General features: G+C 52.4%; 3 protein-coding genes across 4 annotated transcripts; all 3 read left to right on the top strand.

Moving 5' to 3' along the window:
- The first annotated feature begins 15,610 nt into the window (after window positions 1-15,610).
- On the top strand, window positions 15,611-59,573 carry Iffo2 (intermediate filament family orphan 2). Of its 2 annotated transcripts, XM_090335711.1 has the most exons (9): window positions 15,611-16,272; window positions 45,659-45,719; window positions 47,246-47,341; window positions 48,425-48,565; window positions 49,831-49,970; window positions 54,696-54,816; window positions 54,951-55,043; window positions 56,450-56,580; window positions 58,034-59,573. In XM_090335711.1, the coding sequence occupies exons 1-9, from the start codon at window positions 15,611-15,613 to the stop codon at window positions 58,137-58,139; spliced, it is 1,551 nt and encodes a 516-aa protein (XP_090191837.1). In that variant the 3' UTR covers window positions 58,140-59,573. The 2 variants fall into 2 exon arrangements, with proteins under 2 accessions (XP_090191837.1, XP_090191838.1); XM_090335712.1 differs by lacking the exon at window positions 48,425-48,565.
- A 4,920-nt stretch (window positions 59,574-64,493) lies between these two features.
- Window positions 64,494-87,229, top strand: Aldh4a1 (aldehyde dehydrogenase 4 family member A1). The gene is made up of 15 exons (XM_090335713.1): window positions 64,494-64,572; window positions 70,849-70,942; window positions 71,284-71,376; window positions 71,783-71,830; window positions 72,624-72,779; window positions 74,422-74,571; window positions 74,647-74,721; window positions 75,390-75,577; window positions 76,774-76,847; window positions 78,096-78,292; window positions 78,409-78,456; window positions 78,693-78,845; window positions 79,384-79,505; window positions 80,226-80,344; window positions 86,034-87,229. Exons 1-15 carry the CDS (start codon window positions 64,505-64,507, stop codon window positions 86,144-86,146), a joined length of 1,698 nt encoding a protein of 565 aa, XP_090191839.1. The 5' UTR covers window positions 64,494-64,504; the 3' UTR covers window positions 86,147-87,229.
- Window positions 87,230-91,035: 3,806 nt separating this feature from the next.
- On the top strand, window positions 91,036-105,247 carry Tas1r2 (taste 1 receptor member 2). Its single transcript, XM_090333885.1, has 6 exons — window positions 91,036-91,217; window positions 96,374-96,674; window positions 98,843-99,604; window positions 100,106-100,315; window positions 102,992-103,115; window positions 104,316-105,247. Exons 1-6 carry the CDS (start codon window positions 91,036-91,038, stop codon window positions 105,245-105,247), a joined length of 2,511 nt encoding a protein of 836 aa, XP_090190011.1.
- Window positions 105,248-108,533: the final 3,286 nt, after the last annotated feature.

Raw genomic sequence — 108,533 nt, forward strand, 5'->3', positions numbered from 1 at the left:
GATAAGAGTCTCACAGATTCTCCTGGTTGGGCTGGCTTTGAACCTCAATCCTCAGATCTCAGCCTCCTGAGTATCGAGGATAAATAACATGCATGAACCACTACCACCCTGCAAATATTCTTTATCATATTATTTTGTGTCACTACTTGGACTTGAACGCAGGATATCACACTCTCATTTAGCTTTTTCAACCAAGGTTGACATTCTATGATTTGAGCAATACCTCTGACTTTTGTTAGTTAATTGGAGATAAGAGTCTGAAAGATTTGTCTGCCTGAGCAGGCTCCAAACCACAATCTCAAATCCCAGCTTCCTGACTAGCTAGAATTACAGGCATTAGCCATTTCCTCCAGCTTGGCATTATTTTGGGGGAACGTCCTTGCACTTTTGGGCCCTTTGCGTTTTATAAATTATTAATAATTTCTTTGTAAAGAGAACATTGGCCATGATTTTTTTTCTTAAAATTCTATTCAGAATGGAACTGAAGAATGAATTGATTTATGCAGATTTATGTTGTCTGTGGGTAACAGTTATTAGTATTTACTAATTCATTGCCTCTTCCTTCTTTCCCTTGTTCTATTTAGGTTTAAGAATGTACTTTTGGGATCATTTTCCTTCTTCCTGAGCTACACTTTATAAGCTCCTCTGGTAAAGGTTTGTTGGTGGTCAGCACAGTCAATATTAGCTTGTTTAAAATGGCTGTCTTTGGTCTTAAAAGATAATTTTATGGATTCTATACTTCTAGATTTTTTTTGTCAGTCCTGCGGCTTGAACTCAGGGCCTGAGCACTGTTCTTGGGCTTTCTCAAGGACAGACCTCTGTCACTCGAGCTACAGCACCACTTACAACTTTTTCTATGTATGGGATACTAAGGAATTAAATCTGGGTCTTCATGCATGCTAGTCAAGCACTCTACCACTAGGCCAAACTCCTGGCCCTAGACTGTTTTTCCCAGTCACATTCCACCTCATGGTGGAAGTGTTGTTCCATTGTCTTCCGTCTATAGTTGTTCCCATTGAAAAGTCAGCTGTCCACTAGTCCTTGTTTCTTTGTTTGTAATTTGCTGTTGCCATGTTTGTCTTTGGCTGTGCACTCATGAAAGATATATAAACGGTGGGCTTACGATTTCATCTTACTGAGAGGAGGGTTGGGTGGGGAGGGATGGGGAGCTGACATCGTTCAAGATGCATTGTATGCATAAACTGATGGGTTGAATGGCAACTCATTTGTACCACTTCTATAAAGAAAATTAAAAAAAAATGTTTAAAAGGGATTTCATCTTGCTTGAGATTTATTGTGTCTCTTGGACCTGATGGTTCAATTTTGGTTGGTCATGAGGCTTGAACTTAGGGCCTGGGTTCTGTCTCTGAGTTTTTTTGCTTAAGGCTAGTACTCTACCACATTGAACCACGGTGCCACTTCTGGTTTTCTAGTTGCTAACTGGAGATAAGAATTTCATGGACTTTCCTACCCTGGACTGGCTTCAAACCGCAATTCTCAAATCTCATCCTCTTGAATAGCTAGGATTGCAGGTGTGAGCTACCAGTGCCCAGCCACCCCTGCTATTTATTTATTTATTTATTTATTTATTTTGCTGGTCCTGGGGCTTGAAGTCAGGACCAAGCATTGTCCCTGAGCCTCTCTGTGCTCAAGGCTAGCTCTCTATCACTTGACCCACAGCCCCACTTCCAGCTTTTTCTGTTTTAGTACTGAGGAATGGAACCCAGGCCTTCATGCATGCTAGGCAAGCACTCTACCACCAAGCCATCTTCCCAGCCCCAACCCCTGCTTTTTGCAGGGGTTGTAGGTGAAGTTTAGCAAACTTTTCTGCCTGAGATGTCCTTGACCATGATTCTCTGGAATCTCTGCCTCCTAAGTAACTAGTATTACAGTCATAAGCCACCAGTGTCTGGATAGGCAGGTATTAGTTATTACTTCTCTCCTATTGTATTGACTTGCTGTGGCTACTGTTGTAAATTTCTATAAGGTGAGTGTTTTAAAATAACTTTAATCTGTTATTTCATCATTCTAGAAGCTGTAACTCCTATGATGGTGTCCTTGAGTGAAAAATCAAGATGTCAGTAGGGCTGAGCTTCCTCTGGAGGGCCAGGAGAAGCCATTTCTTAGTACTTCCAGCTTATGATTGCCTGCTTTCCCTGGCTTGTGACAGCACCTTTACAGTCTCCAAGAGTAGCACTTTCAAATCCCTCTCTGCTTCTTCATATAAATTTCCTTCTCTGTGCCATCAAATCCCCCTTTGCTTCCTCTCTTTTTTTTTTTTGCCAGTCCTGGGCTTGAGCTCAGGGCTTGAGCACTGTCGTTGGACTTTCTCAAGGCTAGCACTCTACCACTTGAGCTTCAGCACCACTTCCGGCTTTTTGCTATGTATGTGGGGTACCGAGGAATCGTACTGGGGTCTTCATGCATGCTAGGCAAGCACTCTGCCACTAGGCCAAACTCCTGGCCCCTGCTTCCTATCTTTTGCAGTTCCAGGGATTTAATTCCAGTCCTCATGCTTTTTAGGCAGGCACTCTACCATTGACTCACATCTCTAGTCCTTTTGTTTTTTTAAATTTGTTTTTCAGACAGTGCTTGTCAATGACTTTGTCCAGCTGGCCTTGAGCTATGATCCCCTTTCTCTTGTCTCTGAAGTAGCTGGGATTACAGGTATGTGTCACCACTCCCTGACTTCTGCTTCTCCTCTTATACTATGGAGTGCATATAATTGCACTTGGGTCCACCCAGATAATCCAGATTCATTCTTCTTGCCCTTTGATCATTATGACTTCATGAGCTCTTCAAAAGCCTCCTCCTTGCCATATAAGGTCACATTCACAGGTTTCAGAGGCTAGATCAAGGAACTCTTGGAGAAGGGGTGTATTTATTTATTTATTTTTGCCAGTCCTGGGGGCTTAAAGTCAGGGCCTGAGCAGGGCCTGAGCACTGTCTTTGGGCTTTCTCAGGGCAAGAGCTTTACCACTTGAGCTATAGCACCACTTCTAGCTTCTTTTTTTCTATATGTGTGGTAGCAAGGAATCGAACATGGGTCTTCATGCATGAGCATCTTCATTTTTGAGCTCACCACCACCATGTCTTCTTTGAGTCAAATATCATTAGAGAAAAAAAATACACAACTACCTTGTTACCCTTGATTGTAAATGGTCAGAGGAATGGAGGGAGGGAGCTGTGTGGCTGGGAAAAACTACCTTGAGATTGGGTTAAGATTTCTATAATACTGTGCCTGGCCCAGCTGGCAGAGTCAGCTGGCAGACCTGTGTCCTACTGAGCAGAAGGGGCCAGATACCAAGGAAGGGCCCAACCCAGGTAGATCCACTCAGTGGCTGGGAAATAGTAGAATACAGGACCGCTCCACCATCCCAGCATTCTTTTTTTTTTTTTTTTTGCCAGTCCTGGGCTTGGACTCAGGGCTTGAACACTGTCCTTGGATTTTCTCAAGGCTAGAGCTCTACCACTTGAGCCTCAGAACCACTTCTGGCTTTTTGCTATGTATGTGGTACCGAGGAATTGAACCCGGGTCTTCGTGCATGCTAGGCAAGCACTCTACCACTAGGCCAAACTCCCAGCCACCATCCCAGCATTCTACAGAGAGCTGGGATAGAGACAGTGTCCCTGGAGAGGCCTGGCAGTGGCTTCTAGAGAACTGGGCCAGGCCAGTGGGTATGACCTGAAGGGTCGATGGTGGAGTTGGTGGCTTGTGGAAAAGAGACGGGAATGGCAGCCTACCCTCTGCACCAGGGCCTGAAGTCAGAAGAAAGTAGTCCTCATGCCTTGTTGAGGCACTGAGAAGAACAGGGAGGTAGAACAGGGCTGGGAGGAAGATAGCTGTGGCCTGGCCTGGTATCTGTGGCCTTTCGGCTCTAACAGCATGACCCTGTGCTGCAGCCTGGGCCTTGGGAGGCTTACAGGTGAGGGGGGCACAAAGGGCTGAAAGTGCTTTTCTTCTAAAAGCAAGAGAAACCAGGACCCCAGTTTCTTGTTTCCAAAGCAGGTGAGTGTGGTGGTGCATGCCTGTAATCTTGGTGTAATGCCCAAGTCACGAGATGACCACCAAGAAGACCACCAAGAGTCAGATTTTCCGAAATGCAAAAGCAAGGCTGCAGCTCAGGCCTTTGCCCTACACCGACACAGCGAGCTTAGGAGGAGGAGGCCCCGAGCTGAAATTTTACAGGGCTTTTAAAGGCAAAGACCACAGATTTACAGCAACTAGGTGTCTGAGTAAGATAAGGTGTGTGTGGGGGGGTTAGGGACATTCCAGGGCGATTGGAGCTAAAGGGAGGTTCCCACGCCAGTAGAGTCCTAATTAGTTGTCTGAGGGTAGTTTTATGGCTTAGAAAACAAATGCCATCCCTGGAATTTACGTGAGTTCTGATTAGTTTTAACACAGACAGGTCAGTTCCTGGGATTTATGCGCACCACAATTCTGTTTCTTTAATTTGTGTGCACTTTTGGGTCACTCATAGTTTATATAAACAGCAAGATGGTTGCTGCCTCAGAATGGGGGCGCTTTTTAGCTCCTCATAAGCAGGTTAAGGCCAGAGAATCTCAAGTCCAGTGAAAGCCTGGACTATTTGATGAGACCCTGACTCAAAACAAAAACAAACCAGTTTTACAGCATTGTGCATTCTGTCCTCCAACACACCCTCAAGGGATGAGGTGGCTTCTATAGTGCCAGTGGCTGAGCAAAGGGCGGGGCTGCCTCGGCCCCACAGGCTCTGTGGACAAGCTCTCAGCCTTTTTGTGCTTCAGTCCACTCATGTGAAAAAGGGAAATAGTCAAGGAGCGTGGGTTCCAATTAAAAACTGGGTGCCCGTGGCTCACCTCTGTAATCCTAGAGCTGAGATCTGAGGATCATGGTTTGAAGACACACTGGATCTCACTTTATGCCCAGGCAGACCTGGGCTGCGAGCCTCCTACTTACGTTTCCCCAAGTTGCTGAGGGTGACAGACGTGCATGGCCGTCGGTGCCCGGAATTCATTGGGATGGAGTCCTATGAACTTCTTCCTGCCCAGGCTGTCCCAAACTGATCTGTTCATTTCTATCTCCCTAGCAGCTAGGATTACAGGCTTAACCCACTGTCCTGGGCATGACAATGTTAGATGCTGTACCTTCTCTCTTTAACCTCTGTCTCTACCAGTCAGCGTAGCATAGTGTTATTCTGCCAGACTGCCTCAGCCCTACGGCCGGCTGTTGTGCTGACACTCTCTGGGCTGCTGCCTGTTGTTGGCCACTACAGTTCCTGTGCTGTTTTGAGCTGAGCTGTCAGGTATAGGCAGGTGTAATTCAGCCAAGCCTCAGAGGCCTCTGCAGTTATGAAATGGCCATCGGGGAAGTCACCCAGCTGCATGGTGAGGACACCCCAAGTTGCACTGAGGACAATTACGGGGGATGGTTCTATCTCTGGCCTGGGGAGGGGCTCAGAACTTTGTTCCTTCTGGAAAAGGGCTTTGACTCACCTCCTCTTGCAGACACCTCCCAGGCAGTGTCCTTTGTTTCAGCAGAATAGGGCCATGAGATCAAGAGGACCTAGCGTGCTTTCCTCTGAGGGCTTACCTATGATGACAGAACATTTACAAACAAGAAGTCAGAGTGAGCCCAGGGCCGGTGGCTCATGCCTGTAGTCCTAGCTACTCAAGAGGTCTCAGATCTCAGTTAAAAAAAAAAAAAAGCAAAACCACCATCACCACCACCACCACAAACCCAGGATCTGATCATTTAAAATAATATTTAGGCTGGGAGGTTGGCCTAGTGTAGAGTGCTTGCCTAGCATGCACGAAGACCCAGGTTCGATTCCTTGGTACCACATACTTAGAAAAAGCCAGAAGTGGTGCTGAGGCTCAAGTGGTAGAGCTCTAGCCTTGAGAAAAATCCAAGGACAGTGCTCAGGCGCTGAGCTTAAGCCCAGGACTGGTAAAAAAAAAATAATAAAAAAAAATAAAATAAAATAATATTTCTTGAAATGAACTCCAAGAAATGGAAACAAGAGTATTTTTTTCTTTGTTGTAGTTTTTGTTTTCTCTGTATCTTATTTGGTCATCTATCTGTTTTTGTGAGAGTAAGGAGGATGCAGAAATGGAGGTGCAGAGGGTCATACATGCAGCAGTGATACTCACTAGATACTATGTAGAAAATGAGCTATCCAGTGTAGGGGGGAGGAGGGAGAGGGAAAAACTGGAAAGGAGATACTCTTTCCCTGACTTACCTAATGTAACCCCTCTGTACATCACCTTTATAATAACAATAAAAAACAAAACAAACAAAAACAAAACCAGACAGTCATGAGACTCCTACCTCTTATTAACCAGTAAAAAGCTGGAAGTGGAGCTGTGGCTCAAGTGCACAAAGAGGCTCAGGGATAGCATTCAGGCCCTGAGTTCAAGCCCCAAAACCGACACCAATAGCCATAAAAGATCCCCAGGGATGCAGCTAGCTTGCTTATCTACTGGTGCAATGTCAGCTTTCAAGGAGGGACGGGACAGGCTTCTCCTCCTCCCCCCCCCCCGGTGGTTTTTTGGAATCTCCAGGGCCTGGCTGACAACAGCCCACTTACCCTGGTTCCCCATGTCCCTATGGAGTCCTCTACCCTGAGGTTGTCTGGACATCATGCTGCTATGCAGGGCCCTCATTAAGAGTCTGGACCCATGATGTCCAGGCTGGCCTCTTGGTCAGCTGCCTTCTCTTTTCCGCCTCAGTTTCTCCATCTGTAAGCTAGGGAGGAGGGTGCTTTCCTCAAGCTGGTAGATCTCAACCCAAGGCGTGAGCGGAGCATGGAATTCCCACAGCCTTGCTGCTCAGGTCGACGTGGGCCCGGGTGAGGCCGAAGGAGACAGAGCATGTGCAGCCCAGGAGGACTTCTCCCCAGGGCCAGGATGCTGGCTCTTAGGGCAGCAATGCCATCCTGCACTTTATTGTGCTTTCTCATGATGACGACGCCATGGACACCAGACAGGCTCCTGGGAGAGGGCCACAGGCTTTGGGCACCTCTGAGGGCCACCTGCTGGGGTGCTTCCCTCTGCCAGGCCTTTTCCCAGGGATGTCACACAGTCTCCCATTGGCTCTCAGAAAAAAAACTGTAAGAGATGGGGGTGGGGTAGCATTCCTGTTTTACAGATGGGAAGCTGAGGGTCTGAAAGGATCACACCTCCAATAGAATGCCGTTTCACTGGACGTCGGGTTTCCAGTGGATTGGGGCAGGTCAGAGAGAGGGCCCTGTGCCCTCAGGACAGGACTCCTGGCCATGCCAGGGAGGGCTAGAGGAAGAGGACCAGTGGCTGGGGCGGACAGGTTCTTCCCAAGGCAGCTGTGGATCAGGTGGAGATGTCCTTCCCTCCCCTTAGGAGCCAGAGTTTGGCAGACACAGCCTAGAGAGGTACACTGGGGTGGGGTGGGTGGAGGTGTCATGGGGAGCCCCCATCTGGATTCGGGGCTCCTAAAGAGAAGTGCAGCCTCATGCTCAGCAGAAGGTCTGGACCCACAGGACTCATAATGCTGGAGTGAGCTAGGGTGATTGGAATTCACACCCACTACCTCAAGGGGTTCTGCTAACACTGAGAATGCACACACTGATAGCACAGTGATCCTGACTCCAGGGCTGTGCCCAAGAGGAATGGGGTTTAAGTTCACCCAGAACACAGAGGAGAGGGTTGGCAACAGCTACCCTCTAATGGCCCCCGATGAAGAAGCACCCACCTGTCCCTCTGCAGTGGACAAAGAAAAAGCAAACCACTGATGTGCGCAGTGCAAAACATATACATATACGTGTGTATGTTCAAGAAGCTATCGCTGATCTTCATGTACATGTGCTTTCATGTACAAGAGGTTCTAGAAGATGCTGGAAGGGGATCTAGGATGAAAAAACCCCAAGCATCTTTGGGAGCTAGTGACTGGAAGGGCGCCTTCTGCTATGTGGGAAGTGATCTGTTCACTACAGGAGGGTGTACATATGCAGAAACTTGTCCAGCTGGACACTTAGTGGTTGTGTATTTACTGAACAGAAGTTATACCTCTCGACCAAGCCAAAACAAAGCAATGAAGAAGGGCAAAGCTAAGAGCTGAAGAGCGAGCAAAAACCCAGCCCAGCAAAATAGGGGCAGAATACTGGAGTAGGAATCAGCATGTGCAAAGGCCCAGAGGCAGGATGTGCATGATATTGGCTTTGCTTTGGGCTAATTTGATGGTTCTTCTGTATGCCTCTTTTCTATATGCCATTTCTTTGTGCTTCTTTCTACTCACTGGGGCAACTCCTAACACCTTCTACCAGGCTGGCCCAAAGTCAGTTCAACAGCTCACTCCTCTAGTTCCCTTGATATTGTGGAAGAGGCTACAGACAGAACAGGAGGGACCCACTGGGCATTCAAGGCTTCATTCTAAGTTCAGTTGTGAAGTGAATTTCATGTCCTTTTTTTTTTGCCAGTCCTGGGGCTTGAACTTAGGGCCAGGGCACTGACCTCGGGCTTTCTCAAGGCTAGCCCTCTACCACTTGAGCCACAGCACCACTTCCAGCCTTTTCTGTGTATGTGGTACCAAGAAATCTAACTCAGGGCTTCAAGCATACTAGACAAGCACTCTACCACTAGGATAGAAGGGCCTAGAAGCAAGAACCCCCACATTCCATCCCGGTGGCTCCCTGGAGAGTGCTCCAGCATGACCCATGAGCTGCCTCATGCAGCTCACCGTCGCCTAGAGACAGAAGCTCCTGGGGTTGTTTTGGTGAGCAGGGTCCACACAGCCCTTCTGGTTCAGAAGCCAGGAGGGTGGTAGCCCTTCAGTGGGTGATGTCAGCCGGTGTCACAGTTCGGAGCAGATGACGTTGTTGTGGTTCCACTGCAGCACCACGGATCCTCCCCGTGGTGTCTCGATGGGTTCTTGTCTGGTTCTTGAAGATCCAAGTCCAGGAACGATGGAGGATGAGAAAAGAATCCAGCCTGAATGGCCACCACTGCGCTCTAATCATCTATCCTCTCCTCAGGTGTCCCTCCCTCCCTCCTCCTTTTTCCTCTCTCTTTCTCTCTCATCCCCGGCCCCCACCCCATGGCTCTGACTCTAGGGGTTCTAATACCCTGGGCTGGGATCTGATTGCTTGTTCCTTTGATAATTAGGTGTTTTGGAAGGTGATCTTTTCTTGGTATGATAGGTTCCACAACTTTCTGATGAGTTGTTCATTGTTGGCGGATCCCTTCTGCGAACCCTTTCCCCACGGTCATGGGAAGGTCATAGAAACTAGAAGAGGCTAGGGAGGGGCAGGGGTACTGCGCTCTGAAATATTTCTTTTGTATCGGTTTCTCCAACTAATTTACTCACTCACTAGGACAGGCTGGCTACACATGAGGAGTTGAAGGCCTTTTGGTTTGTGATCCCCAGAGCTCTCTACATGGAGGACTGGTATGGTCCTCAAACCAATCCTATATATCACTCACTCCCTGGGGGTGGAAGGGGAAACTGAGGCACAAGGGTGTTGAGTCAGTATCCAAATTCACATGTTCAATAATCAACAGTGCCTGCTTCTGGACCCCTTGCTTCAAATGCAGACTGGCCTTTCATCCTTTCATGAGGCCTTCTCCATGAGGCGGCCCAGAGAAAGGGCTAGACACAGCCAGGCCTCCTCAAGTCTTGTTGACCAAGATGTGCAGAGTCAGAGAAGTCTGTGGGACACTGTGGCGCCCTGGGTCTGATTAAAAAAAAATCCACACCCTTTTCAAAGAAGGCGAATCCACCCAGAAATAATTGTCGCGCCAACAGAAGCTTAAGCCATGTGTTAGCCCGGAGATCCCATGAAAGATGGAGTTCTGTGAACGTGCCACACGCTGGTGTTCCAGTACACAGGAGTTGCCCTCGATGCCAAGATTTTATGTTGTTGTTTTTTTAGTTGTTGTTTTGGCTTCTCTTGTCTTCATTGTTCCTTGAGGGAGGAGAGCTGGACCATCTCAAGAATCTGCCTGTTCTGCTTCTAGGATTAATTTTCACCTGCAGAATCTGAAGGACCGACAGCCACTCCCTCCCTCTGGGCCATCATCCTGTCTGGCTCCCTTTGCACTTCACTGGGAAGTGGGCTGGTAGGAATGTTCTAGAAACTGAAGCCTGGGGGTTGGGAGTGGAAAGGAGTGCCAGGGAGGAGGGGAGCCCAGGCCAGAAGACGGTAGTTGAGCTGCAGATAGATCTACTGGGTGTGGGATGGTGGGGTATGCATTTTTCTCCTATGTCTTTGTGCATGTCTGGAAACTGAGTGTGAGTTTCCCCACTTGCTTAAGCACAACAAAGTGAACATCATAAGATCAGTTACTAGGTATTGAACGTGGTTGCTGCTGCCAGCCAGGATTTCTGGCCTCAGAACTTTCCAAATCTAGCTGGGCACTGGTGGCTCATTCTCAGGAAGCTGAGGTCTGAAGATTGGGTTTGAAGCCCAATGTGAGGGGCTAGCAAATCCAATGAACCAGCAAAAAGGGCTGGGGATGTGGCTCAGTGGTAGACTACTTGCCTAGCATGCATGAAGCCCTGGGTTCAATACCTTCATACCACATACACGAAAAAAGCTGGAAGTGGATCTGTGGTTCAAGTGGTAGAGCCCTAGCCTTGAGCAAAAGAAACTCAGGGATAGTGCCTTGTCCCTGAGTTCAAGCCCCATAACTGCCAAGAGAGAGAGAGAGAGAGAGAGAGAGAGAGAGAGAGAGAGAGAGAGAGAGAGAGAGAGAGAGAGGAAAAGAAAAAACAGCAAAAAGCTGGAAGTGAAAGTTTGGGTTTGGCACAAGTGGTAGAGAGCCAGCTTTGAGCAGAAGCTGAGCAAGATGGCAGGGGCCTGAGTTTAGCCCCATTAGTGATGTTTGCACGCACGCACGCACGCAGAGTTTCCAGATCTGTTAGGGCTGGAAGAAGGAAACGGCTCGATCAGTTTGCTCAGGCCTTCTGTGTTTTGGAACTGGATGCACTGAATTAGGAAACACTTTGATTCTAGGCATGGGACTCATGCTGGTCCCCTAGCTGGAAGGCTACCTGCTAGGTGTACCTCCCTTCTTCCCTTGCCCACAAACAACGCGCCACGCAGCAACTTACTTTTGTTCCTTTGTGGCTGCAGAGCTTCTTTCCAGCTGCCTCATTTGCACCCATCTTGTCTCTGTAGGTTGACCAGAACCCCTTTAAGCTCAAGTGCCACTTCTGAGCCTCCTTCAGATGTTCTGGCCTCTGCTCAGCCACTTCTCTCTGTGCCCCAGGAATGTCTTGATTCTCCAGAAGTTGCTTTCTAGCACTTTCTTCAGCCTTCTGGGCAGGACTGATGCCCAGGCACAGTGCTCAATCCATGATCAGGGATGCCCAAGTCTCCCGATGCTCAGGACAAGGCTGCCCCTCCCAGGAGGGCTTTGCACCCCAACATCTGGACAAGTTGGCAAGAAGATCCTTCCTGAGAGTGGGTGCAGGGAGCCACTCCCGAGGCATTGCTTCTTCTTTTTTTTTTTTTTTTTTTGCCAGTCCTGGGCTTGAGCTCAGGGCCTGAGCACTGTCCTTGGACTTTCTCAAGGCTAGAGCTCTACCACTTGAGCCTCAGCACCACTTCCGGCCTTTTTCTATGTATGTGGTACCGAGGAATCGAACCCAGGTCTTCATGCATTCTAGGCAAACACTTTAACCTCTAGGCCAAACTCCCGGCCCGAGGCCTTGCTTCTTAACCCTTACTTTTCCATGGTTCCTAGGTAGCTGGATGAAAGCTGTAACCTCCTTGCAGTCATTATTTTTTTTTAAGAGTTGGGTACTAGTGGCTGATGCCTGGCATCCTAGCTACTCAGGAGACTGAGATCTGAGGATCACAGTTCAAAGCCATCGTTGGCAGGAAAGTCCATGAGACTCTTATCTCAAATAAACTGTCAAGAAGATGCTGGAAGTGGAGCTGTGGCTCAAGCCGTGGAGTGCTAAGCCATGAACACAAATCTCAGGGGCACTGTTCAGGCCTTGAGTTCAAGTCTCAGGACCCGCACACACATACAAAATGCATGTGGGGCTAGTGCCTCAGGCCTGGAATCCTCCTATTCAGAAGGCTGAAATCTGAGGAGCATGGGTTGAAACCAGCTCAGGCAAGAAAGTCCGTAAGTCCGTGAGACTTCAATTATCTACTCAAAAGCTGGAAATGGAGGGAGTGATGCAAATGGTAGAGTGAAAAAGCAAAGGGATAACACCCAGGTTCTGAGTTCAAGCCCCAGTACTATCACATACACAAAAATGGATTGGGTGAAACTCCATTGCATGCGACTGGAGCAATTTAACTAAAATGAATAGGCCAAAGAAAAACTGCAGCGGTCACATAATATTAGATACGATATACATATGCTACAATAACAAGTATGCATGATGACCTTAACAGGTTTAGAGCTGGGGTTGTGGGGTGGCCATAGTAGAGCACTTATCTAGCATTGGTGAGGCCCTGGGTTTGATTTCCCAATACTCAATTTTGGGGTGCGTGTGTGTGTGTGTGTGTGTGTGTGTGTGTGTGTGTGTGTGTACTGGTAGTGCAACTGGAACTTGGCTTCACTCTCTCATCTTTCTTCACTCCAAGTTGGTATTCTACCTCTTGAGCCATACCTCTACTTCAGATTTTTGCTAATTGGAGATAAGAACCTCATAGACTTTCTCCCTGCCTGTCCCCCCGCACCACCCCCCTGCAAGTCTGGCTTTGAATCTCAATAATGAAAGCTTAGACTCCCGAGTAGTTAGGAATGCAGGAGAAAGCCACCAGCATATATATAATAGTGAATCTTATAGGACTTTCAAAACCATGATGGCTTAAATTCTATCTACAGGTGTGGAAATATCTGTGGTTTCCATCAGTGGTAGAACCACAGAGACATCTACTTGCTGCCTGCATTTATCAGAGAAAATTCTAAAAGATATAAAGGGAGAACTTCTGTTGATTTCAGGGTCATAGATCCTCCGATTCCTCTTCTCACTCCCTTTGGGGAGGAGGTCCAAAAACACCTGCTTCAAGGCAGAGGGTTTTTGATTCTCCTATTAAACAAAAAATCATCAAGAAGGGAGAGAACAAAGAATTAAATGAGGGGAGAGAGAGAGAGAGAGAGAGAGAGAGAGAGAGAGAGAGAGAGAGAGAGAGAGAGAGAGGGAGAGGGAGAGGGAGAGGGAGAGGGAGAGGGAGAGGGAGAGGGAGAGGGAGAGGGAGAGGGAGAGGGAGAGGGAGAGGGAGAGGGAGAGGGAGAGAGGCTGGTGAGTTTCATAGTTTCAATGTGATTCCATTTTGACTGGGAGCAAGTCTAGGGAAGGAAACACCGGGGGTTTGCTCTTGTGGCCAAGTAGAAAATACAACAAGCTGAAACCCCAGCCACAATACTACCCCAGAGGAGGTCCCAGTCTCCTTTGTGTCTCTTGTCACTATGAACACCAAAATATTGTTCCTGCCAGACAGGGTAACTGTACTCAAGCTTACATACAAAGAGACAAGACAAACACACAAGTTAGTCACACAAAAATTAAATTCTAATGGAAAAATGGTGGCCAGAAGAATCTGGAACATGCCACATATCTGGTTAAGTGTACACAGAGCAACCCACAGCTACTCAGAGATGGGAGTCTTTCCTCTGATGTTTGTGGGGGAGATCAGTTACGCATATTTGTAATCCTAACTACTCTGGAGATTGAGATTTGAGAAATGATCATGGTTCAAAGCCAGCCCAGGCATAAGAGTCTGTGAGACTTATATTTTCAGTGAACCAGCAAAAAGCCAAAAAGTGAGCTGTGGCTTACATGATAGAGCCCCAGCCTTGTGAAAAAAAAAAAAAAGGAGATGAAGGGACAGTGCCCATACCTGAAGTTGAAGCCCCAGTGCTGGCACAATACCAAAACATAAACCAGGCTGGGTGTCAGTGGCTCACACCTAGCTACTCAGAAGGCTGAGATCTGGTTCAAAGCTGGCTGGGGCAGAAAAGTCCCTGTGAGACTCTTATCTCCAATTAACCAGCTAACAATGGGAAGTGGCACTATGTCTCAAAGTGGTAGACCACTAGCCTTGAGCACCAAGAGGCTCAGGGACAGCGCCTGGGTCCTGAGTTCAAGCCCTACAACTGAAGGGGGAAAAAAACCCAACCAGGGGCTGGGAGTTTGGCCTAGTGGTAGAGTGCTTGCCTAGCATGCATGAAGACCCAGGTTTGATTCCTTGGTACCACATACTTAGAAAAAAAGCCAGAAATGGTGCTGAGGCTCAAATGCTAGAGCTCTAGCCTTGAGAAAATCCAAGGACAGTGCTCAGGCCCTGAGCTTAAGCCCAGGACTGGCCAAACATAAAACAAAACAAAAACCAAACCTAACCAATCAAACAAACAAAACTTAAAACAGAAAATGAACAAAATGCCAAGCATGCCTACTGAGGTAGGTGGATGCCTCATTCAGGTGTTAGCCACCTTCTGTAAAATGGGTTATAGGTGGATACTTGGCATATACTAGTTACACAGTCTTCAGGATATGCCACGGGACTGCTGGAGGACCGGCCTTTAGGGTGGTAGGTGTGAAAAGGAATGAGTGAATGGATGCAGTTTTAGGCTCAGCTGTCTCAGGGTGCGTGTGGTGATGAGGAGGCCGTCAGTCAAGGCCGAAAGCCACACTAGCTCACAGGAGGCCAGACCCAAGGTCTTGATTCTCTCCTGGCCTCGAGGCCTGGAGCCTCAGTCAGATCTGGGGAGGCCAGCAGCAGGGACTGGGTAGGAGTGATCTTTTATTCAGAAAAAGGAATAACCAGGCCGTCCCCAGCTAGAGTGAGGGATGACAACCGAGGTGCCTCCTCATTCTGGGGTCCCTAGGCCCATCCAGGCCGCAAGCTATGGGAATCTAGGGTAGGGAGCAATCCGGGACGAGGGAGACTGATTAGCAGACCCAGTCGCTGCGGGGTCTCCTAAAGGGGGGTGATCAGGGCCGAGGCTGCCGGCTCCTTTAAGAGGCCGGGCTGGCTCTGCGGCGGTCCCAGAGACGGCGTCCCTGCAGCAGCTCTGCGGTACGCGTCGTTAGGGAGCAGATTGGGAGCTCCGCCGGCTTCAGTACCGCAAACTGGGAGGGGGCGTGGCCCGGCTGGGCTGCAGCCAGTCCAGGCCAATGAGAAAGCGGTGGTGCCCGAGACGGGCGGTGTCTCAGGCATGTGGGCGTGGCCTGGGCTGTGCGCCCCGTGGGCGGAGCCTCAGTTCCAGGGAGCCGCCGCAGAGGGCGAAGTAGGCGGGGCCACAACCGGGGCGTGGCCGGTGTCTGCAGAGGGCGGGGCTCGCCGCAGAGTGGGCGGGGTCCTCCGAGAGTCGTCCGCGCGCGGCGGCCGCGGCCGCGGCACAGCGTCTCTGACAGCCGGGGTAGTGAGACCGGACGTCCTCGCCGGCCTCGCGTAGCCTCCGCGGCGTCCCCAGGGCCCGTCGCGTCTCAGCCTGCGCCTCGGCGCCCACATCCGGCCGCAGCCCGGCCCGCTGCCGCTGCGGAGGCCGCATCTGGCGCGCATCTGGCACCGCCTGGCCGGCCGCGCTGGAGCCCGCGCCCGCCTTGGCCCGGCCGCGCCGGGAGCCCTGCCCGGAGCTGGAGCCGCACCTGGAGTCGCGGGCCCGAGGCCCTGAGCCACGCAGCCGGCGCATGGTGAACTCGCTGCTGTTCGGGGAGATGGCCTTGGCCTTCGGCTGCCCGCCGGGCGGCGGCGGCGGCGGCGGGGGCTGCCCGGGGGGCGGCGGCGGCGGCGGCGGCGGCGGCGGGGCCGGGCCGGGGCCGTCACCGGTGACGGCGGCGCTGCGGGACGACCTGGGCTCCAACATCCATCTCCTGAAGGGACTCAACGTGCGGTTCCGCTGCTTCCTGGCCAAGGTGCACGAGCTGGAGCGGCGCAACCGGCTGCTGGAGAAGCAGCTGGAGCAGCAGCAGAGCGAGCGCGAGCGGCGGCTGCGCTACAAGACCTTCTCCCGGGAGCAGGCCGTGCAGACCGGGCCCGAGCTGCTGCGGCCGCCCGCGGCCGGCGGCGGCGCGGCGCTGGGCGCCAACGCCAACACGGTGGCCCCGGGCGGCCTGGCCCCCGGCGGCGGCTCGCACCCGCAGCACTACGGCCGCCTGCCCGGGACCATCTGGAGCTACACGCAGGTGCGGCGCACGGGCGGCGGCGGCGTGGAGACGGTGCAGGGCCCCGGCGTGTCGTGGGTGCACCCCGACGGCGTGGGCGTGCAGATCGACACCATCACCCCCGAGATCCGCGCGCTCTACAACGTGCTGGCCAAGGTGAAGCGCGAGCGCGACGAGTACAAGCGGAGGTGAGCGGGCTCGCCCCTCCCCCTCCCGCCGCATCCCCCTCCCCCTCCCCGGGCCGCCCCGCGGAACCGTAGCCAGGTCCCGGTAGGCGAGGAATGCGTGCCGGCCGGGCGGGGTGGGCAGCTGGGCCCGGCAGCTGGGAGCTGGGCCGGGAGCTGCCGGCCGAGCTCCTTACACGCGCGTGAGGAAGACTCAGTTGTCTGGATCCGAGAATGGGGGCGGGCTCTGACGACGGCCCGGGTACCTCGGTGTCGTCACCCGCCCAGACACATTGTTTCCTAGGAACGTAATTCCGGCGACGTGGTGTGTGAGCTCAGGGTGAGGGTGCCTGGGTCGGCACTGGGGCTCGAACTCAAGGCCTGGGCGCTGCCCGGGGCGCTGTATCTAAGCTCCAGCCACAGCCCGATTCCCTGCTGTTTCGTGGTTAATGGGACTTGTGTGTCTGGGCAGACCTCAGGCCCCAGCCAAGGACAGCCCAACTTGGGATCTCATTTTCTTCTTGTGACAGTGCAGTGAGAGACAGTCTCAGCTCCGTTTTACAGATGAAGCAACAGCGGTGTTGAGATGTGAAGAGGCTTTCTCTGAGTGGTTTTGCTAATACTTGGTGAAGTCAGAATTCGAGTCCCCTGACTTTACTCCCAAAGATGTAGGAGATAGGCTTTCCTCCTTGATGAGAAGAAAAACGGATAACCTGCCTACTTCTCTTTCATTCCTTGAATTAAATGTAACCCTGTGTGTGAAAGCTGATGGCTGTGCCCCTACTTCCTTCTCGTCCCCCCTTCCTCAGGTAGGACTGTCTGTGTGGGCACAGAACCAGACTCCACCAGACTGGCCCCAGGCCTCCTCTCCACTCCTCCAGTCTAATGGTTTCCTGACTCCCATAAACTCAGTCCTAATGAGAAGATAACCTTGAAGTGGAAGAGTAGATATCAGATGAATCCAGATCAATGGCCCTGGCTGCAGCAGGAGTGGCCGCCAGACCATATGCCAGACTGGTTAGTGTGTTCTTCTCCAGGCAGATTCCCTGGCTGGGAAACGACATTGTTTCCTACCACCTTCAGCCTGGCCTGGCTGATACTGCCAGCTCAGCTTTCTGGGAAGAGAAGAGTGTGTCTGGCCTGGGTAGGGGAGAGGCTGTCTGGTCCTGGGTTGTGGTCTCAGGAGTTAGAGCTCTGAACTGACTCCTGGACCATTCTTCCCATCCCCTTACACAGTGCCACTGAGCACTGGTCTTGGGTCTTCTTTCACACTGAGCAGGGAAGAGGGAGGGCTGAGGAGATAGGTAAGCCATTGGAATGGCTTGTTGGCTCATCAGAGAAGTGATAGTAAACTCCAGCCGCAGTGCTTCGTTCATTCCAAGTGTATATAAAGTGATCAAGTTCATAGACACCATGTCAAGCTAGCAGGGTGCAGGCAATGTCTCTAAGTCACCTGACTCATGCAGGCCTGTGATCAGAGCAAGGGACTTAAATGGAGCTTAAAATGATGAAAGTCGGGGAGGAGTGGGCCAGGTCCTCCCGTCTGCTCCTCTTGATGGCGTAGTCATGTCACAAGCTTGTGTCTGTTTTGTTATGTATGTACTTTTTGGACCTGGCTTCCAAGGTGATGGGAAGGATTGGGCCCAGGTTTAGAGGGAGATGGGCTGGCCTTGTGCAATGGACCTTAGAGGTTGCACCCAGGGTGTGGGGTGTGATGTCAATGCCAGCCTGGAATGAGGTGGTGCTGTGGAGACAGATGGGGTGCTGAGATAGGCGAGGTACGGGCATCTCTCTTCCCGCCTTTCTGCAATGGCATGCACACCTTCCTTTCCTCCATTGTTTTGTGAGTTAGAAAGATGATCTTTTTCCAAAGTGATTTCAGGCTCGTGTTGGGGTTTTCCTTTCTTGATTCCCTCTGTACCTATGTAAGGTGGTTGGGCTCTAACTGCATTCCTTGACGTCCCAAGCTTTTTCTGTGATGCTTTACAGGTTCCTTAGATACTTGATAAAAATGATTCCTTAAAAAAAAATGTCAAGAATATGAGAGGCTGAGATCTGGGGATCATGATTTGAAGCCAGCTCAGGCAGGAAAGTCTATGAGACTCTTACCTCCAATTAACTAGCAAGAAGCCAGAAGAGATGGCTCAAGTAGTACCGCTCCAGCCTTAAGCACAAAAGCCACTCAAGATCTGGAGGCCCTGAGTTCAAGCCTCACACACACTAATATATTAATATAACTGTAATACGTTCTCATTCGCTTTTCAGTTCTTAATGCTATTTTACTGACGTGCTACTTTGTGAGTAGTTGGCTTTAAGTTAAAGGATTTCTCTCCCCTTCTGTTTGAAGAGGATTCCCACATTACTAAGCAAGCTGCTTGAAACTGTTCCTATTCCTGGTACTTGCATTTGGAACCACAGCTTTGCACGGAACAGGACTTCCTTGCCATTCCCTATACTGTGCCCTGAGCTAGGCTTGAATCTCCTCTGTGTGTGTGTGTGTGTGTGTGTGTGTGTGTGTGTGTGTGTGTGTGTGTGTTTAAACTCAGGGCCTTAGTGCTGTCTCTTCCCTTTTTCACTCAAGGTTGACATTTTACCTCTTGGAGCCATAACTACACTTTCACCTTTTCAGTGATTAATTGGAAATAAGATACTTTTAGAGGTTTTCCTGCCCAAGCTGGCTTTGAACCCCTTCATCTCTCATCCTCTTGATTGGCTACAATTATAGGAATGAGCCATTGGTACTTAGCTTGATCTTCTGAATCTTCCCATTGAGCAGACCAGAGAGGATCGGAGTGGGAAAAGTTCAGTTCCAACACCATCACTCATGTGTGGCGCAATCTTTTCTATACTATGTAGACAAAATTGGAGATAGATTTGAATTGGATACGGAATTGTCATCCCCAGTCTCTAGGCTCAGTGTTAATGGATTAAAATAGTGTCAACAATTGCGTTGATCAGAGTTAGGATAGCTAACTGTTAAGTATTTGAACCTGCAATATGAATTCATGCATATAACATTTTGTTTTTAATGGTTGGCATATAGGGGTTTCTCATAAGAATTTTCTGTAAGAGGAAGGTAGACATATAGTCAACTTAAAAAAAAAAATCCCTGGGCTACATGAGTGCTAGTAGTCTTCCCAGACTTGAAATTCAGTGAGAAATAATTGTAGAAGTAAATAAGCTCAGAAAAGTGCAGTGAACTAGAGAAGCCTAATATAGCCAGGCTGTGGTTATAGACATACATATAAGCCTGAGTTTGGGCTGGGGATGTACCTCAGTGGCAGAGCACTTGCCTAGCATATATGAAGTCCTGGTTCTAGCTCCAGCTTTGCTCTGGCCTCAACCCAAGTGACTGGTGATCTGTTCTATCTGCCTATTGATTTGCCTTTTCTGGATGTTGCATATAAATGGAACCACCCAATGTGTGGTCTTTTGTGTCTGGATTGGATAATGTTGGAGGCTCATCTATGTGACTCTATGTATGGGATGTTCCTTTTCATTGCTGAATAATATTCTACTGGATGGATGGATTATACTTGGTTTATCCACTCACCTATATAACCACTAGACTGAGAACTTAGAGGTCACCATGTACTACTTCACATCATCTAATTTGCCATCCATCAGCAGTCTATGACCTATGCTTTGCAAACACCAGTCCTAAGTAGAGCTCTTGATCTGGTATTCTGGCCCCTGCTCACTGTTCTTTGGTTTCCTTCTTGGCCCAACCAGCTCTTTATCACGTGGGAAATGTGGTCACTGAAACTATAGCGAGGATAAGGTTGTTAAGCGTTGATCTGGAAACCAAAACAAACACTTTGCTTCAGCACCACCCATTGCCACCTAAATATTCCATCTGCGTTTACAAGCTAGGGGTTTTTCCCTGGGAAATCACTGCTGAAGTTAGCCTCTAGAAATAGGTGGAAAGTTCTCTGAGTTGCCATCCAGAGAACCTGAATTCTAAATCGAGCTCTGTGTGACCTCCAGCTAATTGCTTCCCTCTCTGGGCCTCTGGGCCTCCACCTTTAACATCGAGGGGAGTCCTTTGGGTGATCCCTTTAGCTTGCTCTGTGGATCAGGTCTGTGACTCACAACTGATAGATACAGTGTTCCTCCCCTGTTCTGGGCATCTTGTCTTTCTCTTACCTCTGCCTTGTGTGATGGGTCCAGGCTCTGGACATGGGCAGGGCTGCTGCTTAGCCCAGCCCCAGGCCACGACGTTTTGCTGATTTCTTCTGTCTTCATTGGCTGGCCAAGGAAGCAGGACAACTTTGAGTTTGTCAAGAAATGGTTGTCGCAGTGTAGTGTCCCTATGACCTGCTTTGTTTCCAGGTCCAGTGTGATTTGAAGTTGACTGGCTTTTTTTCCCCCTGTGACAGGCAGGGGGTGTGTGCTCCCAGACTGGGCTGTCCTTGTTGCTCAGGGTGCTGCCAGGGTCCTTTGGGAGGCTAGAACACTTGTAGGATCATTTGGCCTAGTAGTTTTCAAGTGGGTCTTTCAGAGCCCTCGAACCCATAAGCAGGATGCCGTGGGACAATTCTAGGGACCATGGGAAGATGAATACCTGGAGTTTGCATTTCTGTCTGACTTCCCAGTCATGGTCTGAGAAAGATTCACTTTGAAAACAGCGTTCTGCTGTTAAAAGAAAAGGGACTTAAAAAGAAATCTCTGGCTCAGCTGTGTGTTTTCATGAGAAAGATGGGCAATCAGAGCAGACTGATGCACCCGGCACACTGGTAGACCTTTACCTGCCTTTCAGAGCTCTCCTCATCACCCCACATGATGCCCACAGCATCTGCATCCACTGGGGACTGAAGTCCTTCCTCCTTGGTGTGCCTCTGTTTTCAGGATATGTACTTTAAAAGTCCCTTTCTGTGTTGTAGGGAGTTTGGTCACAGCTGTTTCTGACCATGAGCCGGAAAGGGCTGGGCTGACAGCTAGAATGTAGGTGTCCAAAACGGGGTGGTGGGTGGGTCAGCTGGAGCCCCAGGAGGCCCTCAAGCAGGTGGGCGCTGGGCCTTGAATGCCCCACAGCCTAAAGACTGCCCCAGAAAGCTGTCAAAGGGCTTTTCTGTCTTTGTGACTTCCACTAACACCTTTGTTCTCCCCAAAGCTCTTACAGATAAGAGGTTTTATTTTATTTATTTATTTTTATTCTGAGGCAGCTTGTGGAGGGGGGTGGTGGAAAGGGTTTGAATCCTGGCCCTGCTGCTTTCTGTGTGACTGTGGGCAAGTTGCTTAACTTCTCTGAGCAGCCTGAGCCACCATTTCCTCTTGTATGCAGAAGGAAGGGTATGGATGTGACTCCCCAGTAGCTGAAAAGGAATAAATAGCCCCTGTGTTAAGGTCCCCCTAGTTTGGTAGGCTCCCCAGATATCCACCCCTCTTCACTCCACAAATCTGTTCTCTTAATTTACGAAGATTTCCGGGCATAGCCCTGGCTGCCCGACAAATCCATTTCAGGACACATCACGGCTCTCAGTTCCAGGGAAGGCGCCAGAGATGGTGCTGGGGCAGAGGGAGGCAGGGCTGCCTCTTTGTCTTGTGTCTCAGAAGGGTTTTGGTCCACTCCAGCAGTGATTTGTGCCTCCGGAAATCTTGCCTTCTCCCAGCCCATTGTCCTAACCTCTACCAGCCCCCACTATCCAGGTCCTTGGTTCACTGGAGGACTATGTTACTGAGTTTCATAGCTGGGCACAAATTTAGGGAGGATACTCAGAGCCTCAAGCTAGGAGCTGGGGTGTGTGGGGGGGAGGGGGAAGGTCAGGAGTGAAGTCCTAGAAAAGCAAAGGAAGGAGGGAGACAGCTGACATGGAAGATTCCTTCCTAGAGGAATGTGAGGCGAGGCTTTTTCTGTGGCCCACCAGATGCACAGCCCTCCCAGCACATGCAGTTGTGCATGCACACACACTTATACACACGGACACATACATGCCCAGGCTCTCCCTGCAGCTGCATGGCTCCAACCCTTGCATACCTATCATGTCACTATTTGAAGGACACAGAAGGGTAGATCTCTGCTGCTGTGGGATACACTGCCTTCCCCAAGAATTGATTTTAGCCCTGCTGTAGATCTGTGGATCCTGGAGGCTTGCACTTTGCATTTGCCTTCTTGATTTTGATTGTACTGGGGAGGTGAGCCTGGGCTGGCATCCATGGTGTTCTGTGGCATGGAGGGCTGAGACCTGGGATGGGGAAGGGTGCAGTCCCACTGTCTCCCTGTGCCCAGGATTTTGAATGTGGATCTCTTTCTTGACTTTCCTTCATAAGTGTCTTGAGCATCCACTTGCTTCCACATCAGCCCCCCCAGCCCCCCAAAAAAACCCTCCTCGGCTCATTGAGTCAGAATTGCCTGGGGTACGTCTGCTCTCCTCCACTGTCAGCTCTGTGGGAGCATCCCCCTTCTTCCTTTGGGTGCTCCAGGAGTCCAGCCCAACTGTCCTCAGTCCACATTGCTGAGTAAATATTTATGCAGTGAGGGAGGGCTACAGGTTGGGCTACTGCATGCTATGGATACCCAGAGGCAAACGGGTCAAATGATGCAGACTCAGCATCGAGGGGTCTGACCTTGCCCAGAGGGAGGGGTCTGCACTTGGAGTCAGAAGACTCAGACATCTGTTACACACATTAGTTGGGTGAAATATGAATAAACACCTCAATGCCTGGTGTAGGATGTGCAGGTCCAGCTCAGGAGTGAAAGCTGAGAGAGCTTGGGCTGGGCTCTGCCTCTCCTAGTCTCAATTTCCTCATCAGTAAAACGGGAATACTGAGCATGGGGGAGGAGTCAGTCATTGGGCTCATGTAGGTGAGGATCATGGGAAAGACTTTGTAGGGTTGTGTGTGTGTGTGGGGGGGTGTTTGCGCTATGCCATGCCACCTCTGTGAGGGGTGGAGGCTGGGCACTGGATGGGTCTGGAGCTGGAGGTCCACCTCTTTTGTCATGGTCTGGGAAGTTCAAAGCCAGAGTGGAGAGTGGTTCTGTGTTTCTATGTGGGTTCTATCTATTCCATGCACTGGCAACCTACTTCCCGGGCAGGATGGGGCTTCTCCTCCTGTCACTGGTACACGAGAGGGGAGCTATCAGTCATCTAGTAGTAAGCCTGGCCACAGGGCCCACCGAAGCCCTGTGGAATTCCATCCTTAACATGACTGTGCGTGGCTGAACCTTTGTTTTGCTCACCTGGGAGTGGGCACCATGGGAAGATGGCCTTGCCCAGTGCTTGCAAAGATGTTCGTGATCTTTGTGAGTGGGACGGGAGTGGTCTAGATTGTGTACCACTTATCTCTCACACACCTCAGCTTGTCACTCTCCTCAGGTGAGAGGAGGCCCAGGAATGGGGTCTCCCTAGCACCTGTCACAATGTTGCCATGGTGGGTGGCAGAACAGGAGGTGGTGGCTGCGTCAGATTTCCTGCTGTCACTTTATAATAATTATTTCTTGACAAGCAAATCTGTCACGGGCAATAGCAGGCAGATGAGGCCTGTGCAAACCCCCACTTTTAGAGAGGATCTTAATTAATGGGGGACCTTGGGTGGTGAGGAGCTCCAGATGAGGGTGGCACCCCTATGTGGGGTGGGGAATACATGGGGTGTTCTGTGTGTTCTCATGCCAGCTTTGCAGCAATGCAGACTGGGAACCATGCTCAGAGAAGAAACTTGGCCCCAGGTGTGCCACAAAGCTAGGCTGGCTGTAAGTTCCAGACTTTAAATGAATCCTCCACCCCCTTTTTTTTTTTGCCAGTGCTGGGCTTGAACTCAGTCAGGGTCTGAGCACTGTCCTTGGCCTTTCTCAAGTCTAGAGCACTTGAGCCTCAGCACCACTTTCAGCTTTTTTCTACATATGTGGTACCGAGGAATTGAACCTGGGTCTTTGTGCCTGCTAGGCAAGCACTCTGCAACTAGGCCAAACTCCCAGCCCATGAATGTCCCTTTTATCCCTCCCAGCCCAGATTTCCCCAGGGGAGGAGTAAGAGGCACTCATCCACTGGTCCACGCTGGGTCTGAGGACTACCTGACTTTTGCTTTCAATCAATGTTACGACCTTTGCCAGGACACAGGGAACTTGTCACAATCATTTTGTACTTCTTGCTGGGGAAGTTGAGCCTATTGGGTGTGAGCTCTGACAGTGAGTTCTGAGCTCATAATTGAGCACCTACCACGTCCCAGGCTCCATGCAGGCTGTCAGGGGAAGCAGACACAGCCATGCCCTAGGAGTCTCAGACACAGGGAAGTGGGTTTTGCCATGTGGCAGTAACATGTGACAATGCCATATGACAAGTGCCTGCTCAGACATGCCTGTGCATAGCAAGAGCTCAATAAACCTTTATTAGTTAATTTCTCAAACATTTACATAGCATTTATCCCTTGCCAAGTTCATTCAAATCAGTTTATAAAGCAGTTTACAAAGACTTACTTCATGGAACCGCCCTGTGATTGGGTACTATCACTATTTTATTTTATTGTACTTCGTGTGTGAGAGTGTGTGAGAGTGTGTGTGTGTGTGTGTGTGTGTGTGTGTGTGTGTGTGTGTGTCCTGGGGCTTCAACTCAGGACCTGAGCACTGTCCTGGAGCTTTTTTGCTCAAGGCTAGCACCTTACCACTTGGCCATAGCTCCACTTCTGGCTTTTTTGGTGGTTAGTTGGAGATAAGAGTCTTAGGGACTTTGCTGGCCAGGCTGGCTTCAAACTCACATTCTTAGATCTTAGCCTCCTGAGGAAGTAGGATTACAGGCATGAGCGAGCCACTGGTGCCCTGCTTTATTGCATTAAAATTTTTATGATCAGTTATACAAAGATATTACAAGTCTAGAAATCAGGTGATGAGTACATGCCACTTTCCATTATTCTCCCCTTCCTATCTCTAGCTCAGGTTTGATTTTAACATATTGTATACAATATATACATTTCCTCACCTTTCCTTCCTCCATTTATGTGTTCCTTCTCTTGTCCTCCCTCCCAATTCATGTTTCTACTTCTTGGTATTCATTTTGATAAACAGTTCATTTGTTTTATTATTTTATTTTGTGCTGGTACTATAGTTTGAACTCAGGGCCTTGTGCTCTGGCTTGACTTTCTCATTCCAGTCTGATGCTCTACTATTTAAGCCACATCTCCACTTTCTCCTTTTTGCTGATTGATTTAAGATAGGAATTGCTCACATTTGTCTGCCCAGGCTTGCTTCAAACTATGATCTTTAGATCTCAGCCTCCTGAATAGCTAGGATTACAGGTGTAAACCACCACTGCCTGGCTCCTCAGTCCATTTTAGAGATGCTAAAATTAAGCCAGGCACACACTGTGGAAAATGGGCTGGAAATGCAACTTGCAAATGGCAGGTCGAGATTTGCAACTTTATGCTCCTCGGTGCAGAGAGCTGTGTCCTGGGGGCAAGCAGATTCCATGCCTGGAGTTCCGTGTGAGTCACCTGGACTCCTGTGGCTCTTTGAAGACCACCTTAGAGATATCTGGGAAGGCGCTTCGTAAACTGGTGAGCATGGGGGTCATTGGAAGTCTGGAACCTCAATTGCCTGGCTGTTTCCTCTCCCAATGTTTTATGCAAGTGCTCCAAGCTCTACAAAATGCTTTGTTCATAAGGGAGAAGCTGTTTCTCCCCCTGGACCCTGAGGGCAGCTGGCATGGGCTGTTGCACAGAAAGCTTCTAAGTGGAGCAAAGCATTTATGCAGACTTCAGATGCTGGGGGCAGCTGCAGGCAGTTTCCACTGCTTGTGGCTGAGACCTGAACCTCTGTGTGGTGAGTCTGAATAGTGAGAGGTGCATCATATTAAATGGCAGGAGGAGCAGTGAGACTGTGGTGTCTGGGTCCTGGCAGATGCTCTGGAGAGGGCTGGGGCTTCTGGAGAGAAAGAGTGAGGGTGGAATTGTACTGGGGGGCTTGGCCCCATGAAGAAATCTTCCATGTGGCTGTGCTGGGCAAGGCTGTCTCTGAGCAGGAGGGGGAGGGGCAGGTGCCAACTCAGCTTTCTCTCTGTGTGTCTGTTTGTGACTCTGGGCTGCACAGGTTTCTAAGCCCCTGCCCATCTGCTGCTGGATGGGGAGAGGCCCCCTTCACTGGAGATGTTGCCTTCTGCTCTCTTAATTGGCCATTTTTTTATTACTCGGGTTATTTAAGGCAGTTCTTGGCTTGCGGCCGCCAGTCGGCCTTCTTGGGGGAAGGGAAGCATTGCCGGTCTAAGTGGACTTTGTGAAATTCCCTGGCAGACAGGATTCTCTCTGGGCAGGGTCAGTGCCTCTTCCCAGGGCCTGTTGGGAACCCCTTGTCTGTTCTGGCCCCACTGTAGGCGTGGGCAGAAGGCAGTGATGAGGGATGGGGGAGGAGTGGCTTGTTGCAAAGTCAGGACCAGATAGTCCTGGATCTCAGGGTGGGATCCTGGTGAGACTTTGAGGTGTCCCACACCCCAGGATTCCAGAAAACACCTGAAGCAATATGTGACTAGTTAAGGAAGGCTTTCCAGAAGGGGTACCACTGGGTTGCATTTCAAAGATCCGGGCAGAGTAGCCGTGGAAGAGGCAGGGCAGGGGACACAGGCTGGGGCTGCTCCTGCTGAGGTGTGGATCCTGCCAGCACTTGTCCTGCTCTCTTTGATTCCTCTCCTGTCCTCTCTCCCTCCTAGTGGACCCTCAAGTTCTGTGTTGCTGCCCCTCATTCTTTCTCTAATCCCTCTTTTCTTATTTTGTTCTAATCTAATCGCTCCATTTTTTACTGCTTTTTTTGTTTTCTTTTGTTTTCCTTTAGTGCTGGAGATAGAACTCAGGCCTTGAGTATGCTAGGCAAACACTCTACCACTAAGCTAGATCCACAATCACTGGTTTTTAGATCCTCCTGCCTCAGTTTTCTCGGTTGGGGCTGGGGGTGGTGGTGGTGGTGAGGCTACAGGCAGATAACATTGTGCCTGGTTCTGGCCCTGTCCTCTTTATAGCTGGCTCCCTCTCTCCCTTGTCTTTGTTTTAGCCAGATGCCAGGCTGAGATGCCAGGTGGTTGGTCATTGCTGCTGGGGCTTGGTGAACTAGTGTGTGCATGTGTGTCTGTGTATACTGAGAACTGGGAACCCTCAAAGCCAGGATACTAGCTTCCCAGTCCCTTTTGCTATGGTATGGACTGGGGGGTCTTCTCTCATGACAGGGCCAGAGGTCTGACCTGACCTGCTTGGCAGGTCTTAGGGGAGCGGATGCAGGTGGCAGAGGGGTCTGGGGCTGCTTACCTTACCTCTCCTGCCTTACTTCTCTTTTGTGTCTATTTCCTCATCCCTGAGACCTCTTTTTATTCCCAAAGACTAGGATGCTCAGGGAATTTCCTACGTCATTCATGTAGTTCCTTGCTTCCAGGCAAAGCCATTTCCCTAGTCTTTGATGGGCAGAAGATATGGCCTGACAGCTAACACTTGTGCTATTTGCATGTCTTTTTAAATTCTTATTTTTGATTCCAATATTGGAACTTAGGTCCTTGTGCTCGTCTTTGGCATTTTTGCTCAAGGCTGATGCTCTACCACTTGAGTTGCGGCTCCACTTTCTGCTTTTTTGCAGGTTAATTGACAGTAAGAGTCTCATAGACTTTTTTTGCCCAGAGCTGGCTTCGAACCTCAATCCTTAGATCTTCATCTTCTAAGAGTACTTAGGATTATAGGCATGAGCCACTGGTACTAACATGTGTCTTTACATGCTAGTAATTTAGCAGTCAGTTTTAGACCTGACTTTAAAGCAAACATGAATACTGAAAATGTTAGGATTTATCTGACCTGGGGCTGCTGAAGGCCAAGCAGGACTGGCTGCTATCTGCAGAGCTGGCATCAACCTGATGCTCCAAGGTCAGGGGCCCTCCAACTTGCAGGCTGTTCCTTCCTGAGCCTTGAGGCACAATTAAAGCTTTAAAAACAATAGCTACAATGAAACCTGTTGAAATTGTTTTAAGAAGCTGGGAGTGATAGATGGGGGTGGGTTTGATCAGGATAAATTGTATACTTGTGTGGAACTCTTACAGTGAAACCCAGCCTTATGCAAACTAATCTATGCTAGTACAGTAGTAGTAGTAATAATCAATCAATCAATCATCATAGTAAAAGCACCAGCTGTGCCTACTCCTCACAGGCATCCACAGCTGGTCTGGGGCTGACCTCTTACCTAGGTGGGAGCGGAGTCATTATCTTACCCTCAGTGCTCTCATCTGTAAATGGGTTTGATAACCTTAGCTGGTAAGTTGTCACAAGGATACAATGAGATGGCCTGGGCTGAGTGCCAAGTGTGATGCTGGTCTCTCCATTTCCCCACTCTGCCCTTCCTGCCCAGCTTGACTCTGCTCAGTCTCCCATACTATAAAGACTGCCAACTTCCTTCCCTTCCCCAGGGGCAGGCTGGCCTTTCGTGTTATGGCACTTCCTCTCCCCAGCAGGGCAAACTCTTGGTTGTCAGTATAGGGTGGGAAAGGTGCAGTGTCCCATAGAGCCTGTGGTTTCCAGGTAGGTAGAAGTAGGGGATGTGTGTGTCTTCTCCATCCTATTTCTCCTAGCAGTCATGGGGTGTTCCGGCCTCCTCTCTGGGTGGCTGTGGAAGTGGCTTCAAGTGGTCGGGCCACGGTGTTACGGAGGCAGGCTAGGATTTGAACACACCTGCCAGTTCACCTTTGGGCTCATTCTGCCAGGCTGAGAAATGGGCTTGGGCACTTTGCCTTTGCCCTGGGGCTCAAGCGGGAGTTGGAAGGCAGGTTTTCAAGGCTTCCAGGTAGCGGTTTGTCCTCAGGGCTCCTAGGTGACAGAGCTCATGGACATAAGGGCTCTTTTAGGTCTTGTGGGTGATACCCTCCTCCCAGACATTGGCAGAGGTGATACTGAGGGCAGACTTGGCAGTGTTTTCCAGGGCTGATGTCAGTGGTTTAGGGTTTCCTAGGTTAGACAAAGGCTGCTTTGTGCCTCCTGCAGGTCCGTGTTTAGGCCCATCACCCCTGGTGATGAAATCCTGGTTGGAAACCAGGTAGATAGGACAGCAGGGCCCTAAGCCTCTTGAGCCAAGAGCAGCCCTTGCACCCTTCTGGTGCTCAGAGCCGTGTGGACACATTTCTCTCAAGCCTCACCACACTGAGGCTTGATGGCTGTGGTTTCACCCACTGTCCAGATGAGAAGACTGAGCCTTAGAAGGTGACACCCTCCGGCATTAGGCATAGGCAGAGAGTGCAGGGCTGGCATTGCACATTCAGGTCTCTTTGGCTTCCAGCATCTGCATCCAGAAGCCACATCTCACACTCAGGTTTGAGAAGTCGAGATCCCCTGAGGGTAAGGCTGGAGCAGGTGGGCCCTGTGGCTTTGGGGGGAGGTATGATTTAATTTCTCTTTTCAGGATTCAGAGTTGAGTCACAGTGCCTGGAGCATGTACTGGGAGTATATGCGTGTGTGTGTGTGTGTGTACAGGCATGCACACATTAAAGCAGCTCTAGAGGGTTGTTACTGGCAAGTGATTGCAGGAAGTCCTTATGGGCAGGTGTAAGGCCTTACCCCAGGAGACTCTTAAGATCTTCTGCCTTTTTTTTTTTTAATAAAGATTATACTACATGATCATTCATCAACCATCCATTCATTTATTCTCTCATCATTTCCTGGGCCCTTGTGCTCAGACTGTATGGTGGGACTTCTGGTGATGCTGCTACATGGGGCAGGAGTGCAGTGCTGCCTAAGAAGCTTTCTAAACAAAGGACTGTCAGTTCAAAGCTTAGAAGAGTCCTCAGAGATTGTTTTGTTTCTCTTTTTAGAAGAGGGGCAGTGACTTGCCCCAGGTTACCAGCACGCTGGTGGCAGAGCTGAGACTCCAGTCAGCATCCCCGGTTCTGAGACCTCCTGTTCCTGGTCAGCTCCCATCATCCAGCCTTTCCGTCCACAGCCAGTTTCATGTTCTCAGTTCCCCCACAGCCTCTCCTCGGAGATACACCCAGGTGCACGCAGCTCTGGCTGGAGCCGAGTGTGGATTTACTCTGCTTCGAAATGTCGGGACAGTCAGGCTGGCTTTTTCCTTGCTGGGCACTGGCCTGCTGTCCTTAGTGGGTCTTTAGAGATCATCTGATCCCCTTACACCTCCAGATTGGGACCACTGCAACTCCTTTAAAGATCCTTGTGCCCAGCCAGTCCCATTGAGAAGTGCTACCTTTTCTCTAGCCATAGCCCTGATTGCTGCATTCCCCCTTGCTTGGTTTTCCTCAGAGCAGGGAGGTGAGTGGAGGGAGCATGAACTTCCTGGTAAGTAGTACTGCAGGCTGCACCCTCTGCCCCCCACAGGCTCAGCAGCAGACCCTCCTCCTTCCTGAAACACCTTTGTTGCTCTCCTGAGGGGGCGTCAGATTCGAGCTGGGACATGCTCCATAGGCAGGAACTGGCTGGCTCCCTGGGTCCTGCAGGATCCTGGGAGGGAGGCCCAGCCCTTCCCTGTGGAACCCTCTGAATGAGGCGGGCACTGGAGCCCAGGCCTACCCTTCCTTATGAGGAAACCTGAGCTACATGACTACTGCTCTGTAGCCGGCATGGCAGAGTGGAGGTCCCTTACTTGGAAAGCAGCTCTGTAACAGTGGTCGGTGGGCCCTAGCCTGACAACTGTCCCTCTGGGTGGGAGTGCCCTTGCTGGCTGGCCCCCAGGCCTGGCTGGTCCCTGGTACTCCAGAGCTACTCTTGGAGCCATGCTGTGGCACACCTGCTGAGATCAGCTATCCTGAGGTTCCCTTCAGCCATCACCTCTGCAGGGGGAGGACAGAAGGCTGAGTATACATTGGGGAGGAAGCTGCCAGGAGGACCACTCCTGGGGCTGGGACAGGAAAGGGTTAAGTGGTTCTGCCTGCTGTGGCTGGCCTCCCAGCTGGTGTCTTGGCCCCTCTGCCGGCCAGCCAAACCATCTGTGTCCCATCTGTCCCAAGGCAAAGTCACCAGGAGGAGACCTGCCTGCTGCCGTTGTGATCCTCTGCCCCTGTGAGTCTGGGCCACTTGGGAGAGGGCCCACTGCCTTTCGGCTACTTCCCCCTGCCCTGGCATGGCTGACCCTGAGGTGGAGGCTGACCTTCCTTGAGCAGCTGGGCCCAGATGGTGCAGGGGCAGGCCCTGGGTCACACTAGTGCAAGGGGCCCAGTGTGGGGCCACACTCAGTGCAAGTGCACGAGGACTCACACCATGGATCCCAAGTTTATCTGCCTGGTAAATACTAGGTGAAGACGGACTATGTGCTGGGCCCTTGGGTACTCTAGGTACTAGACAGTAGCCTGGTTCCTGTATGGGGGAGAAGGAAGTCAGAGGACCAAGCCCCAGGGAGGAGGGGCATATCCAAGCCAAGCCCAGGGCCTGGATACTCTGTCAGCCATCTCAATAGCCACAAGTGGGGTCTGTTCACCATGAGGTACAAACGGTGAGCTGCTTGGTGTGTGCCATTTTGTCACCTCTTCACTGTATCATGAGGTAGGTGCTGCTGTGACCCCATTTTACAGATCAGGAAATTGAGGCTCAGAGAGGCAAAGCACCACTTGAAGACCAGCTGGGTAGGACAGCCGTCCCGGGTTTGTCTGACATCAGACAGGCCAGCCTGTACAAACATGTGAGACCCTACTTAAAAAATAACCAAAGCAAAAGGGGCTGGAGGTGTGGCTTAGAGCATAGAGGCTTCCTAGCAAGTAAGTGAGAGGCCCTTAGTTCAAACTCCAAGTATCACTTATACAAACAAACCAAAAAAGAAAGAAAAGAGAAAGCAATCATCCCTTGAGCTTATTTAGCCACTAATCCCTCTCTTGGCGTGGGCCATTGCAGTCTAATTACCTGTCCGGCTGCGCCTCGAGCCTGCCTCTTCCTTGCTGGTTAGGACAATTACCGGAGAGTACATACAGGCCTTCCCCCCACACCCCACCCCTGGTTGCACAAACCCCACATATAATGGCAGGTCCTGGGGTCCTCCCTGAGTTACTCAGGAATGTCTTGCTCAAAGCACAAAGGATTCCAGCTTGCTGGGTGACCTTGTGCTCTTCCGTCACCTCTCTCAGCTTCAGGCTTCTCATTAGTGGATGGTTTGGGGGTGTAAGTAGCCTTCTGACATCCTGGGGCCCTGTGTTTTGTGCTATTTTTTTCCCTTTCACCCACATAAAATCAGTTGGTGCCTTCCTCTTTCTGTTAGTTCAGGTGGGTCCATTGTCCTCTCCACCTCCATATCCCAGGCCTTGCTCAAGGCTGAAAAGCCTTGCTCTAAACTCAGGATGGGGGACTCCCACTCTGGGCTGGCCTATCTGCATGGCTGCTATGCCCTCATATGTCAGGGTGCAGAGATGGGGAACTGGTATCTCAAGGCTACCTTCTCCCGGGGCTCCTGGAGTGAGTTACGTGGGTCTGATGGGGTTTACTGGCTATCCTGCCTGGTGCTCACTCCTCTCAGTCTCTTGGAATAAACAGTAGAGAGACCCAAGGTGCACATTAGGTTTCCAAAATAGCCTGGAGTTGCTGTTTTCCCTCAAGGCTATAAACACATCCCTGGGTGAGGTTCCACACCCAGCTGAACACTGACCTGCAGCCTCCTGTTATTCTGCCTCGGTCTCTAGAGACTCCATAGGCAAGAGCTAATAAGTCCTGTAGGCTGAGAGCTGCATGACCACTGGGGAAGGGGCGAGGCAGAGGGTCTCTGGAGCCAGGCTAAGCCTGAGTAGAAAGTGAGACCTGGGGATAGAGACCAGAGGCCCCAATCTTCCAACCGTCTGTGCAGGCTTCCAAATGGAGTGAGGAGAGTAGCAGAGTTAGCTTGGACTATGAAGGTTGTCTGGGGACATTGAGGCTTGCAGGAGTCGTCAGAGAAGCTATGTCCAAGGCTAGTGGATCCTTAGGGATGTCCTGGCCCTAGATTGTATCTCTCAGGGAAGTCCTTGAAAATGACATTTGCTAGGACTATTCAGGGACATTTATGCTGCCTGCTGTATACCAGGCTCTGGACTAAGCTCTGGAGTCATAGCTGTGAGGCAGAGATGGGCCGCATCTTGTAAGGACTAAGTAGGAGCCTGGTCCTTTATTGCCTGGAGCTCTGGATGGACACTTCCCTGGCTCCAGGTGGCTGGAGGAAGCTAGTGTGTAAGCTGGCTTCTGAGGTAGATACTAGATAAGTCAGTGGGGGAAATGTGAGGTGGTGGAGACCTTTCAGGGCCGAAAACCCTGAGAAAGGCCTTGGGCCTGTTACAGCTTGGAAGTGTCAAGTGGAGCTTTGGTTCCCTGAGGGAGGGAGAGTTCTACTTTGTTGCTCCCTGCCTGTGGCTCTTTGTTCCGGGATAGGCTAGACCACTGACCTTTCAGAGAAAAGTTGTTGGGCCCTTGGCTGGATTAGCCTGATCTTACTCTCACCCTGGCCCATAGGGAAGGCCTGAGAGCCACCCAAGGGCCGCCCCCCCTCGGGGAGGGGGAGAGACCCCTGCTTTTCTTCAGCTCTGTGTGTGTGTGTGTGTGTGTGTGTGTGTGTGTGTGTGTGTGTGTGAGAGAGAGAGAGAGAGAGAGAGAGAGAGAGAGAGAGAGAGAGAGAGAGAGAGAGAGAGAGAGAGAGAGAGGGAGAGAGCGAGCACATGCACCTGGGGTGGGGTGCAGAAGAGGACTATGGCAGATGCCAGCAGCTGCTGTCACACACTGCACTTCGGAAGGGCATAGAAGCCTTTTATTTTGCTTGGCTGCTGGGGATTGAAGTCAGGTCCTCATGCTCTTGCTTGGCTTTTTTGCTCACAGCTGGTGCTGTATCACCTGGACCATGCCTCACTTCTGGCTTTTTGCTGGTTACTTAGAACTAGGGATCTTGCATCAAAGATATGTCTACTGGCATTGGCTTCAAACTTCAGTCCTTAGATTTTTAGCTTTCTGAGTAGCTAGGATCACAGGTGTGAACCACTAGCACTTTAGCTTCAAAAATAAAGTCCTTCAAGTCAGCCTTGTTGTTGTGGAGCTTGAACTCTGGGCCTGGGCACTGTCCCTGAGTTCTTCAGCTCAAGGCTACCATCCTACCCTTGAGCCACAGTGCCACTTGTGGTTTTCTGGTGATTAATTGGAGACAAGAGTCTCAAGGACTTTTTAGTGCCCAGGCTGGCTTTGAGCCACAATCCTCAGATCTCAGCCTCCTAAGTAGATAGGGTTACAGGTGTAGCCACCTCTCCCAGCTAAATTAGCCCCCTTTGATACAGGAGTGTACTTGGGGGTTTCTGGCCAAATGTGTCAACCAGGATGCACCACAATGTCTCTTCTGGTGTTGTTTCGGCAGCAGGGGCTATCACACCCATGATGCCACATAAGTGATAACACACCAACCACGTCATCCATGATGTCATAAAACCTGCATCTCGGCTGCTAAGGAGGTTGCAGCCTTGTGTTGTTAAGTGGAAAAAAAACACTCTTGGAAACCATATGGTTGGATCCATTTCCATTTTCCCAAAGTCTCACAAGCAAAACGTATCCCTAAGGTAAAGTTGGGAGCCTTTCCAGCCTTTGTCAGTGTCAGAGGAGAGTTCTGCAGGTTTTGCATTTTTTTTTGGGGGGGGGGGAAGTGAGGGTTAATTATTGTTAAAACTTTCCTGCAATTTAAAACTACAGGGAAACGAGCAGGTATTTTTGTCTTCTTAAAATTAAAATGTTTTTGACTTTTGGTCTAAAGTATACATGACATCATTTAAAATTAAAAAGATACCCAGGGTAAGTGTATCGGTTTGTTTTTGGTTCCTAAAACAAAGTTCTCCAGTCTGAAAATTTACTTAGAAAAAAAAAGTTTGCTTAGCTCATGGTTTAGGAGACTGAAAGTCCAAATAGCAGGGTGCTGGTCCTGGCGAAGACCCTTCAGCTTGTTTTGGGGGCACACATCCCAAATCACAGGAAAAAGGATACATGACACACCTGGCTGAACCTTAAAGACATGATGCTGTGTGAACAATAACAAAAACCATGGTCACAGAAGGACTAATATTGTGATTCCACTTTCACAAGATACGTCGAGTAGGCAGGTTCACAGGAGACACAGTGGAAAGGTGGCTGCCAGGAGCTGGGGTGGGGGATAGGCAGTTTATGTTTATTATAGTTTGGGAAAGTAAATTCTTTTTCACCCAAGATGGATGGTGGTGATAGTTGTGTAGCAATGAATATATTAAAAGCTGTCAAATTGTATACTTGAACTGGTAAATTTCACATGATATATACCTTACCACAGTCAAGAAGACACAGAGGAGACAAGAGTGACAAGTTGCCACCCAATGAGGGGCTTGGTGTTTTTCTCTCTCCAGTCCCCAGGTGCCCATGAGGAAGGGTGACTCATGTGTGGCCCTTCACCCCTGGACACAGCCCAGAGGCCTTGTGACCTCTAGACCCCCAAGGATCCTGGACGGGTGCTCAGGAGCCAGGGTTCCCCAATGCACCGGAGAAGCCAGACACCTCAATCTGGAAAGAGCCCTGAAACTCGCCTCTTATCTTGGTGGCAGGAGAAGATCTTAGAGCACTCTTGAGGCCGGCACTTGGCTCCCATGGGCATATGGGAAGTGAGTCCCTGCTCTCCTCTGGGCATGGAAGGTATAGTGTGAGTAGGAGCTGGCTGAGCTGCTGGGGCAGGTGCTCTGCGTTGCTGCACCCCAGGCTCCAGACCCCCTCTTGGAGACTCTTTTCCTTTGTCCCTGGATGTAGTGCTTAGCAGTGATGGCAGAGTGTGTTTGGCACCTAAGTGCTGTCTGGTGCCCACTGCCCTGGCCAGTCTGCCCAGTGGAGATGTTACCCAACTGTATGGCTGGTTCTCACAATGCACATTCTGTGATGAATCATCGAGCATCTACTAGGAGCTGAGCCCTGTCCCAAGTGCTTTGTCTAGCTGCCCATGGCCCCAGCTGTCCACAGGGTGGGTACTTCCATTAGTGCATACTTCAAGGTGGGGATCGATGGCACCCAGAGGCCTTTTGCCTCTTCCACCCTCCCGCAGTGACAGGGGCCTGCAGGAGAAACTGCAGTCTTTCCCCATCCACCCACAATTTCCAGTCCTGCTGAACTGGAAAGGAGCCCAAGAGTGGTTCCCGATGAATAGATGGAGACCCAAAGGACGGGAACTGGTCCGCAGCAGGGCGAGCTGGGAAGGGCTGAAAACTTTCATTTGTTTGGGGGCCCCCGGTGATCCCCACTTCCTGATGGTCACAGGAGAGGCTAGGAGATAGGCTGGAAGTGTTCTGCCCAGAAGCACATACTCTGGAGTACAGGGATTTGAACTTGGTTTTGTCCAACCCCAACACTAGTAGGTTTGGCTTCCCCTTGTGCTGCTTCCAGCCGGTGTCTGTGGGATGGCAGTGGATGTAGGCCTTTGTCCACGCAGGTTTACCAGCCTGGAGAAGTGAAGTTCATGGGTGAACCATGATCCCCACTGTGTGGCTCTTGTCCAAGTCAGTACAGTGACTTTGTGTGCAGAGACCTGGGCACCAAGCCCTGGCATGTGATCTGGCATTTTCTGAGCCCCTGGAGAAGGCTTGGGGGGAGGGTCTTATGGAGCAGAGGTGCAATCTTACCACTGAGGCCAGAGGCTTCAGACTTGGGTTTGACCTTGAGCGTTTTTGTCTGAGCTTCTATGTTCTCACAGGATATGAAATGCTGCCTCATGGAGCTGTTGTGAGGACTCGGGGTGGTGAGTGTCTAATGATGCCTAGTGGGCATTGTACAGTCAGTACACATCCTTCCCTTCTCCTGGGTAAGCAGGGGCTGATGGGAAAGGCAGAAAAATAAAAACTGATGGTGCTTATGGATGCGTCTGGAGATGCCAGAATGAATGTAGTAGCTTATCATAGGGGAAGCCCAGGAGGTCTTCCTGGAGAAGGTGACAGATGTGACCTCAACCCTGACAGAAGTTGGAAATGGTGCCCCTGCAATTGTACCCTGCAATTTGGGACACAGATTCCTTTTATACCATGGGATGCTCTTAACTCCCTTTCTTTTTCACAGTGGCGTGGGGTGTGAGGGCAGGCTCTGCTTGGATGTGGTTTTTTTGGTCAGAGACTCTTGAGAGAGAGGGTGCTACCCAGCGTGCCACTCTGGATTATGGGCTTATGAACAAGCGTCCTGGAGCTGCCATTTCTCCAAAGGTGTTTTCACTCACTGGTACTGGCCCTCCCTGACCCTGGGAACCCAGGCAGACAGGGACACTGGGTAATTGGGACAGTAGCTCATAAAACAACCGAAACCTCAGCTTGTCATTGGAACAGGTGATTTGTACTTCTGTGGTCCCCACTTTGCCCACAAAGTGAGGCTGGTCTAGAAGGATGCCCTGAAATACCTTGTGCCTGTGGGATGGTGCCATGGGGCCAGCCAGGTATGAGTCTCACCTGCCACAGTTAGCCACAGTGGCCCTTATTAGGCCACCGAACAGCATCCATTAATTATTGGGATCCATCTGGTGGTGTTGAGGGAGGCAATAGATGTTTGCTGGTGGCCGTGGCACCTGGCTTCTTTTCTTTTGTTGTCCCATCCTCATGTCCTTCTGGTCACCTAGCCAGGGGTGGCACTGGCTCATCACTTCCACCATCATCTGTGCCGCCTGTGGCATGGTGCCCTGAGGTTAGATGACCTTGCCAGTATGGTCCTGGGCACTCCACCAGTCTCTGTGTGACTGACACCATGGGCCTGAGGATAAGTGACAAGGAGCCTGATTGCATGCTCAGGGCACACCATACGCCATAGTGGACACTCCTCATGTTTTGACATGAAAGCCAAGCCCTGTGAGGACTGGGTGCCTGAAATCCTAGCTATTCAGGATTATGGGTCGAAGCTGGCCTGGGCAAGAAGATCTCCCAAGTAAGGAGCAGAAGTTGGACATAGAGAACTAGCCTTGAGTGAAAAAAGCTCAGGGACAGCACCTAGGCCCTGAGTTCAAGTCCTAATATGAAACAAATAAACAAAAATCTCTAAAGGGCCGGGAGTTTGGCCTAGTGGTAGAGTGTTTGCCTAGCATGCACAAAGACCGGGGTTTGGTTCCTCCATACCACATACATAGAAAAAAGTCAGAAGTGGTGCTGAGGCTCAAGTGGTAAAGCTCTAGCCTTGAGAAAGTCCAAGGAACTCAGGCCTGAGTTCAAGGCCCAGGACTGGAAAAAAGAAAATCTCTGTAAGGTGGATGGTAGTATGAGGCCCAGTGAGGGTGGGTGATAAACCCAAGGTCACAGAGCTGCAAGATGTAGGTATAGCTAGGATTTGATGATAGGACTCTCCAGCTCCAGGGCCGCTTGCCTTTCTGTCAATCACACATCCCAATTTGACCTCATAGATGGATGATTGGCTTTTTGATTTGAGACATTGTGGTTTCTCAGCTTGGCAGTCCATGTGGGTGTTTGCCCAGGGACCACAGAAGCTGGCTTCTAGCTTGGTCAGGTGGGTCCTCAGAAATCCATGACCTCATTATATCACTAAAGGGACAGTGATTTGAGAGGAGGGAAGGGACTTGCCCCAGGCCACATGGGCAGGCAGGGGCAGGCTAGATGTAAGACTTTGCATGTGGCCAGCTGCCTTACACAGCGTGTATAGCCATTGTGGTCAATTAGAGGCTGGTCATCTCAAGCTTCCCATGTTTCTTGAGACACAGGAGGCGCCTAGAATCTTAGGCTCTGTAAAGCCTGAATGGCCTGAGACGGGGACCTGCTAGTGAAATGTTGCCCCTAGTCTCTGTGACCAGGGAGAGGGGACCCAGGCATGTCTGTTCTGGGGGTGAGGACCAGAGGCTTGGCATTACCCAGCACGATGTGGGATATCATATCTTCTAAGCAGGGTTGGCACACAGTCTAGACAGATTCTTAGAAATCCTGTTACAGATAGGGAGACTGAGGCCCAGGATGGAGACATAGCTAATTCCTAGGACTAGGAGCAGGCTCTCTGGTCTCAGAACCTGGTTGAGCTTCTCTTGAGGCTGCTGTGTGGGTGGCAGTGCGTGGGTGTGCATGGGAGTGTGTGTGTGTGGGGGGCATGTGCTTGGTCTAGTGGCTCCTCAGATAGCCACATCACCAGCCTGCAGCCCACGTGCTGCTCTGCACAGGCCATTTGCCGCCCGCCTGTAATGGAATCGGCTACCCTGGTTAAGTGTTCACATTAAATTAATACTTCCTCTGCGGAGACGATCAGTTGGCATTTAATTTGTGTTTCCTTTAGAGAGCAGCAGAGCACAGCTGGGCAGCGTTGATGGGCATATCTGTGTGGTATCCCTTCCTGGGGAACAGAGCTCTGTGGAGATGGTGGGGTGAGTTCTAGTGGTAGTGTGGCAGGGCAGGCAGGGGCTGTGGGAGCCTTGGGAGGGATCTGTGGGCTGGCAGGTATCTTAAGCTTCCTGGCTGTCATTTCCGGTGGGGATGGGTTGGAATGTTCACTTAAGAGTGGGAGGAAGTCGGGAGATGAAGAGGAAGTGTTTCAGCACTTAGCTGCCTGGTTGGCTGCAGTGGCTCCTGTCTTTGTGTCCCAGCCCTGCTCCCTCCCACAGCCCTTTTTTCCTTATCTGAGTTCTGTGCCTGGGTGGGGTGGTTGGGAATGAGGATGTTATTGGCTCATCTGAGGATGGTGAGCTCCCCAGAAGGGACGTCTGGAGCTGGTGAAGCTCTAGGTCTTCCCTTAGGAGTGTCCCCTCCCTGTTCTGTGTGGCCCAGAGACTTCCTAGTCTTTCCCCAGTGCAGAAGGGCACCTGCTCAGCCTTTGTTCTGCTGGGAGACCCTGGCCCATTGGGCAGTGCCCATGAGGGTACCGTGTAGCACTCCTGTTCATTTGTGGGTAGGTGGCACTAGCCAGGCAAAGTCCCCTGTGATCAGAGCCACAGGTTGCAGCACAACTTGGGCCCCCGCCCTGCAGCTGCCAAGGAGGAGCTCAGGGCCCTGGCACAGCCTGAGAAAGGAAGCTGCTGTCTGCCCCCACCTGCCCTCCACCCCAGGCCAGGCCCACGCTTGGCCCAGAATAAAGTTTTCCATTGATGGCCCTGGCCCAGCCTTACCAGAGCTAGTTTTTCATCACCTGAATGAGTTGGCCTGGGTGTGCCGGCTGCTGGCCTTCTCCAGCAAGGTGTGGACCATTCCTTTGGTTCCCTCCCCTTCCCCGAGGTCCCTCCTTTGCTTTCTCTGTCTGTGGGAGCCAGATGGAACTATTGGGCTGGTCGCACGTCCATCCTCAGAAAGGGTGATACGCTTCCCACCTCAAGGGTGGGGAAATTGAAGCCCTGAGAGGGTATTGGCCGTCCAGGGCCAGCTGGAAGGTGGGGAGCTAGTAGTTGAACTGTATCTACTGTCCTGAGTCTCAGTATTAAGCATTTTTTCAGGGATGTACCCACTCTCTGGAGGAGCCTCCTCTAATACCACAGGAAGTGAAAACTCCATGAGTCAGCTCCTCTGCCAGCAACTTCAACTCAGTTTCTGCTGGCCGACTGGCTTTGCTTTGTAGCTCCTTTCCTGGGCCTGCGAGTTACTTTTGAGTTGATGGGGGAGGGGAACTACTGGGCCCTGGTGCTGGATGAGGCAGAGTGGGGGGCTGGCCTTGAAACAGCAACCTCCCCCCTCCCCAGCTGAGGCTTCCCGTCTATCACGTGGTCCCAGGAATAGCTTCTCAGGAATGCAGAGAGACCACATCTGGCTGCCACCTCCCCCCTCCTGGCCATTGGCCTCCCACGTGTGCCTGTTAAAATGTGGCTGGTGGCAGATCCCAGCACTCAGTGAGATGCTGTCATTTCCTTTCCCCACATTCATTGTCCTGAAGTCCCCACCTCCCCTCCCTGGCCCCCAAAGAGCCCAGAGCTCTGGGAGAGGGAGATCTATCCTTCTCCCTGCCTATTTCCCTTCTAGGCTCACCCTCTCTGGCCTGCCTTTCTCAGGAGAAGCTCAGGAGTGGACACAGCTAGTGTTGTGCTGGGAACTTGGCTCTCTGAGTCCCCAGACTGGGAACCAAGGCTAAGAAGGCTAGAAGGGGAGAGGCTTGGCTGGGATGAGGGGTGGCTTGGGGGAATGGGCTGGAGGCAGATAAATGAGTCCTGCTTCCATCTGTACATTCATCCAGTCCATTCAGTGTTTTCAACTCAGTGCCTCACCAGCTTTAGGTATGAGGAATACAGCCTGGAGTGGTAGTTAGGAACAATTTAATGCACTGGTGGTCTGATTGGACCCTGGCTTTAGCCTTAGCTCATCCTTTGTACCCCTTTCCTTCCAAAACCAAGAATCATATCCCTTGTCCCATCCTACCCTTGGGGCCCAATATCTGAGAAGCCCCAGGGTAGGTGCCAGCAGACCTTGGTGTGGGGAGATGGTGGTGATTTCCCCTGTCATGCTGTTCAGGGCTGGCTTCCTTGGGCCGCATGTGCAGTGGTCTGGCTGTCTGCGAAGAGCAGATCCTGCCTCCAGCTGCTGTTACTCTAGGAGGGAAAACACTGGCGGTAGAACAGGCTCAGGGAGGAGATGATATGTGAGACGAATCTGGAAGAAGGGATAGAATTTCAGGAGACAGAGGTGGAGGAGAAGAAGGGAAGAGTTACTTAGTTCTTTGTGCTCTCACCTGCAAAGTAGAGACCTACTTCAAGGGGACTTGAATTGATGTTTTACACATACATGGCCCAGCACCTAATAGGAACACCCCAGAAAGTAATTAGCAAGCGCCCCCTCTTCTCTCATCTACTCTTTGAGAGAAGTCACAACAGTTCAGCAGCATGGTAGGCAGCTGAGGGAAACTTAACAGAAGGTCTTGCTCCAAGGTCATCTCTTCAAGGTGACCCTAGCCAGCCTTGGTCAGCTGCAATCACAGCAACCCTTTCTACTTTAGAGGCCTCAGGACTTCGACTGGACCAGACATGGATTTGATTCTAGGCTCTACAGTGTTGACTTGAAGCAAGCTGTTTGTGTAGCTGGGCTGGGGCCAAGTTGGGAGGGCAAAGATGTAAAGGAAGCATCCAAGGCTGGGCGTGGCAGCTCACACCTGGAATCCTAGCTACTCTGAAGACTGAGATCTAAGGATCCCAGTTCAAAACCAGCCTGGGCAGGAAAGTCCATGAGACTTAAGCAGCAAAAAGCCAGAAGTGGGGGTTTTGCTCAAGTGATATTGTGCCAGCCTTCAGTAGAAAAAGCCAAGCAAGAGTGAGAAGCCCTGAGTTCAAGCCCTAGTACCAGCACATACACACTCACACACACACTGACACATACACCATCCATCAAAACTCTGACCATCAGCATCCCCTCTGGTGGCATTGGTGGCAGCCTCCCTGTGCCTTCCTGTGCTCTGTCCTTATTTGTACATGTTGCCTTCCCTGTAGAACCCTCTCTTTTAGGGAAGTGGTGGTGTCTGGTGTCTGAAATGTCAAAGCCAATAATTCGGTTGACCACTTTTCAGTGAGGCTGAAAACTGAGTTGCAGCGAAAGCATGGTGTCTGGGGCAACCTAAGAGATGTACGGTACATCTGGCCCTTCACCCCAGGCAGCCTGGCAGCTGAAGGGCAGAGATTTTCTGCACTGTCAACACCGGTGCTGGCTGAGCCAGATTTCGTGATGCATTGGGCGGGCAGTGTGTCAGGGTGGTAGGCTCAGTCTGCAGCCGGCTGCTGGTCCCTGCGGGTCAGTCTTCCACCTCCACCAGGCAGCTGGCCAGTTGCCTACCCTGACTGGTTTGGGAAAGAAAAGGTTCATGAAATCATTTGTGCAAACTCATCCTGAGGGTGCAACATAGAGAAATATGATTGTGTGTGTGTGTGTGTGTGTGTACATGTGTGTACGTATGTGCACGTGCGTGCGTGTGCATGCATGAGTATGTGTGCATGCGTGCCATGCAGGAGAGATATGATGATGATGAGGAGGAGGAGGCCATTGAAAATGCTGTGGGCGGGGTTGGAGGTGTGGCTTATTAGTAGAGTGTTAGCCCATGAGCAAATCCCTGCTTTCTGTTCAAGTCCTCACTTTGCAACAACAACAAAAATGTCAGTGGACCAGCATCTCCTGGGAGCTGTCTGCCTCCACATGGATCTGCTGAATCGGAAAAGATGGCCAGGTAGTTCCCAAGTAGGTTAAAGTTTCACCTCATTCACGTTAGGGATGGACTAGATTTGAGTCCCAGCTTCCTGCCTACTAGCTGAGTGACTTTAGACAAGTTGCTTTACCTCTCTGGATCTTAACTCTCTCATCTGTTCATTGGATTTGGATTTTTTTTTTTTAAATTTGTTACCTAAGCAGGCTAATACTAATTCATACTCAAGTAGATGATCTGGGAACAAGAGCCAGTTCCAGTGTCGAGGCCAGATCTACTGGCCCTTCCTGTGTGGAGGTCCTGATACCAGCGTACTCATCCTGGATTGATGGAGCCAAGTTGCTTTCCTTTTCTAGGCCTCATTCTCCCAGCTGTGCATGGATCTGTGGATACCCCCCCCCCCCCACATACATCTCCACCTCTCACACCACATAGTTGCTCAGAAGAGGGGTGTGGGGGGCGGGGCATTCTAAAAGCCAATGGGAAAGAAACTGTCTGTATCATCCCTCCCCCCTCTGTGCCCTGCTCAGCTGCCTCTGCTGTTGCTGAGACTCAGGAGTAAGGCCAGGCTCCAGGCAGCTCTACTTTTAGATGCTCTCTTGCCTTTCAGATGCCCCCTTGTACTGTGCTTAGAGTCTCTGGAGCCAAGTCATCCCTCCCCCTGCCCCCCACACTTCCTCAGAGGACCTTGCTGTCTTGAGGAGATCATTCAGCCTAATACCTATGTGATTCCCCTCTTTTGGAAAGCCCCGGGTGCTCCCTGCTGCTGATTGGGGTGAGGATGGCCTGGTAGCTTCTCTCTATTTGACATTCCTGTACCCTGCATTGAGGCTGAACACTTAGCCCTACCCCTGAAACAGTGGGCAATTTGGGGCAGATGATGTATGCACTCTAGCCAAAGTTTCCTTCTCTGTGCAAACCCATTCCACAGGCCATGAGATTCCCCTGCTGCCCATCTCCACGCCCTCTTTCTGTCCCCTAGCGCTGTCAGAGGCCTCAGCCTCAGCCCCCCATGTCTGCATCCTGGAGACTACTTTGGATGTTGGCCTGGCTGGGAAAGATTGAAGTGAGCTGGCCTGCATGCCTGTCCTCTGGGAGCCCGGCTAGCCTACTGGTCTTGTGTGGGAGAGGGGAGGAATTTTCCTCTGTGTGTGCAAACAGTATCCGTTTTCTCTTGTTTCCAAAAGCTGGTGACGTAACCCACTCTTCCTTCATTCCTCCCCTCTGGCCTATTTTTAGCTGGCCAGCAGCATCCTCCAGAGCTTCAGCCATGTAGGGACAGCAGCATGGGCTAAGGGAAAGACAGAGCTCTGTTGTCTGTCCCGGGATGGGGGAGGGAAGAGATGGTGTTGGGGAGAGCCTTAGGACCTTCATTTAGGCTTGGAGGTTCCTGGCCGGGGGGGGGGGGGTCCTCTGAGCACGCAGGCAGAAGCCTCCCCTGTGATGGAGAGGGGGTGTCCTCTCCTTCCCATGGGGGTGTGTCTCTGAGCCCTGCTTTCTTTACCTGGACCAAAGGATAATAGGAGTATACCACAGGACTGTAGGAAGACTGAGTTTACCTCTTGTACAATGGGTGTCTCAGTGCTGGGAGCCGGGGTTTTATCATCATGGCAGTCAGCCTGCCAGCCTCAGGCTGCTGCTTCTCCATGCACTGCAGATAATGCTGGGAGTGTGTGTATCCTGGTGCACCCCTGTGACCTTTCCTGTTCCTGTCAACCAGCACACAAATACAGTGATGCCCAGAATGCCCTAGTAACAGGATCTGGCCTATCATAAAGGCCAATGAAGTAAGGGCTGTATTTGTTTTGTTTTAGTGTAGTCAAACTGATCAGGGTTTGAATTTGGGCTTCATTTAATAGACTGGCCGTAAGTCTTTAGGACCAGCCATTTGACATCTCTGAACTCAGTTTCCACATCTGTAAAGTCAGTTACTAGGTAGGAGATTCTTTTTTTTTCTTTTTTTGCCAGTCCTGGGCTTGAGCTCAGGGCCTGAGCGCTGTCCTTGGACTTTCTCAAGGCTAGAGCTCTACCACTTGAGCCTCAGCACCACTTCTGGCTTTTTTCTATGTATGTGGTACCAAGGAATTGAACCTGGGTCTTCGTGCATGCTAGGCAAGCTCTTAACCACTAGGCAAAACTCCCCGCCCAGGAGATTCTTTTTGATGTTTAATTGGAGATTAAAAAAAAAGTCGTATGGACTCACTTGCCCGAGCTGGCTTCTAACAGAAATCCTCAGATATCAGCCTCCTGAGTAGCTGGATTACAGGTGTGAGCCAGCCAATGCCTTCTTTCTCTACCATCCCCTGGCTGGGAGCTCCTGGAGGACAGGCAGGATGGATTTTCCTATGTTCAGTCCATCCCCAGCCTGGGGCCCAGGCCCAAAGTGGGGGCTAAGCACCAGATTGGCACCTTGGGCCACCCTCTGACCACTTTCCTTTGTTGGCTTTTGCAGGTGGGAGGAGGAACTTGCCAAGCGCGTGAACCTTCAGACCATGGTGGACACACTGCAGGAGGTAAGACCCTCTCTGGGGTCCTAAGAGGCACATGGAATGGCCATGTGACCAAGGCCTTATGCAAAGCCGCCCCTCTGCTGCCTCAGCCTCTCTTCTATGAGCCAACGGATCCCTTTCATCTCTTAAGAGCTAGGGATGGCCCAGCATGGTAGAACAGAAAAGCTTGGGCATAGGAGTGGGAAAATCTGGGTCTTGCTGATGAGCAGAGGCCAGTGTCTCTCCTCTCCAGCCTTTCTCACCATCTGAGGCTTGGACTGGGTCTCTAGGCCCCTGTGCCCTCCGCTTGTAGGTCTCCTGAGTTGGGACTGATACCTTGGTGATAGCTGGTGGTCGTGTCACCGTGTGGGGTGCTTGCCCTAGCAGGCTCCATGGTGAACTCTGGGGCCTTGTTGCCTCCTCATTGCTGTGGTGGTGGCTCTGGGGCTCTGCTGCTCACCTGCCTGTGTTGGGCACTGAACAAACTTCACTTCGTGACTTTTCTTTTATACTCTGTGGAGTAGCAACCCCGTAAGAAGGCATAAGAAAGCCCTTTCACAAATGTTCTAAGCTGGGTATGGGTAGCTCATGCTACTCGGGAGGCTGAGATCTTGAAGATCACAGTTTCAAGCCAGCCCAGACAGGAAAGTCTGTGGGACTCCTAGTTCCAGTTAACCAGCAAAATGATGGAAGTGGAATCATGGCTCAAGTGATAGAGTGCCACTCTACCAAAGGGAATTAGTTAAGGGTGGAGCTCAGTGAAAGAGCACTTGCACCAAGCCCTGGGTTCAATCCCCAGCACCACCATTAGGCTTTTCAAAGAGAACAGTAACTATCAATGTATAGGAGGAAAAGGATGATTTTTTTCTGGCCAGTCCTGGGGCTTGAACTTGGCCTGGGCACTGTCTATGAGCCTCCTTTGCTCAGTGCTAGCTCTCTCCCACTTGAGCCCAGTGCCACTTCTGTTTTTTTTCTGTTTATGTGAACCTATGGCTTTATGCATGCTAGGCAAGCACTCTACCACTAGGCAACATTCCCAGCCCAAGGATGATTTTTTTTCTTCTTTAATAATTTAGTATGTTCATGACCAGAACATGTACCAGAAATGCAAAAAGCAAAACAAAACAAAAACATTCCAAAAAACCATGGAATAAAAATTGCCTCCATTTCTGCTCTATACAGCTTATCAATTAATGTGTGGCCTTCTCATCTTTTCTATGTAAACATCTACACCCACCTCCGTTGCCCACCTTTGATTATACAGGTGATGTGGCTGGTTCTGAGACTAGAGGTGGTCAAATACCAACAATGTTACCTGGATCAACCTGGTGTTTTGAGAGTCCTGGAAAGGCCCTCTCTCTCCTAATCTATTGAATGGATTGTTTCTCCTTCAGTGAATGATCCTAGGAAAGTGTTAGGGCAAGTCAGATGGCTTAGCAGGAATCCAGGCTGGCACAGGTCTTGCCACCCTTTCCAAAGCTCCAGACCCACATGTCCAGACCCTTCCTGCCAACAGGGCCCCTCTATAGCTTGCCCGTCTCCACCCACAGGCAGCACAGGAAGCTGAGGCCATCCAGGAGGAGATGAACGAGAAGATTGAGCGGCTCAAGGCTGAGCTAGTGGTGTTCAAGGGGCTCATGAGTGACGTAAGTGCCACGGGCTGCCACCCCAGGCATCATGACTCCCCCATCCCCATCATGCAGAATGCTTCATTCACTCCGAGGCTCCAAGCTCGGCTTCTAGTTAGATTCCTGGCTGCCTGGTTTGTCCTGAGGATGAGGGACGCAGAAGAGGCCAGATGCCCTCCCTACCCTGCCCTCTCTACGTTGCTTACCTTGTCTGAGTAGAGACGCATTAATCTGCTGCTTAACCCATCTGCCCTCCCCAGGCTCCCCTGACGGTCTGTGTGTGTTGCTCGGCTCCTTCCCAGCTCACCATGAAGCCTTGGGTCTGGTACTGGGGGGCAGTGTGGGCTGGGCTGTGCCAGCCCGAGAGGTTCTCAGGCCCAGAGCCTCCAGCAGTGTTGCTTTGTCAAGTTGGGAGTGCATCCTTTTGGTGATTTGGAGCCCATTGAAGTGGCGACCCAGGGTGGAGGCAGCTGTTGTCAGCCCAGCCGAGGCCTCCTTTATGTACTAGACAGGGTGCACACAGAGCCTGCCAGAAAGGACAAGGAGTCTGAACTGGGTGACAGCCTGGCTCAGCTCCTGGTGCTCAAGGACTGGTGGCTGGGAGATGCTGTAAGGCCCCAGGGGAAGCCATTTGACTTCCTCCCACTTGGGTCCCGGAGGACCACCCCCCTCCCCCATCCTAGATGCCCTCTCGCGGCCAGTTGTGGAGAAGTCTGGGAGAGAGCTAGCTATGGGGCAGGCCTGCCATGCAGACAGGCAGACACGTGGGTGGGAGATGAAGGGCGGCTTTCAACGGTGGGAATGTCTTTTCCTTTTTTGTTCCAATAAAACTGAAGTCATGTCCTGCTGATAGGGTGCTCTGCAGCTCTCCAGAGTCCAGCACACGCCGGCTCACCTCATCCCTCCAAGGCCCCCATTGCCTCTTCCTCCCCTGAGCAATGCTGATCCCCCCCCACTCCCAGGAAATGATCAACACTCCCTCTCCCCTGCAACCCCAGACTCCAGGAGCTTCGCACACCTAGGGGCCTCCCTACCTCTCGCCCAGGCCCCTCCTGCTTGCTCCAGCCCTCGCTCACGTAATCCCTGCTGTCCTCCCTGCAGCCCATGACAGACCTGGACACAAAGATCCAAGAAAAGGCCATGAAGGTGGACATGGACATCTGCCGCCGAATCGATATTACGGCCAAGCTGTGCGATGTCGCACAGCAGCGGAACTCGGAAGACGTGTCCAAGATCTTCCAGGTGACTGGGGCCACCCCGCTCACCAGCCACCACCTGCCCCTCCCTGAGCAGCCCCAGCCTTGCCCAAGACCGGCCAACCCCCTCATCCTCCAGCGTCCCACTCACTCCCCTTCCAGAGAGGTAGCGTTGGCCTGACCCTCTGGCCTCCCCAGACTCAGGGACTTTGAGGCCCCCCTGACTCTACCAGATGTGACTGCTCTGTGTCATATGGATACAAAGGGGCTCCAGTCCCCAAGGGTGATGTGCTAGGTACAAGGAAGGACATAGCAGAGCCGGGCCAAGCCCCAGGTCTCCTGGCCACCAGGACTCATCCTCCGGCCCACACTGTGTCCACTGCCTCCCTGCTGCCTGCTAAACCTCTGAGGGCCAGGATGGGGTATTGTCCCCACGTTATGGGGGGATCCTTGGCCAGGCTAGTGGACAACCGAAGGACCAAGCTTCATCTCTGACAGATGGGCTTCAGAATTTGGAAGAGGAGCTACTAGTCTTTGATTCTTAACACCCTACTTCTTAACACCCCCAGACTACTGTGCAGGGTGGGTTCCCCCGAGAGAAAACAGTAACCTGTGGATTGTCCTCTGGAGAGGCCCAGCCAATGGAGGGCACCTTTCCTTCTCTGAAGGCTGTGTTTTGAGTCTTGGATTATGGTTTGGCTTCTGCTTGAGCCCAGGGCAGTAGGGTGTGTCGTTGTTCTTTGTGTGTGATTTTGGATGAGGGTGAGGTGGTCTAGGCCTTGCTGGAGCGTTCTCTATCCGCACCCCTTCTCGCCGCCCCTTTGCTGGGGAGAGATCCATGAGGTACTCATTTGCTCATGTCTTGTCTGCTCAGGGTGGAAGCTTGGTGAGCCTCAGGCCCTCCGTCCGTGCCTTTGCATGGGAGAGGAGGAGGCGCTGGGTGGCATGGATCTGTGGGTCAGGGCTTCATCTCTCTGGCTGGCTCTGAGATAGCCCAGGTGACTAGAGCCTGGTCTGGCTTCCCTCACTCCAAATCCTGGGACTGCTTTTCTGGTGAAGGGGCGAGCTGAACCAGCCTAACCACCAGGCCTTCCCAGGGCAGGGCTTGGTCTGGGCATCTCTTCTCCACCTTGCATGTCACCTAATTCATGCTTTCTGCCAATGCTGCCTGCTTCTTAGAAGACCCACGCATCTGTCTCCCTGCAGTGACTGGCCCTAGCAATGACCTACCCACCCCCAGGGTGGCTCACTCCTCACCTCCACCCCAGCCAAATCTCCATAGTTACCTTGATCTCTTCCTTTCCGGTCCAGGTGGTCCCCAAAAAGAAAGAGCGTAAAGTGGCTTCAGACGATGACATCTCTGAGCAGGACGGGGAGGTGAACCGGTTCTCAGATGATGAGGTTGGCTCCATGAACATCACAGATGAGATGAAACGCATGTTTAACCAGCTGTGAGTAGCCCAGATGACCAGGACTTGGGGAAAGGGGTACCCCAATGGCTTGGGCTGAGTGTGGTACAGATATATTTGGTTTGGTCAGCATAGTATTCAGGAAGACTTGGGGTTTGTGTTCAGTAGTGATCCTTTGGGAAGCTTCCTGTTTTCAGCCTTTCTAGGTTGCTTGAGGTCCTCACAGTTGTCCTGGGCACTGTTGACAAGGCTGGGAAACTGAGGCCCAACACACTGTTGCCATGAACTTGGAAGCAATATATACTTTCACTGGCGGTGACCTTTCTCTTAACTTTTCTTTAGAAACTTCCCCACAGGATCAGAGTAGGAAGGAATCACCCTTGCTTGAGGGATCTTTTCTGCCCATCTGATTAAAGGGCTGACAGTTCTCTTTCTGGTCGTGCATAGAAGAGCCTGGATCTGATTACATCATGAATCTAGAAAGGGCCAGTGCACTTTTTCAGTCACTTGGTGGGCTGGCTCAGTTCACCTATATATATCGACAGGAAGCCCCCCCCTCCCCGCCACCCCCCAGGCATGGAGCATATTGCAGGCCAAGGATACTTGGCTGAGTCCAGAGTTTCCTTTTATAGAGAAGGAAACTGAGGCTCTGAGAAAGTCAGCAACTTGGCCAAGATACTTAGCCAGTGTCTTGAGCTGGAAGGCAGACCAGGCCTGCTTTTACCAGTATATCTTCTCACCAGGAGTTGCTGTCCAGAATCTGGGCTGGGTATGGTCAGAGGTGGCTGGATCTAGCTGGAATGAGCTTGCAGATGCTGGCTGTGTCAATGTGCTGCCTTTGTGCTGGTTTGGTGAGGTCCTGCTAGTCACTGAAAATTCAGCATTGTAGGAAACTGGCAGTTGTTGCCCATTAGGGCTCCCCTGCCCTATCCTACAGAGAGCTGGGGTGTCAGGACCTCATCGGGAGAACCTGGCCTTAGGGCATAGTGGTCTTGTGGGCTTGGTCTATTCAGTGTGATTTTCTGGACTCTGATCCATGTGGCGCCCTAAAGTGGGATCAGGAGAGAGACAGGTACGGCCATGGGCATTGGTGGGACTTGGTCACTGGGCTCTTCCTGTCTTTGCGGTTGAGCACCTTGATCTGCAGAATTCTGCTTTAACCTAGAACTTTCCTGCTTTCAGGCTGGCATTTTGTGACAGTCTAAAGATTCATACCACCAGCCCCTTCAGGCTCAGAGAGGACCACCCAGGATTAGCACAGAGCCAGGACCACCAAGTGCTTTGTCCTCCATGCCAGCTGTCTTGCTGCCTGGAAGAGGTGTCCCTCTCGGTCTCTGCTGCATCATCATCCCTGTGTTGGGTCCTTTTCTGCTAAGCCAGAATGATGCATAGAAAGACAAGGACAGGGTGGGGTGAGAGTTTCCTGACCTGATACCTCCCTCCCTGGCCTGCATTCCTTTAAACAAAGCTGAGATTAGACCACATTCTGGACCCTGGTTTGAAAGTGGCTAGGACACCCCTGGGCTCTTGATTCATCTGTTAACATGAGTCCTCTCCCCTCTGCAGCTCCAAACCCATTATCTTCCCTGACAAGTGGAGTCTGTTTTTCTGAGTGTTTTTCTGGGCATTCCTGATCCTGACCAGCTGAGATGCACAAGAGACCCCATCTTAGTTTCATTAAATTGAATTAAAGGGCTTCTTCAACTGGGTGTGGTGGTACATACATGCAATCTAAGCACTCAGAAGCAGAGGCAGGAGGATCAGGAGTTTGAGGTTAGTCTAGACTACATAATGAGAACTGATATACCAATACCTTCCCCCCGGCCCTGCACCCCCAAAAAAGTACATCCCTGAAGATCCATTTCCTGAGTTTTATGGAGTCCATCTAGAATTTTTAAATTCACCAGGAATGCAGTGAACTGCAAAGAAACCCTCTGAAATCTGCCAGGAGGTTTCTGGGCCAACACTTCTTCCTGTAGGAAGCAGCTCTGCAGAAGTGCATGCCTGAATGGTGACAGGTCTGAGTCAGGTTCATTCTCCAGTTAGAGTTATCTGCTTATAAGTTGCCTAAGTGTAAAAAAATAATTCCTCTAATCACTTTGATTATGGCCCCCCCCTGCCCCTTATCCCCCACTACCCTGGCCTTGATTTCCTTCTGATGTCTCTGCTGGTGTTGGGCCTAGACCCAATCCAGGAGCTGTATTACATAGTGTTTCCCCATGCAGTTCTACTGAAGTCTTTGAATGACACACCCATATCAAAGCCTTGTTTTGTTTTGATCCAAATCAGCCCTTGAGCCTCAGATTGAGGAGGAAATTTCTGCTGGCCTGTACCAAGGACAGCCCTGGGATTGGGGGTGGGAGTGGGGCCTTTGGCAAGGCTTCCCTTCAGATCCCAGACAGTGGAAAGGAAATGAAGTCAGGAGTGGAGTATGTGTTGCTGATAGATGGACCCCAGGGGTTGCCGCAATGCCTTTCTCCAGTGCATCCCCTTCCCAGCCCTCAGCCCTGACCTCTATCTCACAGAGCCACCTACAGGCTCTTGCAGGAACCTTTTGTTAGGCCAGGAACCAGCCGGGTCTGACTCCAGGCAGCGCTCAAGGAAGCTTTTAAATCAGAAATTCTGGATCATGAATAAGAGATTCCCACCCATCCCGTTATGGTGTGGTTAAGATAATCCAGTGTTTAGGGGTCTAGGAATGAGTGGCATGGTAGCCCAGGCAGTGGGGAGATTCCTGGAGTGGAAGTCTGGAGGCTGGATCCCACCTTTCTGGGCTACCAATGTGTGTAATAATCTAAGACAGCCTTCCCCATTTGAATAGTGGGTATGTTGGTTCTGCCCATGTAACTGGTATATCCTGAGAACCTTTTATCTGGGGAAAAATCGTGCGATTGGTGACTTAATTTTCAGTTCTAGCCAATGTGCAGGCCCTAAAATTACTCTGATTTTGAATTCAAAGCTAGTTTTCTATCATGTATCAGCTCACCACTGTCCTTGAGCCTGCCTGTCTCCTCGCTTGTGAAATGGAATTTCTGTTATCTCACAAGCTTGTTTTGAAGTTGGAATTAGTTTCATTTTAAACTTTTTTTTTTTTTTTTTTTTTTTTTTTGCCAGTCCTGGGTTTGAGCTCAGGGCCTGAGCACTGTCCTTGGACTTTCTCAAGGCTAGAGCTCTACCACTTGAGCCTCAGCACCACTTCTGACTTTTTTCTATGTATGTGGTACCGAGGAATCGAACCCGGGTCTTCATGCATGCTAGGCAAGCACTTTAACCACTAGGCCAAACTCCCGGCCCCTAGTTTCATTTTAATACATGTTGAGTGGCCAGACCGGGCCCAGAACATAAGAGTGCCTGGTGAGGTGGCTTTTATATTTTGTTTTGTAGTATGGGGGTTTGAACTCAGGGTCTCATGATCACCAGGCAGGTATGGTATCACCTGAGTTTTACTTCTTGCCTTTTTTGCTTTTGTTTCTCTTGTTAGAGTTTTGAGTCTGGGGACAGGGCTGGTCTCTGACGGCGACCTGCCTTCCTCTGACTCCTCCATGGCTGGGATCACAGGTGCACACTATTACCACATCTGCTTTGTTGGCTGAGATGCCCAGCTGTCCTCAAACTAGGGTCCTTCTGATCTATGCCTGATTATAGCATGCACCACCATGCCTGGCCTCTTGGTGATGACTTGATGGGGAGGAAACTGGTTGTCTGGCTTTCAGCCCCAGTTTCTACTATACATTTACTGTATGGCCTTGGACAAGTAACTTATTCTTTCTGAGCGGTGGTTTTTCTTATCTGTGTGAAGTGCATGCGTGATGCTGGCTTCTTCAAGCTATGGAAGATATAAGCTATCATGCTCAGAATGGGAGCACAAAGGGATTGTATGAGATGAGTACGGACTCAAGACATCGGCCTTGGGAGAAAATATCTTTAGTTTCCATTGATAACATAAAGCCTGTCATCTTTTTTTTTTTTTGCCAGTCCTGGGCTTGAGCTCAGGGCCTGAGCACTGTCCTTGGACTTTCTCAAGGCTAGAGCTCTACCACTTGAGCCTCAGCACAACTTCCGGCTTTCTTCTATGTATGTGGTACCGAGGAATTGAACCCGGGTCTCCATGCATGCTAGGCAAGCACTTTAACCACTAGGCCAAACTCCCGGCCCCCAAAGCCTGTCATCTTAAATATATAAGTACACACACACACACACAAACACACACACACACACGCAGGCACACACACATGCACACACATATATGATCTGGGATGGAGCCCAGGACCTTGTATATGCTAAGCTGTACCACTGAGCTACATCTCTAGCTCAAAGTATGCGCTTAGTTATTATTTTTGCCTGTATTGGGCATCTCAGGGCTTGACGCTTGCTCTTCCATGTCTTTCTATCACTGGAGCATCAAGTGGAGCCTCTTAACATTTTTCCTGGTTAATTAGAGATTGAGTCTTGTGGACTTTTCTGCCGAGGCTGGCTTTGACTTGTGATTTCTCCATCTCAGCCTCCTGAGTAGCTAGGATGATGAAATGAGACATTGCCCCCCCCCCCCAGCTAAAAGTAGATACTGTTAATTGGGGAAGAAAACACAAACGTATTCTACGTTGTAGGAGAGTTAGGCTCTCTGTAGATAAGACGAATAGCCCTTTGGCTACCATGAAGGCATCTGTGTAGGGGTATGTCTACAAGAGCAGCTGTCCCGTGGCATCCTGTGTTCATGACCCTGGAGCTGGCTTCTATTTGGTCATGTCCTCTGATGTCACCCCACAGGCGGGAGACCTTTGATTTTGATGATGACTGTGATAGCCTGACGTGGGAAGAGAATGAAGACACGCTTCTGCTCTGGGAAGATTTCACCAACTGTAACCCCACCATTGACCTGCAGGGCGAGGTGAACCCAGACCTGGGCTTCTGGGGGGGGGGGCGGGGAACGGGGGAGCCCAGGGGACCCAGGGCACCTCCTTCTCATGATCCCTTATCCCTGCTCTTTCCAACTCAACTGTCCCCTCTGTTGTGTTTCGCCAGCAAGAGGAAAACCTGGGCAACCTGATCCATGAGACAGAGTCCTTCTTCAAGACGAGAGATAAAGAGTACCAGGAAACCATAGGCCAGATTGAGGTGAGAGCTTGGGCTGACTGAGATCTGGTGGTCGGATGCTATGCGAGCTCGGGATGGCACAGTATCAGGAGTCAGGAATCTGCAGAGTTCCCGTCTGGCACTGAGGTCAAGTCCTTCTTGAGACCTTAGTTTTCTTTTCTTTTTTAAGGCCTTAATTTTCTAATTTGTAAAATGAAGTAGTGATTTTGGTCTGTATCTGAGAGTTTTTCTTTCTTTTTTTTTTTTTTTTGCCAGTCTTGGGGTTTGAACTCAGGGCCTGGGCACTGTCTTTGGACACTTTTTGCTCAAGGCTAGCATTCTGCCACTTGGGCTACAGCGCCACTTCCAGCTTCTTCTATGTATGTGGTACTGAGGAATCGAACCCAGGGCTTTGTGCATGCAAGGCAAGCACTCTATTACTAGGCTACACTCCTGGCCCCCTGAGAGTTTTTCTTTTAAAAAAAAATTCTCATATGAGCCGAGCTTTTTAACATTGGGCTGTAATTCAGGTACTCTGGATGCTGAAATAGGAGGAGGGAGAATTTAAGACCAACATGACACTCTCAAAAAGTAAATTAAGAAAGAAAGCTATTTACTTAAGATTATGGCCCCAGAATAATCAGAGCTGTCTCTACTTTTTTGCTGGTCCTGGGATTTGAACTCTGAGTCTGGGCACTGTCCTTCAGCTCCTTTTCCTCAAGTCTAGCATTTTATCACTTAAACTATAGCTCCACTTCTGGCTTTTTCTGTGATTAATTAGCAAAAAGAGTCTTATAGACTTTCATGCCTGGGATGGCTTCACACTGCGATGATCCTCATATCTCAGCCTCCTGAGAAGCTAAGATTATAGGTGTGAGCCATTGGTGTCTGGCATAGGGCTGACTTTTGAGTGACACCAGTGATGGTAGCACTTTGTGAGCCTGTTACAGGCTCCTTCCCCAAGCCCTCCACACACACTGTAGGAGCTGTGCTCCCATCTCAGGAGGAGAAGAGGTCAGGCTCACAGCCAGAAGACAGCATTCAAGCACATTGTTTCTGGCTCTTGGCCTTGTCTATACATGGGTATGCTGGAGAAAGAAAAGCTTGATGCCTTCCTGGAGGAAATAACATTTGGAAGTGGAGAAAAAAAAAGACATGAGGTGTTTTCTGTTCAAAGCAATATAATAGAGCCCAGAGATGCTGAGCTCAAAACTGGAGTGGGGCTTAGCATGGCATGTTGCCACTGGGGTTGTTAAGCAACTATTCCCCTTTGACCCAGAAGCACTTCTAGGGGCTCCAGGCCAATATACACCAAGCAAGGGGCCAGAGATGGTATGTCTGTGAGTCAAGTCCAGAGAGCATGGTGTCCAAGTGGACTAAGAGAGGGAGGGAGGTTCTGACTTGACAATGACCTGTCCTCATTCTTACTGTCCTTTGGTTCCTCCCAGCTGGAACTGGCCACAGCCAAGAGTGACATGAACCGGCACTTGCACGAGTACATGGAGATGTGTAGCATGAAGAGGGGCCTGGATGTGCAAATGGAGACCTGCCGCCGGCTCATCAAAGGCTCTGCAGACAGGTTGGTCCTGTCCTTCTGGGGATTCAGTTGTCCTTAGGGGAAGCTCTGGGGCTGTAGTTTATAGTCTGGACATGCTTTACTTCCTAGTCTTTCTTTCCATCTATCCATCATCCTTCTGTACTCATCTGTCCACTCATTCACTTAACCTTCTCTCTCCATCTGTCTATCCATCCATCCATCATCCATCCATCAATCCATCCATCTATCCATCCATCCATCTATCCTCCACCTGTCCATCCGTCCATTCATCCATCCTCCATCTGTCCATCCATCCATCTATCCTTCATCCATCTATCACCCCTATCATCTACCCATCCATCCATCATCTATCCATCATCCATTCATCCATCATCCATCCATCCGTTCATCATCTGTCTGTCCATCCATCATCTATATGTCCACCTACCGATTCATACACCTAGCCATCTCTCCATTCGATCATCTATACATCATCCATCTATCTTCCATCTCTATCCATCCATCATCCATCCATCCATTCATCACCTATCTGTCCATTTATCTTCTATATGTCCACCTACCTACTCATCCACCCAGCCATCGCTCCATTCATCTGTCCATCCATCTATCTATCAATTTTCCATCCATCCATCCATCTACTCACTCACCCACCCACCCACTCAGCTGTCCATCTCTCCATTTACCATCTACCTACCCATCTATTCATTTATCCATCTATCACCCATCTATCTATCCATTTACATATCTCTCCAACCATCCATCCCTCATCCATCCCTCCCTCATCCATCCATCTATCATCGTCCATCTATCCATCTATCATGTTCATACACTCACCCATCTACCCACACATCTCTCCATCTATCCATCATGCAGTCATCCAACCATCCATCATTTGTTTACTCACCTCTTCATTCACCCGTCAATCATCCATTTATCCATCCATTCACGTATCCATGCTATCACCTATTTTGTGCTAGGTAACTTGCAAATTGAATTCATGAGTCTCCCACAACAGCCCGGTCCCCATCGATTGAGCAGATACTACCATGTACAGGGCCTTCGAGGTCAGATGGTGGAAACTCAGAGGTCTTGCCCCTGCTGAGTTTGGGGTGAAGGAGCTAGTTAGGACACTCTCCCACTGCTATCAGTTAGGCTCCTATGTGTCTCTAGGAAGAGACTTTCCTTTCTTCTTTCTCATCCTCTAACTCTTGGCCAGATGGATCTGCTCGCAGGAGACTGGTGCCCATCAGGCATGGCACATGAAGACAAAGCCCCTTCATTAGGACATACAGTCCTGTTGGGGGACAGTCACTGGTGATGGAGAATGCTTGACACAAAGCACAGACACATGTTGACTGCTGTTCTTTGTCTTGTTGTGGCATGGTTGTTGTTTCCTGCTCCTGGGTCTTTCAGGAGCCCTCCCCTCCCATAAGCTTGTTTTCTCAATAGCCTCCATTCCTTCTTTCCTTTCCAGGAATTCACCATCCCCTAGCTCTGTGGCCAGCAGTGACTCAGGAAGTACAGATGAGATCCAAGATGAGTTGGAGCGGGAGACGGATGTGGAGCCCATGGTCAGCTGATGATGGAGGCCCCACACACCTGGTGATGGGGCCATGCGGGCTTCTCCTTCACCACACAGACTGTCCTCTGTCCTTCCTCATCTGGAGGCCCCAAGGGACTGCTGCTTCCTTCCTTTTCACCTCTCACCACCCACCAACCACCAGTGCCCCTTCTCCGTCCACTCACCCACTCACCTACCCACCCACCTACCACGGAATGGTGCTGTCAATTTATATTGTTCTCCACATTACAAATGCAGACTTCTGTGCGACGATGCCTGTCACTGTGCCTTCTCCCTTAAGCTGAGCCACTTTGAGCTCCAAAGAATTACTCCTAGCAGGTGTTTTTATACAAAATTCTAAGGGAGGGTGGGGCCTGGGGTGTGTGGCATCATATGGTTTTCTACCCTCCCACCTGCTCCTCTGATTGGCCGTGAGCTTTGCCCTCCCTTCTTCTGATTGGCTCTGTGCTAGAAATGCTCTACCTTCCTGAGGAAGGAAGTGTTTGCTCGCAGGCCTGGCTGGGAGCATCTCCTATGCTTTTTCACTCACTGAAGAGAGGTAGAAGGAGGGGAGGGAAGACCAATTTTTCTTTTATTTTTCTTTCTTCTTCTTCTTTTTTTTTTTTTTGGATCTAGTGGCTAAGCAGAGGGACAAGGCACTGTGAGGGGAAGGTGGAACCTCACTGTGTTCAAACTACTATGCAAAAAAACAAAAACCCCCACACCAAAAAAAAAAATAACCAACACCCTAAACTAAAAGCAGCTTTGCCTTATACTATTGTGGAAGGCAGCCTCTCTCCTGGTGTTCCCTGGAGCTGGGAGGGGGGCTGAGTCATGGCTAGGGTGGGAGGTCTGCCCCGGTCACCTGACTGCTTGCTTTCTAAGGGACCTCTGTGGGGTGGGTTTGGGCTGAGAGGGTCTTCTATTGTCCTGATGACTTGATGTTCTCCTCTCCCTCTCCAGCTAACTGTGAGGGGTTATAGAACTTTCTCTGTGAGAAAGCCTGAAGGGGCCTGACCTGGGACCCACTCTGTCCATTATGGAGCTTGGTTACTTCTGGCTCACTGCCATCATGTTTTTCCACTGTCCCCAAGTTGCCTGCTGCTGTGCCACTGGCAGAGAGGAGGCATCTGAAAGGGAGAGGGGAGGGAGGGGGGCTGCTGGCAAGCTGGAGGTGGCTTCAGTAGGAGCCTAATAAGGACCTTCCTTGCTCTACTTATAGCAAGCCTGATCATCATCATATAACCAAACAGTGGGGAGTTAACCTGAGCCATATCTCCCCAAAGCTTGAGTGGGTCTCACTTGCAGGGTCCTGAGCCCATCCACCAAGTCTCTGCTGGGTACTGAGTACTGGCCCGGGCAAGCAGGCTTTACTGTCAGAAGAAATAAAATTGTTTTTGTTTTGATCCTGGGACTTGAACAGAGGGGCCTGGGCACTATCCCTGAGCTTTTTTTTTTTGCTCAAGGCTAGTGATCTACCCCTTGAGTCACAGCTCCACTTCTGGCTTTTTGGTGGTTCACTGGAGAAAAGAGACTCATGGACTTGCCTGCCCAGGCTGGCTTCAAACCATGATCCTTAGACTTCAGCTTCCTGAGTAGCTTGGATTACAGGTGTGAGCCACCAGCATCAGCCTTTTTTTTTTTTCTTCCCTCTTTCTCTTTGTGCCCACTCTAGTGGGTGTGATTGCTCATCCTTGTTGTCCTTGTTTTTTGTTGGCTCAGAGGCTCCCCCTAGAGGTCAAATGGACAAATGTGCCAGAGGGTTGGACTCACCACCCTCAGTCTATGGGTGGAGGAAGAAAGGGCTTTGGGCTGGAGTGGATGGTGGTTCCTTGACTTTCCTCTTCAGGGTACCACTAACTTTTGGGGTTTCCATCTGTTCTAAAAACCCAGTGTACATAGTACTCATGTATGTGTGGAGCGCCTGGGAGTGACTGTAATGTAACTTATCAGACTTTGGTGGCCTTTCTCATGCAGTTTTCTCCATGTTTTTGTTTCCTATGGTTGGGGAAATAGCTCACTATTCCCTCTGCAGCTTGGCTGCAAGACTTCCACTATCATCTCCTTTGAAAGGTATCGGAGGGACGGTGGGAGTAGACACAGCCCCAAGCCACCTACCTACCAAGGTTACAGGGTTCATAACATAACCATTTTATTATTGCTGTTGTTGTTTTGTTTTTATTTTAACCAAAGGTTATCAGAGCCAGTCAGGCTTAGACCTCAGCTGCTGAAAAGATTTTCCGTTTTTTGCAGGGGCAGGAAGATGGCTGCCTCTGTGGGTCTCCTCTGCCTACGGCTGATTGGGGAGACATCTGATGGTGGGGTTTAGAGAGTCACACAATCAAGGAGGAACCAGCCCTGGATTGTTGCTCAAGGTGGTGGGAGGGTGACAGACATATCTTTAGAGTGATGACAGCAAGGCATCATGCTAATATGGAGGTTACTGTGGCCACTGGTAGCTTGCGATATTATTTTCTCTTTCCCAGTTGTACACCTAGATTGTTGGCCTATAAGGTGCTCTGAATAGTCTGACAGCACCTTTTTGCTGGCTGTCAATGTCTGCTTCTCTCTTGGGAGCAGAGCTTTGGGAAGGAAGACCAGGGAGGAAGAGCCAGCGTGTGGTGGGCCTGCCTCCTGGGCTGGTTCCTGGGTTTTGGCCTGGCTGCCTTGCACTCCTCTGAGTTTTTTTTTTTTTTAAGTTTGTTGCCAGTGGGCCCTGTTTGTGCCCTCACCATGAGCCACAGCTTGCCAAGACCCCTCCGCTTGCCGGGGCAGCTCCTGGCCCAGCTGGAATGAACTGGTTCATCCTTTGTAAAGCTGTAAATACTTAGTTTTTGTTTGTTTGTTTTCTATTTCTAACAGAGTCCAGTGTCATATTGACACTGGTATTTTGAGATGGTTCTCAATGGGCTTTCCCATGCTGCCCCTCCCTTTTATTCTCCTAGTTTTGGGGAGGGGGAGTCAGACACACAGGGCACTGGGGAGTGGCAGGGGATGTAGCATCCTTTGGGCTTCCTGGTTAGTTGTGAAACACACACATACACACACAGAGACCCACTGAGGCTCTTTTTGGGACTCATTTTGCTTTCTCATGGCAGTTTGTTGATGGCCCTGGAGGACCTGTCCGGCCTGGACTCAGCTCTGGGGTTCAAGCTCAGCTGACCTGTGGAGAGTCCAACCACTTTGCTTTGGGGTGGGAGGAGAGGGGATTGGGTTGGGGATAATATAAGGTGTAACTTAAGCTAAATGTAATCTATTTATAAAGCAAGAGACTCTCATCTATTTTTATGAAAGGAAAAGGTTTTTAATCTAGGGTAGGCAGTTGTGGTAGTCAGTCCAGCATTTTTTCCTGTGGACGAAATATCATGCATGTTGCTGCTGGATCAAATATAATAAGTACCCCTCACCCTGTCTTGCCGTCCATTCTCCCTCTGCTCATCTACACCCATGAGGGGCTTCAGCAGGGTTTGCTTCTTTCCCAAATTCTCCACTCCTTGGATGTCTTGGAAAGGGGGTATTACTAGGGGTGGGTGGGTGGACTGCAGGCTAGTCAGAACTGAGGTAGGGGCAGAGAAAAGGGGCAGCTCAGCTGGGCTGGGAGGAGATTCAGAAGCAGTGGGGTGTAGTCTTTGGGCCTATGTTTTTAACGTGGCTCAAGCTGTCAGAAAGATGCCCAGAGCCCAGCTCTGCCAGTACCAAGGACTTGGCTGCAGTCCTTCTGTTACTGAGGACCTCCAAAGCACCATGGTACTGGACAGGTCCCCACGCCTGGGTCTTTCCCCTTGGACTTCGAGCTTGGCTCTCATGTGGGGGAAGTCAAGTTTTCTCCAGGAGGGAATTTTCCATAGTGAAAGATCTGCAGGCTCGGGTGGGCTGTGTTAGACTTGGGTAGGTCCCTCACCCTTCCCCTACCCCTCCAAAGCTCTCAAGGAAATGAGGCAAAGCCCCCTATCAAGACCTCTTTGTGGACATTTTAGCATCTCTGGTTTTTGGTCCTGCTGTACCCCACTGTTGTTGTCTATCTGCCACTTGGGTCTAACATCATGGGGAGGGGTTTCTATTCACTGAAAGACTACTGATCCTACCTGTTTACTGTACTGTTGTAAATATTGTGCCCTTTATATCCTGTATATTGGCTTCTTTTAAATAAAGTAAAATGTCTTAGAATTCATGGTGTATTTTTCTTTAACTGCAATGGTGGAAAGAAGGGCAAGAGACTACGAGAACCACCTCCACACTGAAACTTATTTTTATTTGATTGCTAGTATTGGGCCTTGAATTTAGGGCCCAGTTGTTGTTGTTTGTCCCTGAGCTTTTTCACTCAAGGCTAGCACCTCTACCGCTTGAGCCACAACTCCACTTCTTGCTTTCTGGTGTTTAATTGTAACTAAGAGTGCCATGGACTTTTCTTCCTGGGTTGGCTTTGAACATTGATCCTTAGATCTCAGACTCCTGAGAAGTGAGGATTATAGGTGTATGCCACCAGCATGTGACCAAATTTATTAGCCAATGAATGATAAGTAGGACATTTTTACACTCCCTGCCCATTTGCATCTCCTCACAAGAAAACCTTTGGAAGGAGATGGGATTGTGACACATGGTTTACAGAGATCACTGGCTAATGGCACAGTTGATTTGGAACTGAAGTCTTGTTAACCTCAAAACCCCCATTTCTCAAACTTCCCTACTGTGCCCACAGGGGCTCTGGATTTTAATACTATCTAGTGTTCTAGATAATTCTTGTTAATGTCCACATTCAGAGTGACATCACTCCAAAGCGAACTGAGACTGCCTGGAATTAGTCCCACCAATCCCAGTTGACTGGTACTAACATAGTTTGTTTGTTTGTTTTTGTGGGTCATGGGGCTTGAACTCTGGGCCTGGGCTTTGTCCCTGAGCTCTTCAGCTCAAGGCTACTGTCCTACCCTTGTACCAAGCCCCACTTCCCTGTTTTCTAGAGGTTAACTGGAGATTAGTCTCAGGTCCTTTTGTGCCCGGCCTGGCTTTGAACCTTGATCCTCAGATCTCAGCCTCCTGAGTAGCTAGGATTATAGGCGTGAGCCACCACGCCCGGCTCATAGTTTGTTTCTTAAGCCTCACTCTTGACTTAAACTTTCTTAAGCATGTGAAGTGATATGATCTGGAGGAGGACTAACCTTTAATGGGTGATGTGTGCACTCTTGTAATCCTATTCAGGAAGTCGCTCCAAGGATTTAAAGCTAGCCCAGGCAAAAGAGTCTGTGGAGCTCTTATCTCTTCAATTACCATCCCCTCTTCCCCTCCCTCCACCTACTCAAATCCAGAAGTGGAACTGTGGCTCAAGTAGAGTGCCAGCCTTTAGCACAAAAGTTCAGGTCCTGAGTTCAAGGCCCAGGACCAGTGCATGCGTGTGTACAGACACACACACACACACACACACACACACACACACACACACACACACTCACGGGGCCTTAGATGATGACATTCTAGCTCCTCTTGTAGCTGGTTGGTGGGCTCTGGGATGGGCCTCCACCCCCGTTTTATAGAAGAGGAACATCCAGAGAGCCCATGTAATCTGCCCAGCATTCTATCAAGGAGCTAGAATTAGCACACAGAGGGACTCTGAGACAGATTCTCTTTCACACTTGCTGGAGGGAATAGAAGCACATGATTAGAACAGAGGGAGAGAAGTCCTAACAGTATTTTAGGATTAGAGTGGGTGCCTAAAACGTCATCACCAGATAAGACAAGAATTCCACTATCGATTGCATATCAATCAACTACCGCCGAACAGGTTTTAATCTGGGTGGGCAGAATGATTGGTTTTATAGCCAGAGACGAACAACTAAGCACCGTCCCGCTACGGTTTGGTCTGGTCTTGTACTGACCGCATGGAGAGTGGCAGCTTTCCAGCCTTCCACCCGCCAAGGCCGCGGAGGGCCGCGAACCCGCAGTGTAGCTGCAGTGTGCAGACCCTACACTCACCCCCAGCTCGCGTCCCAAGTCCGCTTTCCCGCAGACTTCTCTTCTCCCGGCCCGGGAGGCCGCAACAGGACTGCGCCTCTGATTGGTCCAGGGGCTTCGGTACCCGACTCTGATTGGTCAACGATGCTCACGCCCTCTCGGCCCTGGGTTATACCATAGGAGGGGAGGGGAAGAATGTGTATATGTACTACAGCTTATTCTCCAGGCTCGATCATATCGCAAGGCACGGCAGCCTCGCATCACAGGCTGTGCGCCCATAGTAAAATTAGTGGAAAATCGAGCAATACAGCGGGACTGTCGAGGTCGAAGGCCGTTCGGGGCGCGAGCTCCCCCCCGCACAGTGGTACGCCCCGGGCGGGGTCACGCCGCCCCACCGCGCCCGCCGACGCTCCCGGGAACTGTCGCATTCCCGCCGAGATGCTGCCTCCGTCGCGCTGCGTCCTCCTGCGTTGCTCCCGCCTGGCCGGTGCCTGGACCAGGGCTGGGTAAGTGCGTTCCCGACCGGGTCGGCGCGGCGCCGGCTGGGTGTCTCCCCCACCTCTCCCCGACGCTCACCCTGCGGCAGCTCCGGACGCTGGGGGTCACCGCCGCGATCCCCGCCCCGGGGCTCCCCTTCTCGCAGGGTCGCGGCCTCCAGTGCCCTCCAAAGAGGGGACGCCCCCTTTCCCAGGCCTCTGCGGCGGGCCGGGGGTCCGGAGCCCGCGTCCCACGCCGGGAAGGGGGCCTCCTCCACCTGCTCAGCCGACTTTGACAGTGACAAGTGTCGGAGGGCCCCTCCTGCTGCCCGGGCTGGCCCTGGACTGGGGGCCCTGCGTCTGCGGGCTCCCGCGGCCGGGGCCTGCAGGAGGCGTACGTGCACGTGGGTTTCTGCTGGCCTCGCTTGGAGGGCCAGCCAGTGTTGTGGCCCCGGGCATGTAACTGGCCATGTCTTCCCCGATGCGCGGTGCCTTTTCCGAGTTAATCAGTGTCCCTGTCCCCACCCCCGTGGGATGGCACCTCCTCTGTCAGCCCTCAGTGGGGAGGGGCTGGGGAGGAACCCCGCAGGAAGGGAACGTCGGGGGCGGATGACGACCCCTCTCCCAACTGAAAGCTACACACCCAGGGCCTCTGCATGCTTGCTGGCCAAGTCCCGTGCGAGGCTTCTTCTGGCACCCTGAGATGACTTCTTGCAGACACCATGTAGAAGCCCCATTAGGAAGGGGACATCTTACCAGTTCAGGTGTTTACCAAGTTCATCTGTGCAGGGGGCAACCTGGGGGAAAAGGCATAAACATGGACCCTCTACTAGGTGGTAGAAAGCCATCTATGTTCTCAAAGCAAAGAAGTAATGTTTACTGAGCATGCTGGGCCATCATGGCTGATAAAACACTGGACTGCCCCTCATCTTGCAGTTGATAGGCAGCTTCATTTGCAGCAGATGTGGGGGGGGGGGTCTGTGCCCCAGTTCCCCAGGGTTCGAGACCCTTGGTCACAATTGGTCCAGTTCCAGATTCCTGCTCAAGGCCTTCTGAATGGAGGGCAGTGGGAGGTTTCCTGGGTGAGGCTACCTGGTTCAATAGACTTTTCCAACCTGGCATCTTGGATTGGGGGGCCAGGCTGTCTATCCTTGGCTGCTCTGTAGGACGCCCAGCAGTGTCCCCGGTCTCTGCTTACCTGATGTCAGTAGCCTCCTAAACCCTGAATCTTAGCAATAACAAATGTGTTCAGAGATTGGCTAGTTGTCACCTGTCTCCCTTAATTGAGACCTGGATTCTAGAACAGGTAGATGTTTGATCATTTGTCCATTTATTTGACACACTTCTCATGTACTGTATGTGAATTTGGAGAGAGTTTTTGGACACTTCCAGTGGTAGTTCATTGTCCTAGGTATAAGAATTCCAGTGCCAGGAAAACCACCTCTTTTGAAGAACCCGTAGTAGTATTTCCTTTTTTTTGCTTTCAGTGCCAGGAATCGCAACCATTTTTTTTTAAGAATGCCTGATAATATGTCTTTAAAAAATGTGTTAAGTTGTGTCTGTTGTAAAAATATAACCAGAACAACAAAACTTATAAAAGTCACTCATAATCAACAGGAAATAGCCTCTATCATTTTCTTTTTTCTTTTTTTTTTGGTGGATCATGGGCTTGAACTCAGCCTGGGCATGGTCCCTGAGCTCTTCAGCTCAAGGCTACCGCCCTACCCCTGGGCCTGGATGGTGTCCCTGAGCTCTTCAGCTCAAGGCTACCACCCTACCCTTAAGCCAAGCCCCACTTCCCATTTTCTAGAGGTTAATTGGAGATAAGAGTTTCAGGTCCTTTTGTGCCAAGACTGGCTTTGAACCTTGATCCTTAGATCTCATCCTCCTGAGTAACTTAGGATTACAGACATGAGCCACCGTGCTCAGCTTGATGAACATATCCTTTTAACTGGGTTTTTCTTTTAAGATAAAACAGTGGATCTGTCGGCATAGATTGAACAGCCCAAATCTGAAATTATTCAAAATTCAAAACTTCATGAGGGCCGACATGACAACACAAGAAGAAAATTTAGCATCTGACCTCATGACTCTAAATCCAGTGCCCTGAACATAGCTCCTAGCAGCACCGTGCAGATCACTTAACCTGTCTGCGCTATTTTACGTTGTCATGTGGAAATAACAGTGGCCACTTCACAGGGTTGTCATGGGTATTAAATGAGGGGTGCCTGATGCCCAATAAGCTCAGTCCGTGCTGCCACATTGTACCAGCCCCCCTCCCACAGCCATAGGAAACAGGAAGGGGAGGAGCCATGAGCCTCATGCCCTAGCCCCTCCCCATTATTCTAATATTGCTTCTTCTGGGGACTCCTAAGTTCCCAGACCTTTCCTGACTGGAGTGACAGTATAGACTGAAAAGACCCTTGAGCTGAACTGCAGTGCCAGTGGACAGCCAAGTGGCATCAACCAAGCCACCGTCCATCTCAGCCTGTCCCCAGCTGAGAAATGGGCTTCTAGCTACATTCTATGGGGAGGAGAAGTATAGACAGTATCTCCTGAGTGAGGAAGGCCTGTATTCAAATCCTGATCTGTCACTTACAAGCTGTGACCACGAGCCATGAATGAATAGAATGAATTGTGAATATCCTCTCTGAAGCCCAGTTTACTCATCTATAAAAGCAGCTCCTAGGAGCAGCTCCTGTGTACATCACCGGTGCATTTGTGAGGTGGTTTCTGGAACTCTGTAGGCTGGTGAAGTACCACTCACTCAGTCCCCTTCTTTCTGTTTTCCTTTGGGCAGTCAGGGAGAGCTGTCTCTCAGGGCTCTGTGCCCCGCCCACCTGGGCCCTGCACTTTCCCCGAGGGCCTCCTGGGCCTCTAATCACAGTGATAAAGAGGCTTTGTCTTATCTGGCTCCAGATAGCAGCTGGGAAACAGGTGGCCCACCTGCAGAACATTTCCTTTCTAGTTCTCTTGATCTTGGCCACGCTTGTCCCAAACCCTGGCTGCCTGTATCCAGCCTGGGTATTGCTGGAAGAACGCTTGTCTGCATGTCCAGTCCTGGTGGCCTGGCATTGGCTCTGACACCATGTTTGCCTCCTGAACTTTCTCGCTGGGCCAGACAGGCAGACTGTGAGGCTGGGTGGTTGGTGTTGGACAGAGTGGACACAGGCCCTGGTGAGGGGCACAGAAAAGGTTGAGTAGCTGGATTGCTGCGGATGGGGTGTGGTGAAGGGGAGCGAGCTCATGATCTTGTAAGAACTCTGAAGTTTGCTTTTGGAAGACTAGAAGCCACTAGGTAGTTTTGAGCTGGTGATGCGTGGATCTGCAGTGGACCCCGTGTACCTGGTCCTGTGAGATTATGACGGAACTGGGAACTCTTGTTGCCTGGCAGTGTTGTAACCTGGGCTGGTGACTGGGTAACACATTCCTCATGTTTGTGATGATGCTTAACACTCCCCCGCACCCCCATTACTGCCTGGGGACTGAGCACACAGCATGCTCAGTGCTTCACACCCATAGTGGAAACAAACCACATCTATTCTTCTAGAGTGTGCGTGTGGGGGGGGGGGGTCGTGGGGCCTGGACACTGTCCCTGAGCTCACGCCTGTAATCCTAGCTACTCAGGAGGCTGAGATCTGAGGATCAAGGTTCAAAGCCAGCCCGGGCACAAAAGAACTTGAGACTCTTATCTCCAGTTAACCTCTAGAAAATGGGAAGTGGGGCTTGGCTCATGGGTAGGGTGGTAGCCTTGAGCTGAAGAGCTCAGGGACAGTGCCCAGGCCAAGTTCAAGGCCCATAACCCACAAAAAAAAAAAGAAAGAAAGAAAGAAAAGAAAAAGAAAAAAAAGAAAGAAAAAGAAGAAAAGAAAAAGGTTATTATAAACCAGCAGTACCCCCCTCATGTGTCGTGGTTACAGCACCCCTGAATGCAGAGGCCACCCCCAGTGACTTGGCACACCTAACCTCTTCCCCAGAATGCGCCCCATTAGTTCCTCATGGCAGAAGTGTGGAGTGGCTTAGGGATGATGGCCTAGGAGTGGACTTTTGCATTCGTGCAGGTGTCAGAGCCGGGCAGCGGGGGCTGCGGGATGCCTCTTTGCTTTCTCCCCTGGGTTTCTTGGCTGGTTCCTAGCTCCCAGTGGCCTTACCATCTTCCACTGCTGCAGCCTTTGCAAGCCCCCTTCCCCCGCACCAGTGGCGGGAGGAGCAGTGGGGTTCCTAGGTGAGCAGAAGGTGTGAGGGGAACCTAGTTTGGGTCCAGATCCTGTCCTGCGTTTCCTCCTCACAGCAGAGGGCTGAAGCCTGCGTTAGGTCTGCACCCCACAGCCAGGTCCCTGCAGAGCTCACCAAAGAGGGGGGCATACATGAGCGGGGGATACCCATACCAACTCAGTCCACTGATCCCCATCTGCCATGTGATAGATGAGAGCTGGCTGCGTGAAGGAATGAATGAGGGGTGCAGTCCTGCTCAGAGGCCTAGGCTCGTGAACCACCCATTGCCTCGACCTAAGTTGCTGGAAGCCATGCTCATGTTAAATCTAAACCGCTGATGAGCCAGAGTCTGCCTGGGGTGCTTGGCTTAGTTCTGGTTACAGTTTGCTGAAGCTGAACTTTGAACTTGCGTGTCCTAGCTACACTTGGATGGATGGGCACAGCTGGCCAGGTCAGGAGACTTCATAGATTTGGAGAAAACCATGAGAGCATGTGATCCGGGGTCACAGGGGAACTCTGCCCTGTGGGAGGCCCCAGATTGGGGAACAGGGGAAGGAAGCTCAGGGCTGCGGTGGTTAAAGTCAAGGCTGGAAGCTGGTATTCTCTCTGCCCCCCACCCCTGCCGTGTGGTAGATCCTGGGGGCCTCTGGGAACTGGCTTTCCTGGCCTGAGTGGAGAGGGGAGAAAGACCAGTGATTTGAAAGAGGGCTGCTGCCCTGCACACGATGCTGTACTTTCCTCCAATGAGGAAGCAGGTTTTGAGGGAGAACAGGCTAAGGGGTGTGTGTGTGTGTGTGTGTGTGTGTGTGTGTGTGTGTGCACATGTACATGTGCATGCATGCATGTGTATGCACATGTGTGTCTGTCTTGGAGCCTGGGCTTTTCCTGTTCATCACATCCTGGGAGCCCGTTGTCTCACCTGGCCCAGAGCCCAACTGGAACCTTCCAGATTGTCCCAGGAAGCAGACACTATCCTCTTGCGTCCTCAGGCTCTCTGACTCATGATGACTTCTCTCCATTCTACCCCAGGCGAAAGGGAAAGCGTTTCAGTTTTAGCTGTCACATCTCCGGTACCAGCTTGCCGGGCCTCACCATTTAGGGAGGGACAGTGACTTGCCCAGGGTCGCCTAGCTGGCGGGAGATGGGGCTGGACTTCAGCACAGATCTGTCTCAGGCACTCTTCTTCCCTCAGCCACGGGAGGTGGGGCTGAGGGCACAGGCGCCTTGGGGGTGGTGGTAGGAGAGGGAGGTGGCCCCGTGCTCACATCCCATTCTGTGTCCTGCTTTACCTGTATCTTCCATGGCTCCCTGCTCCTGGGCCTTGGCATCCACCCTGCCCTCTTACTGGAATGCACCTCCCTGAGATCTGGTCTCAACCTCCTTCTGGCCTCCATGGTGGGTCACCTCCTGGCCAGCCCTCCTGGCCTCCGCTCTCCTTCAGTTCCCTTCTCAGGGACTCCTGTGTAACTGTCCTGTGTGTGCCTCATGCAGTGATCTGGGGGCCCTGTCTGCCCACGTGGTCCCAGCTTTGTACTTCTCTCCAGGCTTTCCTGGGGGAAGGGGGAGGGCTCTGAGCCCTGACTCCTTTCCAGGAAGATGAAAGAAATTGGGCCTGAACTCTCATTGTCCCTTCTCCTGCGGCCAGGCCCCCTGTCCTGTTGGGCACACACAGGCTCATTGAACACCAGCCCAACAAACAGCCCAGTCCAAGGCGGCGCTAAAATGAAGCACAGAGTTCCTTTATCGTGTTGTCTTAAGCACAAACAAAAACGGGGTCACCTGTGCCACCCACACTGTGCCAGGCCTGAAACCCAAGGAAAACAGAGAACCAGGCCTGGGGTCCAAGACACAATATGGGTTTGGTAGGATCATTCCCATGAGACAGCTATAGAAAAGAGCTCAGAGCAGGCAAGTCACATACCCTGGGACACACTGCGGCAGAGCTAGGACTTGTGTCTTGGACCCCAGGCCTGGTTCTCTCCTGCAGGCCCTTTGTTTTCCTTGGGTTTCAGGCCTCTGGGCCAGCTGGGACCCTGGAGAGGCACATGGCGGCGGTAGCTGCTGACCTGTCCTCTGCTCTGCCCTGTCCAGGCTGCGGTGGAAGCATGCCTCCCTACTGAAGGTGGTCAACGAGCCCATCTTGGCCTTCCTGCCAGGCAGCCCTGAGCGTGACGCACTGCAGAAGGTGAGTGGGGCCAGGTGGAGTGGAGGGTGCAGCCTGGAGCAGGGGTAGCCCCAGATGCTGGCTATGGCCTATTTTGGGGGGGAGAGCTGAGTACTAAGCCTGACTTTGAGAAGTCCAGCGCGTTTGCACACGGTTCGCATGCGGAGGTTTTATCTTTGGCATAGGAAGAGCTGGGGTCCCTGGCCTCGCCTTCCTGCAGTGTGACTAACACCTGAGGGGGGGCATGTTCCTTCACCCCAGCCCTCCCCTCGGCAGTTCTGCTTACAAGCCCACCTCAGGGTGTGAGGCAGGGGGAGGAAGGGCCAGTGTGCCCACCCACATTGCTGTCCCTCCCTCCACAGGCCTTAAAGGACCTGAAAGGCCGGACAGAAGCCATCCCGTGTGTGGTGGGGGACGAGGAGGTGTGGACATCGGACATCCGGTACCAGGTGTCGGTAGGTCCAAGAGTCCCATGGAGCCTGTGGGCTCTGCCTTGGCCAGCCGTGGCCTTCCCAGGATCCAAAAGGACCTATGACGCTGCCCAACTCCGAGGACATCCCGTGCCCCTCCCCCTGTCTTGTCTACACTGCTGGCCCTCCAGCTGTGATCCCATGTCCATCCTGTGAGCTGGCCCCGGGGCCCCTGCTTGGGGCTTGTCTGTTCAGAGGCCGGCCGACACTTCAGGCAGATCAGGAACCCACCAGGTCTAACTGGGAGGTTAAAGCCCTGGTCCTTGGCAAACAGAACTTCCGGTGGGCATGTGCGGACTTGGCTGGGAGAACTCGCCCCCATAGTCCTCACTTCCTGTTCTCCGTGCCAGGCAGGCGATGTCCATGTGAACCCCCCTCTCTCTTGTTTCAGCCCTTTAACCACGGACGCAAGGTAGCCAAGTTCTGTTATGCAGACCAGGTGAGTCTGGTCACCTGGGTGGTTATTGGTCCTTCACTGCCCTGCCAGTTGTTGATTTGAGGGTACACCTTGGTGACTCCCTGGACCTGGGGTGGATTAGGGGCCGCTGGCACCGAGGGTGGATTAGGGCCGCTGGCACCGAGGGGGTGGACTGGAGCTGCTGACCCTGGGGCAAGGGAATGGGCTGGGGCCGCTGGCACCAAGGGAGTCTCCGGGCAGGGATGAGCATGCTCACGTTAACTAGTGCCAAGTGTGAGCTGCCTTGGTCATGGCTGGGACAACTCCCGACATGCCCACTGTGATGGAGCTGAGCCTGGCTTGGGGAAGAGGAAGATTCTAGAAAGCTGAGTCGGGGATGGAAAGGTAAGCAGGTACCTGGGAGCACCTGTGGGGAGGAGTTGAGTGGCCTGAGTAGGATCCAGGACCTGGCCTCATGTAGGGGGAAGGAGGCAGGGAAGAAGGGATGGGGTGAGGGAGGGAAGTCCTGATGCCTGCAGCAGGAGTGTCGGGGTGGAGTTGACCCCAAAGCTGGGCCTCTTGAGCCTGTGGATGGTGAGTTCACAGGCCAGTGGGCCTGGACCAGGACCAAGGGGGTGAGGTGGCCTCCACGTAGGTCCTTCAGACCCCAGGCTGAGAGCAGGACAGGCTCTGCATGGGAACAGCCAGCCCGTGGTAGACAGACATGCTGTCTGCAGCTGTGGGAATGGGCAGGGGCCTTCCCTTTCACCTCCCTCTCCTCCAACCAGGGCCCTGCCTGTGCCGGGGCAGCCCTCACCTTTACCTCTCTCTTCAGGCCTTGCTCAACAAAGCCATCGAGGCCGCCTTAGCTGCCAGGAAAGAATGGGACCTGAAGCCCCTCGTAGACCGGGCCCAGATCTTCCTGAAGGCGGCCGATCTCCTGAGTGGGCCTCACAGGGCTGAGGTCCTGGCCAAGACCATGCTGGGACAGGTGAGGGGCCGAGGGCCCAGACTCTGCTGCGAGGCCGCTGGTTCCCGTTCCTCTCTATGGACGTTGGCTGGGCTCCTCTCTTCCATTCTCCCAGCACACACTGATCCTTTACTGGTTGTGAACTTTGGTTCTCACTCTCTGAAGCATTTTTGCACATTGCTGGTGCTCTCACTTGAGCCTCCAGTGGGCTTTTTGCTGGTTAGCTGGAAATGGCTTTTCTGTTCCGCTTGGTTTCAAACTGAGATCCTCAGATCTCAGCCTCATGAGTAGCTAGGATTACAAGCATGAACCACTGGCACCTGGCTTTTAAGATTTTTTTGATAGTGTCTTTTTCATTGTTATGGAGGTACAGAGGGGTTAGCTTAGGTAATGAGTTCATTTCTTTTTGGACAATGTCATCCCTTCCCTAGCTCTCTCCCAGTTTTTCCTTCCAAGCCCCACCCACAAATCGTATAATTTTCAGCATAGTATCTAGTAAATACCACTGCTGCATGTGTTTATCTATTGCCCCTCCATTTCTGTGCCCTCTCTACCCTCTCTAAGATGGATAAACAAACAAGGTAAAAAAACAAAAACATCAATGAAGAAAAAAACCCCAAAAACCTTGTTTCCTTTTTTCCGTTTCTGGAATGTTCTGAATTTGTATGTATTTACTACCCAGAGGAACTATTTCACTGTGTGCTCAGTCTCTCTGTGTTTTTCATGGTGTTAAAACCATAGGACATATTTTGGCGCCAGTTGTAGGGCTTGAACTCAGAGCCCCCATTCTGTCCCTGAGCCTTTCTGTGCTTGAGTCACAGCACCACTTCCAGCTTTTTCTATGTATGGGGTACCGAGGAATCAAACCTGGGTCTTTGTGCATGCTAGGCAAGCACTCTAAAGTAGGCCAAAGTCCAGGCCCCCTGTTGTCATTGTTGAGGAATGGTTTTTAAATGATTTGGTGGGGAGGAAGGAACCGAGGAATGGGTCAACGTTGCCATTTGTAGAGGCTTAGTTTAGGGTGTTATCTTTCCTGGGTTCCTGAATGTTACTGGAGCCAGATCCCAGGCTGCCAATCCAGTCCAATGGTTTGCTGTCCTGCTCCTTTGTACCTGTGCCGAGAGCGCCCTCTGCTGTGTAGAGGTGGAATGGCAGCTGCATACCCCACACTGAGTGTTGGCTCTGGGTTTGGGTGAGTAGGTTTGCAGGCAGACTGTGGTCAAATTGAGTCCCTTCTTTATTTGGCTTGACATTCTGGGGCTTCAGAAAGCATGGCACACACATTAGCTCAGCTTGCATGGCCCAGGTTCCCTAAATGCACCTGCTGGTGACCTCGGGTCTTGTTGCTGCGGGGCGCCGCCCCAGCTCTTGGGGAGGAAGGGATTCCAGCCAGTTCTGCACTGGTCATCCCTTTGTGAAGCGTCTGGTTCCATCAGCAGGCACCCAGTAAGAGCTGCAGTTGTTCTGATCCAGCCTCGGAGCAGCCTGTCAGAGTGTGTAAGGGAAGAGGTTTGGGTCCCTGAAAACTGGAGTCCTTTCCACCCCAGGCTCAGGGACAGGCCATTGCAGATTTCCCGTCCCTGCTGGGGTCCAGCTCTGCTGCGGTGGGAGAAGGGCTGGCAGGTGGCCGTTTTGCTGCTGAGCTACCTTCCCTACTTTGCAGGGTAAGACGGTGATCCAGGCTGAGATCGATGCCGCCGCCGAGCTCATTGACTTCTTCCGATTCAATGCCAAGTTTGCCATGGAGCTGGAGGGGGAGCAGCCCATCAGCACAGCGCCCAGCACCAACCACATGGTGTACCGGGGGCTGGAGGTACTGGCGGGCGGCAGCAGCTCCGGGGGCTGCTGGAAATCGCCAGGCAGGCCTCATTGCCTCTTTCCTCCTCAGGGCTTCGTGGCCGCCATCTCACCCTTTAACTTTACCGCCATCGGAGGCAACCTGGCAGGGACGCCGGCCTTGATGGTGAGCAGGGCAGACTCCAAGCCCCAGGCCGTGCTGGCCATGGGGGAAGCACTGTGGTGGCATCAGAGCCAGGATGAGCATTGGGCTCAGACACGCGGTTCAAATCCCAGCATTGTCCCTGTGGGAGGTCCACACGGGCCCTGAGCTCTGAGGCCACTGCCGGAGAGTGAGGACCCATCAGTGGGCCACAAGTGTGGGGGCCGAGGACAGTGGGGCCGTCATTCACCTGCAGCGTCCACCGGATACAAACGTGGAGGTCACGTGATCCAGGGCTGGGGCCTCCCCTGCCACTGGCAGAGCTCCCAGTGTGATGATTGGCCCCCAGATGGCCTGGGCAGGAGGAGGGCAAGGCCTTAGCCCTGTCGGGTCAAGCTTGCGGATGCCCAGGTGTGCCGTGTCTGCACACGTAGGTGGACGTCCCTCCCCTCCCCCAGTCCCCCAATCCGTGGACCCGGGACACATGCCAGAGGGCCCGCAAGCACGTACCTGGCCTTGTCCAGGGGGTACAGGCACCCCGAGAAAGAGAATGAGGGCCGTGGGGTGGAGCCAGGGCCTCCCGTGAGGGCTTCTGAGTTCTTGTGGGATGGTGGGTTCAGTGACAGTGGTTCTCGGGGAAGGATGCCCACGCCACGGGCTGGGCCTCTGCGTGACACTCACCCCTCCTGCAGGGCAACGTGGTCCTGTGGAAACCCAGTGACACCGCCATGCTGGCCAGCTACGCTGTCTACCGTGTTCTCCGTGAGGCCGGCCTGCCCCCCAACATCATCCAGTTTGTGCCTGCGGACGGGCCTGTGTTTGGGGACACAGTGACCAGCTCAGAGCACCTCTGCGGCATCAACTTCACAGGCAGTGTGCCGTAAGTCACTGGGGATAGGTGTGTGTGTGGGGGGGGGACTGAGAGGCAGTCAGACGGGCTGCCTGGAGGGGCTGGCATGCTAGTGGACTACTGGCCAGGCAGAGGGGAGAAGCAGTATGCCCTGGGGTGGACTAAGCCCCTGTGGCTGGAGTGCACCCACTGACTCAGCAGGAGCTTCCTGACCCTCACAGGGCAGGGACCTGAGCTCCTGCTATGGCTGGCAGTGAGTGAATCGCAAGGCCAGTGCCCCGCTCACTGGCTGCAGGGGCAGTTCATGTAGAACGCAAATGTCACCCTCCCCGAGAGCCTGGCCTGGTCACCTGTCCTGCCTGTCCTGTGGCCTGCTGGCTGGTAACAGGCAGTACTCGCTTTGTCTCTCTGGCTCCCCAATGCCCACCCTTGCCCACCCTGCTGCTTTGTCCTGGGTTAGTAACTCTGGCTAGTGTGCAAGGCTCCATGCACACCCAGGGGTGGGTGGCGCGGTCAGGAGCCAGCAGGACACCGAGGGTACCTGTGTGTGGGTCAGCTCAAGTGGGCGGGCCTGGGGCTCCACAACCCCCTTCCGTGCTCAGTGTGGGGGGGGGGTGGGAGAGGGCAGACATGACACTGTCAGAATTGCTGAGCAGGGCTGTTTTCCGGAAGGCCAGTGGCCCCTGGGGTCCCCGCCTGTGAGCGGGCCGAGCGGAGCGGGCCAGGCCTCCCATTTGCCACGCTCTGATGAGCTGTGGGGCTTAAAGCTAGGAAAGTCATAAATTAGTATTAGGGCCTGCGGAGCCAGCTCGGGGTGATTAGCATTTTTATTGTTTTGTGGCACTGAGGTTGGTCACAGTCCAAGCCTGAGCTGGAGGCCTCCTAGGGCGCCAGCTTCCTCCCTTCTCCCTCCCCAGGGAGCCACCTCCTCTAGCCCAGCACTGGTCCCTGCTCATCACGGAGTGCCCCGCTCGCTGCATGGCTTGTCCCTCAGTTCCTAGGTGAGGTGCAGAATTGAGGCTCAGAGAGGTTGAGTGGTTAACCTAGGATCACAGCCACGGTACTTGAGCTTAGGCCCCTGCCTCCCCACTGGGTGGTTGTCCCTGGAGCTTTTCAGCCCCTGCCTCTGGTGGGGCCAGCCCCCCACCCTAAGTGGGGGTGACAGCCCTCCTCCTCCCAGAGGCTAAGCCCGGCTTTCTGACGCCACTCTGGTCCTCTGGTTCCAGCACCTTCAAACACCTGTGGAAGCAGGTGGCCCAGAACCTGGACAGCTTCCGGACCTTCCCACGCCTGGCTGGAGGTAAGGGCCCTCCACCGTCCAAGAGTGAGTGAGGACCGTGTGAACACTGCAGGGGGCAGGGTGGGAGGCAGTGAAATGGGGTGGGGGAGCCCAGCCGGCTCTGCGCATACCTTCACGCCCAGAGGTTTCATGGACCCACTGTGTTCCAGCCGCATCCATTGTTTGTTTGTTTGTTTGTTTGTTTTGGCCAGTCCTGGGCTTGAGCTCAGGGCCTGAGCACTGTCCTTGGACTTTCTCAAGGCTAGAGCTCTACCACTTGAGCCTCAGCACCACTTCCGGCTTTTTTTTTTTTTATGTATGTGGTACTGAGGAATCGAACCCGGGTCTTTGTGCGTGGTAGGCAAGCACTCTACCACGAGGCCCATCCATTCTTCTGCAGGACTTCTCAGGGCCTTTACTGCTCTCTGATTAACAGCTGCACACTTGTGTATTCCACACTTAGTGGGCTGTAGGACCCTGTGTGTACAGGTCACGTGGGCCAGGCGTGTTAAGCGTATTTTGGGAAAGTGCAGAGACCTTGGGTTGTGCGAGGCACGGCCACTGGCAGAAAGTTGGGGCCCATGGTGAGTTTCGATCCTATTCCCAAGCTAGCTGGAGTGTGGATAGGTGTCCGGGAAGGAGGTCCCCTCAGGGCTGGCTGTTATTTGGCTTCCAGCCACTCCTCCCCCGCTTTGGTACGAATGGGGTTCCCTGCAGAGGGAGTGGGTTTCCTGTTCTCAAGGCCCCCAGACAAGAACAGGCCTTTGTTTACCAGGGCCCTGCCTGGAGCTCAAGCTCCATACCTGTCTTTCAAACGGGAAGAATAATGGCGGTGGCCACGAGGGCTTTGGGGACTGCAGCCCCGGCTCTGAGCCTCTTGGTGGCAGGTGCTTTCAGCTGTTGCCAGAGGGCCCAGAGCCGGCCTGGAGCAATTTGTACCGGGAAAGGGGCTGGGCTCCCACCAAGGAGCAGGAGCAGTTGGGGGAGAGGCCCCCCATCACTGGGGGATCAGGGAAAGCCTTGAGGAAGCTCCTGGGCGCCTGGGCCAGAGCTCCTTCCTCTGCCTCTCTCTGGGTAGACTCAGTTTCCCCCTCTGTGCAGCCAGGACCTGGAGCTGGTGGCTCCCGCTCCACCTCCCCATTGGGAGGACAGGCTTGCCTCGTGGGGTTCTGGGGTGTCCTCACCTGGTCATGGGTTTGTGAGGCTGGGCCAGCAGGAACCCCCCCCCACGCCAACCCTAATCATACCCCCCTCCCCCGCCCCCCGTAGAGTGTGGTGGGAAAAACTTCCACCTGGTGCACCGCTCGGCAGATGTGGACAGCGTGGTGAGCGGCACCCTGCGCTCAGCCTTCGAGTATGGCGGCCAGAAGTGCTCGGCCTGCTCCCGCCTCTATGTGCCCGCCTCCCTGTGGCCGCAGATCAGAGAGCGGCTGCTGGAGGAGCTCAGCCGCATCACAGTGGGCGATGTGAGTGGCTGCTGCCAGCCCAGCGGGGTCCCCGCACGCATGCATGCCGGGGTCCCCCCAGGTGGGGTGCAGGGAGGGGGCCCCTTGTCTCACCCTCCTCCCCGCTTCCCTTGCAGCCTGCAGAGGACTTCCGCACCTTCTTCTCCGCCGTGATTGACGCCAAGGTGCCACACAGGACCTAGGGGCTGAGCCCCAGACAGGGACAAGGGGGAGGTCAGGGAGGGGGGTCCTGGCTTGGGGTCCCTAGCACTGCTGCTCTGATCTGGCAGCCTTGGATAGAACAGAATGTGCCACGACCAGCTCGACCAGCTCCCTGGAGCCCCAGCACGTCGTGCCTTCCCTTCTTAGTGCTGGGGGCTGCACCCCCAGCCCGTCTGTGACACCGGCTTCCCCTCCCCAGTCCTTTGCCCGCATCAAGAAGTGGCTGGAGCACGCCCGCTCCTCGCCCAGCCTCACCATCCTGGCTGGGGGCACGTGCGATGACTCGGTGGGCTACTTCGTGGAGCCCTGCATCGTGGAGAGCAAGGACCCGCGGGACCCCATCATGAAGGAGGTGACACAAGGGACCCCATCATGAAGGAGGTGACGGGGGGCACAGGACCCCCTCACGGAGGTGATGGAGGCGGGGTGGTAGGCCTGGGTACTCACCTGGAGGCTTCACTGCACGGTGCGTTCTGTGGAACCAAATGTCTTGGCCTCCCGGTTCTGGATGCTGGGCCCTGTCCCCGTCACCCCTCCGTGGCGGTGTCCTCGTGCTTCCCCTGCCGTGCACGTGGGGTAGTGGCGTGTAGCAGAGGCTGTGGGCCAGCCCGCACCTCACAGAGGAGGGTGAGACACTGGCCCAGACCCTGGGTTGAGGTCAGAGCAGCCCTGAGGAGGGGGCGCCATCCTTGGGCAGGAGCCTCTCATTCCCAGCCTCAGCCCATTGAGACCAGAGAGTTCTGGAATGTTCTGCCGGATGTAAGTCCTGTGGGCAGGCACGTTGCTGTCCTGCGGGAACCAGGAGGCAGCCCCGGCCCTCTGCACAGGCCCAAGGTGGCTGCTGGGGAGCAGGGAGGGCTGAGGGCGGCCTAACCCAGCCTCTCCCCCAGGAGATCTTCGGGCCTGTGCTGACCGTGTATGTCTACCCAGACGACCAGTTCCGGGAGACCCTGCATCTGGTCGACAGCACCACCAGCTATGGCCTCACGGGGGCAGTGTTTGCCAAGGATAAGTGAGTGACTGCAGCCCTGGTGCCCTGGTCCTGCTGTCCTGTCCCTGCCGCTCTCCCTCCATCCCCTGTTCCCTCTGCTCCTTCACGATGGACAGGCCAGTAGCATAGGCATCTGGGCCCTTTGTTACAAGTACAGATGTCAGGTCCCCTGGTGACCACATGGCCTGCGTCTCTAGAGCCCAGGCATGGGGCACTGGTGACCGGCTACCTGGACCCGATGGGGCCCCATGCTGCTGTGCAGAAGTGGGGTGTGCAGGCTTGGGCTCACTGCACACACACGGAGGCAGGTCTCACTGCCTGCAGCCATGGAGCCTTGGGTGTTTTCTGTCCTCAACCACATGGGGGCCACTGTGTCAGCTTCTGAGGGACAAAGAGGAAGTGGTGGGATTTGAACCCCAGAGGAAGGGGTCTGGGGGTATCTCTCCTGCCCTAAGAGACAGGGAAATTGGACCAGGCCAGTCTGTTGTCTCAGAATTTCTGGCTCCCCAGTGGGGCCTCCTGGCAGCTCTGTGGGGAGCTGGACGCCCCCTTCCTACAGAGGATGCTGAGGCTCAGGCCAGGTCGAGTGGTAAAGGGTTCCAGGCAGCAGCCTCCCAGGTGCGGCCCTAAGCTGAGCTGGAAAGCCAGGGCTGCGAGGCTGAGGCTGGAGCCGGGCCCTGGGGCTGGAGGGGCAGATGGGCTGGGAGGGGATGGCCCTCTGACCACGGCCCTACCTCCCAGGGACATTGTTCAGGAGGCCAGAGCCACGCTGAGGAACACTGCTGGAAACTTCTATGTCAACGACAAGTCCACCGGCTCAGTAGTGGGCCAGCAGCCCTTTGGCGGGTCCCGGGCCTCTGGTGAGTAGGTTTCTCTTCCCAGTAGGGAGACCCTAGACCTTTAGAGGAGGGGGAGGGAGCACCCCAGGGATGGGACCGGGCGCACTTAGATCTTTTTGAGGGAATGAGTTGCTGACCCCTTTCCCATGGTAGGAACAAGGGTGTGGAAGTGTGTGGAGATTTCGGCCCAGCCCCTGCATGTCCTAGCTGTACATCACCCTATGTCTGGTGCCCTCCACTTCACAAATGGGGAAACTGAGGCTGGGAGGAACCATTGCTCCCTGTGGCAGGGCCAGGGCTGAGCCCCAGAATGCAGAGATTCCAATGGCAGGCAGGCAGTCAGGCCTCCGCTTGTCTCAGCGGTGACGTGAATGGCACAGAGACACAGACCCCACCATCAGGGGTCTTGAGACTAGAAGTGCCCAGTGGGATGGAAGAGTCTGGGGACCCCCTGTCTTCATGCTGGGAGCTCCATGTTGTGTTGTGAGTTTGGATTCCTGGCAACATTCTTTATGCCAGGGTTTCTTGCTGGCCCTGGTGAACATGAGTATTTCATGACAGCCATTCTTGCTGGAATGGGGTGATACCTTATCGTGTTTTTTTTTTTTTTTTTTTTCCCAGTCCTGGGCTTGAGCTCAGGGCCTGAGCACTGTCATTGGACTTTCTCAAGGCCAGAGCTCTACCACTTGAGCCTCAGCGCCACTTCCAGCTTTTTTTTCTATGTATGTGGTACCAAGGAATCAAACCCGGGTCTTTGTGCATGCTAGGCAAGCACTCTACCAACTAGGCCAAACTCCCAGTCCCCTTGTAGTGGTTTTTGATTTGCATTTCCCTGATGATTAATGACGCTGGACCTTTGTTCCTAGACTTCTTGGGCTTTTCCTATGTCTTCTTTTGAGAAATGTCTCTTAAGTCCGTTGCCCATTTTAAAGCATGGCTTGTCTTATTACTTACTTTTTGCCCTTGAGTGTTTTGTGTTTCTCATAGATTCTGGATGTCAGCCTCCTGTCCGGTGCGCAGTTTGCAAAGATTTTTTTATTCTCTCATTCTGCAGATGGTGAATCTCGTTCAGTCCTCTGGTGACTGGTTTCTCTGTGTGCAGAAGCTTTTTGGTTTGCTGTCTTTGCATTTGCTTATGGTGTTCAAAAGAAATCCTCATGAATTCCAGTGTCTTTCACTTATTTTCTTTGTGGTCGTGGGGCCCCTCGCATCTCCCCTCCGTTGTCTTTGGTAGTTGTAGTCTTCTCATTGAGGAGAGATGGTCCAGCTTCTTCCTTTCACATATGGATACACAGTTATTGCAGAGACTGACTCCAGTGTTTAAGAACACAGGATACTCTTAACATCCTTTATAAAAAACAATGGCAACAAATCTGTTGGCTGTACATGTGTGGGTTTACTTTCTGAGCTCTGTCCCCTTTCATTTATCTGGATCCATTTTATGCTATAAAAATTTTTATATCATTCTGTTTAGATGACAACTTTATAATATATTTCAAAGTCAAGTAAGTACAACCCCTATACACACTACCCACCCTGGTCAATATAGCTTTGGCTATTTCTTTTCCTTTTCCTTTCTTTGTGTTACCATATAAATTTTAGAATTTTTTTTTCTTTGGTCAGTCATGGGGCTTGAACTCTGGGGCTAGGTGCTATCCCTGAGCTTTCCAGCTCAAGGCTGCTGCTCTACCGCTTGAGCAACAGTGCCACTCCCGTTTTCTAGTGGCCCATTGGAGAGAAGCGTCTCATGAACTTTCCTGTCTGGGTTGGCTTTGAACCACGGTCCTCAGATCTCAGCCTCCTGAGTAGCTAGGATTACAGGTGTGAGCTACTGGTGCCTGGCAAATTTTAGGGTTTTTGTTGCAGTTCTGTGAGTAACATCATTGGTATTCTGATGGGGATTGTATTGGATCTATCTGTGCATTGTTCTGATAATGATTCTTTCAGTCCAGAGAAATCTTTCCTTTGTGTGTATCCCCTTCAGTTTCTTCATCAATTATTCTCAGCTTTCATGAAGTTTTGGTTAAATCCCCCACCATTCATCTATTCCTATGTACTTTGAGGATTTTGGTTGTTATTGTAAATGAGGTTGCTTTTTTTTTTACTTCTATTTTAGAGAATTCACTATTGGTATAAAGCAGTACTACTGACTTTTATATGTTGGTTTTGCATCTTGCAACTTGGCTAACTTTGCTCATACGTGGAGCCTTTGGAGTTTTCTCTGTATGTGACCCTGTCATCTGTAAGCAGTAACAGCCCAACTTCTGCTTTTCCACTCTGAGTGTCCTCTAATGCTTTGTCCTGCATGGTTGCTCGGCTGGGACTTGCAGCAATGTGTTGAGCAAAAGTGTGAAAAGTGGGCACCAGGCCCTGGAGAGAAGTTTCTCACGCTCCCCATTTTGTACCATGTTGGCTACTGGCTTGTTACAAATGACCTATGTTGTGCTGAGCTGTGTTCCTTTTATACTTTTTTTTTTTTTTGTCAGTCCTAGGCATTGAACTAAGGGCCTGAGCACTGTCCTTGTGTTTTCTCAAGGTTAGAGCTTTTACCACTTGAGCCACAGTACCATTTCCGGCTTTTTTCTATGTATGTGGTACCAAGGAATCGAACCTGGGTCTTTGTGCATGCTAGGCAAGCACTCTACCACTAGGCCAAACTCCCGGTCCTAATTTGTTGTTTTTAGTCATGGAGATTGTATTGGATTTTATGAAATGCCTTTTACACGTCTGTTTAAATAATTATGCAATTGTGGTCCTTTGTTCTGTTGATGTGGTGCATCAAAGTTATTGTCTGTGAGTGTGAGTGAGTGTGTGTGTGTGTGTTATGTTATTGTAGTAGTAGTTGTTGCAGTTGTTGAGCCATCCTTGCATTCCTGGAGGAAATTCCTCCCCTTGGCAGACTCAGTTAGCTGAATTGCTTGAGCACGTTTGCGTCTGTGCTGTCTGTGACACTGTCCACAGATTCCTTTCTGCTACGGCTATGGTACGACGTTTGGTTTCAGGTATCAGGAGGAGGGCGGCCTTTGAGAACATGCTCACAGGTCTTCTCTTCTCTTCATTGTCCAGGATAATGGAAAAGAATCAGTAGTAGTTCTTTAAATCTTCAAGAACTCAGCTGTTTGGCCCTGGGCTTTTCTTTGATGGCAGACTGTATCTGATTTGATTTTATTACTTGTTATTGGCCTGATGAGGTTTTTCCATTGTGTAATGATTCAATTTGGGACCGTAAATTTATATGGTTAGGTGAGTGTGTTTGTATTTTTCTGGTGTCATTGGTCTCTTTTTACAGGTCTGACTTTATGTTGTCTCCCTTTTGTCCTTAGTCTAGCTGAGGGTTTGTCCATTTTGTTTTCTCTTTTGAAGACTACCCTCTTCACTTTGTTGATATTTTATGTATGTTTTAGTACATTTCACTTGTTTTGACTCTGATCTTTGTTATTTGTTCCTTTCTACTAATTTTGGGTTTGGTTCTTGTTTTCCTATGTTCTTGAACTGCAGTGGTGGGTTTTTCATTTGAGACATTCTTGTGGTCTTTGATGTGGTGTTGATTGCTATAAAATCCCCTTTTAGGACTGCATTTGTTGTCTCTTTAGGTTTTGGTATATTCTATGTCTATTCTCATTTGCTTAAAGAAATGTTTCAGTTCCTGCTTGCTTTTCTCCCTCTCTCCATTGGTATTCATGAGTGAGTCATGTGCTTTCTGTCTGTAGTTTTAACTGTTTTTCTTGTGACTGATTTCTACTTCAATTCCACTGTGGCCAGAACAGAGATAAGCAGTAGAGTACCTTCCTAGCAAAGCTTAAGGCCCAGTGGTCAAACCCAAGTACTATGAAAATACATAAGTACATAAATAACTAAATAAAACTGTGGGCTGGAGGGCTGGGAGTTTGGCCTAGTGGTTAAAGTGCTTGCCTAGCATGCACGAAGACCGGGGTTCGATTCCTTGGTACCACATATATAGAAAAAAGCCGGAAGTGGTGCTGAGGCTCAAGTGGTAGAGCTCTAGCCTTGAGAAAGTCCAAGGACAGTGCTCAGGCCCTGAGCTCAAGCCCAGGACTGGCAAAAACAAAAACAAAAAAAACAAAAACAAAACTGTGGGCTGGGATGGAGCTCAGTATTTTAAGGCCCAGGGTCTGGTCCCCAGAAGCAACACCTTTTGTACTGTGTATGCGTGTGTGGGGACTTGTTTTGTCCCTAACATCAATCCATACTGGAAGATGTTCTGTGTTTGTGAGAAGGTGTGATGGAATGTTGTTTCTATAAAGTTAGTTAGGTTCATTTGCTGTAGGATGCAGTTTAATGCTGCTGTTTTCGAGTCTACTCCTCCTGTGTATGTATAGTGATGTTTGCTTTGTGTATTTGGATGTGCTAGTATTATTCATATAGACACAGAATGAGAGTGAGAGAAAGAATTACTATTTCCTCTTGCTGACTTGATCCCTTTATCATTACATAAAGACTTTCTGATCTCGTTTGATCTCTTTATATTTTGAGCTTATTTTATTATCTGTAGGTAAAGTCTTACTATGGCCATTTTGTAGCTTGCTTCCTAGTTTTATTGAAGTTCCTTTTTTGCTCCCCTCATCCTCTTCCTCCTTCCCCCGCCCTTCTCCCCTTTCTAGCCATCCTCTCTTCCCTGTCCACCCTCTCCTTCCCTCCTCTCCCCTTTCTTTTCCAGTTCTTTGAGGCAAGGTCTTGCCTTGTGTAGCCAGGTTAATCTCTGCCTGCTGAGTGTGAGGTTGCACTGTGAATTACCACAGCCAGCCCGATGTCTTCTTCTCACTCATGGATGTCTCTTTCATTTTGAAGAATTCCCTTGGTCTTTGTTCCTTTCTCCTCGCCTTTCCTTTTGCTTTCTTTTCTTTACAGGAGTTCAGGACCTTATTCCTATGAGGCAAGCACTCTGCCCCCGAGCCTCCCTTGAGCATTTCTTGTAGGATTGTCTGGTGGCAGTGTTCCTGGCAGGTGTGTTTTCTTCAGCATTGGCTGCCACTCTCCCAGTCTGTGCAGCCTCTGCCCAGAAGTCTGCTGTCTGGCAGATCCCAGCACCTCAGGGTGTTGTTTTCTTTTGCAGCCCTGAGAACCCCTTGGTTGTAATGTATCTTAGACTAGACACTGGGTGAGTTATCTCTGATAACTCAGTTTGATCTGCCCCGCCCAGAGGTTTGCAAACTTCTCTAGGTGGGGGCAAGTTTCTCTTCTGCTCCCTGGCTGTTCTCAAGTCCTTTGGGGGCTCTGCTAAGGCATTGTCAAGGGTATTTTGAAGGGTGCAGATGAAGATGGACACAGAGCGAAGTCTGGAAGGTTCCCCGGCACAGGGTTTCTGTCCCTGCTGTGTTAATAATCCTCCTGGAAGTGCCCTGAGTCCAGTTCGTTGGAGGAAGGTGCCATTGGTCAACTCAAGCCAGGGTGATCGAGTCACCCACCAGCCCTACTGCCCAGGGCACCTGGGGCTGCGAGTTCCTGCTCCTCCAGCCACCTGGTGGTTTCCCTGGTAACAAGCCCCCATCTTCTAAGTCTTTCTCATGAGCATCCATTCCAGGGGCTTCAGGGGCTCGAGGAGGAGACAGGCTCCTTACTGCAGCTCTGCTTCCAGCAGGTCTCTGAGTCCACACCCGCCTCTCCTGCCGCTTCCACCTCCTTGGTGGGATGGCTCTTCTGCTCAGAGCCATCGCATCTCCCCAAGCAAACAGCACCATCTTTTCCACAGGAACCAATGACAAGCCAGGGGGCCCCCACTACCTTCTGCGCTGGACGTCACCCCAGGTCATCAAGGAGACCCACGAGCCCCTGGGGGACTGGCGCTACTCGTACATGCAGTGAGCCTCGCGTGCCCACACGCCCGCCGCCCCGCACTGCCTGTCCAGACCGAGGTCCTCACCACGCGGAGCTGCCCGCCACCCGCGCTCGCAAGCAGCCCCCTTCCGGAGTTCCACACCTCCTGCCACCAGCTCGGTTGCAGGCTGGGCCTGAGGCCATGCTGGGAGGAACAGGGCCACTGCTCCTTCTCCCCATCAGCCACCTCGGTGCCCTGGCCTTCCCTCGCCCACAGTGGGCCCAGGGATTCCAGGATCTGGGGATGGGGAGGAGCCGCTCCCAGGACCCTGCAGAGGCCGCCCTGGCTCCTCAGGAGCCTCAGCAACTCACAGGCTCTTCCGGGTGTCCCCAGTGAGGCAAAATGCAGGACATAGCTGTCACCAGCTGGCCTGCCCACCCACTGTTGTCGTGAGGCCCCCCAAGCCATGGGCGCTCAGCCCAGCCATATGCCTTAGACCCACGTGCCTTTCCACGGGGTGCCTGTTCCCCTCCCGGCCCCGCCACCAGCTAAGGGTGGCGCTTGGCTGCCCTTCCATGCAGCCTGAGATTCTGGAAAGCTTTGGGGGACTCCATACTGTTGGGGTTCCCGCTTAGCTCTTCAGATGCTGCCTCCCAGAGCCCATCTCAGGACTTCAGCCTGGGCCCCCTCCGTCCTGGGCTGAAGTGTGGCCAGTGAATCCTCCCTGCCCAGCACGTCATCCTTCAGCGGTCCTCTCTGCGTATGTCCAGTCCAGTGGTGGCCAGGTGAAAACTTCCTGCCTGGGCTCTGGATGGTCGGGGGTCTTTGTGTGTGACTTCTGAGAGTAGTTTTTAGGGGACTGAGAGTGCTGGGTTCCCCTCAAGGACAAATGCCCCACAGAGCTGCTGCGGGCTCCCATGCGTCCCCATTTCTCACCATGGCCAACGCCTTGGCAGGACCAGTGCTCCCTGGCCCTGCATGGGCTCTGCTTCCTTCTCACCTGTGTGGTCTCTCTGGGGGCTGGTGTGTTGGCTGGGGTGCAGGCTGGTTACGCCAGTTCTACTGACTGTATCCTGTGAGGGGGGAATAGAGGGTGCCCAGTGCCAATCAATAAAATGCCTGTAACTTGATTTGTGTGGTGGTCTTACTGGAGAGGGTGATGGGGCAGTGGTGGGGCTGGCTGGCTTTCCCTCTGGATGGCAGTGCCCCTGTGTTGTCACTTGGTGGGCACAGTGCCCTCTGCAGGATGAGGAGGTGGCAGGAGCTAGCGGCCCCCAGCTGGGGAGGGGAATGTCAGGCCGTATCAGAGCTCTGTCTTATTTATAAATGAGAACAGTTCCTACATATGTGCGCACACACTGCCATCAATACAGTGAGTTTGTGTTGCTCTTTTACCCACTGGAACAACCCTGAGCCCATTAACTGTGGATCTGTTTGGCTGGCCCCCCAGTGCAGTGCCTTGGTATTTGCTCAAACATTTTGAACCCTTCTGCCAAAGCGTTGAAGGTCTGAACAGGAAGAATGAGCTCAAGCAGGAAGGGGTGTGCGTGTGTGTCACGAGGGGATCCCCAAACCTTGCACATGATAGGCATACACTGCCATGAGCCCACTGAGCCCTCGTGTAGCCCCACCAGTGACTGCCAGCTCTGTGGCAGGGCTAATGAAAGTTGGGGAGTAGGTACCCCAAGTTCGCACAGCTAGTTAGTAGGAATTCGTAAGAAGGTCGGTTTGAACCTAGGTCTGAGTGTCTGCAGGCTGCATTCCTTTGCTGTCTGCTCTGTCAGGACCCTGGCCTCATGTTCCTCCTCTGCCCCTGCCATTTAACTGCCACTTTGCTTCAAAGCTCTCTCTTCTCTCTCTCTCTCTCTCTCTCTCTCTCTCTCTCTCTCTCTCTCTCTCTCTCTCTCTCTCTCTCTCTCTCTCTCTCTCTCTCTCTCTCTCTCTCTCTCTCTCTCTCTCTCTCTCTCTCTCTCTCTCTCTCTCTCTCTTTCCTCTCTCTCTCTCTCTCTCTCTCTCTCTTTCCTCTCTCTCTCTCTCTCTCTCTCTCTTTCCTCTCTCTCTCTCTCTCTCTCTCTCTTTCCTCTCTCTCTCTCTCTCTCTCTCTCTTTCTCTCTCTCTCTCTCTCTCTCTCTCTCTCTCTCTCTCTCTCTCTCTCTCTCTCTCTCTCTCTCCTCTCTCTCTCTCCTCTCTCTCTCTCTCTCTCTGTCTCTCTCTCTGTCTCTCTCTCTGTTCCTTCTGCCATCCCTAGACTCAAGGCTGGTGGCTTGTGCCCTGCCTGGGCCCCTAAGACATCTTTGCATAGTCATCAGAGCCAAGCCCCCATGCCTGTGATGCCATGGAGCCCCTCATTTCCCTGCTGCGGGCAGGGGCACAGCCACAGCCTTGGGCCTAGAGCTGTACCATTTGCGTGCAGCCGGATGTCCCTGCTGCTGCTGGCCCTCGGCTGTCAGTCAAGCATGCTCACTAAGGAAATGAGGGGTTGCTAGGCACCTGGAGCTGCAGCGGAGGTCAGGGCAGAGGTCAGAGGGACCCAGCAGGGTGGACTCACTTTTTTTTTAAACCATACTGCACTCATCCCTCCACCAGTGTGTCATCCGTCACACCTCTATCTGGCACTGTGTAAGGACATGAAGTATATCCTGTGGCACCCATTTCACAGATGAGGAAATGGAGGCACTCCTGGGTTAACTGGGCTGCCCCTGGGTGACCACAGAGCCAGTGGCTCTGCTCTGAGGCCTCTTGGATGCCACTCCAGATGGATCCTGCAGGGACCCGGGTCCTGGGGCGGGGAGGGCTGTGTGACTGTGGTTAGGGGCTCATGAATCAGGAAAGAGTGGGCTCCTGAGTCTGGGAGAGGCAGGATGAGGGAGCAGGGGCGGCCATGGGGACCGGGGTCTAGGATGAGGACCTCACACTGGCTCTCAGCTGTTAGCAGGGAGCGGGGGGGGGGGGGCGGGGGGGGGCGAATTAGGCCTCGGGAATTCTGGCAGTCACATGGGGCTGACGGAGAATTCGAGAAGGTGGTGAGGGTCTGAGCGTGGGATGTAGCTTCTCCAGCATCCTTCAGGATAATGGCAAGACATTATGTAACACAGGAAGATAACTTCCTGCCAGCCAGGGAGCTAGGGGTGATCCGGTTCAAGGGCCAATTTAAAAAATTATCATTGCTTTGGTGACAGTACTAGAGCCTGAACTCAGGGCCCTGTGTTGGTCTTCTACCACTCGAGCCATACTTCCACTTCGGGGTTTTTGCTGGTTAATTGGAGATGAGTCTCTTGGACTTTCCTGTCCGGGCTGGCTTTGAACCATGCTCCTCAGATCTCAGCCTCTTGAGTGGCAAGGGTGGTAGTGGTGTGAACCACCAGAGCCTGGCAGGAGGGACGGTCATGAACCTGACAAACCGCCTTTCTGCAGTCTGTTGTGGAGCATGGAATTTAATTTCCTGGGCCAATCCCACGAGGCTGGAGGTATTAGCCTAGTTTCAGAGGAGAAGATGCAGTCTCAGAGAGGTGAGGTCACAGGTGTGGTCACACGACCGAGCCCATTGTGACCTGCAGATGGCCGCAGTCCTGAGCCGGTTCAGGAGGCTCCCTTGTGCCACACACGCTGCAGCAGGAACTGAGGCTGGATATGTGCATCCATGACCACAAGGCAGAGGAGGGCAGGCATGGGGGTGGAGTGTGAGACTTCTGCCCCCTCTTGATACTTGTGGCCCCTTCCCCATGGCCCCTGGGCCACAGCACATGATGGCCACAGCAGTGTCAATGGAGCTGGACCCCGAGGCTTCAGCTTCGTCTACAAAATCATTAGGGATGGAAATGAGTTGTGCAGTGTTCTGGGGACACAGGTGTCTGATTCTAAGGGGTCCCTAATTCCTGAAGCTGTCCCTTCCTTCCACCTTCTTGGGCGGTCTCCATTGACATGAAGACTGCAGCCTGTTTTGCCATGCCTCTGCCCATTGGTGATGAGACCCAGGGGCCAGAGCTTAGAGATGTGGACATGACAGGTGACAGTAGCTGGAGGGAGTGAGGCCCCTTCCTCACGGCTGTCCTCATATTCTCACCCACTGTATGAGTGTCCTGTGTAGTTTTGTGGGTTTTTATTTTTCTTGTCCTCCGTGTGTGTGTGTGTGTGTGTGTGTGTGTGTGTGTGTGTGTCTATTGGTTCTGAGGCTTGAACTCAGGGCCTGGGCATTTGTTCTCAAGGCTATCACTCTGCTACTTGAGCCATCCCCAGGTTTTTGGTGGTTAATTAGTTTCATGAATTTCCTGCCCAGGCTGGTTTTGAACCTTGATCCTCAGATCTCAGCCTCCCTGAGTGGCTAGGAGTACAGGTGACTGGGTTGCCTGTGTAGTTTAACGCCTGCTCTGCTAGCTGTGCGGTGCAGTGCGAGCTCCCGAACTTGGCAGTGTCTCCATTTTCTCGTCTGTGAAGTGGGGTTCGTGGTAGCCCCCAGTACTGAATGGCAAGCACTCAGGTGACACCTGAGTCTGGGTGATGGTGGCTTCTGCTCAGTGAACGTCCTGTGGGCCGGGTGCTATGTGGACATTGCTCTGTGCCAGGGCCAACCTGGTCAGGCTCTACAGCCTGAGGTCTTTTACCACCTTAGTTTGACTCGCGGCAGGACCTGGGTTGTTCACGTCTGGGATGTTAAATGTCAGGGCAGTGGAGCAGCTCCCAGCTAAGTGACAGAAGGTCAGGGGTGGCTTCCTCACCCATTGCTCTCCCCCGGGCCCCACTGGGTCCTCACACTGAAGCATCCTGGTTCCGGCCTCCTTTCCTGCCCCCGGGGCCTTCAGAGCTCCTCACCTGTTGTGGGTGCCCCAGGGATAGTGGCAGGGCTGGCACTATGTAAATGTCTGTGCAAATGGCCTGATGTGGAGTTTTCAGCTCTCCAGTGAGCCCTGGGCTCTCCCTGTGTTGCCAGTTGGCAGCCATGGGCCCCCGAGGGAGGATGCTGTGTTTGCTGCTCTTCCTGCTGCGGGTCCAGGCGGAGCCGACCGAGAACTCAGACTTCTACCTGGCTGGGGACTTTCTCCTGGGTGGGCTCTTTTCCCTCCATGCCAACATGAAGGGCATTTCCCACACTGACACCCTACAGGTGCCCACGTGCAAGAAGTGAGTCTGTGTGACTGGGCATGGTGGTGGGCGTGGGAGGGGGCACAGGAGCTGGCACGCTGGTCCTCGGCTGGCCAGGTCCTGCATGCTCTTCATACTTCCCTAATCCTCGTCCAGCCTGCGGCCCCTGGGGTTCTCAAGTCCGTGGTGTTGAAATCCTTAGCAGTGGTGTTCCAGAATGCTGAGACCTGGGCCAGCCCAGGGCCACATCTCCATGGAGTTTAGAGGAATCTTAGAGCCCATGGAAACCACCCGAACCCCTCCCAGTAACTGGGAGACCCCCAGTGAGCCCATGTCAAGGCCAGTCTAGGTTGTGGGTACTGCACCTCCTGGAAGGCTGAATGTGGTTTTCTGAAGCAGCTTCTGGAGGGGGAGCTCTGCATTCTCCCAGGCTCAGGTGTGTGTGGGGGGGCAGGGGGTGGTTCTGGGACTAGAGGGAGTCCCTTTCCCACTCCCTCAGCCCCTTGGGAGATGGTGTCACTTGCAGATGGGGCCAGCTGTCTTCTTGCAGTCATGAAGATGGGGGTCCCAGAGCGAGCTTGGGATTAGCAAATAATGACTTTGTTCAGAGGAGCATTCTGGGGGTCAGGAAGGTGAGAGTAAAAGATGACTAAGGGCTGGGAATGCGACTTAGTGGTAGAGTGCTGGCCTAGCATGCATAAAGTCCTGGCTTCCTTGGTTCCACATACAAAGAACGGAAACTGGAAGTGGTGCTGTGGCTCAAATGGTAGAGTGCCAGTCTTGAGCAAAAGAAGCTCAGGGGCAGTGGCCAGGCCCTGAGTTCAAGCCCCAGGACTGGCAATCAATCAATCAATCAATAATGGATGACTAAGGGTTGTCTATGTAAATGTACTATGGTGTGGGTGGTGCCAGTGACAGTGCCAGGCCTAATGCTGGCTTTCCTGACACCTATGATAAGAATGGCCCTGCTGTGGCAGAAATAGCAATGCAGGTAATCTCCCCTAATAATGGGGATAATAAAACAGCAAAAAGTGTGGTGGTGATAATGGCGATGACGATGTTGGTGATGGTGGTGGTGAAGTCAGTGATTTGGTGCTAGTGGTGCTGGTGGGAAGATAGCAGTGGTATTGGTGATGGGGAAGATAGTACTGAAGGTGGATGTGGTGGCGATGGTGATGCTGGTGTTAGGACTATTGGTTATGATGGTAGCAGAAGAATGGTGCATGATGGAGGTCATTGTGGGAGGTGGTGATGGAGGACATGGGTGTGGTGTGATGGTGACAGAGGTCATTGTGGGAGGTGGTGATGGAGGACATGGGTGTGGTGTGATGGTGACGTAGGTCATTGTGAGAGGTGGTGATGGAGGACATGGGTGTGGTGTGGTGATGATGGAGGTCATTGTGGGAGGTGGTGATGGAGGACATGGGTGTGGTGTGATGACGATGGAGGTCATTGTGGGAGGTGGTGATGGAGGACATGAGTGTGGTGTGGTGATGATGGAGGTCATTGTGGGAGGTGGTGATGGAGGACATGGGTGTGGTGTGGTGATGGTGGAGGTCATTGTGGGAGGTGGTGATGGAGGACATGGGTGTGGTGTGGTGTGATGATGGAGGTCATTGTGGGAGGTGGTGATGGAGGACATGGGTATGGTGTGGTGATGATGGAGGTCATTGTGGGAGGGGGGATGGAGGACATGGGTGTGGTGTGATGGTGATGGAGTCATTGTGGGAGGTGGTGATGGAGGACATTGGTGTGGTGTGGTGATGATGGAGGTCATTGTGGGAGGTGGTGATGGAGGACATGGGTGTGGTGTGATGGTGATGGAGGTCATTGTGTGAGGTGGTGATGGAGGACATGGGTGTGGTGTGATGGTGATGGATGTCATTGTGGGAGGTGGTGATGGAGGACATGGGTGTGGTGTGGTGATGATGGAGGTCATTGTGGGAGGTGGTGATGGAGGTCATGGGTGTGGTGTGATGGTGATGGATGTCATTGTGGGAGGTGGTGATGGAGGACATGGGTGTGGTGTGATGGTGATGGAGGTCATTGTGGGAGGTGGTGATGGAGGACATGGGTATGGTGTGGTGATGATGGAGGTCATTGTGGGAGGTGGTGATGGAGGACATGGGTGTGGTGTGATGGTGATGGATGTCATTGTGGGAGGTGGTGATGGAGGACATGGGTGTGGTGTGATGGTGATGGAGGTCATTGTGGGAGGTGGTGATGGAGGACATGGGTGTGGTGTGGTGTGGTGATGGAGGTCAGTGTGGGAGGTGGTGATGGAGGACATGGGTGTGGTGTGGTGTGGTGATGGAGGTCAGTGTGGGAGGTGGTGATGGAGGACATGGGTGTGGTGTGGTGTGGTGATGGAGGTCATTGTGGGAGGTGGTGATGGAGGACATGAGTGTGGTGTGGTGATGATGGAGGTCATTGTGGGAGGTGGTGATGGAGGACATGGGTGTGGTGTGATGGTGATGGAGGTCAGTGTGGGAGGTGGTGATGGAGGACATGGGTGTGGTGTGGTGTGATGATGGAGGTCATTGTGGGAGGTGGTGATGGAGGACATGGGTGTGGTGTGGTGATGATGGAGGTCATTGTGGGAGGGGGGATGGAGGACATGGGTGTGGTGTGGTGATGATGGAGGTCATTGTGGGAGGTGGTGATGGAGGACATGGGTGTGGTGTGGTGATGGTGGAGGTCATTGTGGGAGGTGGTGATGGAGGACATGGGTGTGGTGTGGTGATGATGGAGGTCATGGTGGGAGGTGGTGATGGAGGACATGGGTGTGGTGTGGTGTGGTGATGGAGGTCAGTGTGGGAGGTGGTGATGGAGGACATGGGTGTGGTGTGGTGTGGTGATGGAGGTCAGTGTGGGAGGTGGTGATGGAGGACATGGGTGTGGTGTGGTGTGGTGATGGAGGTCATTGTGGGAGGTGGTGATGGAGGACATGAGTGTGGTGTGGTGATGATGGAGGTCATTGTGGGAGGTGGTGATGGAGGACATGGGTGTGGTGTGATGGTGATGGAGGTCAGTGTGGGAGGTGGTGATGGAGGACATGGGTGTGGTGTGGTGTGATGATGGAGGTCATTGTGGGAGGTGGTGATGGAGGACATGGGTGTGGTGTGGTGATGATGGAGGTCATTGTGGGAGGGGGGATGGAGGACATGGGTGTGGTGTGGTGATGATGGAGGTCATTGTGGGAGGTGGTGATGGAGGACATGGGTGTGGTGTGGTGATGGTGGAGGTCATTGTGGGAGGTGGTGATGGAGGACATGGGTGTGGTGTGGTGATGATGGAGGTCATGGTGGGAGGTGGTGATGGAGGACATGGGTGTGGTGTGGTGATGATGGAGGTCATTGTGGGAGGTGGTGATGGAGGACATGAGTGTGGTGTGGTGATAATGGAGGTCATTGTGGGAGGTGGTGATGGAGGACATGGGTATGGTGTGGTGATGGTGGAGGTCATTGTGGGAGGTGGTGATGGAGGACATGGGTGTGGTGTGGTGATGGAGGTCATTGTGGGAGGTGGTGATGGAGGACATGGGTGTGGTGTGGTGATGATGGAGGTCATTGTGGGAGGTGGTGATGGAGGACATGGGTGTGGTGTGATGGTGATGGAGTCATTGTGGGAGGTGGTGATGGAGGACATGGGTGTGGTGTGATGGTGATGGAGGTCATTGTGGGAGGTGGTGATGGAGGACATGGGTGTGGTGTGGTGTGGTGATGGAGGTCATTGTGGGAGGTGGTGATGGAGGACATGGGTGTGGTGTGGTGATGATGGAGGTCATTGTGGGAGGTGGTGATGGAGGACAAGGGTGTGGTGTGGTGATGATGGAGGTCATTGTGGGAGGTGGTGATGGAGGACATGGGTGTGGTGTGATGGTGGAGGACATGGGTGTGGTGTGGTGATGATGGAGGTCATTGTGGGAGGTGGTGATGGAGGACATGGGTGTGGTGTGATGGTGATGGAGTCATTGTGGGAGGTGGTGATGGAGGACATGGGTGTGGTGTGGTGATGATGGAGGTCATTGTGGGAGGTGGTGATGGAGGACATTGGTGTGGTGTGATGGTGATGGAGGTCATTGTGGGAGGTGGTGATGGAGGAAATGGGTGTGGTGTGGTGATGATGGAGGTCATTGTGGGAGGTGGTGATGGAGGACCTGGGTATGGTGTGGTGATGATGGAGGTCATTCTGGGAGGTGGTGATGGAGGACATGGATGTGGTGTGGTGTGATGATGGAGGTCATTGTGGGAGGTGGTGATGGAGGACATGGGTGTGGTGTGGTGATGATGGAGGTCATTGTGGGAGGTGGTGATGGAGGTCATTGTGGGAGGTGGTGATGGAGGACATGGGTGTGGTGTGATGATGATGGAGGTCATTGTGGGAGGTGGTGATGGAGGACATTGGTGTGGTGTGATGGTGATGCAGGTCATTGTGGGAGGTGGTGATGGAGGACATGGGTGTGGTGTGATGGTGATGGAGGTCATTGTGGGAGGTGGTGATGGAGGTCATTGTGGGAGGTGGTGATGGAGGACATGGGTGTGGTGTGATGGTGATGGAGGTCATTGTGGGAGGTGGTGATGGAGGTCATTGTGGGAGGTGGTGATGGAGGACATGGGTGTGGTGTGATGGTGATGGAGGTCATTGTGGGAGGTGGTGATGGAGGTCATTGTGGGAGGTGGTGATGGAGGACATGGGTGTGGTGTGGTGATGATGGAGGTCATTGTGGGAGGTGGTGATGGAGGACATGGGTGTGGTGTGGTGATGATGGGGGTCATTGTGGGAGGTGGTGATGGAGGTCATTGTGGGAGGTGGTGATGGAGGACATGGGTGTGGTGTGGTGATGATGGAGGTCATTGTGGGAGGTGGTGATGGTGGACATGGGTGTGGTGTGATGATGGAGGTCATTGTGGGAGGTGGTGATGGAGGACATGGGTGTGGTGTGATGGTGATGGAGGTCATTGTGGGAGGTGGTGATGGAGGACATGGGTTTGCCGATGCCGGAGGTCATTGTGGGTCAATAGGTCACAGAAACAACAACAATGGGCCTAGAGGTGGCCTCCAGTGAGAAAAATCTGGTTCATGCGCAAGAATCTTCTTGAGCTGCCTTCCTGTGTCCGCCAGAAGGGCCGTGGGCTCTCTGCTGCCCACTGTCCTCACTGTCGCCCGCTGGGCTCTGGATATGGCTCCTCCAGGTTTGATAAGAAGGTGCTGGGCTACAACCTCATGCAGGCCATGCGCTTTGCGGTGGAGGAAATCAACAACCACAGCAGCCTTCTGCCCGGCGTGCAGCTGGGCTACGAGATCGTGGACATCTGCTACTTGAGCAACAACCTCCAGCCCGTGCTCTATCTGCTGGCACGCGAGGACTACTTCCTGCCCCTCCTCCAGGACTACAGCCACTACATCCCACGTGTGCTTGCCATCATCGGGCCTGACAACTCCGAGTCTGCCAAGACGGTGGCCAACTTCCTCTCCATGCTTCTCCTTCCACACGTGAGCCCTGGGCCCTGGGAGAAGGGCCAGGGTGGGAGGCAGGATGTTTTCCTGGGGGCTTTGAGCCCTTCCCCCACGTAGGGGCAGAGCATCCCACTAGCTTGGGGGGGGGGAGAGGTGTGCCGAGTAGGAAGCCTTTGACAAAGCTCTTAACCATTCTGTGCCTCAGTTTCCCCACCCATAAAGCAGGATGATGAGGGATCCATCCCAGACCATCTGCAGCTGGATGGGTTCAACACTGCAGTTTCCGGCGCACAGTAGGTAGTCCGTGGCACAGTACCAAGCACAGGCGTGGCAACTTGGAAAAGGACTCTGTGTTATTTGTTCAGTTGTCTGGCGCAGGTCTGCCTCGCAGGAGTCTCTTCCATTAGTATGGCTAGTGTGGTTGTAATTAGGATTATCATCATGGCTAGTCCTAGCCTTGTCATGTGCATTCATTTAAAGGGCAGCCAGTATGTAAGACTTGGCACACAGTAGGCTGCTGCAATTACTGGACTTTTTGCTGAAGTTATACACAGTGTTTGTGTGTTTGTCTGTTGTGAGTAATGGCGCTTACACTCAGGGACAGGACAGCCTTTTGCTCAAGGCTGACACTCTACCATATGAGCCACAGCTCTACTTCTGGCTTTTTAATTGTTCTTTAGAGGTAAGAGTCTCACAGAGTTTTCTGCTTTGAACCATGATCCTCAGATCCCAGCCACTCGAGCCTCCAGTACCTGACTTCGTAGTTTTATGTGAAACATCTAGCCAAGGGCTGGATGCATCTTTTCATTGAAGTAACGAGATGTCTTGAGGATGTATTGTAGGTACAGCTGGGAACCGATCAGGCACACCAAGGCACTGCACTCACGGAGCTTCGCTCTGTGTGGGGAGAGGCAGACAGTGAGTGCAAATAAATAATGGTATGTTAGAAGTCAATGGCTTAGAAGGCAAAGTGGAGCTGGGCAGTGAGGTGTGTGATTTTTCATGGGGTGTACTTTTCTGGCGACTGGACAAAGGGTGAGGGAGAGAGGGAGCTAGGTGGGTATCTAGGAGGGGAGTGTGCCAATAAGAAGCGTGCAGCAAGTGCAACTGCCAGATGTGTTTGGTGTGTTTATGAGGGCTAGTGAGGTGGGGGGGAGGGGGAGGGAAGCAAGACCAGAGGAAATTGGAGTACAAGGTGGCGCCCCCTGGGGGCCACTGAAGGACTTTTCCAGGGTGCCACAAGGAGTGGTTCGTTGAGTTCTGCTTAGAGGAGTTGTGGCACTTGGTGGGAATGTGACACCCAGCGTCAGGTAGCAGCTGATTGGCTGGCCATGCTAGTTGAAGCAGGAAGCTGGCTGGCGTGGCCAAAGGAAGGAAAGGAGAGGAGAGAATCCTGGCTGGGATGTGATGTCCTGGGGTCTTCCATCAGAAAAGGTGGAACAAGCCGTGAGTCTGGAGTGCGCGGATTGTGGGAGGCTGAGGGAAGAAATGAAGCTGTGTCAGGGGCCTGTGATATGGATGTGGTGGGGGGGGCGCAGAGGGAGCCACCATGCTTGGAGACACCCAGTAGGTGCTCAATAAATAAGACATGGAAGGTGGGCATTGGTGGCCCAGGCCTATAATCCTAGCTACTCAGGAGGCTGAGATCTGAGGACTGCGTTTCAAAGTCAGCTTGGGTGGAAAGCCTGTGAGACTCTTTCTTATCTCAATGAACCACCAAGAGAGCTGCAAAGAAGCTGTGGCTCAAGTGCCAGGCTTGGAACAAAAAAGCTCAGCAAGAGCTCAAGGATCTGAATTCAAGCTCCAGTACTGGCCTAAAAGAAGGGAGAAAGGGAGAGAAAGAGAGTGAGAACCGAATGAAGGAAGGAAGCTAGCAAGGATGGAAAGAAAGAAAGAAGGAAGGAAAGAAAGAAAGAAAGGGAGAAAGGAAGGAATGCTGGAAAGAAGGCAAAGGGAGAGGAAAGGAAAGATGAGAGCAGTCTGAGTGAAAAAGCTCTTGGCTGATCACCACAAAGGAAGTTGCTGCAAGATAGAGGGGGTAGAGTGGGGGGAGTGAAGGGGGATAGGTGTTCCCTTAGCCTGGATGTGGCTTGCTCTGCTCCTAGGTGTCTCCCCCTATGCAGGAGTCCCTGCCCCGGCCTCTTTTGCTCTCTTTCCCCCATTCCTTCCCCTTCCTCTGCCCTTAGCGGCCCCTCCCCCTGCAGGTCACCTACAGCGCCATCTCAGACCAGCTGCGGGACAAGATTCGCTTCCCGGCCACACTGCGCTCCGTGCCCAGCGCCAGCCACCACATCGAGGCCATGGTGCAGCTGATGCTTCACTTCCACTGGAACTGGATTGTGATGATGATGAGCAGCGACAACTACGGGCGCGAGAACAGCCACCTGTTCAGCCAGCGGCTGAGAGCCGACGACATCTGCATCGCCTACCAGGAGGTGCTGCCCGAGCCCGAGCCGGAGCCGGAGCCCAAGCAGCTGGACGCCATCCTGGACAGGCTGCAGAGGTCCACAGCTCGCGTCGTGGTCATCTTCTCGCCCGAGCTCGCCCTGCACCATTTCTTCCACGCCGTGCTGCGTTCAAACTTCACGGGGGCCGTGTGGATTGCCCCAGAGTCCTGGGCCATCGACCCGGTCCTACACGACCTCACCGGGCTGCGCCACACTGGCACCTTCCTGGGCATCATCAGCCAGCATGTGCCCGTGCCCGGCTTCAGCGAGTTCCGCAGACACCTGGCTGCACCCCGGCCGCTGCCTGGCCCTGAGCCCAGCCGGCAGCGGGGCACTTGCAATCAGGAGTGTGACGCCTGCCGTGAGAACACCGACTCCTTTGGAGAGGTTCTCACTCTCTCTGGGGAGCGAGTGGTGTTTAGTGTGTACGCGGCTGTCTACGCCGTGGCCCATTCCCTGCACCGGCTCCTGGGCTGCAACCAGACCATGTGTGCCCAGAGGACCGTCCACCCCTGGCAGGTGAGGGCTATGGGCAGGCCTGGCCTTGCCCTGCCTGCCCCAACAGGGCCTGAAGGGGGAGGTGAGGGAGGGGGCCCTGTCAGGAGGAGGCCTTTTTCTCCACCTCTAGACCCAAAACTCCTTCTTGGAGCTCAAACCTTGTGCATGCTGGGTGCTGTGGGGTGACCAAGCTGACATTACGAGGAGTGCCAGCTACTCAGGTGCTGTTCTAAACTCCTGAAACAGTTTCACCCGTGTGTGGCTCTGTATTTTGACCCCATATATGGTTCTGGAGCCCAGAAGACAAAAAGGAAGAGTAGGGAGAGGGTAAGCAACAGATCCAAGGTACACAGCGGGACTGAGGCTGGACCCCAATGCACCCAGATATGCACTGGAGCCAGTGTTCTGAGCCGCCGGCTCTGAATGCCTGCTCTCCCACGACTTTTTGTCCCCTGGCGGCAGCCACCCAACTATGGCCGGCCTCTGATGGCAGCCCACTTCCTTCCTTTTGACCCCACACAGCTGCTCAGAGAGTTGTGGGGTGTCAACTTCACCCTCCTGGACAACCAGATCTACTTCGACCGACAAGGCGACATGGTCCTGCATCTGGATGTCATCCAGTGGCAATGGGGCCAGAGCAAGAATCCCTTCAAGAGCGTAGCCTATTATTCCCCTCGGTGGCAGCAGCTGAAACACATCAGCAACATCTCTTGGCACACGCACGACAACAGGGTCAGCTCTCGGGGGTGGTCTGGCTACGTCCTGTGGCCAAAGGCTTGGGTTTTGTTCTTGGTAACAGCTATATGTTCCAATGTGTCTGACATCTGTTCATTGGAAGGGCTTTTTTTTTCCCCTATCTGTATGTAATGGACAGCATTCTTGGTGGCATCAGGGGAGAGACTAGGGATCTAGGAATTCTATCTTCATTTCTCTCTCTCTCTCTCTCTCTTTTTTTTTTTTGCCAGTCCTGGCTTGAGCTCAGGGCCCGAGCACTGTTGTTGGACTTTCTCAAGGCTTGCGCTCTACCACTTGAGCCACAGCACCACTTTTGGCTTTTTTTCTATGTATGTGGTACCAAGGAATCGAACCTGGGTCTTCGTGCATGCTAGGCAAGCACTCTACCACTAGGCCAAACTCCCGGCCCTTCATTTCTCTTTTGTGATATCCTGTCCTTGAGGTGTCACCAATTGTTAGATGCGCACGCATGCGCGCGCGCGTGTGTGTGTGTGTGTGTGTGTGTGTGTGTGTGTGCATGTGTATAATCACTAGTACTGAGCTCAGGGTCTCAGCCTCTTGCTGACCTTCTTCACTCAAGGCTAGTCTGTAGCACTTGAATCACACTCCATTTCTGGCTTTTCACTACTTAACTGGGGATAATAGTCTCTTGGGTTTGTCTACTTGGACTGTCTTGGAACCAGGATCCTCAGATCTCAGGCTCCTGAGAAGCTGGAATTATAGGTCTGATCCACGGCCTCTGGGAACCCTAATCATTTTCAAGTACACAGCTCAGCACTGGTAATTGCATCCATATGTGGCCCACAGAGTTCTAAAATCTCTTCATCGTACTGAACCGAAGCTCTGTATCCATTGAACAACTCCTGCTTTTTCCTTCTTCCTTTTCTGCCTCTGGCCACCGTCAGCTCCCTTCTGTTTCTGTGTATTTGAGAACTCCAGATATCATAATGTGTAATGTTACATTATTGGTCTTTCTGTCATGAGTTACGTGGTGCTTTTATTTCCATCTGTCTCAACCTGTTTTCTCACTTCCCTTGTGAATGCCTGTTTGATCTGTTTGTTATTTTCGACTATGTCACTTAACTTCTACACATTTGTGAGCTCCCCAGATTTTCTTTCAAATTCTATTACCTTGCGGTTAGACAACACACCTGGAATGATTTCAGTCCTTTTACAGTTTATTAAAAAATTCTTTTATGATGGCTTACAATAGTGTCTACCCGGGAGATGTCCTGTTTGTATTTAAGATGATCTCTATTTTTCTCCAGTTGAACAGAGTTCTGAGTGTGTGGTGCGTGTGTGCATGCAGTAGTGCTCAGGCTTGAACTCAGCGTCTCATGCGGCCACATAGCTTTCCTTTCAAGGCTGTCACTTTACCATTGAGCCATGCTTACATATATGGTCTCTTGCTGTTTAATCTGAGATAAAAGTCTTGAAGAATTTTTCTGCCTGGGCTGGCTTTGAATATTACTCTTCAGCTCTCAGCCTCCTGAGCAGGATTACAGGTTCAAGCCACCAACACCTGACTCTCTTAGGTTTTATTTTTTCCTCCAGTCCTCCTGGGGCTTGAACTCAAGACTAATATTCTACCACTTGAGCCATAGCACCCTTTCCGACTTTTTCTATGTATATGGTACTGAGGAATTGAACCTGGTCTTCCTACTTGCTAGGTAAGCACTCTACCACTAGGCCAAACTCCTGGTCCCTCTCTTAGGTTTTGTTGCTCAAGTACTCGTTGTTCTGTTTAGTTCAATGCATTCCTAAAAGGGTATTGATGTTTTGCCTAGTATTGGGTATTATATGTTAAACTGTGTATGTTTTTCAGTTCTGATTTTTATTTTTTTATCTTCTGGTGCGGGTGCTGGGGCTTGAACCCAGTGCCTGCATTTTGCCCCTGAGCTCTTTTGCTCCAGAGTAGCACTGGTCTGATGATTAGCGGCCTCACTGGTGGGTTCTTTCAAGTTCTGAAAACGGAAGCAGTAAGAATCACAGAAGAGTCACTGCTTACTTGGTTTTGTTCACCTGAAAAGTCTCTGTCCCGCAGTAGTGAGGAGCTGAGCCAAGTCTTATCTGCGAGGGACAGAAAACCATGGTAGCAGGATTAGCTTTTTGTTCGTTGTCATCAACAACTCCAGAAGTAGACGGTGGGGCTCGAGGCAAGCATGGAGCCAGGTCTCACTGTGTCCACCTCTCAGATCTTTCCTTGGGAGCACTGTCCTTTTTGTGACAAAATGTCTGTCTTCTCACAACATTGGCCAGTTTCTTTCTCAACATCTGGGTACTTTTTTTTTTTTATTGTTTTGCCAGTCCTGGGCTTGAGCTCAGGGCCTGAGCACTGTCCTTGTACTTTCTCAAGGCTAGAGCTCTACCACTTGAGCCTCAGCACCACTTCCGGCTTTTTCTAAGTATGTGGTACCAAGGAATCGAACCCGGGTCTTCGTGCATGCTAGGCAAGCACTCTACCACTAGGCCAAACTCCCGGCCCATCTGGGTACTTTTACCAGAGGAAAGTGGAGGTGGTTCTGAGCTGGCGAAACAAAGAGGGTTCTTTCAGTGGCAGTCCCGCAGTCCTCCTCTCAGATAGCGTCAGGCTGCCCTCCTAGAGCATTCTGCCAGCGGGAGCCTCCTAAACGATGGGAAATGGGACTCAGTCTTTGCCTTCCTCCCTGCCAGGTCCCCGTGTCTATGTGTTCTAAAAGATGCCAGCCTGGGCAAATGAAGAAGTCCATAGGCCTCCACCCCTGCTGCTTCGACTGCCTGGACTGCCAGCCGGGCACCTTTTTCAACCAAACAGCAGGTTTGACTCCCCATCCACACCCACACCCAGGCCCCACCCACTCCTATGCTTAACCTGCCACATCCAGCCCCTGCTCATGCCCTACCTCACCCCACCCATGTGCCCTGTTCACACTGGGCCCAGTTCAGTGCCTCATTCCTCCTCCTCCTCCCTCCCATGCCCCATCCCTCACCCTGCCTCTGGCTTTGCTCCACTCCTTCGTCCTCCCCACAGCCGCAGGTGCCCTGTGCCAGCCCTAGGCTCCCCCGCCACCCTCCGCTTGGACAGTCTCTGGAGTCTTCCTGAGGGCTGTCAGTGTCTAAAAGTGAAGACCTCACCTGGGTCCCCAGTAGCAGATGTGGAATAAAAAAAAATTAAAAGCTGGTGTGGACCTGCCCCAGGCAGGTCCCAGTGGCCAGAGGCATGGAGGATCTCAGACCCTGAGGCCAGACTTTTTCCTGGTCCCTATCACACACACACAACCAGCGCCCATGTATTAGGCCACACAGAGTGTCTGTCCATGGCTAATGCAGGTAAGTGGCTCTCCCAGTGGGAGGTTCTGGGGGACAAGGACAGAGACAGGCCTGGGCCTGCACCACCCAAATGCCTTGTGCAGTCAGAGCACAGCATGGTCGCTTGTTACACAAGCACGTGCTTGAGCATGTGTGCATGAGTGAGTGAATCTGTGTCTGAAGTCTCCTTAATGGGAGAAACACCATCTGTCCCCAACAACACAAACTCCAGGAAAGCAGGGACAGTGTCACCTCCCCATCCACACTGGCGCTCAGTGCAGTTCAGAGCTGAGTCACTAAGTGCATGGTTTCCCTCCTGATTGCAGCCCTGGCTTGGTGCCTGGCAGAGCCCTGAGCGTGAAGTTGGGGCTGGGCACATTTGTGGAAGGTTTGCTCTTCTGTGTTCCTGTCCCCACACTGGTCAGTGGCTGCAGGCAGGGGCCGTGGTTTTAACCCTTCTCTCCCCCACCTTCCACCTTCGCTGCTATCCACCCTGGGAGCCCATGCTCAAACAGTGCAAATTCAGTGAACTCCCCGAGGGAGTGCATGAATGTCTCACTGGAGAGGAAGGAATAATAGATGGTGTTCTAAGAGATCTGAGTTCAAATCCCGCACGGGCTTGGGCCCGTGAGCCCACCTGGCTGAGCCTCTGGCTCCTCCTCTGTCGAATGGGGCGGCGCTGACGAGAGCTCTGTGTGGGCTTTTGCAGACGAATTTAGCTGCCAGCCCTGCCCGAGCTCCATGTGGTCCCACCGAAACGATGTCTCCTGCTTCCGGCGGCAGCTGGCCTTCCTGGAGTGGCACGAGGCGTCCGCCATCATCGTGGCTGCGCTGGCCATCCTGGGCTTCCTCAGCACGCTGTCCATCCTGGTTCTGTTCTGGAGGAACTTCCGGACGCCCGTGGTCCGCTCGGCAGGGGGCCCCATGTGCTTCGTGATGCTGACGCCGCTGCTGCTGGCCTTTAGCATGGTGCCCGTCTACGTGGGGCCGCCCACCGTCTTCACGTGTCTCTGGCGCCAGGCCTTCTTCACCCTCTGCTTCACTGTCTGCATCTCCTGCATCACCGTGCGCTCCTTCCAGCTCGTCTGCATCTTCCAGGTGGCCAGCCGCCTCCCGCGGGCCTACGGCCTGTGGGTCCGCTACCGCGGGGCCTACGTGTCTGTGGCTCTCATGACGGCCATCAAAGCGGCCCTCGTGGCAGGAAATATGCTGGCGGCCCCCACCGTCCACCCCACTGGCCGCACCGATCCCGAAGACCCCAGCGTCACCATCGTCTCGTGTCACCCCAACTACCGCCTGGGCCTTCTGTTGAACACCAGCATGGACATGCTCCTGTCCGTGGTGAGCTTCAGCTTCGCCTACCTCGGCAAGGAGCTGCCCACCAGCTACAACGAGGCCAAGTTCATCACCCTGTGCATGACCTTCTCCTTCACCTCCTCCGTCTCGCTCTGCACCTTGATGGCCGTCTACGACGGCGTGCTGGTCACCGTCATGGACGTTCTCGTGACGGTGGTGAACTTCCTGGCCATCAGCCTGGGGTACTTCGGCCCCAAGTGCTACCTGATCCTCTTCTACCCCGAGCGCAACACCCCCGCCTACTTCAACAGCATGATTCAGGATTACACCAGGAGCAAGGACTAGCCCCTCCCCCGGGCCCTGGGGACCCAGGCCTGGGCCTGCCAGGTGGGGCCAGGGATGCCCTGGGGGTGGGGGGCTCACCCCCCTCCCCTCCCCTCTTCCTGCCCTCCCGCCTGACCTTGCTCTCTCATTTGGCATTCTTCTGAGAATCTCTGCAGTCTGGCCATATCACCCACTTCCTGATAAAAATATCAGGGTGTCGGCTGACGCCTGTCTTCCTAGCGACTCAGGAGACTGAGATGTGAGGGGCGCAGCTTGAAGCCTGCCCTGGCAGGAAGGTCTGTGAGCCTCTCATCTCCAGTTATCCAGCAGAAAGCAGGAAGTGGAGCTATGGCTCCAGAAGGAGAATGGGAGAACGCTAGCTTTGAGTGAAAAAGTAAGAAACAGCATTCAGGCTGGAGTTCAAACTCTAGCATGGGAAAGCACACACACACGTGCACACACACACACACTCACACACTTCCCCCACGCATCCACACACCAAGTCTCTCCCTTGAGCCATTTCAATTGCCAGGCTTTGCCATCCTCTTCTAGAAAGAAATCCACCCAAGCAAGGGTACCTAGTGATGCCAAGGAGAGTCTGATTTAACAGCCTACAGTCGCCATCTGGCGGCCATGCCGGGCACCTGCAGGCTCAGGGAAGTCTCAATGGTCAAGGCAGAGGGGCGCTGGGGGCTGGACTGGGCTGGAGTGTGAACTCCAGCTGCCTGCTTCTCCTTATCTTACTGCTCACTGGTCTTCCGATTCTGGAATAACTCACACAGACCGGCTTCTGGGATCTTGCTAAAAGATGCTAGTGCTTCAGGGATCCTCACCAGCTTCCTTCTTGCTTTCAGAGAAAGGACAAGGGATCCGGTGGGGCCTTGGCTTCAACCCCAGCTCTGCCCCTTCCGTGGCCCCTCCATGGCAGACCCCGTGGCACCAGCCTCCAGGAAAGGAGCCTTCCTCAATGGTTCCCAGGCCAGCCCCACCCTGGCCTGCTCTGGCTTTGGCCTTGGGGCGCTCAAGTCTTGGGGCACTTAGTCAGGGCCCAGGGGCCCAGCCCTCTCTGCTATCAGGCGCTGCTCTGCCCGGGGTGGGTTGTAGCAGAGTTCCCAAGCATCCTGTGTCCAGAGGCTGGGTATGGCCCCTCAAGGCTTACCAGGGAGCCAGCTCGGCCATGCTGGGCTGTCCAGAGAGGAATGTGCGGGCAGCTGGCTCGCAGGTGGGCAGTGGGGTCAGAGCCTCCCTGTGACCAGAGAGACCCTAGCAGAGTTGCTTTCCACAAGTTGAGTGGAGCTGGGAGGGCAGATCTGCTGCTGCCTGGGCCTCAGTTGACTCTTTTTGCACTCGAGGTGGGGGTTGGGGGGTCTTAGCTCACAACACCTGCCGTTTGGGGGCTGGATCTTCCATTTTTATGCTGCTTTTCCATCACGATAGGAAAGGCCAGTTACTCTCCCTGAGCCTCTCTCTAGAACCTGGCATGGGGCAGCTTCCTCTATCAGTACCAATGGAATGGCCCTGGCATCATGGATGCTCTTTGCTGTAGCCCCTACCCCCCTAGTTCCTTCAAACCAGAGTCCTGGGACTCCAGGATCTGGGACAGCCTGAGGAATTGAGGGACCCATCTCTGCAGACATGCTCCATGCCACCCCGGCTCAGGACAAGCACAATAGCTGACCTGTGGGCCAGGCACAACTGCTGCCATAACCCCTTTTTGCCCAGTGTGGCGAGAAGGGAGGCACAGCTTGGGGTACTTTTCTGCCTGGGTCACATGACGTGTGTTAACCCCTCCCCAATCCATGACAAAAATCCTTACTCCGTGGAATAAACCTAGTGGCCTGCCTGGACACTGCAATGCACAATGGGAAGACAAGCCTCCCACCCCGGGGGCCAGGCTTCAGGGAGCTGGCTGGAGGGTGCAGGGATGGGGAAGCTGTATGTCTGCCACTGGGCCTTTGCACAGACCCCTTCCTCTCCATTAAAGTGCTCTTCCCAGGGCTTCATGAGAATTCCTCCACGTGTGCTTGGCTTGTTTCCCTGCTCAAGACATGGTAAACGGCACAGACACATGCTTCTGTCCACCAACGCGACCATGCAGTGAGGACACCCGGCCCAGAGGAGGGGCTTTTCAGAGAGTGAGGGACACAGGAATGGGCTGGGCTGTGGGGTGGGAACAGGGAAGACCCACAAGGTGAGGGCTCAGATCTGAATTAAGGGGAGTCATAGCAAGGATGGCTTCATTCCCTCATGCATACATTTGCTCATTCACTCCTTCACGCACCCTTCCCTCGTGCTTGCATCCACTCATCCACTTATTCGTGCAGTCACTCATTTAATCACTCAGCCCATGGCAGGGAGCACTGCCGCTTCTCTGGGTTCTGCCATCCAGTGGGGGTGATGGGCCTGCTCCTGGCCTAAGCATAAGGATTTGGATTTGGGGGTTCAAGGTGTGTGTGGGGGGTGGGCTTGAGGGGGCCTTGGGCAGGCCAGGAATCTGCCTCAGGCCCAGGTGAGCAGCGCCTGCGCCTCTGCAGGCCTGGACACAGCTCAGTAACAGCCCGGTGTATAAAGGCTGGCAGGCGCCGTGCACACACACCCCATGGGGACAGCTAGAAGACCTGGTGACTCATGGGGAGTTGGGGGGCTGACCCACTGAGGCCCCGGTCCCCACGCCCTCCCCGCCGGCCCTCTGGGTGCATGGGGCCAGGCTGAGCCTGCTGTCCCACGAGGAGGCGTTTCTGGGGTGCCCGGGGCGGCCCCGTGCTGCAGGGATGTGGGGAGCTCACGTTTCCCATCCCGTGATGGACAGAGCCATCTGCTTCCAGTTAGCAGCTCTGGGGGCGCCTAATTGGCAGATCAAACCATTTGATGTTCCATGTTAGATAAGTCGTTAGGACGGCCCTGTGGAGGCTGACTTTTTGGATGGAGCCCAAGGCCTGCTTGGGACCACGGCGGGGCGTGGGGTGCTAATGCGAACCAGAGCCACCCGCACAGAAGCAGGAGACAGTAACAAGTGGCAGAAAGCTCCGAGAAGCACCCAGCAGATGCAGCTGGCAGGGGGCCTGAAACTGAAGCTTGAACGTTGAGGCTTTGAGGCGTAAGCAGGAGCTCTTAGAGGGGGGTTCCTGACCTGCTGGACACAGGGGGGCCTGCTGCAGCCTAGGGGTGCAGGGCAAGCCAAAGGATGCATGGTGGGAGGCCTTGGGGCTCACTTTCTGGGAGGAGGAAGAAGAGGAGGAGGAAGGGGAAGGGGAAAAAGGGGGGAGGAGGAGACTCTAAGGTCCAGGCACTCCCTGGCTTTCTTCCA

The sequence above is a fragment of the Megascapheus bottae genome, chromosome 6, assembly GCF_031878675.1.
Source record: "Megascapheus bottae isolate mThoBot1 chromosome 6, mThoBot2.hap1, whole genome shotgun sequence".
Classification (NCBI taxonomy): Eukaryota; Metazoa; Chordata; class Mammalia; order Rodentia; family Geomyidae; genus Megascapheus; species Megascapheus bottae.

Excerpts from the sequence above, each read along its gene's own strand:
- Aldh4a1 (XM_090335713.1), top strand. The coding sequence starts at position 64,505 with ATGCTGCCTCCGTCGCGCTGCGTCCTCCTGCGTTGCTCCCGCCTGGCC. Across the intron at positions 70,943-71,283 it reads AGCGTGACGCACTGCAGAAG|GCCTTAAAGGACCTGAAAGG; the intron begins GTGAGTGGGGCC and ends CTCCCTCCACAG. Across the intron at positions 71,377-71,782 it reads ACATCCGGTACCAGGTGTCG|CCCTTTAACCACGGACGCAA; the intron begins GTAGGTCCAAGA and ends CTCTTGTTTCAG.
- Iffo2 (XM_090335711.1), top strand. The coding sequence starts at position 15,611 with ATGGTGAACTCGCTGCTGTTCGGGGAGATGGCCTTGGCCTTCGGCTGC. Across the intron at positions 54,817-54,950 it reads CCATTGACCTGCAGGGCGAG|CAAGAGGAAAACCTGGGCAA; the intron begins GTGAACCCAGAC and ends GTGTTTCGCCAG. Across the intron at positions 56,581-58,033 it reads ATCAAAGGCTCTGCAGACAG|GAATTCACCATCCCCTAGCT; the intron begins GTTGGTCCTGTC and ends TTTCCTTTCCAG.
- Tas1r2 (XM_090333885.1), top strand. The coding sequence starts at position 91,036 with ATGGGCCCCCGAGGGAGGATGCTGTGTTTGCTGCTCTTCCTGCTGCGG. Across the intron at positions 91,218-96,373 it reads CAGGTGCCCACGTGCAAGAA|GTTTGATAAGAAGGTGCTGG; the intron begins GTGAGTCTGTGT and ends TGGCTCCTCCAG. Across the intron at positions 103,116-104,315 it reads CTTTTTCAACCAAACAGCAG|ACGAATTTAGCTGCCAGCCC; the intron begins GTTTGACTCCCC and ends GGGCTTTTGCAG.